The sequence below is a fragment of the Cydia pomonella genome, chromosome 16 (assembly GCF_033807575.1).
Source record: "Cydia pomonella isolate Wapato2018A chromosome 16, ilCydPomo1, whole genome shotgun sequence".
In the NCBI taxonomy this organism is placed as follows: Eukaryota; Metazoa; Arthropoda; class Insecta; order Lepidoptera; family Tortricidae; genus Cydia; species Cydia pomonella.
The window spans coordinates 17,367,658-17,511,836 of record NC_084718.1 but is presented as its reverse complement, the minus strand read 5'-3'; the positions used below and the strand labels follow the sequence as shown (position 1 = coordinate 17,511,836).

General features: G+C 37.8%; 5 protein-coding genes across 7 annotated transcripts; 2 read left to right on the top strand and 3 right to left on the bottom strand.

Moving 5' to 3' along the window:
- Positions 1-48,218: 48,218 nt before the first annotated feature.
- On the bottom strand, positions 48,219-69,628 carry LOC133526470 (activating signal cointegrator 1 complex subunit 2). Its single transcript, XM_061863123.1, has 15 exons — positions 69,426-69,628; positions 69,272-69,349; positions 68,056-68,207; positions 66,827-67,007; positions 65,885-65,994; positions 65,193-65,280; positions 64,586-64,732; positions 62,979-63,082; positions 62,203-62,382; positions 60,039-60,179; positions 58,277-58,602; positions 56,933-57,170; positions 54,920-55,067; positions 53,958-54,124; positions 48,219-51,865 (listed from the first exon to the last, which is right to left on the bottom strand). Exons 1-15 carry the CDS (start codon positions 69,453-69,455, stop codon positions 51,715-51,717), a joined length of 2,241 nt encoding a protein of 746 aa, XP_061719107.1. The 5' UTR covers positions 69,456-69,628; the 3' UTR covers positions 48,219-51,714.
- Positions 69,629-69,725: 97 nt separating this feature from the next.
- Positions 69,726-70,658, top strand: LOC133526475 (uncharacterized). The gene is made up of 2 exons (XM_061863129.1): positions 69,726-70,138; positions 70,311-70,658. Exons 1-2 carry the CDS (start codon positions 69,863-69,865, stop codon positions 70,593-70,595), a joined length of 561 nt encoding a protein of 186 aa, XP_061719113.1. The 5' UTR covers positions 69,726-69,862; the 3' UTR covers positions 70,596-70,658.
- A 436-nt stretch (positions 70,659-71,094) lies between these two features.
- LOC133526473 (S-adenosylmethionine decarboxylase proenzyme) lies at positions 71,095-108,233 on the top strand. Its single transcript, XM_061863128.1, has 9 exons — positions 71,095-71,463; positions 72,253-72,339; positions 102,479-102,680; positions 104,246-104,342; positions 104,777-104,940; positions 105,194-105,286; positions 106,105-106,260; positions 106,879-107,066; positions 107,363-108,233. Exons 1-8 carry the CDS (start codon positions 71,339-71,341, stop codon positions 107,011-107,013), a joined length of 1,059 nt encoding a protein of 352 aa, XP_061719112.1. The 5' UTR covers positions 71,095-71,338; the 3' UTR covers positions 107,014-107,066; positions 107,363-108,233.
- Positions 108,234-110,788: 2,555 nt separating this feature from the next.
- On the bottom strand, positions 110,789-125,422 carry LOC133526471 (fatty-acid amide hydrolase 2-like). Its single transcript, XM_061863124.1, has 12 exons — positions 125,240-125,422; positions 124,055-124,318; positions 122,634-122,760; positions 121,006-121,177; positions 120,436-120,560; positions 118,755-118,844; positions 118,135-118,280; positions 117,014-117,096; positions 115,742-115,928; positions 114,735-114,857; positions 113,605-113,742; positions 110,789-112,186 (listed from the first exon to the last, which is right to left on the bottom strand). Exons 1-12 carry the CDS (start codon positions 125,276-125,278, stop codon positions 112,040-112,042), a joined length of 1,641 nt encoding a protein of 546 aa, XP_061719108.1. The 5' UTR covers positions 125,279-125,422; the 3' UTR covers positions 110,789-112,039.
- On the bottom strand, positions 125,255-143,283 carry LOC133526472 (fatty-acid amide hydrolase 2-like). Of its 3 annotated transcripts, XM_061863126.1 has the most exons (13): positions 143,072-143,283; positions 135,881-136,125; positions 133,699-133,825; positions 133,015-133,186; positions 132,586-132,710; positions 132,282-132,371; positions 131,765-131,910; positions 131,568-131,650; positions 130,997-131,180; positions 130,341-130,460; positions 129,824-129,961; positions 126,936-127,110; positions 125,255-126,590 (listed from the first exon to the last, which is right to left on the bottom strand). In XM_061863126.1, exons 2-12 carry the CDS (start codon positions 136,109-136,111, stop codon positions 126,967-126,969), a joined length of 1,560 nt encoding a protein of 519 aa, XP_061719110.1. In that variant the 5' UTR covers positions 136,112-136,125; positions 143,072-143,283; the 3' UTR covers positions 125,255-126,590; positions 126,936-126,966. The 3 variants fall into 3 exon arrangements, with proteins under 3 accessions (XP_061719110.1, XP_061719109.1, XP_061719111.1); XM_061863125.1 differs by having other exon boundaries at positions 125,255-127,110; XM_061863127.1 differs by lacking the exon at positions 143,072-143,283 and adding an exon at positions 142,730-142,962 and having other exon boundaries at positions 125,255-127,110.
- Positions 143,284-144,179: the final 896 nt, after the last annotated feature.

The window sequence follows — 144,179 nt, the reverse complement described above, 5'->3', positions numbered from 1 at the left end:
CATTCCAATACGGTACGATACTAGTCCTAAATATATATATCGCATTGAGTGTCATGCGCATTACCTAGGGTCATATTTATACTTTTCTGAATTTAGAGTTACTTTTGTCAGCTCTAAAACTCACTGTTATACTTAATTAGTTTGTAGAATAAATCATATTTTTGGTACTATCGGTCGTCGGACCAGGAACCAAACAAGACTGCTAAAATATCATAACCCTTCTTATTAGCTTTGCCTTAGACTTAGAAAGCGGGGTAATTTTGACTTCATACTTAAGCAATACTTACGCACCTGCAACGCTTACCAAGACATCTTGCTTTTACTACAGTAGTAGAAAGTGCTAGTTTAATATAATGCTTTAATTTAATTTAAAAATTGTTGAAATTGTATTATAAAATTGTAACATTACGCTTGTAATCTGGAAAGAACTAGCCATTGAGACACAGGGAAACCTACTTTGAGAGCCAAGTACCAATTTTATGTAATATAACTGTAAGTTGCAATAAAGATTATGTTATTAAAAAGATATTTGGCATTTTTAAAATTATCTTACTTTTGAACTTATCCCAATGCACCTTCTTTGTTTTTTCTAATCCGGTTTTTCATATATTTTTTTGGTCATCAAAGAACGTGCTGCAGACGTCACATCAAGAAGTATAGGAGCAGGAGCAAATACTACGACTTTTAAATAATATCACTTTTTGCTTTAATCGTTTCTCTCCCAGTTTTCGCCGATTAAACTAATTGTGCTTATTATAATAATTGCTGTTGTCAACGGGCCGCCGGGGAATTGCTCTGTTTTTACCTTAATTAAGAGCTGGTTGGTATTTAATGTTTTATTTTGAGAGTAGTTCTAGTGACCAATAAATAATGAAGGAACCTCCTTAATTATCTCCACTAATAATTTGCCAAAATTCAAAATTGGCCAAAACTATGCTTACCTAATTAACGCGAGTCCCAGATTCTGTCTACCTACGTACTATAATCCGTCCTAATAATTATAGGAGGAATGGTGGCTGTTTTCGGCCGAAAGGAGCGCCTGGTGCCATGCCCGACGCCCGGTGGCTCGTAGCGACACTCGGAAGATTGCGGGTCAGGAGTCACTCACTTCTGGATGAAAATCGTACAGGACCGGCGGGATCAGTGGAGTACCGGAAGAGGCCTATGCTCAGCAATTGGCGATAAAAGGCTGACATGATGATGATGAAATAAGCTTTACGAATTGTCGGTTAACCGTGTGAACGATGGTAAAAAGGCGTTTTTGTTATGTTGACATTATCTCATTTAACAATTTTGTTATCATTGTTTCTCAGGCACAGTCTATATTTCACTGTAAAATGTCAAACCATATATGACCAAGCGATCACTCAATAATTGAATTACTATAATTATGGGTTCAAGCACAGAATAACTAATGTCCTGTAATTGCACTAGCCACGTAAGATGGGTTACTGTCTTATTGTTTCATGACAAGCATAACTTTCTTGACGCCACCATATTCGTAGAATTAATTCGAAGAACAAAATCGACGTGACACGTGACAAACGCATTTTGGGCATATTGTTTTTTACTTCGTGCCACCCCACACTATTAGCGTCTTTTGAGCGTCGGCGTCTAGTAGGGATTGCAAACCGGATTGATTTTCAATCCGGCCGGATCCGGCCGGATTTTGGCCATAACCCGGCCGGATCCGGCCGGACCGGATCCGGTTTGGTATAGGGATATTAAAGTTAATTAAATGGCATATTTTTCTAGTTTTTTGCATAATACGTATTCCTAAATCTATAATTTAAGTTAATAAATAACTTCTTAACAATAAAATAGAACTTAGTAGTAAAAAGTGAGACACTGTCAATATCACTTTAAAAACAAAATATGAAATCGGTCATTTATTATATTTAACCATTCACAAGTGCTCAAATTTTCGTCTACAATTGTAAATTTGATTAGTTTCCAAAGCCCGGTAATGGGATGTGGGGTGGGAATTGGAACTCCTTGAAAGGACAAGTTTTCGTAACTGTTGTTTGATTGAATTCTTTATTACGTTGACATCCATTCCAGTAAGAAAATAAGATATTTTACTATTAACCAAAATTATATTAAATTTGCGCTCATTTTTTTTCCTAAAAAGTAGGAGACTATATGATTTAATAAAATTAACTTTTTCTTAATTTACAGATAAAGACAGTTTATTATTCAAGTAGGCATATTACAATGCGCTTATGAAACAGAAAACTATATTGTTCAAATTATAGGGAATGGAGCACGACACGACGATCTCATGCGAAAAATAATAGTGTAGGATTGAAATCCATCGCGGAAAGAGACTCTCTAAGAATAGTTACATGGATCAAATAAAGAATTGGCTAGACGTAGAGTAGCATGTACCAGGAGATGAAGGAAATTGCATAAGATTGGATGAAATTATAAATACAAAAGATTCTCTCGTAAATTTGAATAGAAAATAACCAATATTTTATATATATATATGTATAAATATCTCAGCAAAATATCTGAAAAAAAAATCTGAGCAAACTAAAGATTATCAATGTTATCATATATTCATTCACATTGATTAGCCCAACTCTAGTCGGTTGAGTACCGCCGACTTAATCCTGCTCATTTGTTTACTTTTAATCTCCTATCACAACATTAACCTTCTCTTTAGAATAAATTACAAATGCCTTCCATAGCATCTCCATTCTTTTATTTTTCCTTCTATAACAGTATTTATGTAATCGTCATATCGTGCCACCAACATGAGAGGCAACTTCTGTTCCCAGTCATCGTCATATATATTTTTATGTAACTAAATTTAAAGTTTTTCATTCGTTTTACGCTCTGTTCAACTTCATACCTCTCATCTCTCATCCGTCGCCTTTTCCTTATCTAAAACGCACAGTGCGTGCTGTATTTAGGCGTTTTTTTTTATTTTACCGGATCCGGTCCGGATCCGGCGATTTTTACCGGATCCGGTAGCTCCTGAAAAGTGCCGGATCCGGCCGGATTACCGGATCCACCGGACCGGATTGCAATCCCTAGCGTCTAGTCAGCGGCTATGCAAAATGGCGTCGCAGCGCAGTTGCGCCAAAGTTGCGTCGAGCGTTGAGAGTTGATTAGACGCCGACGCTCGGGAGATGCTGGTGTGGGGTGGCCCTGTGTGGACGCAACAGAAGACTAATACCGGCAGCAACATAGTTGCTTAGTTAAACTCATACACGTACTTTAAGTTAATTGATTTGAATGGTCCGTCCATTTCTACAGCGGCATTATCCCATAAAGCTGAATTAGAAGGTACTCGTAATGCAGCTTGAGCCTTAATTGGAGGTATAATGGGCCCGAATGGGTAATAAATAAGATTTCCATAAGGAAATGGAAAATAGCATAATATATCAGGAATAATGTAGCTAGGACTAATCGTAATGGTTTAATGTTAGTCGGTAGTAACCCTGCCAACGACGCAGGACGTCCCGGGTTCTAATCCTGGTATAGTCGCCATCAGATATATCGGAGCGGCCGAGGTGCTCAAAAATATCTGAACACGCACTCTAGCGCCTTGAAAATAGAGGCGTGTTCGGATATTTGTGAGCACCTCGGCCGCTCCTATATATCTGATGGCAACTGTCCCTAAATATTTGTTCCTGAGTTATGGATGTCTTTTAAGTACACAATGTTTTTTTAAACTCCGTTAACTTCGGGGTATGTCTAATTACATTCAAGGAAACTGAATGGCATAGTAATTGTTTAATTTTATTTATTTATTCTTGATTATTCGTAGAATATTTTAATAGCGCTGTTGTAACACGGAAATTATATTTAAATTCTCCAAACAATTGAAAACTATGACATAATCAATGACATTTCGAATATCGACCGTCCGCGTTTAGTATGTAATATGTAAACAGTCCCTAAGGCAAGTGTACACGCTCGTAGGGGCCTTATCAAATAAAAATAAATCATTGATTATCTCCAAAATTGAGGTAATTAGAATACAGGTTTCTTTGAGAAAGATGTACCCTTGAAATTAGCAGTCTTTAAAAAACACCGTGTTCCTATATACGAGTATGTATTTACCACACACCACATTATCAAAGGGTAGTTAGTTCAGGATTTAATGAATACAATTTCATAGGCTTTATAAAAAATGGACGACTTTTATTTATCCATATATAATAATTCAGCAAGCAATATTAAGCTTACTGTTGGACTAGGTCAATCAGTGTAAAATTGTCCTAAAATATTTATTTATTTATTGTTGTTTAATTAGTAATACCAACTCTCCTTTCTACGATACATCATGCAACCTGCAATTACAAAATCAATAAAACGAATCTACAACTGCACCAACATCAAGATTACACGCACAAACACAGTTGGAAATCAAAAATGCATCGGAACTTTTTACATTTCACGTGACTTTAAAGAAGCTATTTTCGACCTTGTATCGCACGATTTAAGATTGAAATTTTAATGCGCAGTAGTGTAACACTAACGACGTTTTGGAACGCGTAGTGGTGGACCACTGGTGGACTCACGCTGGGAGAATAGGTGTTAATGCGGTCTCCCGCAGCGATGGAACATCACTACCGTGGGCAAGTTTTTGTTATCTGTACGCGATCTATGGTCTTAAAAAAAGTGTTGTTTTTGACAGGCGTGGACAGAAAACTACTCTACGTAAAAAAACTTTTTTTTGAACCTTGCATGAGTGTACAAAGAAGTAACGGTGGATAGTATCATGATGGTATCATGCATTTTTACGTTCGTAATGTAATATTAGGGTGAGCAATGTCGTATAGTGCGCTTAAGCGAAGTTGCCATTGAATTTTCGTACAGAATATAAATTTATGCGCCTATATATCCTCAAGCACCCAAAAGCGTCATTTAATACCTAAACCTACCATGTTTGGCCGGGAAACGTTTCATGCGGACAAGAAAGGTACAGTCAAGGTAATAAATATATACACAGGCAAAGTGCTAAAAATATGTATACACTGCCTTAAAGTATTGGCAATAAGGTCATGTATACATATTTTTGGGACTTTGTCCGTGTCGATATTTAATACCTTGACTGTACTATGTTCGTTTGTGGGTATCGAACAATCAATGTGGTATCGGAAAGTTTACAAAATTGCGGAATTTACACAAAAAATCAAAATCTTCTCATATTTTTGTATGAGAATCGAAATTTTTAATTTCCAAAATGAAAGTTTATTCTGTTTCTTGCGAAATTTTCGAGAAAGTCCAACTTTTTGGAAACTCCGCAACTAGCACATCTGTAGTTAAGAAAATCCGTTGTCCATTTTGTACTTTTTCACCACCACTTGTTTAAGAGCCACTCCATACTAGCGTCTCCCGAGCGTCGGCGTCTAGTCAACTCTATGGCAGCTGCTCGACGCAACGTTGTAGCAACCGCGCAGCGACGCCATTTTCCATAGCGGTGACTAGACGTCGACGCTCAAAAGACGTTTAGTATGGGGTGGCCCAACCCTTCCAAAACATTTTCTACACATTAAAACACTTGCCTGATTTTAATATGCTCATTAAGAATCTTCCGTCAACCAACCACAGTGTGTGTCAAATGCGCCGCACAATGGGGTTCCATGGCACGTCGGCGGGTGACGGCACGCATGTCAATGCTAAAGGCGGAGATACACCAGCTGTATACAGTAAAACCACCCGATAATTTAGACTTTTATATACGTTTACGTGTGTATCCTATATGCATGAAGCAGGCAAAATGTTTTTTTTTTTTTTTTTTTTAATTATTTATTTAGGCAACAAACAGTCTTATACAAAAAATAATGTAATAATAAGCAATGTGTTAATAGACCTTGAGTGCCCTATTTTAATAAAAATATGTTTTAATCTAAAGTAGCTAGTGTAGGAGCAGTAAGCGGGAAACAAAATTACCAGTAAGTAACAATAAAGTTATCAGTCACTTTGTATCAGTATCAGTTCACTCAAGTTGAGTGAATCTGCATTCATTCATCAATGTATATGTATGGACGGGTATGTTTTCATAAATGGCAGAAAAAACCATGATGCAAGTGCGAAAAATAGGAAATTCGCAACGACACGAGCACGAGTTGCGAATTGCCTATTCGCACATGTATCGTACAACATTTTACAGTACATATAAGGTCAGGTGGGGTTCCATTTAAACCCTTCCAAATCGTGGTATCGGTAACGGGGTATATACGTCCACATGTGTCTAGTGTGGCCCGACCTTAAGAACGGTGCAGAGAGAGCGTGAAGTTAGTATATTCATATGTATTGGTATTTCATGCAGGTATACAGTACAATCACGACTGTTCCTAGGGTGCCTACCTACTTACCTACGAAGATACTACTGCACCATCATCAGTGCTGCTGCGCAGCAGCAGTTTAGCGCATTGCGCTAAAATTTGGCATGTTTCTTTAATTTCGGTGAGTAATTATAAGTAGATACTGATAATGCAATTTAATATGCTAGTTATGGAGCTGATGTTTCAGAAACAGGTTTCCGTAACTAGGGCATTTGTTCCTAAGTTATGTATGTTATCTGTGTATTTATTGAAGTGAAAACTTCTTTAGCGGCGCTGTGTACTTTTTGTGATGGGGAAAAAATGTTCAACTCGCGACAGGTCACGTGACCGACAGATTCGACAGATTGAAAATTCGTAAGACGGACTCGTGACCTGATCGAAAAACTGTTACAATGTCATTGATTTGTAATAGTTCTGAAGTGTTATATACTACATCGGTGGCAAAAATGTATACGGCCCACTTGATGGTAAGGAGTCTCCGTAACCTATCTACGCCTGCAACTCCAGAGGAATTTCATACGCGTTGCTGACCCTAACACACCGCACCCTCGTTGAGCTCTGGTAACCTTACTCACCGGCAGGAACACAACACTATGAGTAAGGGTCTAGTGTTATGTGGCTGCGGTTTTCTGTAAGGTGGAGGTACTTCCCCACTTTCCCCAGTTGAGCTCTGCTCTAGATCTGGAATAACATCCGCTGTGCTGTGCCCTACCACACAAAGCGTGATAAGTGATGACATTCACAATGCCCATACCTCTCTTTTGGGCGTAATTTAAGGACATACCCAGATCGAAATCTACTAAGTATGTATTTATGTATATAAGTATGTATATTATCATTGCCTAGTACCCATATACTACAAGCTTTGCTTAGTTTGGGGTTAGGTCGATCTGTGTATGATTGTTCGAGAATAATGATAATTTAATTTGGTTTCTCAGTTTCAGTAGGTGCACCACCACCATAATGTTTGTTATGATAGTTGTAAGACTTGTCAGCTGTCATCGCCTCAACACCCGGTGACCTTAGGGGCCGAACCGAACGGAACAATAGCTTATGGAGATCACTTGATTGACTGCCTACAGCTACTCTGTACTTGAACATGGTATGTAAGTATTAGTCGGTGTACCACCGGAACCGGTGTCGGTGTGTATAGTGTTTGTCATGATAGTTGTACTTGTCAGATGTCATCGCCTGAACACTCGGTGACCTTAGGGGCCGGACCGAACGGAACAATAGCTTTATGGAGATCACTACCTACAGCTACTCTATACTTGAACATGGTTAGAAATTACTGACGATTGTATGACATTTTTCTACGACAAAGTTACAGTTTTGGTCTCAGTTTCGGCATAAAACTCATAATTCGGCCCAAGGTTTCGGCCAAAAAGCTGCCAACCCTTTTGGCCGTGTCTAACTGGTATTTTCTGTAAGTGGTATACCACCTAAGGTTCGGTTTAAGCCACTACAACAATACCGAACCAGCGGTTTCGAATTCTGCGAAAAATCCGGTTTCGGTCGGACACTAATTCATGTGTACTTTTTGCATTTAACTGATATAACTATACACCGTTGGTAAATGTAGGTACTTAATTCCTAATACCTACCTCCTACTCCGACGCCAATGATTTCAATAACATTTCTTAATACTTAGTAAATTACTGTTAATTACCTTAATTATCACCGTTTGCTGTGTAGCGTACAGCTATTAACCAACATAAATTACAACCCAAATTGGACTTTAAAATGTATCCGATATGGATTATATTTCCACAGAGGTGTACATTGCAACATTTGCAACGCTAGTGTTAAATAACAGTGTAAAATATTTCTCAACTTTGTCACACGTCCCTGTTAACTTGTTTATGTGTAGGCATATAATCCTTGTAGGTGACCACATATTCTTGTCTTCACTTTCATAATTATGTATGTATATGACATCTAACGGACTCTCTGTTTCATTAAATGATTTAATAATGATTTTCATCATGATGTACTTACAGCGTGTATTTTGATACGACCGCATAATCAAGTAAGGTAGTTAGTTTAGGCCAGTGTTGTCACATACAATTTTGGCGAAGTGGTAGAACAGGGTGCAAAAATAGGTAGAAATTGGTGAAGTTTAAAATGAAAAATAGGTAGATCTACCACTCAATAGCAAGCACATTTTTATGATTAAAAATGTGTATAAAATGTTTCAAATTATTTGTTAGTTTTTAATATTGTGATGTTAGTACACGTGTTTGTTAAAGAAATTGAAACAAAAGTTAGGATTTCCATTGTTTGTTGGTAATGAACCTGTTTGTATAATCTGTTTCTTTGGCAAGTTTTCATTAAATCGAATCTAAATTCGGTAGAAATTAAGTAATATTCCGTCACATGTATTGAGAATTGCTTACAATTGTACCATTTTGAAAAATAGGTAGATTTCAGGCCGAGGGAGGTAGATAGGTAGGTAGAACGCAGGCAAAAAAGGTAGATCTACCAAAAAGTTGGTAGATGTGACAACACTGGTTTAGGCTTCGATGAACACACTTTCATAGCATAGATTTTTATAAAAACAGGGCGATTTTTATTTTTTCATATAAAACATCACTATCACTACTTTGTTTTAACTAAAAAGTCGCATTTAACGACGCGATGTCACAATCACAACACAAGACTATAATGTACGAAAAACATTGTTGCTCGAAAAAAAAAACGAAAAATCATTATGCTTCGGTAGACTAAATTAAAAAAAACTTTCAGTATTGGTTTATAACACTAAAACCTACGTCTAGTTTAAGTTTACGATTATATCAAAAATACAAACTGTAATATTATATATCGTTTAAGTACGTGGTGTGAATTAGGTTTTTTTATTGCTCTATATTAATGTGTTTCAAGTAATTGAAATATTGATAAAATAAATGTGATTGTGTAGTAGGTATCACCAACTTTATAACCTTAACATTAACAACTACAATCAGCTTATACTGTGGACTCTAACCTGACCTGAGTACCACGCCTACCTACCAACCTACCTACTTAATTTTTCCTTAATTAAGTGTAACCATAAAATAGTATTTTTATTTCAAACCGTTACGAAATCTACATTTCAAATATTATCACCCTTTTTTCTAATTTCCTTTCAACAAAGGATTAGGGTTAACTTTGTTAAAAGAACGCAACAAAGTTATGCCGACGTCGGTTGCATTTATGAAGAATAATCGACCCTTTCTCATTAATGATAAGGTGCAAACTGAATGTATCTCATCAAACACATGGTACTTTAGTAAGTATATTCAATATTGAACTTTAAGCATGTACAAATAAAGTCTAGGAAAGGATTGTAGTGTAATCGTTGTTTAACGCTCATTGTTTCAAACTGCACTTACAATTACAACAAGGGTTTTGTTACAACAATACTTATACTGTGGGGTTTTCAGTTGTTATCGAGGAACAGCTGTTATTGCCTTATTGCGCTGTTTTATTGTTTTGTCAGAAGTCCGGGTTGTATTGATGAATTGAACATTATCCAAATGTTGCCGACAGCTGTCTTTTAGAAAAACGTGGTAATTCACAGTTCTACAATGGTTTAATCCAGGCACGGTAGTGCCCCGCCAAGGCGAGCAAAGCACTGCGAAGTGCAAGGGCACTACCTACCTTTTCTCGAAGCGCTTCTTCGTTTTTTTGAACCCTTCATAAGTGGGGTTTGGATTATACCATATAAACAAAATTCTCAGAATATAATGTCAATAGTTGACTTAGGTATTAAGCATAGTTACAATTAATTTTATTCATATCAAAAAAACCGATTTAGTCAGTGACTCACTCACTCACTCACTGATGATCATCAAAACTCTTAGGGTACTTGCGGAAGTCCTAGGAACGTGACATTTGGTGCGTAAGTTAATATTAGTACACAAACAATAAAAATACTCAAAAACATGAAATTTTTAGCCCCTAAGGGGGTGGAATATTGTATGGGGATCGCTGAATCGATTTAGTTAGTCAAAATATGTGACTTGGCCGTTTCGTTACTACAATAACTGTTGTAGTAAAAAATAATGAATAGTGAATACATTTTTCACCTTACGCCGATGTGACGGTAGCGAAATGGCCAAGTCACACATTTTGACTACGGTGTAGTTTGTGAAGTTAGGGCTTGTAAAGTTTGAAGCTTGGCTCTACAATAGGTCTGATAACTTTTTGACAGTGCGAGCCTTAAGGTTTCGTCTTTTTTTTTTATTATTAGTCGTCGGTGGCAAACAAGCATACGGCCCGCCTGATGGTAAGCAGTCTCGGTAGCCTATGGATGCCTGCAACTACCTTTACACATAGTAGTTACACACAATACTCCGCACCCTCGTTGACTTCTGGCTACCTTACTCACCGGCAGGAACACAATACTATACACACTATGAGTAGGGTCTAGTGTTATTTGGCTGCGGTTTTCTGTAAGGTGGAGTACTTCCCCAGTTGGGCTCTGCTCTAGATCTGGAATGACATCCGCTGTGCTGTGCCCTACCACACAAAGCGAGATGACATTCACAATGCCCATTCCTTTCTTTTGGATGTAGTTTAAGGACATACCCGGGTCCATCACACGTTTTGGCAACATTTTACATGAAAATGTTTTTGGTGGGATCTGGGGGCAAAGCAGTACCTCAACCCCCCTCCCCAAGTCGAGAAAAATAGTACTTTTTCTGTTTTATAGCGCAACTTGCGTTAAGTTTCAAAAATTTCAGATGAAACAAAGAAAGTTTCCATTTTATACAAAAATGTAAGAAATTACCATTTCGACATTTCACTATTTTTAATTTTTTTGACGGCACATCTGTAATACATAGAAAGAATTTGAACCCATTATTTTAGCTCCACCCGTTATTTAATTATGTTTAGAATAAATTACATCACCAATAACAATGATATATAGCAAGAGAGCGCTTTATATTTTGACACCGGCCTTAGGACCTGTTCGGCCGGGCCATATATCATGCTCTTGATTTAAAACATGGCCAGAGAGAAGATTGAATTATTAACAAAAAATTAAACATAGACGTACATTTATTCTATATAGGTAATAAAGATTGTTGGTTACTTTGTGATTGGTTATATACATTAGACTACAGTAAGACTGAAAATTAGATTCCCATATAAATAATAATAAAAGTAGGATCCATGTAAATTAAGGATAAAACTGTATTATCTAATAATTTTATATTGTAATTTAATAACCCTACTGCTAAAATGATCACACACACACGCACGCACGCACGCACGCACACAAACACACACACACATACACACACACACACACACACACACACACATACATAACGTGTAGCGTGTAATTTAGTTACTTAGTTCTTTAGTTTTAGTTTTTAAGTTACTCAATGTCTCGTTATACTCAGATCATATTACAATGTTCTAATTAGTTACCAATTGGAAGAGCGAGACTTCCTGACACAGGTACTCTAATGTATACCTACTAGAAGGTCTCAACCCCTTGTATTATTGTATGTACCCCTTGTATTATTTTAGATTGAATGAAATAAATTTATTATTATAAAAAAAAGTATATTATTTTGTAGGGTTGATAATTGTGTTGCTTCAATATTTTAAGTAGAGCCTTGTATATTCGTACATATTTGCCTATAAATAAATATTTTGAGTTAATTGTTCGTACCTATTAAGAATACGGGCATAGTGCTGTCCCGATCACACACAAGCGGCATGCGTGTGAATCAGAGGGATAACCGCGTAATAGAGGTCTTGAAATAATGGCAGCGGCTTGCTCTTCACAATTATGTACAATTAAGCTATCATTAAAGGTTTTTCTTGTACGAGTAGGACGCAATTTGTCATGCACGCGGCGCGCGCGCTGGCCTGCGGAGGGGAGAGAGGGGGGGACTAATTAAACGGGCTCTTTTAAGGACCGAGGGGTTTTGATCGATCGTCTAGATCAATTCTAACTACGTCAATTAAAGGTTAGAGATTTATAGCGGATACGTAGGTCGCAGTAAAAAACTAGGAACAGACTTGGAATTACTAGATCAAGACGAACGTCGGTTTATATTGATCTAATCTAAAGCTAAGTGGACCTATAATTGATTGCAATTTATAATTGTTTTCTTTTGTAATATTTAATAGTTTTTTTATATGTCTATAGCGTGATATTGACATACATTTATTAAATTTTTTTTGGCCTATATTATAATAATTTTAATTTTGACATAAAAACATTATATTCAATGACATGCATTAGAAACAATATATTGTACGTCAATTACTGACTGATTGTGACGCACTTGTAACATAAACATCATTTATAAGTATTAGAAAGTGAGTAACTTTCTAACAATAAATGATTTGTATTTGTATAATTAGACAAATAAGATAGATAGGTACATTAATTTTACTTTATCAAAAAAAACACCGAAATCTTGCGAAAATACTGGGTGAAATTGTTATGTTTGAACGTAGGTATGTCACGCTGAGGGGTGGATATATAGGCCATACTGAATAATTTTTACTATGGGGCCAACCCTGAAATCACGAAAAAAAAAATTGTTTTTTTTCGCGATATCGGGGTTGGATGCATAGTAAAAAAAAAAAAAACAGTATGACCCACATATCCCTCAATGTATAGTCAAACATAACAATTTTATCTTAGGTATTAAAAAAAAATGTTTAATTAATGGTTAGTTAATTTTTTTTAAACTATTAAGTTTGACTTTATCCGCGTACTTATATTTCGTTGAAACCTTTCATCCCTATTAGTAATACTCCGTTTAAAATAATCTTGATATTTATATTCGAGTCTCAAAGTAGTTTTATGGTTAAAATCATCAATATTATAAATCTACACCTAGTCTGCTTAAAAGCCTACATTCATTCACCACATAAAGCGCACATTTCAAGAACCCGATCTTCCACGTTCTAAGTCTAAAGCCGCCGCTATTATTTATCGGGCGTCTAATTGAAAGCAATTAAAGCTCGCGTGGGATTACGAATGCCCGCTAATGGCCAAGATAAAGACCATTCACTGGAATTCGATTAAACTCAACACAAAGCTAGAACGATGAAAACAAAATCATGTTTTAGATCAAATTTCAAGTGTTTAAGGGCCCGATTCACAATGTCGAAGTTAAGTCGTGAATAAGCTACTTGCCACTTATCTGAGGAATAAAGTCATCGTTAGCATTTCATAAGCTTCAGTTAACTGTGTAAAGTGCCAAGTTTTGCTGGAAGTTTTATCTGGCAGTTAATTTATTTGTTAATTAGCTATCCATTGATACTTTATTTGGACATTTTGAAACAGGCCCTAAGAGTTATTAGAAGAACTAGCCGCAATAAAATAGAGTACCCAGAAGTTACGTATATCTACTCGTAATATTACAATTTATCCCGACTCGATTTCATTAAGACGACCGGTTTGGCCTAGTGGGTAGTGACCCTGCCTACGAAGCTGATGGTCCCGGGTTCAAATCCTGGTTCCAACCTTCACAGTAATTAGGTATTTTTTTAATCTATTTTTTGTTTCCCATATACAAGATAAAGTTATGTACGTCGGTTATTGTTAATTATCAGAATATTCAGAATGTAGTATCTACTATTTACGTTCAATGTCACAACACAATCTTCCCACACATTTTTATCTGTTAAAGAATCTGATACTTTATAGTAGGCTTTCTTAGTTAAATTGGTTTTTATAGGGGTATAATATGCAGACTTGAAAAATAACTTTTGACGACCGGTTTGGCCTAGTGGGTAGTGACCCTGCCTACGAAGCTGATGGTCCCGGGTTCAAATCCTGGTAAGGGCATGTATTTGTGTGATGAGCATGGATATTTGTTCCTGAGTCATGGGTGTTTTCTATGTATTTAAGTATTTATAAATATTTATATATTATATATATCGTTGTCTAAGTACCCTCAACACAAGCCTTATTGAGCTTACTGTGGGACTTAGTGAATTTGTGTAATAATGTCCTACAATAATATTTATTTATTTATTTATAGGGAGCCCGAAAACTCGAATCCGGGATCTGGTAGACCTCACCGGCCATGGCGGGATGAACTGGGCTCATTCTTGAAGGAGTCGCCAGACAGCACTGGATAGAGATCAGTGGAGCGATTGAGGGGAGCAATGGGACATGACAAGCCTCCAAATAAAGGGATACCCGCCTACAAATTTAGGAAGGATTTAAATCTTCTAGGGTCAGAGCACTCGGAGGTGTATGGTTAGATTACTTAGATTAGGCACAGCTGTATTAGACGTTCATAAGCGCATTGTAATGTAAAAGAGATATCTATCTGAGGTGGGTAATGTAAACGCTCCAGGTAGATTCTGATAATATATATATTATATTTTTTTATACGTTCAGCTAGATTACAGAAATATCGACTAACTCAGATGCTTGTTACTTTCACAATGAAATCGCCTGCAGTTCTTTATTCCTTCAGCAGGGCGATAGTTCTGAATTCAAATAATCGTTGCCAGTTATCTATCTCGAGACTGTGAAGATAACCTTCACAGTAATTAGGTATTTTTTTTAATTTATTTTTTATTTACCATATTCAAGATAAAACTTATGTCCGTCGGTTATTGTTGATTATCAGAATGTACTATTTACGTTACAATATCACATCACAATCTTACCACACATTTTTATCTGTTAAAGAATCTGATACGTTATAGTAGGCTTTCTTAGTTAAATTGGTTTTTATAGGGGTATAATATGCAGACTTGAAAAATAACTTAAGTTTTTGACCCCAGAAAGTGGAATTGATGAATAAAGTGGTAACTTTGGCGTTTGTCAAATAGAAGTGTGCCACCAACGGCGGCTGCCTAATTTTATTATCACTCAAGTTCCGTCGCTAAAGCTATTTAAAGCCCCAAAGATCCGGGAACACACTTTATTAACGCAATTAAACGTCTTCTCACGTTTCAATCTCCATCCCATTTCTTTAACGCCTTTCCTGTCTAAAAAGCAACCAAAGGGTGCTAATCTAAAAAATGCCTCCAAGCTAAAAGTTAGTTTAATTCTAAGGGTTTAAAGTTGTTTTTGCGTTATTTGAAAGGCAGGTAATAAACCTTTAACGTGACAACACGAAATTAAAGAGTATTAAAACAACATGCGCGGGACAATGACGGGGCGGCGCATCAAAGGTGGCGGCGGCTTTGATCTTTGCCGGCCCACGGCGGTGCATGCGATAGGGCAATAATGGCTATTGTTGTTGTTCAAAAACTAGTAAATGGGCTGGAAAATAATATTGGAGGTTTGATTTTGTGCAGTTTGCGGTGACATGTTAATTGTGGCAATAGATTTTACGAATTACGAAGACACATGAGCCCAAAACAATCAATTGCTATTGTAAAAGTCGATGTAAGTACAGTCAGCATCAAAAGTAGCGGATCAAACAAGGTTTCAAAAGTATCTACCATTATATGAAACAGGTTAACAAAATGTGGTGGTTCTATATGTAGAACAATTAAGACGGTAAAAGATATACTTTTGAATGTAAATTTTAGAGATTTCTCTGTATGTATATTTGGAAAAGTTATCCGGAATATCAGATACTTTTGGCGCGTTGTGCCATTCGCTACTATTGATGTTGACTGTATGAATAATGTACGCTAATAACATTTTCAACCAATATTGCCTAGTAATTTGATTCAATTGATGCCTCATTTTGGACCTTTGTAGCTTCTTCAATTTTCTCAATGGAATGTGATAGTGTTACGAAGACACACGAGTCCAAAACCATCAATCGCTATTGTCAAAGTCGGTGTAAGTATTGAGTCACAAGTGCGCATTAGGCAAGGGCACTCTGCGAGGATGTGCAAAGTCTCCTCTGCAGGGATCGGAACCGGTTTTTTGCAAAAACATCGAAATAACCATATATTTCGGTTTATTTTATACTCTAAATGTAGGAATCAGTTGTGTTTTCAGATAACGACTTCGTATTATTAGATTGCCTAATTAGAAATGAAGTAATTAACAAAGAACGAAAAAATACCGTTTTAGTTCCCATACAAAAAATACCGGTTTCCGATCGTAGGGTTTTAGCTGTGGTTAATACACAACAAATTGTGTCAAAATATTTTCAACAATGTTAATATCCAGCCAGGAAAATGAGGACTACGACGTTTGTATGAAAAGATGATTTCGCGCGGGTCCTCCACTATCGTCTAAGAGCATTATGACATAACTGCAATTGAAACACATGTAATAGTTGCGACACTGGTTGTAAAATATAAGTGCTATTACAGCCGTTATCTAGTTAGCAGTTGGATAACGTTATTTATTGCAGTGAAAGTGAATCTAAACGGTCTGTTGGCAGGCGAGACTGTAATAAGAATGTTGTGATTGTTTTTGAAAGGTTTCCGGTGATACAACTAGTAATATTTTGTTATATTATTCATTAAATGTCTATATATGTGTGTGTGTTGTCGGGGAAATCCTGAAGAAAGGCCAGGTCAAGAGCACCCTAAACCGACGAGCATGTATGAGGAATGTCATGAAAGTGAAGGAAGCGAAAGAGGTATGTCAGGATCGTAGCAAGTGGAAATCCGTGGTCTCTGCCTACCCCTTCGGGAAATAGGCGTGATTATATGTATGTATGTATGTAAATGTAATAAGTAGCCTCAATTTGGAATCAACCTTATCAACAACCGACATTGTCAAAGCGTGTGTTGAAAGCGTCACACGTATCAAACCCTCTATGCTGCGTTCAAATATCGCAAATACGGGGTGAGGGGGGGGGGAGCATAGTTTCCTGCTAGTTTAGAAATTTAGACTGATAAGTAGAGGCATATTCTCAATACCTAAGGATCCCAAGCAATCTTGGTTCTCCATACGCACGTAATTACGCTCTCAATTTAAAACGACTGGCTACATTGCTCTGAAACTATGTACTTACAATAAGATAACGTATATATATATATAAGGTATATAGATATCATATAAGATAAGGTATATAGATATCATAGTAATAAAATACAGCGAATTTAAGTTTTTTATACAAAACTTGTTTTTGCTCTATTTAGTTTGTTTTATTAACTGAAGCTATATAAACTAATTATAGTATATACCTCATGTCATTATATGCGCAAAGTTTCATTACAATCCAACACGTAGTTTTAAAATGAAAACGTAATTCCGTTTGTACATGGGAAGGTGAAATTCGGTCGATCTAGCCATTCGATCATTTATGAATAAAGTTCTCTTCATAAATTATTATCGAATAGAGCTTTCTTCATAAATGATCGAATCACACTATTAGTTACTGCCTTCGGAATTTTCATTAAGCTCATATACTTTATATGGTATAAAAACTCCGCCGTAATGCCTTGCTCAATCAAACCACGAACATCAAAAGACAATAATAAAATAACCTACAATCCGGTCCACGATTTGTTCGCCCGAGCACCCGTCCCTCTCCTTCATATGAAGTTTTGATTGGTAATATCAGTTTTTTTGGTATGAAAAGTTATAACGAATGTTTCAAAAATAAATTTCTCGCCCCTTAATTATACAAAAATGATAATATGTAACTTGCCCTAATAGCTAAGAGCAGGAAGAAATATAGCATAGATTGGGACCTGTAGGGCTAAGATGGTTGGCTCTTTATCATTTGTCACCATGCCTGTCACGTTCTATCAAGTATGTAAGTGCGAAAGTGACGGGCATAGTGACAAGCGATAAAAATGTAACCATGCTGCCACTGCTGGTGAGCCGACTCTTTCCGCCCTCTTTTATAAACTGTGAAAGGCTTTATCTCAGAAACTATTAGGTCTACAGAGACAATTCTAGTCTCGTCCTGTAGCACATTTAGTCTACTTTAAAAACGCTCTAAGAAGTTACTATCAAAAACTGGTCCTTTAGGGTTATAATCGCCCAAAACTAATAACAACAGAAAAATCGCGGCTTTTCTGTTTTTTGACAAAGTTGCGTTCGGCGCTCGAGGTCACAAACTTGGATTATTCATTGAGCCAACATCATAAACAAGTCTGCAAAAAATCATAACTACCGGATTTGACGCAAACGAACCCCATTAAAAAAGGCGAGCTTTCTTCATAAGTTCATAAATGATCGAATCACACTATTAGTTGCTGCCTTCGGAATTTTCATTGAGCTAAAATACTTTACATGGTATAAAAACTCCGCCGTAATGCCTTGCTCAATCAACCCGCGAACACCAAAAGACAATAATAAAATTACCTACAGTCCGGTCCACGATTTGTTCGACCCGAGCGAACACTATTTTTATTGCGCATGAAACACCCGTCTCTCTCCCTCATATGAAGTTTTGATTGGTTAGAATGTGATGGATGGTCGGCGCGAAGTTAGGTTAGAATCAATTCGACATGGCCCGATGCCCGACGAAAGCAAATCAAGGAATAACACCGGCTTACCCGTTTTTGCGCAATTACTCATCTTACTACCAAATTTTAACGCAAAATCAACCCTACTGTCCAACAAATAAAGTTTAAATTAGAAATTAGAATGCTAGTTTTCAAATTTAAAATTGTTTCCAAATTCAACCGTCCGAATTGGTGATAAAGTGTAATTTGGTAGTGATAGAGTTATAAGAGCTTTTGGAAATTATTTTCGCGTGAAATTGCTGTTCGGGACTTGGAAAAAATTAATGATGTTCCTGGAAATAAAGTTTGTGTTAAATAACAATAAAATTTTACATGAGTGCAGTAATGTAGAATGTGTCGAAAAAGTACAGAAGCTATGTATTTTTTCATCTGCTTACTTACCTACTCTTTGAATTAAGGCTTCATATAAGGGTTTTTTTTAACTCCATTATCTGTCCCACCACCACAATCTGAGACACCGAGCTTTGCTCGGAAAACATATATTATAAAAACTCAAAAATACGCGTTTTCCCAGAGAAAAGACCTAGCTAGATAAATTTTTTGGCCGCCTAAAACCCCCATACAGGTAGTAAATATCAACGAAATCGTTTAAGCCGTTTCCGAGATCCCCGAAATATATTTATACAAGAAATGCACGTTTAAAGGTATAAGATTATACTCATTGCATAGAACAAAAGATATCAACGCATCTTTTAAACGTACAGACTTGCACTTCGGAATTTTGCTGAGGGACATCTGAAAATCTTTACTAATACTACTTTACTAATACCGTAAACTGGGGCTATTTAAGAACCATGAGGCTATTTGGTTTAAAAAAATTATAAGTTTTGAGTCCCTATATCTTTTTTCGTCGCAATGGTGGAAACGTAAATCTTGGTCTGGCAACCCTAAATCTAATGCGGAGTTGCTCAGTGGTCGCCGCGACGACGAGCAGGTCACACGCGCGCGTAAAACAATTCGAAGGTGAGTTAGTGAATTTTTTACGAAATTTTAGACCGTCCTACTTTTGTTCAGATTTTGTTTGTATGTGGAGTAAGCTTGTTTTTACTGTACGTATCTTAAAGTACATATCCTTGAGGGTTTTTTAAGCGATGTTAGATAATTTTAGCCGTTTATTTTGACATAGAAATTGATGTTTTTTTGCGATGGGGCTATTTGAGACAGTTTTTGGGGTTATTTGGTTCCTAGTACCAAATATCCCTCTATACACATTTCTGTATAAAAGTAGGCTGACCATCTTTATTTCTTTTCAACAGGACGATGGTGCGAAGGTATAAAAGAACGTATCGTAATTGTCGTAAGGGAAAAAGTTTTTTACCTTACACGGTATATACTCAAGATGATTTGGAAATTATTTTGTTACGAAAGTAATTGAATAAAATTTGATTCTGGAGTAAAAAGTTTGTGATTTTTTTTTGTCTCACCTTTTTATGTATTTATGGTCACACTGCTTTTAATACCTTAAGGAGTTCATCATTTAGTGTCTTAAATAGCGCCTGTAAGGTTTTAAACCCCACAAGCTTCAAAATTTACTTAAAACCAATACACAACCTGTCGATTTCCATAAAGCCCCAACCACGAGGTTATTTGGGACACCTCTTTAAAAAATCATAACTCGGTCTGTGCCAACAAATCAGACATGTGTTGTATTATAAAAGGATGCAACAGTGTGCGTTTTATCCACTAAAAATATAACAAGTACCATAAAGATATAAAATAGGGGAGTTATTAATGTTTTTGTTCAAAAATCGTACCAAATAGCACCCTTTTACGGTACTACTTTACTAATACTACTTTACTAATACTACTTTACTAATACTACTTTACTAATACTACTTTACTAATACTACTTTACTAATACTACTTTACTAATCTTTACTTAATTTAGTCGTTATCTTTTATCTAATTTTCAATTTATTCACTCTATATTATTTTATGTCTTTTTCCTTCTTGTCTGTTTACCTTTCGTGATTTTGATGGTCTCATCGGAAGATCAGCGCTGGAAGCCACCAGCAACATGCTGAGATGAGACCATTTCGTGGCACTTTATACTTCCTTTGTTTTTGTTATATTATGTAATATAATGTGCCTTGTTTGTGTTTACGAATAATAATAATAATTTTAAAATAATATATACAGGGAAATTATTTAGTCACCAGAAATTGCGAAAAAAAGGTTGTCCATTTCCTACATTTTGGCTGTCTGACCTTGACATTTTCTACGGGAGAGTAATTTTTATTTGGGATTTCGGGGTTGATCCCGTGTCCCGTTGGCTCCCGTAGTAAAATTGCTCAGTATGACCTATACAGGCTGTTTATTTAGTCACCTGCAATAATTTACGGGGTACATATATAGGTCATACTGAGCAACTTTTACTATGGGACCAACCCCGAAATAGCAAAAAAAAAATTTACTCTCCCGTAGAGAATGTCAAGGTCAAACAGCTAAAATGTAAGAGCCAATTTTTTTTCGTCCCATAAATAAACATCCTGTATTATATCCGAGGCTCACTTTAATACTATATATGACCTCTCTTTATTCAGTTTAACAATTATATAAGTATCAGATATTTGACGACCGGTTTGGCCTAGTGGGTAGTGACCCTGCCTACGAAGCTGATGGTCCCGGGTTCAAATCCTGGTAAGGGCATTTATTCGTGTGATGAGCATGGATATTTGTTCCTGAGTCATGGATGTTTTCTATGTATTTAAGTATTTATATATTATATATATCGTTGTCTAAGTACCCTCAACACAAGCTTTAATGAGCTTACTGTGGGACTTAGTCAATTTGTGTAATAATGTCCTATAATATTTATTTTTTATTTTATTTTATTTCTAGCGAGCCAACTACTTTTTATTTTTGATCAAAAACCAGGGAATCAACTTTTTTAAATATTAAAATTGATTAGACGAATTAAAAATTAAATGCCGAATTTTAGCCCTCGTAAACCTTTTAATGAGCAACGAAATGACATTGCAGAAGATAATTTAAATCGAAGGCTCTGCAATAAGGAGATAAGAAGGCTTTTATACGCCGCACCGATAAACACCCAACTTTATCGACGGTCACAATGTTTTGAATATTAAGATTTTATAACACTCATAAAGTATGAAGACGTTATGCACAGGAGGTAGGTAATATTAGTAGTTTATGTGCCTGTTACATAATGAAAGGCATTAAAATACGAGTTTGGGTTTATCGAGTTTCATGAAAACATCACACGAGTGCTTTATTGCCTAATTATGTACAGTTACATTTATAGCTTTATCTACACACATATTATAAGCTCTTATGATGTGTTCCGGAACCATAAGTTACGACCGTCATTGCGGCATTTGATCACACACTCAATAAAACGTTGTCTCGACTTACAGGCCAATTCCAATTTTAGTTATCCGATATGATACTGATCTGTGAATGTCAAAAGTATTGTTTTTGGTTGAAGAAATGTCACTTTTGACACTGACAGATCAGTATCTCGGATAACTAAAACTCGAATTGGCCTGTTATACTAGAAATAAAGAATTAGAATTCCTTTGTTTTTCAGAGATATTCGAAAGTTGAATGTCACTATTAATTTGATATCGACGTTATTTTTACTCAATAATAACGTTTTCACAGATAAAACGCAATTTCTAACAAAATAGATCAATCTTAATTTGCTGTTTATGAGCATCATAAGGTAGAAGTACTAGTGCTCGACGCTGCACTAGTACTCGACATGGGCACTTTATGTCAAAGTGACACGGATTAAGTTCGAATACAGAAAAATCTTCGTTGTTCAAATTTAACCTATATTTCCATGAAATAAAGTGCCCATGTCCGTTACTAGTGCAGCGTCGAACACTAGTACTTCTACCTTAGAGCCCTTAGAGGGTTTATTGATTTGTGTGTAGATAAACGTGTTTACGGTTTATAGTAGAGTTTATATGTATTTCTAGGTTTTTTGTGACATAATGTCATCAGTGTCAGAGAGCCACAATCGGATATCTCGTAATTGCGATATGCTAATGAGCGAGGCAACACTAATGAAGCGAGTGAGGCCACCTGACAGGCCAATAACGACTTTTTGTTATCTATACAATTGTATATATGCTTAACTATTCTGCATTTATCTGCTGATTAATATCGAAGACTTTTCTGTAAGGAAATTTTCTTTAGTCCGTTTTTTAGGGTTCTATACGAAAACGGGATCCTATTATTAAGACTCCACTGTTTATCTGTATGTTTGTCTGTCTGTCAGCAGGCTGTATCACATGAACCGTGACAGTTGAAATTTTCACAAATGAAAAAAATCTTCAGAAAAAGAATATAATAAATATTTAAGAGGGGCTCCCATACAACAAACGTGATTTTTTTGCCGTGTTTAGTCGCAATGGTACGGAACCCTTCGTTCGCGAGTCCGACTCGCACTTGGCTGTTTTAGCTTTAGAAAAAAAAGGTAAACAATCTTGATATATCTTTTGATAATTATTGAAACTTTTTTTAATTAGTTTATATTACTTATGAAAGCAAAATAATGTAAATAATCGTATATTATTTATAATTGTTACATATTTGCTGTGACTTATTTTTCAAAAAAAAAAATTAATAAAAAGACGACAAGAGCGCTTTCTTTCTTTCTAATGCTAAAAACAAAGTGCGAGTTTTTACTCGCGCACCGAGGGTTCCGTACAAACTTTAAATTATCTCGTATAACTAAATAGGTATATAAAGTCGAAAGACCAAAGAAAGAAAGAAGGAGCGCCATATATCAGCTAATTTTCCAACTAATTTGCTATGTAATTCACAATGGTATTTCTTTCACATTTTCCTCCAAAATTCAATTTTTCACTACTCCTAAAAAAAGAAAAAAATGTTTTAGAATTTACAATTTGAGCTCTTTCAAATGATACCCAACTTGACTTAGTCACTAGACTTTGAAGTTACGCACATGCTAGCGAATATGTCAGTGTCATGTGAGTCATGTCAGTGACGAGCGCGGTAAAGGCTACTTAACTTTACGTTTTTGTAATGGAGAAACGTGAACCTAAATGCTGTAATTACATTAGTTACATGACTTCACCAGAGCGAACATCGCTATAAAAGTCGTGAACCCATCATTCTCACGACTCAAACCCAGCACCATCAAACCAATACCAGATAATAATAATCTTAATTAATAGCATTCCATATAGCGATGGCTATCGAATAATTACAGGACGAAACAAAACTATTAGGAGTGAAGTCGGTTGAGCTTTCAATGACGGCTAATGAATGTCGGCGTTTTATTCGTTTTGGTGTCCGTCGTATGGATATAGGTATATGTATTATGCTGGATGCGTCAGTTGGTGTTCCCTAATGTTTTCTTTATTATTGTGGTAACACATTGCCACTATAATAACCAGACATAATAAGTTTTTGTGGCAAAAACGAGTGCTTGAGAAAATGAAACATCGACAAATAATAACATCGATAAGTCAGTCATAGATTAATAATTAAAAGATGTAAATTCTCATGCATCATCATGCATCATGCAAATCCGAACATAATTTCTTTATTACATATATTAAGTACCTATTTAAAAATAAAAATGGAAACTGTTGAGTACAGTGTCAAAAAATAAGAATACTACCAATGGGTGTATCAAAGAAGATATCGAACGTGTTGTGTATTTCGCGGTAGCTATCTTATTATACAATGTTATAAATATCTATAACGATTTATTATTATATTCGATTTTGTCAATCACTTTATTTTGCCACCAAAACTTTTATGTCTGATAATAACAAAAAACTTCCCCGCCATGCTGGTGTCGAAACTGCATCAGGGGTTTGGCGTATTTAATTCACAACTTGAATGAGGCTAATACGAGTAGCCTTTGACTGATAGTAATCAGCTTCTTTTTCGAACTATCCAAATAATTAAGCTCTTAGTCTAGGTGTACAAGGACCAAGAACGAATTTTTTGTCATATTTTCCTTTTTTTTGAGGACAGAAAAAGTTCTGCTGTATACAGCACAACCGTTTGAACTTACGATTTTTGACCACCGTGTGCATAATACGAAAGGGGAGTACCCGAGCACTATCGTCTTTTCATACAAACGTAGTCCTCATTTTCCTCTCTGGATATTAGCATTATTGAAAATATATTGACACAATTTGTTGTATATCATCCAGAGCTATTCCCCTACGTTTGATTTTTCGTATTTTTAATTATTATAAGACTTAGAAGAATTTAAAAATTTGTATGAACTCTGTTTTTCGCTCCTAATTCTTACAATAATAAAAAAATCGAAAAAAGTCAAACGTAGGGACATGGATATGGTTAATATACATCAATTTATGTAAAATATTTTCATTAATGTCAATATCCAGGGAGGAAAATGGGCACTACGTTTGTATGGAGAAACGGCCGTCCCCTTTCCTCTTAAACATCTAACAAATATTTAATTCCAGTAGTTCTAGATCCGTGTCGCAAGACGAATCGTGCGCCGGAACAATGACGTCAGCATTTTTTATCCAATAAAACATCTCGGAGCTTTAATATCGATATCTGTTGAAACATTTCGGGCTTATATAGCTTTTTGCTGCACTTTAATAGAAACCTGTGATGAAATAACAATCGATGCTTTGTGAACTTGATGTCATGAGGTTATTCGATTTGTTGTATAGTTTTTGCAACAAATAATAACCACAAGACATAATTTGACTCATCCTCATTTGGTCTTCCAAGAAATTCACCGTAATTTCGATGCTTGAAAGTTGAAATGTTACAAGTGTATTGTTTCACACAAACCTGATGCTTATTTTAAGAAGTTTGTGCACTGAAAATGCGTGAATGAATAGGTACATCTTTGTGGGAAATGCCGGATTTAGAGGTCTGGAGGCCTCGGGCAATAAAGGAGTGGAGGCCCCCTGGCCCCAATTTTTTTTTCAAAATAATATGGTACATTTTTCGAAGTCTCGATTGTGGGGGCCCCTCTTTTGTGGAGGTCCGGGGCTGTAGCCCCGGTTGCCCTCCCCTAAATCCGGCCCTGTTTGTGGGATACTTTGGCTTTCTTAGTAAAGAGGCAAGGAGACAATTTAATCACTGGCTTAAAAAAACTTTGTGTCGTTGACATCAACTTTCATGGGGTAGACAAAGACTGCCAAAGGTTTGCATAGATAGCGCCATCTTAGCATTCCCCTTTCTCTAGTTTTGTTCTATTAGATTTCGCTTAAAAGGCTGGAAATTGCCTCAATTTTAGGGATTCACAGGACTGTCAGGAAAACCTATGCTCGCGCCATCTGTAAAATACTGCGAAAACGCCAACTCCATTCTTCCTAATTGATAAATATTAAACTCTATGTAACCCTACCTCTTAAAGATTTGTCTATTACCGAAAACAAATAAATGAATTAAAAACAATTTAAGTACCCAATAGGTCTAGACCCTATGTCTTTTCCTTTGCATGGGAATTTCTTCATCATTCCAATGCACTTCCCTGATTCAGGGAAGATTTTAAGGTCATGTGGGGTAAGAAAAACATAGTTTATTTTATTTGGGGCAAAATAAACAGTATGAGGATTGCCGATAAGTGTTTCTCTTACCCTCTAACCTTAGATTTACATGTTGCATGCCGAATGGGCGTGTGACTGTGACGTAATACTCATATGACCTTGCTCTTCAGGGCCCATTCACGGTCAGGTGGCATATGCTCATTGCCTTGTTTAGGAGCTATTTTAAAAAACTTTTCCTGTTAAGAAGAATAGAAACAGGTATATCTTGTTTCCATTAGCAGCAAGATAACAGAAGCTACAGAAAGTGTTCGGGTAAAGGATAGTCATAGTTGGAGCATTCCCATGAAGTTATCTACCGTGTTCCCGTTCAAAGGCGAATTTTCTTTTCGAGTTTCTTTTTCGGAGACAAATGGAAAAAAACCGTGGAATGATTTAGTAACACCTTAAGCCAGAAGGCTCAAGTTATATTAACAGGCACTTGACCTAATAGGATAATGGGGATAACATTAAAATGTACCCTGTAACACGAAATGGGGCAAATTGTGAGATTTATTCGACGCCTAAGTTACGAGTCTAATGCCCGCCGCAATCAACCGCACACCGTAATCAAATTGTGCCACAAAAAATATCAAAATCATCGGTGGATAATGCCGGGACGGGCATCGCTGGCCGGCTGCGTTCCACTTGTGGACTTGATTTTAAAATGGGCGCCAGTATGAGGTAATTTTCGAAGTGTATTGTTATTATGATAGGTTTTGGGGTGAGTTAAAGCAGTCAACATGTTCGTGATTGGACTGGGCAGCCAGAAGTTAAAAAAAACCATACACTAATGCCGTTATTGTTTCATTGGATATATTGAAAACATTGTCTTGAAATTGCATTAGACATTCGTGCTGTTTCCCAAATTAAATAATTTTTGAAATCTTGGGGTAATTCACGCATACTTATTATCACATTACCATTATTGAATACCCATACATTAAAACACACCAAAGTATTATAATTTTATTACATAAAATTATATCATTCACAAGACACCTACGAAACCTACAACTAGCGACTGGAGCGAACGGCAGCGGGGGGGTCAAATTTACATGGCGTGTATCAAGAGATCAGTGTCCTCGTGAAAATTGCATAGGTACATCGGATTATATTGCCCTTTTACCCTATGCGTGAGTATTATTATGAATGCAAATTATCAAAAAGTTACATTTACAAATTATTAGCTTAACCTCGTCAGCTAAAAAAAAAACTATGACTGGAACGCACCTCCGAGACAAACTAAAAAAAAAAAACAAAATGGAGGCACCGAGCTTTGTGGCGGCCGCCATCTTTACGTCCATTACCTCGCTCGTAATTACCCGTCATTAGGGCTCCCGTGAGGAAATTAATGCCGCTACAAGAGATATTGCCTTTTAATATCGCTGCATTGGCATTCGGGATGCGTCGGGTAACGTCTTGATATACTTGGAGTAACGGGTTTTCTCCGCAGTTGTGTGTTGGGATTGGGGAAATAAATATGAATATTTGGGGGACAGTTCAACCTAGCCTCAAACTAACCAAAGCTAGTGACGTAGTCACAGTTGCAATTTTTTTTTAATTTATTTGGACTGTTTAAATTCGCGGTGAATGACGGATGGTCAGCTGGCGCAATTGCAATTGCCACGTTGGCCAGAGTTGATCATCGTAAATTTTTTTCATAGTGAATTGTGATTGACATCTGTTTATGCAATTTATAAGCAAAGCTTGTACTATGGATACTAGGCGACGGTATACATACTTAGATAACATTAACATCCATAACTTAAGAACAAATATTCGTAATACTCAAAAATAAATGCCTTTGCCGGGATTTGAACCCGGGACCTACTGCTTCGTTGGCAGGGTAGGTACCCAGTACCTACCGACTAGGAGGTCGTTGGGTTGGATTGGTTTGTCCTCTAGCTGCAGGTTTTACGATAATTTTATTATTAAGGATTTAATGCTTTGCTAAAGAGAAGATACGAAGGCATGATAGGTTTAACGGTAATACAAGTAGGGTTGCCATACGTCTACGTACGCCGGGACATGTCCCCGTTTGAAGCTTGATGTCTCGGTGTCACGGCAAACGAGGTGAGAAAGTCATGAGACATAAGCATTTTTCAGCAAAATAGTGTAGAGGGCCAGTTTTTACGTTATATTTCATAGGAATATGTCAAGCCGGTACCGAGTTAGCTTGAACTGACTTAACTATACCTACGTGGTAAGAATTTGTCAACAGTCCAATTTGTCCACGCCTGAAATGACTAATGTCTCTATCACATTTTTAAAGTATTACAATAGCCTACTCGATGACATGGACAACCTATTAATCCAATAAGCAAAATTAAGTATTTTTAAATCATGTCTAAAAAACCCGTTCATTTTACTTTTAGCATTACTCCTTTGTCTCCCATCTTTTCTCTGGAATGGGCAGTAAAAATAACTGGCTTAGCCGGGAATGAAATGAGAAATGACTACCTTACTCCATGTTTGATTGTAGCTTTTAACTTCAGAAGCTCAAATTATAGGACACGACATGTAAGGACATTAAATATTCAGTCATTAAGGTATGGAATTAAAAAAATATTCTGTCAAAACACGTTTACTAAATAAAAGATAAAAGTATTTTTGCAATAATAATGGTGATATAAGTGCAGCCTTTAACCCCCTTATTCATAAACGTGTACTAAAGTTACGATGCCGCTGATCATCGTTTGTCCCTTTCCATCATACCAAAACGTCGGAAAGGGACAAACGATGATCAGCGGCATCGTAACTTTAGTACACGTTAATGAATAAGGGGGATATTCTTTAAATAACTATGTACGAGCGTATTAAGTAAAATTGTTATAAATAATAATCACTTTTGTATATATAGGTACCTATGTCGTATAAAATTTTAACTAATCTTCAGTTGATGTCAAATTAGAGTCAGACCAAGCTAACTAGGCATCGATTTTGAAAGCAAGTGTTAATTTAAAAGTCACTTCTATAATTTTGTTGTGTTACTACCGAATTAATTTTTATTAAGGGAATTATTAATTAAACCAGAATTTTATAACCGCAACGCCGGCTTCGTCAGGTGAATACAAACTCACAATCAACTACAAGGCTTCGTCACAAAACAATACAGCGGTAAAATCTGCTACAGGCTTCGTCAACTTACTTAACATCTGAAATTATGACGTTTAAAATAACAGTTGCACAGTCTGTGATATCCAGATTGCTGCCGAGTCAGCTCTGTCTTTAGTTTTATATAATACGTCGGACGTATTGGTTCCCATTGTAACTGTACACGAGCCCGATTCTGCTTTAAAAACTTGTTACGGTTTCGTATACGGCTTCGGCTAAGGCAACAACCATAGGTTAGAACGAGACACAGCGATCGGATCTTTCGTTCCCACCTATATGGTTGTCGCCTAAGCCTAAGCCAGTCGCGCAATGTAGTGGCCAGGCCGTAATGAAGTGAAAGTGAAAGATACGCGCCAATAACCAAGATGATCGTTAAGGTCTTATCAAAACCATTTCATAAACAAAATGCTTATATTAGAATCGACGACGATATATCCAGTTCGAGCACGAAAACCACTGGATTGACACCTTGGGCTGGGGAGTAGGGAGCACAAACCTTGCAATGCCGAATTACCAGGAGCATCGGAGGAAGTTGTTTTTATAAACGCATGGTTAAAATGTAACCTAAAATTTCGAATATCAAGATAAATACGGGTAATATCAAACATAAACAAGAAGAATCTTATACACGCAAGCATTTAAGCAGGTATTCAAATAATAGCTGAATCTCTGTTTATCACATCGTTCCGTCGGTCCCACGGCGGACGCTCGTTATGTGTCATCAGAGGTTTGGCGTCACTAAAAAATAATTAGCCCTTTAGATGTTTAGATGGCCGACGAGGGCCGTTTTTAGTTGGCGACTTCTTTACGATGCGTCTGCGTTTTGGAAAACCATTTACTTTATTGGGGATGAGTTGTGTGGAAATACCTACTGTGTTTGGTGCAAATAACATTTTGTTCACCACACCAGTCGTGGGCTTTGTTATCAAAAACTGATTGATGAAGTTGCGCTTTAACTATACACAAATTTTGAGTTGTATCCTCATGATGGCTGGTGGAATTGACTTTTCTTTTCATTGATGATTTTGAATGATAAATTAAATACGTATTTAATAGAATTCACTTGGATTTGGTCTGTAATGCTTTAAGGGTAATATTTTCCTCGCATTCCACATCAATGTGAAAGTGTTGTGTTTCATTTGGTGCCAAGGTTCATTTAACCCTTTGGCCTTAAAACCCTCGCAACACACAAGATTCCACTTCTCGAATTTTAGAATCTTTCCCTAGCTCAGATTGCTACCTGAGCTAATAAGATTATTAGAAATCTGTATTATACAATACAATACAATACACTTTATTGCACACCTCAATACAGAAACAGTACAAATAATACAACACATAAAGAAGAGGTAAACAACAGGCGGTCTTATCGCTAAAAAGCGATCTCTTCCAGACAACCTTTAGGTAGCGGAATTTTAAAAAAAAAATGTTATGTCAGTAGGTGTTCCAGATGCAATAAAAGAAGTCTAGCACAGAATAAACACAAAACTTAACAATATATCATATACAAATTATATTATATTATATTATATTTTATACCGCTGAATTTAAAGCTAATCACACGTTATCATGCCAAATATTGGCTTCGTGGTTCTAACAAGCATATAAGTGCGAAAGTGACAGACATAGTGACAAGTGAAAAAAACAGGCATTTATGACGTCTTTTGTTCTGATCATTATCCGTTATGTATTGAATGCTGTTTAGAGCTTGTTCCGCCTAAACTTGTAATTAATAATAATGAATGTAGTAAAGTAATTTGGGGTGACAGGGAATTATGTAATGATAAATTAAATTTAATTGATTGTCGCGATTTTGACATTTGCTTTAATATAAATTGTAATTGTAATATAGTGACAAGTGATAAAAATGCGAAGGAATGTTCCCAGAGATGAAGACAGATGATCTCGATGACGATATTCTCCAAATCGTAGCCGTGTCGTATGGTATCGTCTCTAAAGATCCTCAACGGTGTAATTTTGTACCGCCGTTTTTGTCCGCTAACATTGTCATTCCAACCCGGCGGTTCCTCTAAATAGAGCACGGGGCCTTTGTCGTTTGTCGCTAGATGACATTTTTGACGACCTATAATGACCATTAATTGTGGACTGTCGGCCATTTTCAGAATTGTAGAGATGCTGTGGTTACGTTTTTTGGGTTTGAGGAAAATAAATAAAATTTGGGTAGGTATGCCTTAGATATGACTACATACATACAGGGTGCATGTTTATTTAGTCACCTGCAATAGTTGATATCTCATCTGCGATCTCATAGTCGGGGTGAATACGAGTATATGGGTCATAATGAGCAACTTTTACTACCTATGGCAACAAACCCGAAATCGCGAAGTAAAATAGCTGTTTCATACATTTTGACTGTCTGCCCTTCAAATTTTCTATGGGAGAGTAATTTTTTTTATGATTCCCATAGTAACAGTTACTCAGTATGACCTATATATTCAGCCCGTAAATTATTACAGGGGACTAAATAAACAGCCTGTATATTAATCATCAGTTATTCCTACAGGTAGATCAAACAAACGTATCACTTGAAGTCACGCGACCGCTGTTCCAAACAAACGTAGTCTCTATTTTCCTCCCTGGATACTAACATTATAATAAAATATTTTACAGTACATATGGTGCTACTTTCCCGCACGCGTGCGGGAATGAGCACTTTCCGTGCATATGTCGTCCGTTGTACGATACACGTGCGAATAGGTAATTCGTAACTCGTGTCAAATTAAAACACGACCGAAGGGAGTAGCTGGCTGGAAGAGTGTGACTGGGGGTGGGGGGGAGGGAGGCAGGGAGGGTGTGCGTGCAGTAACTATATCGAAAATTTTAAGGGCCGTATGTACTGTAAAACATTGTACAATACACATGCGAATTTCCTACTTTTCACACTTGTATCGTAATGTACTATTTTCTATAAAACTGCACTGCAGGTGAGACTTGTTCTACGCTAAGATTAAATGCACAGGAATGCATTCGTATCATTGCATTTATTTATAATCTAGAATGAATCGGTGCAGCGGGTGGTTTGAGCAAAACGAGTTCCAGCGCAAGACGGACAGGACAAAGTCAGACGGAGCGGCAAGCCTTATGAAAATCTTAGGGTTGGCAATGCTGCCCTACGAGTGGGCCATTTTTTTATTGCAGCCTACACTCTTATTATAATTTTGTAATTTTTATGTTATTTCCACTCCGAATAGTCCGAATTACGAGCTCTTTCAATCCTAAGAAGTGAAAATGTATCCCGGAATTTCCATACATTTTTCATTCTTTCAATTTGTCCACACTCCGTCATACAAATCATAAAAAATAGTAAAGGAATTGAAATGAAATTATAAATCTAGGGATACTTTTTTCGCGTTTGTACCTATATAATAACTAATACAGACACGCACAAAATATTGCATAATATTGCTCTCCATTAGGCAGGCTTGGAACAAATTCTCTTCATGTTGCGCGAAGTTCAATTATCTTCCTCATGATGATTCACAATGGGTATATATTTATATATGTATATTTTATTTATGTATGTATGATATTATACAGTTTTGTGTTAAAATCATTTTAATTGAACTCTAATCTACCTATAGACCATATCCTATAGATCTATAGGTATTATGACCTGTAATAAAGTTTAAATAAAATAAATAAATTGCACCGTCAATATCGCAATATTCTTATTTTCTATACGTCCAAGACAGCTTCAACTTGATTGATGTTTTCATTGTTATTTTTTAAGCGTGGAGCTCAAAAATCAAATGTTGTCAACCCTAACACAGCACACAGTAAAATTGAATGTACAAAGCGTTCATCATACGGACAATTTGAGCTCGGTTCGGCGTGGCAGTCGGCGCGACAACCAAGTCTTGAGACATTCGAACCTCGTCGCCTTAAGAGCCTCACAAACCCGCCGCTCCCATACAATCCAAGTGACACTCTCATTTTAAAATAACATGCTTAAATTGCATGTAACTTGGAATAAATATATACCTAATATACAGTATATCCAATGTCTGGTAACTGGTTACAGGTCTGTTAAACGAAGAAAACATAGTAGAGTTTGAAGTAAAACTTCTTCAGTTACTTTTTGACACAATTTCTATCTAATAAATATAAATTGGAGTGTGGAATTAAAAGGAGTGAAATTTCTTATGGTAGAACACTGTTGCAAAAGTGTCCAGCTGTCAGCCATAAATAATAGTTCAAAATCTCTCCTAAAGATAGGCACGTAGCCAACGTGCTAATCGTTAACGCTCCGTAGCGTATGGTAGTCATCTCTCTCTATCACTCTTCCATATTAGTTCGACAGTGACAGTTGCGTTTCGTTCGCTACGGAGCGTTAACAATGAGCACGTTGGCTACGCGGGCTTTTCCAAAATGATGTGATTATCACGTTTAAAGTTTGCGCTATCAAAATCGCTGCCGAGTTAGCTTGGTCTGCCTCTAATTATAATTTATGAATGTAACAGAAGCCGCAACCTTTTAGCCTTAAAGTTTATCAAATAATTAACATAATTTATAGCTAATGTGGAAGCTAAGAGCTTAATTAATGTGGGCAGCGTAACCTTTCCGTCCATTAGCGGGCCGATATGGGGATTAGGCAAAAAATAATAAAGACATTGGCAGGTGCACAGAATTATATATTTATAACATATTACATGTGGATTTTTATATAAGTCTGTATATATATCGCATTTTAAGACACGTATAATGTCCGTTTGTGACCGAGCAGGCATCAAGGCTCTATTAGGAAGGTCAAACAACAGAAAATCGTCTAGGAAACTCTTATATGTCGGAGAACGTCTGAATCATGCCATCTATCGAATTTAATTGGTTGAAGGCACCTTTCAGATTTTTGCTACTTTGATTCGTTGTTCATGACAAAAGTTTTACCATAAAATTTCCTACAAATTTGGTTAGGTTAATTATTACTCTATTTATATTATTAATTTTCTTGAGCTACTTGTCCAGAAAAGGTTGCGAGTTGGATATAGTCTTTCATAAAATTCTCATCATCATTCACAATTCAAGGATCTAATGTGTTATATCTAACACGATACACTTCGATTTGTTAGGTAGGTATAATACGTTTCCCCATAATTAAGGAAATTATTTTAATGGAGCTTTCTTAACGCTTATCGTCGGCAAAAACTGGCAACTGAAAGGTATCGCGGCTAGGTCGTTAAAGCCGAGCTTGCTCGATAACGTGCATTCATTCCAATATGTACACTCGTATGTTTGATGCCGGGTCCACACCAACTAGACTTGGCCTTGTATACACTGAAAAAGTTTCACGATGCTCAAGTTTATGTCAATGTCAAAACTGGTGGTAGCCGTTGTGTAGGTAAGAGTGGAACACAGATCTGCAATATGTCTAATGCTTAGCAACTGCCACTAAAGTTTTCACTGTCGATATAATTTTTATCGACGCCGTTTCTTTGTTTCAGATTCAGTTGTTTTATTTCATAAAAGGTAAATTTTACAAGTCACATTTAAACTTCATCTCAAGTAGCTCAAATATCCTTTTATTATTATCACTATGTATAAAGTTCGATAACTGAAAATAAAGTTTCGGAGATGCCCGGAATCTCGAAAAAAATCTCGATTTTAACTTTGTTATGACCTATCCGTCTGGTTGTACCGTACCCGATTGATACCATAGCGGCATATTATAATGAAATTACGATAAATGTCAGCGAGGTAAATTTATTGCAGCCGAGACATCCGGACGATATGGTAAAATGATTCGTTATTTAAAAACGTTTTCGTACTATGTTAAAAACTAACAGTAACATTTTTAAGGTCAAAACAAAAGAAAAAAATATGAGTTAAGGTCAATTTCGCAAAGAAATGGTTTTCCTTGGAATTTAATTGTGAACAAGGGTTTAGCTACTGATATTTGTCACCCTCCCTGTTCCCGATTCTGATTTAACTACTTTTTATGGATTTTAACTAGTTTTGATATGAACTTGACGACCGTCTTAGAGATAGGCGTGCACCTTCACTTCATTTCGCATACACTAATCAATGTGAGCGTCTTGAGGTCGTATCAAAACATTTAAGATCAAAACCGTATTATTTAGTATTATTGGGATTTTGTGTGTCTTTGAGTGCCACGTCGACAAATCAGTGATCTATTGTGACAGCCCTTTTGAGTTCATTACTAATGCCCGTTGAGTCCAGGGATTTAGGGTTTTTTGACGACCGGTCTGGCCTAGTGGGTAGTGACCCTGCCTATGAAGCCGATGGTCCTGGGTTCGAATCCTGGTAAGGGCATTTATTTGTGTGACGAGCACAGATATTTGTCATGGACGTTTTCTATGTATTTAAGTAATTGTATATATTGTTGCCTGAGTATCCACAATACATGCATTTTCAAAATGAAAATAGGTCCCAAAAACTATTTCTAATAAAATACAAAATAGTTATCTTCAAAAGGTATTTAAAAAGAAAATACAAAATAGGTATTTTGCATGTTGTATTTGCATTTCAAATACAAGTATTTCAAGTAAGTCACATTTCTGGTTATTGACGACAGAAACTTCGTTACATCCAGTTTTAAGTCAACAACGCAGCGGGAGACCTCGTTTTATAAATAAATAAATAAATATTATAGGACATTATTACACAAATTGACTAAGTCCCACAGTAAGCTCAATAAGGCTTGTGTTGAGGGTACTTAGACAACGATATATGTAATATATAAATATTTATAAATACTTAAATACATAGAAAACATCCATGACTCAGGAACAAATATCCATTGCTCATCACATGAATAAATGCCCTTACCAGGATTTGAACCCGGGACCATCGGCTTCATAGGCAGGGCAGGGTCACTACCCACTAGGCCAGACCGGTCGTCTGGCATCGCAAAATGTAGGCATTATGTGACCGTACGTATCCTTTTACTTAATGCCAATTGGGTTATTAAAATGCTGTAAACCAGTTTATTATATCTATTAAAAATCGGCCAAAGGCATGTCGGGCCATACTCAGTGTAGGGTTCCGTAGTTCTTTACTATTCTGTCAGAATAGGCTAATAGGCTAGGCTATTAGTAAATAGCATAACACAGTAGGGGAGTACCTTCGCAGCGCTTTACTTACTTAAATATTTTCGAAAATAATCGCTCCGAAAGAAAAAATGTGTCCCCCCCCCCCCCCCACACACCTCTAATATTGAACCATGGGTCCAAAAAAATCGTGAAACTAAAGCTTAATTTCAATAAAAACTATAGCGAACATGATCAGTCCAGCCGTTTTTGAGTTATTGCAAAAAATCTTCTCTTCTTAGTAAAAAGACGTACAAAGCGCTGCGAAGGTACTCCCTTAGTCCCTGATGCTTGTAATGTACATGATACTTAATAATAGCCCCCGTTTGGCCTGTTCTGACAGAATGGTCACTACATAACTTCTGACTGGGAGAGATCCCTGAAAGGGATAAGTTCGCCTTTGTACAAATGATGTGTGTTCTTTCCTGTTTTAAGTTTATTTTTGTACAATAAAGTGTTTTACTACTACTACTAATACTACGGAACCCTACACTGAGCATGGCCCGACCTGCTCTTGGTCGATTTTTTTTTTAGTCTATTAACAATAAGGAAAACATCGGTCCTCCTGTCTCAATGAGACCTCCCATGTCAGAATCCGTCATCCCGTCACAATACTAGGAAATAATTTCACCGTTGTATCATCGGTTCCCAGAATGAGCTCAAACTTTCAAAGGGTTAACATAGATATCTGTATCACATTTTACCAACATTATTATTTTTATATTTTATAGAATTTTTTACATACAATATACATACATACCTACCACACCATAAGGTAGAAGTACTAGTGCTCGACGACATGGGCACTTTATTTCATGGATATATAGGTTTTGAATAACGAAGATTTTTCTGTATTCGAACTTAATCCTTGTCACTTTGGCATAAAGTGCCCATGTCGAGTACTAGTGCAGCGTCAAGCACTAGTACATCTACCTTAATACCACCCAATTATGTTCATTAGGGACTACAATCCACAACTTTGGTCTTAATAGTCACATCTAAACATTCTAAACGAAGATATTCGAGTTCATATTCGTCCATAACTCGGAGCTTTAATTAACTTGACTTAGTTTAGGTGGGACTATGTATTATCTTGGTGTTATTTAAACATAAGTAAGTAAATAATCTTTATTGCACCAATAATTATACATTTTACATACATGTAAAACTACAAATACCTACATTTTAAAGGAAAATAGAACCAGGTAACAACAGGCGGTCTTATCGCAAGGTACTTACTTATTTTTAGTCCGGGCTTTTATACATAGTCAAATCTTGCCCATTATGACTCTAGATTGTTCTACTTAAATGAGTTCATGGTCTATTCTGAACAAACATAACCGTGCACCCGACAGAATTGCGTTTATCGCAATAAAACGTAGAATTTTATGAACCGGGGTACCATGGATAACTTTGTTGCTGCAAACCTTATAATTTGTCAGGTCACCCAATAGGCACGAACCCACTTCCTGTGAGAATTATACGTATTATATTTAGAAATAGAAGAGCCGTATCAGTATTGGGCAGACGAAGTCTATAAACCATTATGGATTTTAGTAACAAATTACCAAAAAATACTCGTATAAAATACAGGCTGATTCAAGGACGTCATTAGGAACACACCCGCGCAAAATCGCCTTTTCATACAAACGTAGTCCTCATTTTTCTCTATGGATATTAACATTATGGAAAATATTATGACACAATTTGTTGTATATCAACCACAGCAACGTTTGATTTTGGAATTTCATAATTATTATTATAAGAGTTAGAAGCATTTAAAAACTTGTATGAAATATGTTTTTGCACCTAATTTTATTTATATATTGTGTTTCACCCTGTAGCCTCACTTTGCTCACAAGATACCTGCCATTAAAGTTTACGAGGGACCACCCCTTGAGGCAAGGCTTGGTGGTATATGGGCGTGATACCAGTCGACATGAAGCCAACATGCAAAATGTTTGTAAATTACATTTACAGTACACATGGTGCTACTTTACCGCACTAGTGCGAAAATTAGCATATTACGTTACTGTGTCGAACATTTAAATGGCCAAATGTACTGTGAAACTTTGTACGATACATGTGCGAATAGATAATTCGCAACTCGTGTCGATTTAAGACACTCCCTTCGGTCGTTTTTCAATTTATCGCCACTCGTTTCGAATTTCCTATTTTTCGCACTTGTATCGTAATGTACTATTACAGTACATATGGTGCTACTTTACCGCACTAGTGCGAAAATAAGTATATTACGTTACTATGTCGAACATTTAAAGGTCCATATGTACTGTAAAACGTTGTACGATACATGTGCGAATAGGTAATTCGCAACTCGTGTCGATTTAAAACACTCCCTTCGGTCGTGTTTTAATTTATCGCGACTCGTTTGAATTTCCTATTTTTCGCACTTGTATCGTAATGTAATAATTACGAGTAGAGTACACCAGGTATATGCGTAACATTTTAATAATCCTAATAAGAAAATATCATAATATAAATAAAAACAAATAAAATTAAAAATAGAAAGACATATAAATTGAATCATTCATTTCTCAAGCTCTGAAAGTGGGTCATTGTTATTGTAAGAAGTGTGCAGAAGTTCCTGCTCTAGGGCATTTTACTTTCCAAGTAGGTTATTTAATTTTTTTTTACGATAAACATTTAAAATTTGGTTTTAAATGGATTTGTTGTACAATTTCCAATACCCCAAAAACCACCCATTCCACAAATAACGATACTTTTACCTAAATTATTAATTAAAAGTATTGAAAGTTACCCTCAAGAAATACTACTGAAGTTTATATTATACTTAGCCTGTTTTTTTTACTACACATGTACTTTACTTATACTTATTTTACCTACTAATCGAAATGAAAAGTCACACTGCGTTTGAGCGCCAAACTACCTCGACAGAAATGGGTGCCTTTTATCCCTTGGTTAACAATCTACTATTGTCCTCTGTTTTCACAGTGTCTAGTTATGTTTTTTAAATACACTTGTATTTTACTTTCCACGCATTCGAAATTAAAAGTCGTAAGTAAGTAAGTAAATATTCTTTTCACCACACTAACTGGTAAAGGCCCTCTTGATTGTTCAAAAACGAATGAGGAAGTTGTATTTTATCCACATGTGGGGCAAAGTAATCAGATGCATATTTTGAGTTGTTTCATTATGTTAGCTAGTAGAATTGACTTTTAAATGATTATTTTTTTATTACGTTCATTTTGATTAGATTTCATTTGAATTTTTTGATATTTCATAATAGTTAGTAGTTTCCTTGTTTTGGTGTGGTGAAAAATTCTGTGTTTCCCCTCGTGCATTGAAACCCTCGCAACGCTCAAGATTCCACTTCTCGAAACACTCGCTACGCTCGTGGTTCAATTTTGGAATCTTTCACATGCTCGGGTATCAATATTAGCACGAGCGGTTAAACAATGTGCAATAACTATTATTGCACCAACAATTATACATTTCACATACCTACATGTAAAACTACAAATAAATCTTAAAGAAAAATATATAGAACCAGGTAAAAATAGTCGGTAAGTAAAGTGTTTAACTCGGGTAAAAGGTTACATTTCAGTCTACCTCAACTGAAATGAGTGCCTTGCATCCCTTGGTAAACAATCTACTATTAAAGAACGCGAGAGATACCAAGGCATCTTTCTAACAACACCTTTAGTCGACATGTAATACAAGTCACAGGCATTTATAAATCGGCCCCAGACATCGTTGACATCATTTCTAAAACGATCATTGCAATACAAATGGCCGAATTAAGCGCCTCAAAGACCACACCTGGCTCTGATCGTTATCTACGCAGTCGATTTCACGTTATTATCCCTATACAATAATCGATAACTAATTAATTGCCTATTATAGAAACTTTTTCTTTGATTAAATCTGTTAAACGTTGTACGGTTGGGTATGGTTGGTTTGATATTGTATTATAATAAACTTTCTTTTTACCCAACTGCATCAGAAGGATGTTTTTCGAGCGTATGTATGTACCTATGTCCATTTCTTTGGCACGTCGGACCAGACGGCTGGACGGTTTTTGACATATGACAGGTGTTGTTGAATTCGTCAGAGTTGTGGTAATGACATTGGATATATAAATTTTGAAAATGGCGCCCGCAAATGAAATAAGAGGGGTTTAGGTTGAAAAACAAAAAAAACCGACTGTCTAAAAATGAAAATGAAAAGGGAAAAACAATGATCACAATACCTATATAATGTTTTTTTGTTTTTATAATAATATTTTTTACAATCTTACCTTACCAAGAGCTTTCCGCAGCCTTAAAGTGCAACTCGCTTGCACCAATGTCAGTACGAGGAAAATGCATTGTGAGTTAGTTTACGTACTCGCTAGCGAATATGTCAGTGACAGTCGTGGTAAGGGTACCGGTGGTGATGGCGAGATCGTTTATAAAAACGAATCCCCAGAGGGTCTTCCGCGAATCACTTCGTTCGTTCGTCTATTTGTGTCTCTATTGCTCGAATACGCAAATAGAGAGGCAGATAACAAATAAAACACAGATAAAAAATAAAAATTTTGTTGTAGTTAAAAAAAGTCTTGATTTTCGCGATAGGTCCTTATAACATCATCTTATTCAGACTCAGAGAGCCTACCGCTCTTGCATACTCGAGCGATAGAAAGGCAGATAAAGAGCTTTCGGTTTTCGTGGCAGGGCTTCAGAATGGACGGTGCATGAATCAGAAAACGATGGCCTTTTTCGACATGAGAAGATGTACCTAATTTCCCTAACTAGATGGACCGGGGACCTTAGTAAGTACACGGGAAACTGATGGATGAGAGCAGAGTACTATCGGAAATTAGGGAGGTGATCTACTTAGATTCCAACTCCTTAGATCTTTAGATTTAGAACATAAGGATGGCGATCACCAAGGATGTTTCGGTTAATGGGATGGGATTAAATCCATTCCATAGGCCATTAAAACAAGTTACCTAGGCATAAGACCTTTATATTTATTTTCGGACCCAGGTACGTCCTTAAACTACGTCCAAAAGAGAGGTATGGGCATTGTGAATGTCATCTCGCTTTTTGTGGTAGGGCACAGCCAGTGGATGTCATTCCAGTTCTAGAGCAGAGCCCAACTGGGGAAGTACCTCCACCTTACAGAAAACAGCAGCCAAATAACACTAGACCCTACTCATAGTGTTATGTTCCTGCCGGTGAGTAAGGTTGCCAGAGCTCAACGAGGGGGGGCGGGTTTAGGGTCGGCAACGCGCATGTAACTCCTCTGGAGTTGCAGGCGTACATAGGCTACGGAGACTGCTTACCATCAGGCGGGCCGTATGCTTGTTTGCCACCGGCGTAGTATAAAAAAAATACATTGATTACAGTTCCAACTATGTAGCTGGAAATATCGTCCAAGAAAATGAGTTTCTCAGACCAAACCCAGTGTATGGGTTCAACCACGATCAACTATAATATACTTATGTTTACCTGTAAGTCGATGTACTTTGTCATAATCTCATAATAGCTTCTCTACTTTACAGTCTCAGAGGGCCTACCGGGAAACACGAAAATAGAAATTTCGTTAACTGCCTCTCTATCTTTCGAAAATGCAAAAGTGAAGACGCAGATAATGAAATTTCGAATTTTTGTTCCGCGGTAGGTCCTTTGAATCGGACTCCTTGTAGAGGAACGTCCTTATCCACAATTCTAGAAAATCTACAGAGTTCATGTTTGAAGCTCTTATTGTAAACATTATCATCGGTCATAACAACATGAGTGTAATAAATTACTTGAAAACGAATGATTCTTCAGAAATACAAGTATTAAAGGTCTATTTGAGGAATAAGTCAGGTTAAAAGACACATCAATGCTGGAGCCTGCGCAATTACGGGACAATGTAGCGCGGTTTCATGCTTTCGGGGAACAATAATAATCGACGCGCACTGAATGGGAAATAAATTACTCACGACGCCGTAGGGATGCGCCAAGGTAAGCAGGACCGATATTTTCTCGGGATATATTATTTTTTTAAACTTTTAAGCTATATAGGTATACATGTAGTCTATAAGTTTACACACATTACATTATATTCCGATTCCCCTCCTATCTTGCCCAAAACTCCTTTGAACCCGTGATGGCTAGTTAAAACCCCTCTTCTAATTTGGACTTTTTTTTGCTAAGTTTTCATAGCTTTATGCTCTAACCGGAATTTACTCCTTGCATAAAGCTTTGTGGACCATACTCAAGTGCCAATTACATCCACAGTTTATTCGGCCTGATATCAAACCCGATTTCGGGCCCGAGCAAGAGTATTTTTCCGTTTCACCAAACACTAAAATACTTTGTTTCTAATTAACCATTTTTTTCCATTTCAAATATTTCAAACGACGTGCTAATATTCCGTGTAACGGAATACGATTATCAGGCCCGACATCGCGATTGATTTCGGGCCCGATACGGAGAAGTGTGGATGTAATTGGCGCTTCAGTTGTAGTTTTGGTCTATATAATAGTTTGGTAGTTTTTCGGTGTCGACTGCGTCCCATCCCTAATCGCGCCTGCGGCGCTGCGCGGGCGCTCGCAATTTGCCGCACCGCTCGCTTATTAAATCCTTCCGCCCCGCCCTAATACCCCCATTACCAGCCGTATAATAAACGCACTGTCCTGCGAGTGCAGCGCGATTTATGTTCAGCCTTTAATTGATATCTTCAGGTTCTTGTCCCTGACACAAAACATACGGTATTATATATGTTAAGGTTTGTATACACAAAACTAAAAAAACGTTAAATTATGGAACAACAAGATGTACAAACCGTACCATTTACCAGGTACATCAATCGCCAAAGACAATTCAGTCGGGCTAAGATTATGGGAGGTAGAGGCAAGGAACAGAAATTCCTTAGGCAGAATGTTGCAAAAGTTTCCAGCTGTCAGCTATAAACAATAGTTCCAAATCTCTCCAGAGTAGCGCTAGAGTAGCTAAGAACCTAGGCGTTATTGACGGAGTGAAGTGCGCTGTCTATGATTAGATTTTTTCTCAGGTATTCTAGGTATTGTAGCGCCACCTATTTATTGTTTTATGTCGGACACTTTTTGGTATATGGAGATTTTCTTCCTTACCTCTACCTTCCATAGCTAAGATGTCGGCTCTTTATCATTTGTCACCATGTCTGTCACGTTCTAACAAGTATGTAAGCTCAAAAGTGACGGGCATAGTGACAAGTGATAAAAAAAGAACCATGCTGCCACCGCAGACATCGTAAGTATAGTTCGTGTCATCCACGATGACGCGCAGATTTGTCAAATCTAACCTTTAATAACATGGCATTACGAGTTAAGGCACGCGTCTTCGTGAATGACACGATCTATATGTGTGGTCCTCAACAATAAGGTACGGTAAGTTAAAGTAAAAAGATTGATTCAATCAAAAGTGTAGTCCAGACCGACTAGCATGACTTGCGTTCTCCCGTGCGACTCCATGAGACTTCAAGTTTTGAGCCGTGCGCGAGAACGCAAGTTATGCTAACCGGTCAGGTTCTTGAATGGGGCTGTTGTCCAGAAGAGGACGGAAGATATGATGATGAGGAAAAGAAGTATAACTGCAACTTTGCTGAGACAAGCCCCTTATTAATATAGTTTGAATAAATCAACATGGTATGTTAACTGCTATCGCAACTTCGAAATATGTTAGGCGGATTTTTCATTGTAAAACAAATCCATTTAAAACCAGATTTTAATAGTTTATCGTAAAAAAAAACGTAGGTACTTGGAAAGTAAAATGCTCTAGCGCAGAAACGTATCACTTTCTACACACTTCATAGACCAGCAATGACTGACTTTTAGAGCATGCGAAATCCAAAAAATATTTTAGGTACTTATTTTTGGCACTTTGTCCGTATAGATATTTTCAGACGTGAAATATCTATACGGACAAAGTGCCATAAATATGTATACACTAGTATATAGGCAATAAGCTCGTGTATACATATTTTTGGCACTTTGTCCGTATCGATAATTTGAGACGTGACTGTACCTAATCAAGATTGGTTACAATCGGTAACTAAGAAAGCAGGTATTAAAAGCGTCATTAGACCTCCCAAAACGCAGACCCTACCCTAGAATGCTGCAGCACATACTGCTGTGTCGATGAACCTCGGGCTATGAAGACATAGCTCGGAGTTATGGCTCGAGCTTACGGCTGTTTTATGATGGCGGCGAATCTTTGATGCTGGGATGTGAGCTTCGTGACAAAATCGTAGCGATTTTGAAAAAAATATGTAGGTAAGTTAGTGGCAAAGAGAATTTGAAATAGAGGAGGATTGTCAAAGAAAACTTTGTACCCACAGTAAATTTACTGCCATCTTTTGACATGATTAAAACTTTTAGAACCCGATTTGACTTTGATCCTTATTCTTTCACTGATATGTATTTTTTTTAATATCAAAAAGTGACGCCATCTAAACGTATGCTGGCATCGTTTCGAGCGATGGCGCCACAACCTTTAACCGATGCACGTTAAGATTGCGCCACTTTTTGATATTCAACAAATTTAACACATATTAGTGAAAGAACAAGGATCAAAGTCAAATGGCGTTCTAAAAGATGGCAGTAAATTTACTATGGCTATAAAATTTTCTTTGGCAATCCACCTCTAATTCAAATTCTCTTTGTTATTGGTTAGTTGAGCCTTCTTGTTACTGAAATTGATTTCCTTTGATTATGGCGTCTAAGTAAACTAAGCTTATATGCCGCGACCCAATAAATTACTTAGGTAGGTACCTCTGATTATTATACTTAATAAGCATATTTATTATTACTTAATAAGCATATTTATTATTACTTAATAAGCATATTTATTATTACTTAATAAGCATATTTATTATTACTTAATAAGCATATTTCAAAGCCTTCGAGTTAGATGTTTACTACTTACTTACTTGGCTGGTGCGATGACCCAAAATGAGTCTTGGCCTCCAACACAAGAGCACGCCTAGGTATATTTTTATTGAACATATATTCATACCAATTGCGAGTAATTTTACTGCTTGGGGCTATGTTTTCGGCTTCTACGGTTTCTCTTTCCTATAATACTAAAGCACATTTGACATATTATACCAAAGAGAAATCTAATGGAATATGAGCATAAGATTTTTTTTTTCCCACACTTACAACTGTTTTTACAGGTACTAAACCTAAGACAATAGTGTAATAATTTAGGACTATGACTATATCAATTAGAGCTTTTAAATACCTATTACTTTCATTTTGATGCCCGGCTATAGGTAATACATATTTGCCCTTTAGGAAATATATATCGACCCAAAAACACAAAAACAACAAAAAAATATACAAAATAAGTTATTATTTATAACGAAACTATATTACTAAAATAAATATTTACTTACTATCAAAATGAAATATGGTACGTAGTACCTATCTATAAAGAAGCCAAGTCCAGGGTTAGATATCTAACGGTAGAACAATTTTGTTGTAACGCAATGCAATTGGTTTCATTTTTCCTGTTGGTCATCCTAAATATCGTTGGGCGGATAGAATGGAGGCAGATCTCCGTGAGCTCGGCGTCGGCGAAAGCTCGGCTGGACCGAGCAAAGTGGCGTGCTCTTGTGTTGGAGGCCAAGACTCATTTTGGGTCATCGCACCAGCCAAGTAAGTAAGTAGTAAACATCTAACTCGAAGGCTTTGAAATATGCTTCGAACGACATCGGAGCGTGTTTTGTAGGCCCATCATAAGTGACAATTCACATAACCGTGCCAAAGCTGCAATAAAAACCGCAAACCACTCCGCTCATCACCACGCTCAACGCCCCGCGATGAGTTATCTCGATTGCTTGCGATTCGTAATAACAGGCTATAGTGGCCGTGCTTTGTATTGCAAGGGATTGCATACGGACAACCGTTGTAACTGATACTATAAACACACGCTTTTTGTGCCAGTTACTTACCGGTGGCAGGTTATTTTATTTTTCTTTGCAATGACTTATTTCATTTTGACGATGCGTGTTGCAGATGAGCAAGGCTCGGAAAAGCACACGTCATTTTGAAAACATGACCCTGTTCCGAACAACGGAGACTTCCTTATACCAATGTCAATTATTAAATATGCCGCAATCACGTTCCTAGACTGCGAGAACATTTTCAACTCATAAATGGGTCCTGAATTATGGTTATGTTTTCAAAATAACGGGCGTTTTTCCCAGCCTTGCAGATGACATATAGGTCGGGTACGAGCCCCGATGAATATGTTCTCGTCTAGTTACGAGTAGACCACTCTTTGAGGTTCTCCCATTTGTACAAATATAATGTTTTAGTAAAAAAAACACTAGGTACCTAATGTTTAATGCTAATACTAATGTAGTTTAATTTTATATGGAAATATTCCACAATAACTCAATCCAACATTAACAAAATACAAGAAATACCATTTATACTAAAAGAAAAAAATACGATTTTTTTTTGGTAGAAATATAACATAGCAACGGCTATTGCCAAGGAAAGCAACACGGCTCTACCAATGTACTTACCATTTTGCGTGGACCCTATGCATGGACCCTTTGAGGCCCTATGCATCAAACTTAGTAAGGCCACACTGGTGCGTTGCGTTGAATTTGCGTCGCGTCGTCGCAACACATTAATGTCATATCATAAAAAATATATGTAAAACGACGTAGCGTCAACAGAAATATAGTACAAAATTATTTTTTGTCGACAGTACTAGTAATTGTACCTGTAAAGTATTCGGTAGTAGGCGTCAGAGGGGGAGAGGAGGGGAAACGGGCCGGGAGGTAATGGCCGACTTGAAGCGAACAGATAGTTTATAATAAGTTCTATGAACATACAAAGTTAAAGACAACTGAGAACTGTTTCTGACGTGAGCCAAAATCGTAGAAAACAAATAAACAAACGGTAAGTTTAACAGATTTAAACCTTAATGTAATACTCGTACGGTTGAATTTTGAGTCATTTTCATTGACGGTTATAGGAATAATGGATTTTATGGGAAAGGTTTATTTTATAGCTTCGCAGACTTGCGATGAATTGTAGCTTTCCATCAGAGAAGGGTCCTTATGCGTTATGTGCAGTAAGGACCTTTTTATCAGAATTTCTGTTGGAATTTCAGATGGAAAGGACCTTATTGCACTTGAAGCATAAGGACCCTTCTGTGATAGAAATCCACAATTTTACATGTCTTACATTTAGAAGATGGGTTAAGAATTTGTATAGGTCTTGGTATTAAGTAGAATTTGCTTTTCTTTGAATCTAGTCATAAAATACACTCCGTAATTATTTCTTAATGCAGGTACTTTAACTACAATGCCTAAATTAGTTTTCCTTGAAAAGTTAACAATTTTAAAATTGTTTTAGAGTCAGACCAAGCTAAGTTGGCAGCGATTTTGATAGCCCAGCCTGTGCAAGTGTTAAGTAAACGTCATAATTTCATAGAAGTTTGACGTTTAAAAAGTTTGACTCTATGTAGCTATTGTAACATGTCTTGAGGATTTATTGTGAGTATGACGTCATTTCGTGACTCGAAACCGTAAATTTATACAGAGATGACGTCACAGTCACAGGCAGTATGTAAACAGACGACAAATTATTTTATTAATAAACAGGGTGCGTAGCCAACGTGTCAATCGTTAACGCTCCGTAGCGAACGAAACGCAACTGTCACTGTAGCACTAATATGGAGGAATGATAGAGAGGTGACTACACTACGGAGCGTTAACGATTGGCATACATGGCTACGCACCCTGGTCATATCTATTTCAAAACAGTGTAACTGTGTAATAATGAATTTAAATTAGAAACTTGATAGAAAAGTAAATAAAAAACAACGTGTAATAAATAGTTTTATTTCACTTGTATTGACAGTTACAGTAATACATAACAGTATAATTATTGACGATAATACGGTAAAATGTATAACGTATACATAGTGGTATTGGTTATTTTAGTCTGTCATTTTTGCCACGGCGAGCAAAATATCGTTCCGCGCGTTTTATTATAATATTTTTTTACATAGCTTTGGTACGGTGACAGTTATCCTACCGGCTACGACATGTTATATTTACATTGAGACACGTAAGTCAAACACAAGTTCGAGACAAAGACTGATTTATTGAAATATAGCAATACCCACATATACCGATTCTTAATACATCCACGGTCATCTATATAATCTATAACCTTAAGAGGAATTCCTAGTTGCGATTTTTTCCGTACAAACGCTCTCGACTGTTTCCTCCCTGGATTTTTAACCTAGAGCAATGATTTTTTCAAATAAGTTCAATATTATCAATATTTGTGTCGCTATGTTTTGCTTTTTTGGATTATTTTACTTTTAAGAAACTTACAGCCCCTTGAAAGTCGCAAAAACGGCTCAATTGAATTGGCTACAAAAAAAGGTGCAGTTTACAAATATCAAAAAAGTGGCTGTGACAGAATCGGACAGACAGACGGACATGACGAATCTATAAGGGTTCCGTTTTTTGACATTTGGCTACGGAACCCTAAAAAATCAAAACATAGCGGCATAGATTATTCTTCCTCTTGCAAAAGTTTCAAAATGATTGGTTGCATTGAGGAGGAAACAGTCGAGAGCCAAACCTCGGTTCTTGAGTTTTTTGCGTGGGAATCCGCAGCGCGACAGACACATAGCTTCAAATATTCGAGATTTGACAAGTTGCTCAGCTAGGAATTGCTCTTAAGACGCAAATATTGTATTGAGATGACAGCTGTCACCGTATCCAAAAAATACTATAGCTAGCTGATGTAACTGTACACAGCATCAGAAGTAAGTGTAAGGGTGTCCAATATTATCTGCACACGCCTTTATTCTCTTAACAACGAACTTGTAAAAGTCGCTTGCTTAGTTACTTCTATTGCTAACTATAGGCACAGTAAGCTGTAGAGTTAAGTGACCCCCCCCCCCCCCCCTCCTGCATAGAAATTTGTTTGCAGGGGGGGGGGTCACTTAGATCTGCAGCTTACTGTACATTAATATTATTAACTCTGTCGTTTCGCTCACCGCGGGAGATGGAGATGTCAGTGTGTGAACGCCTTAGATACACGATCATCTAGTTCCACTGTACAGTCGCCATCAGATAAATCGGAGCGGCCGAGATGCTCAAAAATATCTGAACAAGCACTTTCACGCCTTGCCAATAGAGGCGTGTGCAGATATTTGTGAGCGCCTTGGCCGCTCCGACATATGTGATGGCTGCTGTACATTATGTGCGTTATAAAACTAAGTACAGTTTTCGCTATTTAGGTACAGTCACGCCAAAAATATGTATACACGACCTTATTGCCCATATATTAAGGTAATGTATACATATTTTTGGCCCTCTGTCCGTATCGATATTTTTAGACGTGACTGTACAATAAATTAAATATTCCCACAGCACATGTCATTCTCGCAAAATATCACGTTCATCACTATGTACTTATTTAAGGCCTAAGATTAAGTTTTACTTACATAAACAGGGACACAGCTATACTACAGAATGAGAGATGAATATCATTATCCAAGCCAATAGAGAGCCAAGTTCAATAAGAAGTACGAGTATATGCGTTGTTATTGACTTCGCCGACAAAATAATTGGGATCATGAGTGCAAAGTTATATGTATGTATTTTACTTGGGATGTAATTCAAGTTGAAGATGTGACTTGGCTATATTTTACCAACAAAACAAATTTGTGAAAAACAACATAAGCCAATATAAAAAAAGCATGTAGGTAAAAACTTTTCAAAGAAAAAGGAACTGGTGACGTAGCAACCAGCGTCGCCAGTCCCTTGTTCTTTGAACTCGGCTGGACACACTACCGCGTGTCTATATCTCATTGTATGATTTGATATGACATTATATTTATTATATTTTTTAATCAAATTTCTATAAAGAAAAGTAGCTACTGTATGTAATTTTGAAAAGATGTGTCCCGCCGAGTTTCTTGCCGGTCTATATTGGGATGCCCTCCTCCAATTGAGGGGGGATTTAAATCTTCTCGGGTCAGAGGTGTAGGGTTAGAGCCGGTCTATCGTTATTTCACGATCATAAGCGCAAAGTAATATGCCTACTTGAATAATAAACTATGTTTATCCTTAACAATAGTTTTGTAAGTAAAACTTACAAGTTTATCTTAGGCCTAATTATCATGTTATACAGTGTGTCGTGGCTTGGGCATGGGGCTTTAAATGCAGGGTTTGATTTTATTCGCAAAACGCAGCTTTTATTAAGATACCAATCCCGAAATCGCAAAAAAATGTTGGCTCTCCCATAAAAAAATGTCGACATCTGGGGCCCATGTCTCGAAAGGTATTAGTCTAATATTATGAGTGTGTTGCCATGGTAACCCATACGACTTGACAGTTTGTGGAATTATATTATTAGTCTAATAATACCGTTTACGGAAGGTGGAGGTAAGGAAATAAATCTCCATGTACCAAAAAGTGTCATCAAAAAACCTTAAATAGGTGGCGCTACAATACTTAGAATACTTGAACAAAAAAATCAAATCATAGACAGCGCACTTCACTCCGTCAATAGCGCCTAGGGTCTTAGCTACTCTAGCGCTACTCTGGAGAGATTTGGAACTATTATTTATAGCTGACAGCTGGACACTTTTGCAACAGTTCTACCATAAGAGATGTCACTCCTCTTAATTCCACACTCCATAATACCGTTCGAGAAATGGGCCCCTGATCTGAGCCATTATTTTTTCGTCATTCCGGGGTTGGTCCCATAATAAAGTTTAGCGAGTAGAATCTAATCCTGCATTTAAAACCTTGTAGTGGAAGTGGACGGGATATTGTATAATGTTTTTTTTTTTTCTTTAATTTGTTCCACTCACGTAATTTAATATAAGGTAGGTCTCATTGGATTTGGGTTCTTTAGGATTTTTCTTGGTGAATGTTTGTCTAAAAACATTTTTGTTAAAGACAGACTTAGCTCAGCATTTAACATTATCCGCCGAGTACCAAACAGAGGCATGCGTCAAACACTTTTGTGTACGGATTGTACCGTCCCGTGAGGGTCTACCGCCCGAAATTTCGCCCGGGTCGAAATTTCATTATTTACTATCACTTTTGCATATTTGAGTGATTTTTGATTTTTGCGGTAGACCACCAGTGTTCGGCAGGGTGTTCTTTGCGGAAAATAGAAGTGGGGCCTTGTGGAACGTTTATAAAAGCCTATTTAGACCCCATTTTGTTTAAAACCTATCTCAACATACGGTGTATCAAAAACTTTAGTTTCAAAATGTATTTCTAAACGAAACATTTATCGAAGATGACATTGTCGAGTACCCTGTGAGGACAGAAGCCGGAGCCCCGCTACGAGGGCATCATGCCCTGGCTGCGCTTCCACTGCGCGCCCTGCCGCCGGGAGTGGTTGCCGCGGGAGCCCTTGTGCTTCTCCTTGCGGTCGCGGTTGGCGAGGACTTCTTTGTCTTGCCCTTGCCCGCGAGGCTTGCCCACCACGTCCCTGAAAAGGTTCATGTTGTACTTGGGTCGTCAGTCTAATTAAAAAAAACCGGCCAAGTGCGAGTTGGACTCGCACACGAAGGGTTCCGTACGATTATCTATGAAAACGAGCATAAAAATCACGTCTGTTGTATGGGAGCCCCCTTCAATATTTATGTTATTCTGTTTTTTAGTGTTCGTTGTTATAGCGGCAAAAAAATACATCATATGTGAAAAATTCAACTATCTACCTATCATGAGACACAGCGTGGTGACAGCGGAGTCTTAGTAATAGGGTCCCGTTTAACCCTTTGGGTCCGGAACCCTAAGAAATAGTAACCGGCTATTATGTTATGTACACACCAAGCTCAACGAACGCCAACGAATGTTTTTCAGTGTTGGCTGTCAAAAGTTCGTTGGTTCTCGTTCAGGTGCGTACACACCAGGCCAACGAAATAAATGGGTTTCGCTGGCATTCGTTGGCTGTGTAAAAAATATAAGATTCAAACTAAAAAACATAAACAATGGAGAAAAACAAAAAGTGGGATAACGACGTTTCAAAGATTCAAAGAATTTATTTGCGCAGAATACACGTATATACATGCAGATTATATTGGTACAAAAAAAAACAAAGTTCCAATGTATTCAGTCTGCGTGCAGACATGCAAAGATTATAGATTATAGAGGAGCACATTCTAACATCAAATCATAAATCAATACAAACATGAATAAAGAATAATATAATAATTAGTAAAAAATATGAAAATGTCAATGAAAAATAATTGCAAAGTCAGTTTTCAAATAATCCTTAATACTATAAAAGCATCTGTCCAAAAGCCAGCTAGTCAACTTGCGCTTGAATATGTTGCCTCTGAGTATCTTTAAGTCATCAAGTAGTCTATTATAAATTAATATACACATGTTATATACATTTTTTTCATAAATCATTTTACGTCCACGTGGTTTAAAAAGTAGATTTACAAATTTCTGCCTTTTCTGCCTATGCATAACATCACTACGTTTAGAAAAAAGTGCACGGTGGTTATTAACAAATAAAGATATTTCTCTTATGTATAAGCAGGGTAAGGGAAGAATATGCAGCTTTTCAAATAAGGGAACACAAGGATCATCAGGACTAGCATGACAAATAGCCCTTACACATTTTTTCTGTATTTTAAAAACTCTCTCTACATTGACAGACCTACCCCACAGAATTAGCCCGTAGTGAAGAACAGAGGACACGTATCCATGATAAGCCGTCGTTTTACTAACCCTTTGAACGCCAAGAACCCCAAGAGGCGTGGTTACTAGTCGTTCCACAGCGCCAAGGACAACTATAGGTGTCATGGCGGACGCTGTCAAAGTAACCTTCACACTATGGAAGGTAGAGTTAAGGAACGCAATCTCCATAGGCAGAACTTATGCAAAAGTGTCCAGTGGTCAGCTATAAATGTTCCAAATCTCTCCAGAGTAGCGCTAGAGTAGCTAAGAACCTAGGCGTTACTGACGGAGTGAAGTGCGCTGTCTATGATTTGATTTTTTTTTCAAGTAATCTACCTAGATTACTTCTAGCGCCACCTATTTAAGGTTTTTTGATGACATTTTTTGATATATGGAGATTCCATTCCTTATCTCCACCTTCCGTACTTCACACTTTCGGTTAAGGTTTACTTTAGCTCTAATGCGCACGGAAGCTTGACGTTTGAGTGATGTTTGTGTTTATGACATATAACGTTTAACCCTTTATCAGGCTGACAGTTCAAAAATGAAAATCGAAAGTCAATCTTACTCATCGAAAATAGAACACAAGTTTGAAGTACCGTATGTGGGAAATATATCTCCCTTAGCCTGGTAAAGGGTTAAAAGGTTAGGTTGTGGTGAGCGTTCCGACTAAACGCCTTCACCAAGGAGGTCACACCGTAATCTTTATTTTTCGGTTATGCAGTCCCTGGTTCCGCCGACTCCCTCACACTGTAGGGCTGTACTTACAGCGTATTCGCTAGATCTGAATGCAAGTCCAGCTAGGGATCATAATAGAACGGCACCTGCTTTTATTAGTAAAAGATTCATCTTTTGCAAACAGAACATAAGAACCACAACAGACGGTTACTAACTTGTTGGCCGGCGGGGGAGGCCGATGGCCGCCGCGGCCTCGCCTGGCCTGGTAGTTGGCCTCCCGCCTCGCTCGGATCTCCTCAGGGTTCTGACAGAAGTCCATTCGGTTCCGCGCGTTGTAGGTAGATGGCGCTGGCGTCGGTTCTGGCTCGTCTTCGGATGAACTCTGTAGATTAGAGATTTATTTATATTATTAATATATGAAACAAAATAGACTAGGTTGTAGACCGCGGGCCAGGAGCATATATAGTCAGTCATCGCCTCCCAACTGATACATTTTCAGATGATACTTTGGTGGAAAAGCCGTCAGCTATTCACATGAACATGTAATAAATACGCGCCTTACTACTTTATGTCCCCAAAGTATGCGTAATGTGTAAATTACATAATCCGTTTATTTGAAACGCCTGATGGAATGCTACATGCAAAGTTTCATGACTTTGTTTTACTATCATAAAAAAGTAAAGCGCTTATTTTTTACATGTTCATGCGACCAGCTGACGTTCTTACCACCGCGATACGACAAAGTATCAAACGGGAGGCGATGACTAATTTTTTTTTTTCGCGTTTCGATGGCTGTGATTCCTCAACCCACCAACGGAGTGGCAGCTAACGTCCACGAGGGCTCATCATACATAGCCACCACTATTGGCGAGGAGGCGATTGGTCATGGAAATCTGTTCCTGGCTCGCGGTCTATTAAACACCCTCATAAGACACGTACCCTTCTCTACCATGGCATTGTATTGGTCCAAAATAAATTTAATGCTATTTGAATCGTATCGGTCCGAAATTAGACTCTATTTTGATGAAATAATGTTACCTCCATTTCCATGTATCTGCAATGCTCTTGGTGTAACAAACGGACTTTCGACGGTAGGGTCTGTCGGGGCTGGAGTGACTCCGTCAGAATCGTATGTATTCGTTCTAATATGGACTCTATGCCGTTGTAATAAGGTTACCTCTAGTTCGTGTCGTGTCTGCAATGCTCTCGGTGTAACAAACGGACGTCGCTCGTCGGTGGGGTCCGCTGGGGCGGGAGTGACTCCGTCAGAATCGTATGTATCGTCGTATTCGTCGCTGTACATCGCTTGCTCGTCGCACACCAAACTGTAACACGTAAAGGATGTTTAAAAAAAGCCAAAACAGCAGATAGGGTTAAAATCCTAAGAAAAATATATAATTCATCTGGGTTGACGCTAAGCAGCTAACGATAGAGACACGGACAAGTTGTACAGTCACGTCTAAAAATATCGATACGGGCAAAGTGCCCAAAAATATGTAAACACGACCTTATTTCCCAAATATTAGGGTCCTGTATACATATTTTTGGTCGGCATCAAAAAAATCCATAAAATAAGGCATACTAAGATAAGAAACTTAACAAAGGCAAAAGACGCGCTTAGACACGCCAAACAACTCAAGTGGAAGTGGGCGGGACATGTATCACGAATAACGGACCAGCGTTGGACCACAAATGTTACGTCATGGAAAGGGCCACTAGGAAAACGGGGTATAGGAAAACCTGTTACTAGATGGGAAGACGAAATAAAAAATATCGCTGGTCAAAACTGGATGCGAATAGCTCAAGATAGAGATGAGTGGAAAACTCTGGAGGAGGCCTTCACCTGTGAAGACGGGGTTCTTGCTACATATTAAAATTCATTTTAAAATAATTTTAGAACTGCCATTTGTAATTAAGTTTGCTTATAGTTTTTTGATGTTGGTTCTAAAATTATTTTAACTCTTAACTCTAAAGAACATTGTTAAAATGTTAAAATTTCGCAAGAAATAAAAGGCTATTTTTTTTTATTTGTTTATAGATATTTTTGGCAGTTTGTCCGTATCGATATTTTTAGACGTGACTGTACGCACGTCGTTATCGCCAAGATTTTGGTCAACACTTTGTAAATCGAAGGCCAAAAACTGTTCAAAGATCTTTTTATATCGATTTTAACTTGATAAAATTTCATTTTTGGTACAAGCTTTTATCGCTGACTGTACTTTTCTTTACACAGGCAACCAATACTCATCGAGCAAATTCTAAAAACCCCAAACACAATTAGGTTGCGTTGTTTTATCACAGAGTTCCTATGGCTACCTCCTGTCTCCATCATCAGATCAGCTCGATGGTACCATAATATTGCATTGTCACCCGACTTACATATGTATGCAAATTTTCAGCTCAATCGGAAACCGGGAAGTGGATCAAATTTAACTTGCAAGATTTGATTACAAACAGACAACGGTCATCAGGTGAAAGTAAATAAAAGCTTAATAAGACAGTGCAGTAGGCGTAGCAGGAAAGCGCCGCGACCGTATATCGCGCGCCATATAGATTACTCGTCCCTTACTTGTCGGGTAGACTGTCACGGCGCTCTTGAGCCAAGCCCACAAGAATGTCAATTGGAGTAAAGTGTCAGTGTCAAGTAAGTCAGAAAGTCGCAGACCCTCCAACGCGCAAGGTCCTATAGGCATGTGAGATAAACTTAACTGTTTAGTAGGGCCAAGATGGTCGGCTCTTTATCATTTGTCACCATGCCTGTCACGTTCTAACAAGTATGTAAGCGCGAAAGTGACGGGCATCGTGACAAATGATAAAAATCGGCCAAGTGCGAGTCGGACTCGCACAGGAAGGGTTCCGTACCATTATCTATAAAAACGGTCACCCATCCAAGTACTGATTCCGCCCGACGTTGCTTAACTTCGGTGATTGGATGAGAACCTCGAGATTGGAATGAAATATTTATTTTATTCTGTTTTTAGTAATTGTTGTTATAGCGGCAACAGAAATACATAATCTGTAGAAATTTCAACTGGCTAACTATCACAGTTCATGAGATACAGCCTGGTGACAGACGGACGGACGGACGGACGGACAGACGGACGGACAGCGGAGTCTCAGTAATAGGGTCCCGTTTGACCCTTTGGGTACGGACCCTAAAAATGGAACCATGCTGCATCTAAATACTCACTTATATTTGCTGTAAATATCCACCCGCTGCCTAACATCGCTCTTATCGTCCAGCAACTCCTTAATATTCCTATGTTTATCCTTCCTCTTCCCCACGTGTATTTTGGTCAGGTCCACGTCGTCTCTCGTCATGATGTCGAACTGGTCTCCATCGAACACGTTCAGTCGCTGCACACCGGTCTCTAGGAACTTCTCGTCGACCGGGTCTTTTGGTATGATTGGAAGGGATTGGTCTAGGCCTGGACAAAAATTTACATTTGTAATAAAATTACTTACCACCGAAGATATTGAATAACGTTTTTGACAATAGAATCATATTACCGAATAGAATTATATACCGGTCTGGCCTAGTGGGCAGTGACCCTGCCTACGAAGCCGATGGTCCCGGGTTCAAATCCTGGTAAGGGCATTTATTCGTGTGATGATATTTGTTCCTGAGTCATGGGTGTTTTTAGTGTATTTAAGTATTTATAAATATTTATATATTATATATATCGTTGTCTAAGTACCCTCAACACAAGCCTTATTGAGCTTACTGTGGGACTTAGTCAATTTGTGTAATAATGTCCTATAATATTTATTTTATTTATTTATTTGATACAAAGTTTTATCGCAAATTGGCACTTTTCTTTAACCTTTTCGACGCGTGAAAAACAAATGCCTCGCCACGTCACGGAAGTGACAAAACTGAAATTGAACTTTATGCATATGCACATAGGTCTATGTTGCTCTGTGGTCTGCGACGGATTAATCCGTCCTTGGCGTTGGACCTGCGGTTCGGATATATCCATCGTTCGTTGGCGTTGAAAACTTACTTACTTGAATTGTCAATTTTATTAGACACAAATTAATGATTTTATCATTTAATTCCTATGGCTCTCTTCTTCTCTATTTTTTTTATCTATTCCTTGATACTTTTGTCTGGTTATTATTTCTCTATGGCTGGCACATGTATTTATTTATGTATGTGTATGTATGTATATGTATTTCTATTTTATTCATTTTTATTTGCACCAGATGTCACAAGTGTCGCGACTGACGAAAAATGTATTGCCAAAACAATTTACAACTACTATTACAAGCAGAAGGAGTTGAAAATAGATTACCGGTTAATCCGGTTATGATATTAGCTGAAAATTGTTGAGCATTAGACTCTTCGTTCGTCGCGACATCTATTGTCTACTAGCAGTACTGATAAATTCCGCTTCTTGACGTTAGGTGTCGACTACGAAATAACTCGAGTTTCGGTACGAAAACTGATGTATGCAGTTACCACCCTTTCTTTACTTATTTTTCTCTATGTTACATACTTAGAAGCAAGGAAATAAAATCTTAATAAACTTACCTCTTAACGAAGCGTCCAAAGTATCCTCCAATATACTATTTATTACCCTCTCCGAATTGAAACCATAATGCTCCAAACATTTCAATATAAACCCATCGCCCAGATGCGGTAGAATATCTCTCACTTCACTGATCAGAGACTCCTGCCTGATGTCGACGGGGATCTCGTTGTCTGCGGGCGGCGGGGGGGCCGCGTCCGGGGAGGGGGCGGAGTGGCCGTTGGTGAGGGGCGAGGGGGCGGAGTAGCCGTTGGTGAGGGGTGAGGGGATCGGTTCGTCGAGGTTGGAGTAGATTGCTTGGAGTATGAAGTCCGTTTTCACTGGGTCGCTGGGTATGTATAGGAAATGTTGTGACACAATAGTACATTGTGCAACGGGGGGTTAGTGTTTAAGTTAAACAATTCTTAAAAACATTAAATTATAAACGTCGGTATTTTAAAAGTAAAAGCCGTATAGGGACCGTGCGCGTTGGAGGGTCTGCCATCTTGTGGCCTGAATCGGAACTATAAGCATGTACATTTACACGTCAAGTGTTTTCTTGTGCATAGTAGGTTCTGCCATCTTGTGGGCTACATCGGAACCATAAACATCACATTCACGCCTCGCGCCAAAAATCTGACGGCTCTTGTGCTGCCTCTTATATTTCATGCACGCTCCCTATTGTCATGTCATTAATAGTACATTACGATACAAGTGCGAAAAATAGGAAATTCGAAACGAGTGGCGATAAATTAAAACACGACCGAAGGGAGTGTTTTAAATCGACACGAGTTGCGAATTACCTATTCGCACATGTATCGTACAACGTTTTACAGTACATATGGCCCTTTAAATGTTCGACACAGTAACATAATATGCTACTTCTCGCACTAGTGCTATAAAGTAGCCCCATATGTACTGTAAAGGTTAGTTATGACAAATCTGCGCGTCACCGTGGATGATACGAACTATACCAAAGATCTCGATTGGTCGATTTTGTCTTAGGCATATACAGCGTATGTTGGCTCTTTGCCACCATGCAAATGCAAATATATTAGCAGCTCGAACAAGCCTACTTTGGCCACTCCGGGGAGTGACGAAAGTGCGACTTTCCTCACTCCAGGGAGTGAGACAAGCTTTAGTCATAATGATGATGCCTTTCATTCATGAATGTAAATAAATGTGGTTAACTTTACTTGATGTTGAATTTTTTTAACCGTTAATATGTTCAGTGAGAACTGAGGTGAATAGTTGTATGTGTCACACGAGAGCAAAGTTATTTTACATCTCGTGTTTTTGAGTCCTGAGTAAGCGAAAGATTCTAACTTAGAATCTTTCGCTTACTCAGGACTCAAAATCAACACTCGCAAGAAAAACCAACTTTCCTCTCTTGTTGCACAAATAACTACGAGTATTGTTTGGTTTTACTTGGCTATACACTTATTAGCCAAGTAACCTGCATTGCCAGACCGCTTTTTTTTCGACTTTTCATTGTCATTTTTCAGAGGTATTTCCTCCTCTTCGGCTGTGGACTACCAGCCGAAATTTTCTCAAAAATCTACAACTGTCCAAGCAAGCGTTCATAACTAATTAAGTAATTATCTACTGTAACGGCGGGCCGTATGCTTGTTTACCGCCGTCGTTCTTTAAAACAATTTAACACAAAGCTTGTTCTTAAAAAACAGTTGGCCTATAAATCTCGAAAAAGCATAAACATTTATAAAAACAATTATATGCAATTATACATAAAAGGATCATCCTCGTAATATCGGTTAAAAAGGATACATGTCAGGATAAGCCACCTTCAGCATCTCCAGATCCTCATGGACAGGGTAGCAAGCATGGTAGTCGCTGATGAGGAGCCGCTCTGAAAGACCATCCATCATCACAGCCAAGTAATCTTCTACGTGGGCGCTCACGCTGCCTCTGAAATAAGAAGATATGTTATTCTGTGTAGCAAAAATCAAAGAGTAAAGTAGGAATAGTAGGATAATGACCCCAGCCTCGTACAAATTTTAGTTAAGTTACTAAACCAATCGGCGATTCAGCAACTAAACTAAAATTTGGCACGGTTTCGTAAATCAAAAATCCTACAACGCAATTAAAACTTCTATTCTAGGGACAATGACGCCGGCCCAGGAAGAATTTTGTTTAGTTAACAAATCCAACACAAGATGGCGCTGTACTGTATAGCAAAAATCCTGCATCACGCTATTAAGAATTTTCTCGAGATAATGACGGCGGAATCGTTTTTCTATAATGGAAGATAGGCAGGCGTTTGACCACGATTACACCTGATGGTAAGAGATGATGTGATCTACGGTGGAGCAACTGGAGCACGCTCCTACCTATCCTATGAGATATGGGGGCACGGCCGTGCCCCCGACGTGACAAAGGGCACGTTTCATCGTAATTCCGAGCCCTTGTAGTTTCGGTTTAGATTAAGTTTAAGGGTACTATGTAGCCAGTAGACTTATCTTAAACACCAAGTTTTAATAGGCTACCAATTATACTTTAGATTTTATAGATACCTTAATTATCACTGTCTGAGCCATATGAAATCTGCGTTATAGAAAAGACAGACTACTTCGACTCTTAGAAGACTGAAATTTGGTATGTATGTCGTCAGAAATCTGTAACTTTCACCCTGCAACTCCTTAAAACGGGGGTACCTAAACATACCTGAAAACATTGGTTCCCGGAGTCCTAGAATCGTGCAATTTTGTGTGATTGGAATGGTACTAGGGGATCTCATAACTTTTTAATGTAAAAGCTCTATGCGTCTGTCAGTCTTGGCAGCACTAAATGATTTTTTTTGGTGGGATACCTATTTACTCTAGCCTTGAAGAGATTGAGATTGTACTCATGCGGAAACACAGGCTCGGACAGGGTATATATTGTGTTAGACGCAGCACACGCTAGCCAAGTTACTGGCCGCCATTAACGCGGCCCCGAAGCCTGGCCTCGATTAAACTGTATCACCTGGCTTTTAGGGGTCCTGGGGTTTGGTAACAATCGGTAACGAGAGCTGACCAGCAGCACACGAAAAAGACGAAGATTGACCTCCCCACATCATTGGGGAGCGACCCGCCACAGCTGAAAGGCTGAAGCGGCCTCTCATACCTCCCTTTCCAGGGAGGTATCGAATAACATCCATCATCATTATATTTAAGCTTAGTTACTAAATTTCACGCTGTATGCCTCTGTTTTGTGTTAAAGATGCTGAATCGCGTTATCAAAATTTTCTTTTCAATATAAGTGTGTTTTTCTACTCGTCGAATGTAATTGTTGAATTAAGATTTCGTATACCAAACTGTAATTGGCTCTATGGCTGTAATTAGATGTATGGGCTCCCAACTCAATTATAATATTCATTTCGAAACGTTCACACATCACAGCTCGCCGTGGTCAAGAGAACGAAACAAAACGATAGCTCAAATTAATTATTTATTTTATGTTGTATAGTAGAAACAATTGCTTCATAAGTCTTAAACGCACATGTGACACCCTTAATATAGCGACCTCCATAGACTACGAAAACCGCTTACCATTGCTCGTTAGTCTCCATAGGCTACGGTGGCCAAAATCGAGAAAAAACTGTCTAAAAATTGAATTTAGCATGGAGCAAGTACCAGGGCCTCATGAGTAACGAGAAGGTGTCGTTGCCCACCCCGCCGGGCCCCGGCGGCCGGGGCGCGCACGAGTATGAAGGTATCGCGGCTGCTCGCGTATCTTAAATAGCCGTATACTTTTGGTTTGTTTACCTGTATGATTTTATTAGTTTAAAGTATTATTTTTATTGACTTGTTAAAAAAAGTATTGTATACAATAGTGACATAATCAAGCTTTTCAATCTCGTACCTAACTTTGGCGCGGTACACACGGCACACGACTGAAAAGCTCTCTATTATATCACGATTGTATAAAATACTATTTGATATTTACTCACTCTCCATTCAATATTGCGTTCTTATACACCGCCAGCATTTCTCTGAATATGTCAATGAGCTCTGCGCGCGCCGTGTCGATGTGCCCCTCAACTTGTGTGTACGCGACGCTGGTTTCATCGCCCACTTCTTTGAGTTTCTCGTATAAGTTCGGTATGCCGTATTCGTAGAGTTGCACTATACTGAAAAAGATACGATTTCGATGTAGATATATTTATATACCGTTTTTTTATTGAATTCTGGTAACTTCGGGGTATGGATAAGTACGTTTAAGGTAACTAAATGGCATAGCTATTTTTTTTAATCACCGCTTCACTATTTTGAAGTAGAATAGGGTATATTACGTAAAACTCTGCGTAGGGGGCGCCACTAGCACAAACAGTAAACAAACCGCCTTGATGCATAAATCTCATATTTATTCGTAAATATAATCTGTGGAAACTTATCAAAAAATTGTTTAAGGCATCTTCTTCTTGTTTCCCTCCTGTTACCCCCTGCTGGGGTGTAGTGCTCGAACCATTTTCTTCCACTGACTCCGGTCCTGGGCAGCTTGGGTAACCCCCTCCCACTCCAAGGCATAGGGTTTAAGGCATAGTATATATAAATTACTCTATGGTTTACGGATTGTGCTAGTTCTGCACTCTGGCGGCAGAACATTGTAATAATACTCCATATTAGTTCGTTTTGAAATAGGATTTCCTTATTCTCTCCATTGACTTATAATAAAAGAAAAAATCTATATCTATGCTTTAAATTGGTATATTTTTATTCAACTCACCTATTTACAAAATTAGTCTTCCTAAATATCTGAACACCCTTAGGGTACGCTTCTAAAAATATCCTCAGCGTCATCGCCATGTCCAACAAGTGAATGACTAAATCCTAAAACATACACAATTAGTACACTATGGAAAAAACATACACAAATAGTACACTATGGAAAAAACATACACAATTAGTACACTATGGAAAAACATATTTATTAATTTTTAAATTTTAATTAGAACCATTGCTTTATAAATCTGAAATAGATGTCATAAAGAAAAGACGGTTGCCATGCGCAACTCTAGTCCGGCCTCAGGTACAGGGCTTGGTCAATTTTCATTAATACTTCTATAATATATATTTGTTTGCAATAGGGAATATTACGCGAAACTCTGCGTACAATCCATCACAATCTGAGAGTCTACCGCGAAATAAATTAAATTTCGTTGTCTAACCTCTCTATCACTCTTGCATATTCGAGCGATGAAGAGTCAGATAACTTAATTTCGATTTTCGCGTTTCCCGGTAGGTCCTTTGTAAACAAACCGCCTTAATGTATCAATGTCATATTTTATTATCTGCGAAAATTTGTCAAAAAACGATTTATGGCACAGAATATACACAGAATGTTTAAGTTACTCTATGTTTAGGAAGTTGCTAGTGCTGCACTCTGGCGGCAAAACATTGCAGTAATACTCTCTATTAATACTGTATGAATCAAAACGCAAGTTATTACGTAGTGTAAATTGTTTTGGCAATAAATTTTTCATCATTCGCGACACGTGTAACATCTGGTGTCAAGTAGCGGTTTTTTAAATTTTTTTATACTACGTCAGTGGCAAACAAGCATACGGCCTGCCTGATGGTAAGCAGTCTCCGTAGCCTATGTACACCTGCAACTCCAGAGCAGTTACATGCGCGTTGCCGACCCTAACCCCACCCCCCTCGTTGAGCTCTGGCAACCTTACTCACCGGCAGGAACACAACACTATGAGTAGGGTCTAGTGTTATTTGGCTGCGGTTTTCTGTAAGGTGGAGGTACTTCCCCAGTTGGGCTCTGCTCTAGATCAGGAATGACATCTGCTGAGGCAAGAGCGGTATTGATAAATCCACTATTTGACGTTAGAAGTCGACTAATTGTAAGAAATAACTCGCGTTTTTGATAAGAAAACTGATGTATGGAGTTACTACTTTCTTTAGTATGAACTAGTCTTGAGTACGCGGTGCAACTTCTTCCTCGCGTTGTCTCGGAATTTTGCCACGGCTCATGGGAGCCTGGGGTTCGCTTGGCAACTAATCCCGAGAATTGGCGTAGGCGCTTATTTTTACGAAAGCGACTGCCATCTGACCTTGACCCAGAGGGTAAACTAGACCTTATTGCGATAAGTCCGGTTTCCTCACGATGTTTTCCTTCACCGAAAAACAACTGGATAATATCAAATGATATTTCGTACATAATTTCTTAAAAACCCATAGGGTTAAACTAGAGGCCTTATTGGGTTTAGCCCGGTTACCTCACGATGTTTTCCTTCACCGAAAAGCGACAAATGTTCGTACATAAGTTCCGAAAAACTCATTGGTACGAGCCGGGATTAGAATCCGCGACCGGTGCAATCTCACCTTCAATATACTAAACGTGAGCGGCCCCTGCTCCTTGGTGTTGGGCGGCCGCTTGATCTCGCCGAAGCCTTCGAAGGTCTTGGGCAGGTTCGGAGGTTCTACCGCGTCGTAGTCTTTATTCACTTGCAGGATTATGTATTTAAAGGCCTGTTGGAGAAATTTTCGTGAAATTAGATCGTGAAAGCCGTATTAAAAGTCTATAATACAGAACGATCTTGAAAGCAGCAGCTTTCAAGGGGGGCAGGGTGTTAACGCATCAGCGGCCAAACCAGTTCCGGAGGGGTGAGGACTGCGGAGTATGACGTCACGAGCGCGGCGACCACTCACCGCGCAAACCACACACGGCTCTCAACTACCGCCTCATACATACCTATCATAAATACCTAAATCATGTAAAACTCAAATTAAAATAAGTAAACGTGAAGCAGGAGTTTTCTTGAAGAGTCAACCCCTCAGCTGAGCTGTTCATCAATAACAGCTCCCACACTTAGCACACTATTACTAGAAGGCGAAACTGTTCAATTCGGGTATTCTCGGCTCCGGTGAGCATCCGGCTATTGACTGTTTTGTGAAGTTAGTTACTAAGATGAGAGAGTTTGATGCTGACCTCATTGACGAAAGCCACGGCGGCCGCCGCGTCGGCCTCGTACCGCGGCTGCAGCGTGAACACGCTCTCCAGCACTCTAGACACGTGCCTGTAAAAATAATGAGGAACCCATAATTATAAATGATTTCAATTTTCAACAGTCAGGAACTCGGAACCCAACCCCTGTAGTTTGTAGTTAATTTTTTTTTGGATTTGACATATAGCCGTTCAAACAAATTTGCCAGTAGAAAAAGGCGCGAATTTAAAAATTTCTACGAAACGACAACCCTTCGCGCCAAATTTTTTTTGAATTTGCCGCTTTTTTCTACTGGCGGAATTGGTTTGACAGACTATATCTAATAATATGTGTTTTTTTTACGATTGAAACACCATCTGCGTTAAACTTTATTCGTTTATCCTCATTAGGCGGGTCCAGTGGCGAGGTAAGACCAAAATTTGGTGTGGGCAAGTTACATTTAGCGAGGCCCTCTAGTGGCGCAAGAAATAACGAATATTTTTTTAAGTCGCGTCCAAGTTTACGCATTTGAGGATCGAGGCCGTAGGTCACTCACATCGCCCACGCCTAAACTTTGCCTAAAATTTACACGTCAATTCAATGATGATGCTTTACCATACTGTACAATGTCAACCATATTATTACATTACAATGGTCAATTTATATTGATTACAATTTTAATTGTTAGAATAGTTACCTAGTGTTGTCCACGCCGTACACCAGGCACGTGTCCCATAGTATAGGTATCGTGAACACGAAATTGTCGTATATGAGGTCGGCCATGTATTCTTTGCTTATCCACTGGGACTGAAAAACAACACAAGTTATAAATGCACGATTTATACGTATCCACTTTTTTTAAATTAATATCAGTAAAAAAGAGACTTCTGCTAGCAGGGCCGGATTTAGGGGAGGGCAACCGGGGCTACTGCCCCGGGCCTCCACAAAAGACGGGCCCCCCACAATAGAGATTCGGTAAATTTACCATTTTATTTGGAAAAAATTTGGAGCCAGGGGGCCTCCACTCCTTTATTGCCCGAGGCCTCCAGACCTCTAAATCCGGCATTGTCTGCTAGTATTAAAGCCTAAAAGCTGATTATTATATAAATAAATATTACAGGGACATTCTTACACAAATTGACTAAGTCCCACGGTAAGCCAAGAAGGCTTGTGTTGTGCGTACTCAGACAACGATAAATATAATATACAAATATTAAATACATAGAAAACATGCATGACTCAGGAACACATATCTGTGCTCATCACATAAATAAATAAACACTCTCAACCCTAAGTCACAGAATAAGTAATAGTACTAACGTACAGAAAAGAAACTTCCTACAAAACTGAAGTTTGACAGCGATTCAGGGACGAATCATGCTGTCCCTTTGTTACGTATGGTACTATCCCTTTCGGCTATTAAGGGTTGTAAAAAATCAAGTTATTCTCTTATCTGACCTAGTACACGCAAAGATTTGTCAAGTTGTGCTGAGCCTAATAATTGCTCGGAACAATGCTGAAACGAACGGAGCCGAGAATCCCCAAAAGGCAGTTTCGCCCCCCTGCCTAAATTATAAGATATCCACATGAACGAAAGTGCAGGCAGAGGAAAGTTATAATCAAATTATTGATACAATACCTTACTCTCTTTATTAGTAATAAGCCTGCTAAACACAACCAAGATCAGCCTCCTTATTTCGCTGTACAGTTTCTGTACGTCTCTGCTTTCGTGTGGCGGCATATACGGCGGGCTCGCCTCTTGCAGGAAGGACACCAACGAGTCCATGCACTGGGGGTGGTATAGCACTGTGCTCCAAAATCTGCACCGTCATAGAGAAATAAGTAAGCACAGAGTTTATTTGTTTCGTAGTCAACATCTAGCGACGAGTAGCGGATTTATCAATACTGCTAATGGTCACTCTAGTCACGTGTCTAGTCGCGGCTGACGAAAAGTGAATTGCTCAAATATTTATAACTAATATTACAAGCAGGATTCGAATATAGAGTTCGGGTTAATTCGGTTATAATATTAGATTAAAATAGTTGAGCATTATACATTAGTTCATCGCGACATCTATTGTCAAGTAGCAGTACTGATAAATCCGCTACTCACTAGATTTATATGTATAGGGACCGTGCGCGTTGGAGGGTCTGCCATCTTGTGGCCTAAATCGGAACCACAAACATGCACATGTACACGTCACGTGTTTTCTTGTGCATAGTAGGTTCTGCCATCTTGTGGGCTACATCGGAACAAAAAACATCACATTTACGCCTCGCGCCAAAAATCTGACGGCTGCTGTGCTGCCTCCTACAGTTCATGCACGCTCCCTATATTATATCATTCATATCTAATATGTCTATTATCAATAAGTTAAGTACTTAATCTAGACACGCGGCAGCTTGTCAAGCCAAGGTCAAAAGAATAAACTGGCGACGCAGCAGCCGAATGTTATATATGATTATTTTACATTTTAACTATTGTATGAGGACATTTTGTGTCGCTGGGGTCATTATAGCAAGAAAAATCTTAATAGCGCGATTCAGGATTTTTAACTACACGGACCAGTACCATCTAGTGTGGGATTTGTAAACTAAACAAAATCTAGGTCATTATCGCAAGAATTTTTTTAACAGCGCGATTCAGGATGTTAGCTACCCGGAATAACGCCATCTAGCGTGGTAATTGCAAACTAAACCAAAACTATGAGGGTGGGCTAATTACTTGAGGAAAAATCTTAAAAGCATGAGACTTAAGATTTAACAGTATGACTATCAGAACAAGTACCACTGGCTAATAGATGTGACAATTATTCTGAACAATGAGACAGTATTATAGAAAAATATATAAATATAGAACTAAATTACCTGTGATGTTCTAAACTAAGAAGCCACTTCAGATCTTCCAAGTACCCCTCCATCCGAGCCTTCCACGCATCTACAGCACCAAGAACCAGCCCACTGCCCGATGGAGGGCTCTCGTACACTATCATCTCTCTTGATTCCACCCAATATGGGTCCTGGAAAAAACAAGGTGTAAGTCTTCATTACTTAGAGGGCCTAATTACAGGCATGCAAGTTACAGAAAGTTTAAAAAAACTTGGAAAAATTCTCAGAAATTTTAACAATATTTCATAAGACATTGAAGAAACTTTAATTCTCTTCCTTCTTCCTAGCGTTGTCCCGGCATATTGCCACGGCTCATGGGAGCCTGGGGCCTGCTTGACAACAAATCCCAAGATTTGGCATAGGCACTAGTTTTTCTGTTCTGTTACCACCAAATTCTGTTACCACCTACGGGAGAGCGGTGTCTCTTGACACAAGTGTCATGTACGCTTAAAAAGAGGCACCAGCCCAGTCAAAATCACGTTTGTTTGTGCTAACTCAATAAACATTTTATTTATTTATTTTACGAAAGTGACTACCATTTGACCTTCCAACCCAGAGGGTAAAACTAGGCCTTGTTGGGATTAGGGTTTCCTCATGATGGTAAACTTTCATTATGGAAACAAAAAATTTATATCTCCATTTCTAAAATATCTCAATATAGAAATTTCGTGTCGAACGGCACATCAGTAGGCCTAGTATGCTAATATTCTATTGCTCTTGCATATTCAAGTGCAAATTAAAATTTATAGCTAGAGAATAATTTTCATTTTTTTAAAGATACATAAAATATAATAAAAATTCATTCATCCAACTCTCATAATTTCTCGCTAAGCCCATGAGATCTACAATAATTAATACATACATGAATTTATTATGTATGTAGCTCTAGATCTTCATTGGTAAAAGTGTGGTAGCAATAAGGTACAGTATAACAGGTTGTAGTTCGACTGTAGATACAAATCATACAATAAACTGTAAGGAGACTAAAGAGAACATGCGGATGTTACATTTAAATGTTTGATTTCAATTATAGTAATGATTCTATAATATTTAGTAAGTCTACAGGCACCTACTAAACTCATTCTGTTATATTAACGCCCCGCACAGCAACAGCGAGTTCGGCACAGTTTATAAATGCCAATTGAGCGCGTTCATATTGCACAATCTTGTACAAAAAATCAAAACAATGTCTCACCAATGCTTTGATTTGTCGCATAACGCCCGAATCCGACACCGACAGCAATAGCCTCTCGGCTGGCAAGTTCTGCGGGTTCTGAAAACGATAAAGGATTACAGTATACCAATTTAATTAACTTCGATTAAAAGTTCAGTTAGTAATAAATTCTTACCGAAAATTCAGCATTTTTGTTACTCATCATACGTATACGTATTTAAATGATTCTATGAACTAGCTACTAAATTACGATATAAAATTGTATTTTAAAACTTAATAGACCTAAATAAATTATTTAACAGATTTCGTTTTTCTCGTGCAAAACCACGATTGCAAATATTGCAATACCAATTCGTGTCAATTTTGACACTTTTGACAGTCTTGATGTTTCGCTTGTGTTTCCTTCATGTTGCCGACAGGTAATTTCAGAACGTAATTGTCTCTGGTCAGTCTGGTCCTTATTTTTTGTTCTTGTTGGAACCGAAGTGTAACCGTAACCGAACGCAGCCATTCCGAAATGTCAAACAAAAGCAAAACAACAAGACTGTTACAAATTACGGTTCTAAATGATCATTTTAAAACTTTAGTTGTTAAATTGTTTTGTATTTTACAATGAACAGGTGTGGTGTCGATCCAAAAGTAAGGAAAACACTTGTCAGGAACGTAGAACATAAAGTTAAGCCCACTGCGCGTATCAAAGTGGTACACAACGTCGAAAATACTCCATCTACAGAGGAACCGTCTACATTACAAACAAGGGAATTAGATCAACCAACGCTTTGTTCAAGTGAATTACTGGCTACTTATTTATCTGGAGTTAAACATTCTCTTCCACCACCCTTATCTTCCAAAGATCTGTGTGAAAGTAAAACAGAAATATGTACCAAGGTATGTGTACCTAATAATTAATGAATTCATTCTGCTGATGCTTCTAACATTCAGTTAAATCTTCAGTTTGAATGGTATCTATTATGAGATACCAAGGAATCATAATTACTCATTTCTCTGTGGTATTAACATATTACATTAATAATAATCTGATTTGATATTTCTATTTCAGATGACAAAAAAGCTGAACTTCCATATAAATGACAGAATGTACAGGGATCTAATAGAATTAAATGCCACTATTGATGACCAAAAGACAAAAAGAGAGGTGCGGCCCTCGAGCAGTACTAGTTCTGTTAAACGGGATGCAGAGCCAAATATCGAAGACTTCTTTGAAGAGGAGACAGACATAGACACTCCACCTAAAATACCTGTAATAAAACCTAAATTCAGACCTTTCCGGAAGGTGGATGATGGAGAACTACACAAATTAGTTGCTACTTTTGAATGCTTATGACATGTATATGCTATTAGAACCTATGCTCAACCTGTTTCTATTATAAAAAGTTGTAATAAACTATATATGACATATTTATTATGTATATGTGGCCCATTACTGCAAAATTTCTCTCACACTGGGCCGTCTAGGCCAGAGCCAGACTGTATCACTGATATTGTAGTTTTCTGCTACAAATCTAGAAACTTTTGATTGACAGTAACTCCATACAAAAATGAACTGTCGTAGTCATAGGGATCATCATTCCCCGCCTAGATTAAAAGCGCAGCCTTTCAACTTATTTGAGATATTATTAAAAACCCCAGGATAAAGATGTCTAAATATTTCTTTGTGAACTACAAGTTAAACTAATAATACATTTATTCTGTTGGTTTTTATATCTTATTTCAATATACAAAAAAAATATTATATTTACAAACGTTTTAAACAATAGCGTTACCTTACTCTGTTATCAAATCTTCCCACCATAGACAATGGAGGCTATATAAAGAAGAGAAGCATCTGTCGCTTTTCCGAACGCACCCGCGCCGCGCGCCGACTCGCTCGTTCTGTAGAAAGAGAAGTTCGTGCTCCGTCTCCTCTTTCACCTGCATTTTGCCAATAATTTTGTTTCGTTCGTCTGCGTCAGTCAACTTCCGACATTTCTTCTTTGTGGTTGTGCCCGAAACCTGAAGTCGTCTAGTCAAAACCCAGTGGGAATAAAATTCTCTATATAACAAATATAAAGGGAATAATTTGTCGCTATGGCTGAAAAGGAAATAATATCAAGTAATCAAATTAATAATGATCAATTCTTTGAAGGTGTTGAAAAGCTAATAGAAATTTGGTTTACACCGGCTAAAAATGCGGATTTGAGAAAAATTACACGGTAAGTTTCACTTAGCAATAAAATGGGAAATGGTGAAATAAAACTTCCGTTAACTTTATTGGTGTGTTTAAATTGTTAGTATAGGTTACCGGCATTTTATTACTTGTCCATAGCCGGCTGAATAGTTGGATCCTAACAGCAACTTGTTCGTTATGTTACGAGAGGAGTCTTCCCCTTGAATTGTATTTTTTGGTGTATTCTGCCACTAGGCGAGTATGTTTGATAAAAAAATGAGTTGTGGAACGTTCTGGAATCAGCTGTTGTCGGACGCCGCAGTTGGTCGCTCCGTTGGCCAATGGCCACCACCGCCGGTGCCGCGATGTTCGAAAATATTATCTCCTGATTAGAACCCCAACAGATGCTGTCTCGTTATTTATAAACAAGCTGTGGGTTTTATTTAGATTAGCAGAACTAGATTTGTAATGAGACTTGGTAGTTTAGAATACATGTTTCCTATTGCTTAATTTATTGGGAGTATAAAAGCAGACTTAACCTATAAATATTGTTGAAAAAATTAGACATCTATAGGTTCTTGATACACATGATACGCATCCCCTCTGAAATTAACATCTACAAAGAGATCAAATTAGGTTATCTTTTTTTTTCTTATTACTTTACTATCATTTCCTCTCCTTGTCTTTTGAAAGCTATATTTTGCTCATGTGGGCTCATAAGTAAAACCCTAAAAGGAGATCATATCCTAAGTTTAACAATTTTTATCGCAATATCAGAATCTAATCTATACTATTTTATCAAGCATGTAATGTATCTATGGTGTTTTTCCTACAGCCAACAATGGGAGAATGTGCTCAAGATTGTGCGGTGCGAGATCATCTCTTTCACACAGAGCGAGCAAGTCGACGCCTATGTCCTCAGGTTAGTGTTATTGTATTTCAGCCTTAAGTTCAATTTATTTCAAGTGACTATTATGTATAACGTTTTTTTGTCAAACAAGTCTTAGGGAAGAATTAACTTTTAAGCTCGTTGTACCAAACTAAATATTACCTGTTCATAGTATTTTTATAATATTATTACGTAAAGAAAGGTTTTTTTATGATCATAAAATTACAATTGGTATTTCTTTGTTAGATTAAGACAATAAAAAACTGAATTTGGTAGGTTGGTTTGGTTTGGTAGGTTATTTATAACATACATTTGAAGTTATTACTCTCAAAATGATTTCGCAAGCATATCAGTTATCTGTATTGATCCAAATGTACATAAGTACAGTATGAGTAATTACATCATACATCAACAAGATAATGATTATGAAAGTTCCACTCACTTGAAGGGATCTGCTTATCTTACGTGATGTGTCCAATTAGCCAGAATTTATAACACTATAGATAAAATTGTTTTTCAAACTGGTAAATAGGCATAAGACCACTCTCCAAATCTAAGATAAATCTGCATAATAAGCTGCAGCCAGTAGTGTTCTTGGTTAAACAATATTGACACCTATTAAATAATGAAAATGAAAAAAGAAATTGCATACTTAAACTTAAACATACAGTAAATCACGACCCTGTGTCCTGAGCTAGGAAACCCTGTCTTTCAGGATCCAGTTTCGTTATACTAGTTTCTTAACCTATGTATTGATACAAATTGTACAGTAATTGTAATAATCTGTCTCCACTCCATACCTGGATCTGCTATTATCCAAACTGCTTTTGTTGTTAACTACTTTCCCAAACACTAAATGAGTCAGTATAAGAAATATCCCTACCTACTTATACAAGGTGCCTGTGAGCATTGCGAGAGATTTTAACGGTGCATTCCTGATGGCAACAGAAGCAAAAAATGTTATATCACATTTTTTTTTTTTTCCTTTTTTTTAACACTCCTGTACATAAAACGTAATTTTTATTGATAAACACAACCTAAAATTAACTAAAAAGTTTTTTTTATTTGGGGGTAGCGTATCGAATACATTTTTTAAATTTGTCGATGTCAATCAATAGGTATGTCCAGATTAGCCCTCAAAGTGGCAATACCGCAGTCAAAAATGTGTTTTGTACCGACTTGTGGCGAAAGAATGATTTCGAAAAACATTTAATTATCTCTGAAACTAGGCCTAATCCAGAAAATTTTATACGACATTTTAGTTTCTAAATATTACCAGGAATGCTTAGTTAAAATGTCTCGCAATGCTCACGGGCACCTTGCATAGATAATATTTGATTTTTAATAACTATACCTACCTACCTACCATTTTTGGTTGACCTTGATAAGTATAATAGGTATATCATATCAGTTTCATTCACTTACGCTTGGACACATTAAATCTTATTACATAATTGTTGTGTGGACGGCTGTTCATAATAATTGGTATAATTATCATCAGTACCACAATGTACAATTACCAACCAAAAAATGGGTGGCTCAGACAAATTTAGTTTAATTTGATTTGTCTAACATTATTGAGGCATTCTCTAAGCGACACCAATTATAAACTCTGATTAATATATGATTTTCAAATATTAAAAAAAACATATCACTACATCTTATAAAACAAAGCCCTGAACGGCGTCTGTCTGTAGGTTCGCGACTAGGCGGGTCCTCACAGCATTCGCCCGAGGCACGTCTACACTGGCCGTTTTGTGCGCGAGAAAATTGCCTCGCGCGTATGTTCGCTCTGTGTGGACCCGCGTATAAACTCAAAAACTAATGAACGGATTTTAATGCGGTTTTTACCCATAGAGTGATTCTTGAGGAAGGTTTAGCCCCCTTATTCATAAACGTGTACTAAAGTTACGATGCCGCTGATCATCGTTTGTCCCTTTCTGACATAGGGGGCGTCCATTAATCGCCCCCCCCCCCCCCCCCCATCCAATATGACGTGTATTTTTTTCGATAACTAAAGAACAGTTTTCTAACAAATGAACCTAAGTACACGTGAAGGATAATAAGGGCGGAAAACTATTATTTTTATTTTATTGACTATAATACAGTATAGCACAGATGAAAAAAAAATACACGTGATACGTGTCCATACCCCCCCGTCCCCTGTGGTGATCATTGGTGATTTTTTGCTGACCCCCTCCCCCCCCCCCTATACAATATGACGCGATTAATGGACGCCCCCATATCGGTATGATGGAAAGGGACAAAGGTTGATCAGTGGCATCGTAACTTTAGTACACGTTTATGAATAAGGGGGTATGTGTATAATTTGATAAGGTTTGCTCGTGCGAAGCCGGGGCGGGTCACCAGCCAGGGATAAGAGTGCATAGCACTTTTGCATTGCAAAGTGAAACCCTCACTTCACTCAAACGTCAGCATTATCCTCAATTATCACTAACAGCAAATGAACTTAATAACCGATTGGCCGTACAGATAATTTTAACGATGTTTACGAATAGGCACGCGTCAACGTTAGATAATAGGCAAACTATCACGATCTTTGGACGTGAACTTCAGTTTAAATAAATAACGCACTACGTTTTTTATACAAAATGAGTCCTATTTTCCTTAAGAAGGCTGTCTATGACGTACTGGGCTATAACCGCGAAAATCGAAGTTCGTCAATTGCGGGCATTTTTTTCTGTCACTCTAATTACGTCTTAGTGAGAGTAAAAGAGAAAGATCCCCGTAATTTGCGAATTTCGATTTTCGCGGTAGGCCCCTTTCATTCAAAGGAAAAACGCACTGTATTTACCTGACACCATACAAAATTAGTCTTATTTTCTTTGAGAAGATAACGGTAGGTACTTCACAATTCTCATGACGTACTAATGAGGGCCTACAGCGAACCACGTTCGACATGTTGCCTCTCTGTCACACTTACGTACGAATTTACAAGTGCGACAGAAAGGCAACACGTCGCACGTGGTTCGCGGTAAGCCCTGTGTACTCGTATAAAAATAAGCCGGTATACTTGACTCCTTTATCTAACTATTCTGAAATCGCACTAAGCTGTTACTTATTTTCCTCGTGGAAATCTATGGAATAGGTGCTTTGTGGAATCTTATTTACCCATTAAAATGACTCGTTTTAATTGCCCTTGAGTGTAATGATTAAATACCTAAGATTATCTGTCTGATATTTTTACATTATTTTATAATAATTAACTATGAGAGAATTATTTCCATAATTATTAATTTAGTACCCAAGTAATTTTTCATAGAATAACGTTTTCATGCCAAATTTAACGCTTATCGGTATTATGCGACCGCAAAACTGTAACTAAATTAAAAAACCATAATGCGATTGTATGGTCATTTTAATAATTATATTACAGTACAGTAGTAAGTAATCGGTTCAGCCTGACTGGTTAGTGGTTACGTAACAAAAACACGCTGTGAACTATTTAGGTAGTTCAAGGTTATCTTTGTACACGAAGCAAAGACCTACGAAATTAGGCATGATGTGCCAAAATGATAAAAGTTTTAAAATTTATCCACATTTGCCGCTAACTTACTCAACTCGAGGTATCGTAAGATCGTAACTACCTACTTGTAAACCATCACATATATATCGGAGCATGAGAGGTAGTCAAAAATAGGTATCTGAACACGCGCTCTAGTGCCTTGACAATAGAGGCGTGTTCAGGGTAATATTTTTGAGCCGCTCCGATATATCTGATGGCGACCGTACAAAATATACCTGTAGGGCTATCTTTGGTCTGCTCTTTATCATTTGTCACCATGCCTGTCGCATTCTAACAAGTATGTAAGTGCAAAAGTGACAGGCATAGTGCTGCCACTGCTGGAGCAATATAAGATAGCAACAGCATCGCAAAAACAAACATCTAACCAAGTAGGATTTATTAGCATGATCATAATATAAGTGTGTAACAGAGTAACTTTCCGGCTCGTCAGTCGTAGTCTTTTTTTAACCTCCAATTTATCCATTAAGCAAGCATTACATTTAGATAACTGCCAATTGAGCTGGATTAGGGGTAAGACCGACTATGGAGGATGTAATAGAGAGACATTTATTATCCGCACCGAAATTGGTTAAATGGAACAATTATGGTAGCAGTATCACCTCCGCGTCTGTCAGAGATTGGTTGATTGTTTATTACGCTATGTCCGACCGCAAAATATAGACAAAAAATATCCTTTGAAATTACACAATTCTATTAGAGCAAGATAAGATAAGTTGGCAGCTTTTATGATAGACCAGGCGGTGCAAGTAAAAGTCATCATTTCATAGAAGTTTGACGTTCAAAATACGCGTTCACCGTATGGGCTATCAAAATCGCTGCCAACTTAGCTTGTTCTGACTCTATTCGTTTTCCGAAGATTCTGAAATTTTGCTATGTGGAAATTTAGCTAATTTGGAAATTTACCGACGGCACCTCAGTAAATATACGTCATTATCACTCTGCATTCGCTACCTTAAATCTCTGTACATGGTAGGTATCCGTTAGACGATTTGGCCCCTTAGAGATTATTTCTGTCTCAATCGAGTGATTTATCGATCAAGTGACCCCGACAATTGCCTCTTGACCTTCTTGTAGCCATTTGAAAGTTACAAATGTAATATCATAAATTGTCCAAGGGTAGAATTGCTCGAAACTGCCTTTTAGCAAAGTAGTTTGCCTTAAGAGGTTGGGAGTTTTAATTTTAAACATATGTGCGGAGGCATTCCCGATTTTGACGACCGGTCTGGCCTAGTGGGTAGTGACCCTGCCTACGAAGCCGATGGTCCCGGGTTCAAATCCTGGTAAGGGCATTTATTCGTATGATGAGCATGGATATTTGTTCCTGAGTCATGGGTGTTTTCTATGTATTTAAGTATTTATAAATATTTATATATTATATATATCGTTGTCTAAGTACCCGCAACACAAGCCTTATTGAGCTTACTGTGGGACTTAGTCAATTTGTGTAATAATGTCCTATAATATTTATTATTATTTATTTATTTATTCCCGAAAAGAGACATTTATTTGGTCCTTTTGGTACCTAAAAGAATATTAGCGACCAGTACTTATGTTTTTTTCAAAGATATTACTAAACAGCTTTAATAACACGAGGTCTATATTAACTATACTTTCAATTATTGGTCTTGTGATTGATGCCATAATCTTAGATTCGCTTTGGTGTTTACTTTCTGTCAAGTATTGTAAATAAAATGAACGGTGGCACGTTTATGAGATGTCAAAAACTATTTTTTCCGCTAAAGGTTCCCGCTATGTTACACAGACCACACTCCATATACATATTATAAATAATTTTCCACAGCTAAAGCGACATAAGTAGTTAATGCCAATAATGCCTTCCAATTAAGTACATTGGTTCTTGACACGCGCATCCTCGTCTGTGCCTCCAAGGCTATCGTAAGCTATAGGTTATCGGCAATAGTAAACTACGCATGGTAATGATGTGACGTCACTCATTAATCGATATCGTGTTGCCATGCAAAGCGTGAAGCGGAGCAGGGTCATTGATAAACATTATCATCTGCCCAAATTGCCAAATGGTGATTAAAATCAGGCATGTACCTGTGCGTCGCAATGCTCGCAATCATTACAAGTATCCTTACCACAAGTTCACTGACATATTCGCTAGCGACTGCGTAAAGTGACTCGCAGTGCATCTCCCTCGTACTGACATCGGTGCAAGGAAGATGCACTGCGCTTCAGGCCGCATAAAACTCAGGGTATAGATCATCAAGGGCATCTTAAGGTTTAACGTCAATTATATTTTAAACGTTTCTGTCAGATTATTAATTATAAATTTTGTTTGTTGCGGATCATATAAAAAAAAAAATAGACGCTCTGCCAAGTAACGCAAATCTCTATTTAAAAATTTTCGAATAGTGTTTTTGATCCCGATGCTGTTGTCACATAAATATTGGACAAGTCTACGTAGTCAATACGACGTAATAACTAGGCTAGTTTAAAATTAAAGTACCTAGTATTTATGCTTAAAGTAAAGAAGTACCTTAAACAAAGTTAAATTATGGACGGTATCAATGTGTATTATGCATATGTAGCTTAGAATTTGAGTTACGGCAAAATACATTGGGGAAATGCAGCACTTAGGTATATAGAGATATTGGCGTCTAAAGTGATACACGAGTTTTAAAATAGGGCTAGACAAGCAGGAAATGCCAAAATACCGCAAATAACCAACTAATACTTTATAGTATATCCCTTTGGCACAAGCTAATTCTTACATGTTCCCAGTCCCCTGTTTACGTAATTTGCTACGTCGACGTCGCCAGACGCATTCGGTGACGTCGCAGGCAGGCTGCCAAGAGTGAAAGCCGTATGCGGTATATATCTGCAAAACTTCACGCCTTAAATTTACTACTGAATGTTGTCATTGAAATAGGTATTATTTATCGACAATTGAATTTGTTCTTAAGATCTTGCCAAGTTCATATGAGGTTGAATTGTTGAACACGCCGTTTTCACGTGAAGCTATTGTGATTAATTCGTACTTTGAGATAATACTTATTTAGAACTTTCACAGACGTAGGTGGACCGTCTTTTCGTCTTAATTATATCAGAAGTGGCATGTAGCTATCAGCTGTTTTAAAAAGGAAAGCTCCGGAAATTTTCATTCGACCTCCATGATATGCCTTACAGATTAACAGTAAACTATTACATAATCTAGTCTAGTGTTTATTTACTTCAATGTAACACATTTTATCGTATCCAAAAATACTACTGTAAGCTGTAGTGATTCATGAATTTCATGATTCATGAAAGTTGAATTAATGTTCGTGTGATTGTTTTTTGATAACGTTTTATTTTTACACGCAATCACTTTTACATTATCATTATGTACATTAATATTGAAAGATCGGCTTCCATGTTCAATGTTTATGTTGGTTCAAAAACATTCATCGTTTCATATGTCAGTGGGATTGTACTCTGTACGTTGAACATGTGATAACATTTTTTAAAATTATTATATTTCCATTGATATAATGTTCGTATGGCATTAAGTCTTATTCTTTTTCTGCTCGGCATATTTGCGTCCACTGCTGAACATATGTCCTGAACAGATTTCCATGTTGTTCTGTACGCGGCGGTTCTATGCCAGGTCGGCCCTGCCGTCTTTCTGATATCGTCCGACTATCTGGCTCGTGGTTTTCCGTCACCTGGTTTTTTTAAGTATTGGCAAATTCTAATTTATTTTATTCAGAAGAGTTTTGACGCAAATCCACCTCCAAGGCCTTTCCATGAAGATGTTGTTTATCTGAAACGACGCATTAAGATTTCAGATATAGAGAAGACTAGATTTTGAAATCTATCTGTGTAAATGATATTCAGAATTTTGGAAAGATAAATACAGCAGTATAAAACAAATACATGATTAAGTCCAGGCGTATTCTGATTGTAATAAACGTTATGATTTGATCTAGTTCGTTTTAATTTCTTTAACTAGAAACGAAACTTTTGGGACTGAGAAACAATTTCGATAACAAATCCGAATCAAATTGATAACCCGTTATTACAATCACTACAATCAGAATACGCCTAATTTGATCTTGAATTTCGATTTGATTCATTTGATCGATCTAAATAATTTAAATGTTACTTATTTGGGGACTATTGGGGAGATGCGTTTCCTGGTGTATTAAATTAATAACAATTTAAAGTTAGCTATATGTCGTGGCCAGATCATAGATTTTGATCACTTCATCATATGCCATCATAGAATTGATCATATCATGATATGGTTAACTTAGATTTGGTTAGTTCATGATGTGGTCAACCAATCATTTCATGAAATGATTGCCACATCATGAAATGATCAATTCTAACTATACTCTTATAACGTGTACCTACCCATTTTCATTGCTCTCGGTAAAATTACGTCAAGTTACGTCACGCAAGATAAGATTGGTGATTGATGTCTGGAACATTTTTCAGTCCGGTGTTAATTATTATCTCAGCCTGGAACTGTTTGTTGATTTAACTACACCGTTTCCATGCGGAATTTATCCTATACAATACACTATCACCGGTATGAAGGAAATTCTCACTTTAACTGATTTTTTCCTACGAGACATTTGAAGTACGTTTCACCCAGACGTCTACTTGAGACGATATGAAAACTTTTTAAAATTGAACTTAACTTGAAGCAAAAGAGGGTGCATTGAACGCTTTCTCAGCCAGACTTAAACTTGTTGTCTAATGTTAAATATGTTATTTTTCCGGCTCTTGAAAATTACTCTAAAAAAAATCATTGATGTTGAAGGCTTATTACAGAGTCGAGCACTACTTGACAGAAAAACATGCATGGTCCAAATCAGAAACTATAATAAGAAGTAGCATTTAAATCATTGTATTATGTAAATAAGCTGTGGTTAGCTATAATTGGACAAACAACTACCCTTAATGTTATGTAAGCTACAGATTATTTTCTCTCTGATGTATTGTCTGTTGGTGATCCTAAATAAATTAAAAAAGAAAAATGTGTAGAGCTATATAGGTGACACAGCTCAGGTAAGAAAGCACATCTAATGTTTTAGGTAGGTACTTCACAGCAATCAGTCAAGATTTAAAATGTATTCTCATTTCTTTTATTTTTTGATATTTAATGGACATATATATTTTTTAAACCGTTTTCCATAAAAATAAGTACTGAAAAGAAAGAAAGGATCTTTATCATGATGTAATTTTGTAGAAAACGAAACAGTACAATTTTCCTGTTCTTTAGGTACCTACGTCGGAACGCTTAGTTACATGCTATCGCCATATACATAATATGTACATAACGACCGTTTTATGTGTAGTAAACTTGTCGAGTGAACCACGGAGGGGAGGGTTGCCTCAACGCCGAGCCGGATAATATGCCTAAATATTATAAGGATATTATATGTTGTATATACAGTGCCGTATATACCACATGCGTCGCGTTCCATCGATCCTGCCTTTCCTAGGGTTTATGTAGGCTGGGTTCTAGGTAGCAATGTTTACCTACGCGTGAATTTCCTGAGATAGCGATAGCGATCGTACTGGTAAATCGGAATAACAATTTCGTAATATCTATGTTGTAAAAAGTTTAACTATTATTAGTTTCCCTTTCCAAAAACATGTTTTACACAGTAAAGCATAGGGCCAAACAAAAATGTCATGAGCAATGAGAAGCGTTTAAAATGTAGAACTTGTAACTAACTTATGGGTACTAAAAGTACCTAATATGAGACATATATGTATGTATAAGATACAATGTCCCTCAAATATTATACATATGCTACTTTTCAGTTAAATTGGCTATTAAACAAGTCGCATGCCGGGCATTTTTCTTATCGTATCTTAACTGAACCTCATCAACTACCTATAGGTACCTACACTATTTGGGATCCATCCTTAATTTTAAAACAACAAAATACTTCAGTACAACGTAAAAGCGCAAAGTCGTATCGTAACGTTGGGAGTTAATCGTGCCGAGGTCGAGAAAGTGAAAATTAATTTTCAAATAGGATTTAAGCTTATGTATTTCTCTATGGCTAGCTAGGTAGTAAATAGGTAGACAAATACGACGCGGTCAGGCATTTACTTTACAATCTAAAAATATATATAGGGCAATCCAGAAGCTTCGATGAAGTACTTCCTCAAGATTTGTTATCAGTCACTATCTCCAATGGCCGCCCGGGTGACTGACTTTACATGACTCGGTTCAATGCTATACGTCTAATCGGACACCGATAGCTCAATTGCGCTTGAGGTCTTTCGCAATCAGTTATTGTGAAGAAATAAAACAATGTATAAAATTGAGATCGAATAATTTTATAATGATTTATATATAATGTGATGTGACAAATCTTTAGCGAGGTTTAGACTAGCAAGAACTTGCATGCAATTTTGAATACAGTTTACCTTAATAGTCGGCAATGTAACTTAAATTGCATGCAAGTTCTTGCTAGTCTACGCCTCGCTTTCCGATCTATTTGAGCACAAGTCAAATCAGTTTCTTTTTTCGAACTGTCAAAACGATTTGCCAGTATAGTTTTATATGAAACGCTGGCAAGTGGACGTCACGGTCAAGTTACCTCCTCCTTATAGCTCTACTTCTATACGATTTAATAATAGAATTTGTGTCTAAAAATAACTTGTGTATGTTTCTCTATTAATGTTCTGGTGCTTTGTTTCACGCATGGTGTGAAATTATTTTAAATACAGTCAACATCTCTATTGTATTTAAATCGAGATACTGATACAACTTAGTTACCTACATTCAGAAAAAGCATTGTATAAAGCAATTGTATTAGGTTGGGAAATTTAATTATTAAGTATTAAATTTAAACAGAAATAAATGTAATATTACCCACTGAAGAAAAAGTGACCATGCCCTCCAGTGACGGAAAGTTGTCTTTATTCATTACCTACTTACAAGAATTTTCGTGACATGCACTGTGCATGGACAGTCAGCAAACCATAAGCTTAATTATTTAATAAAAATACTTTATTTAATAAAAATATGAACGCTGGGGTGCTAAGCTAATAGTTTTGCTGACTAAATAAATATTGACATTCAAGATTTAATTGGAAATTATAACATTACTCTTGAATCCTGCTAGACTAGCACAAGTTTTGTTCAGTGCCGCTCAGTGCGTATTTTTTATGAAACTTCATATCATGAAAATAAAAATACTTATAATCCTCCTAAAAAAAGTTTTGTTACTGGAAGGGGGACTAGAGCTAAATGGAAGCCATAAGGTGATAGGCTACGCGGATGACATAGCCCTACTTGGAGCCTCTGTAGACGAGGTGCGGCAGTGCGTCAGTGTTCTGACAACGGAAGCTAAAAAGGTCGGCCTAAGTATATCACACGAAAAGACTGAGTATCTCCACATGCGACGCTATAAAAATACCCGTGTTCCACCCCAAAACCTAAATGTAGGAGATATAGTGTACAAAGGCGTGTCCAAATTTAAATACTTAGGCTGCACCGTTACTGATACCAACAATCGTGACGAGGACATAAAGATTAGGATCCAGAATACATTGCGATGCAGTGCAGCCCTTCACAAGGTGTTAGTGTCCAAGCTTCTAAGCAGACGCACCAAGATCCGAATCTATAAGAACGTGATTCGCCCAATCCTAACCTACGGATGCGAAGCATGGACACTAACACTCAAGGAAGAAAACATGCTGCTAGTTGCCGAGAGGAAAATCCTCCGTAAAATATTGGGCCCCAAACGAAGACCGGATGGAAGTTGGACAGTCCTTAAGAACCGTGAGATTGAAGACCTAGTGGCTGAACCTAACATCATGGGAGAAAGTAAAGCCCACAGACTCCGTTGGTTAGGCCACCTTGAGAGAATGGACGAAGATCGGAACGTAAAAAGAGCGTACCTGGGTCGCCTAGCTGGAGGACGTCCTATCGGACGCCCTAGATATCGCTGGAGCGACATGGTGGAGGCGGATCTGCGCGAGTTTCGAGTCGACAATTGGCGAGAGGTCGCACAGGACCGAGAAAAGTGGCGCTGTCTTGTGTCGGAGGCCAAGTCTCATTTTGGGTCGCTGAGCCAACGGAGTAAGTAAGTAAGTATAATATTTTTTATGGAAAATACTTGTGATACGAGTATTTTCCATAAAAAATATTATAGTTAGCCAGTCTCTCATAAAATCGTTAAATACAAAGCTCAATAAGGCTTGTGTTGTGTGGGTGCTAGACGACGTTATTTTTAATAGGTAGATATAGATAAATACCGTATACCGGGTGTGGCCTGTAACACAAGCAATCTATACTATCTATATCCCGGTATACCTAGAAACATCAACTCGGGAACAAAATATATCTGTGATAAACACACGAATAAATGCCCATATACCAGGATTCGAACCTCAGACCTGTCTACTGCGCAGAGTCACTACCGACTAGTTTAATGTCATTTTAATGAAAACTTGTGATAAGTATCGATCGATAGCTAGTAAACAAACGCTTCCTACGGCGGCCGTGAGTCATGTCACACGTCTATTTCTGCACTAGCCGATCGCCGCACGCGCACCACCGTAACTCTGTTTGATTTCAAGAGATAAACGGGTCACTTTGTATATGGATATACGTTCATAGCCGACGATAACCGCTTCCCACCAGGCGGCTTTCTACTAATTAAACTTAAATTAATTAAAATTAATTTAAATTTATTGATTTTCTGTTAATTACCTGATTGTTATATATAAAAAATATATACAGTCGAGTTCATAAATATGTGTACATGTCTTCACCTTAATCCATTGCAATAAGGTGAAAAAATTATAGGACATTATTACACAAATTGACACACAGTAAGCTCAAAAAAAATGTATATATATATTTGTGAACTCGACTGTACAGGTTGATTTTGTTATGTCTCTGAGGGATGAATATGTACGTCATACTGAACACCTTTTTCTATGGATTCCAAAACCCCGAAATCGCAGAGGTACTTATTTATTAGAAAGCGACGAGGACGTCGACAGGCGATAAAAGAACCTTAAAAATCTATTTACAGTGCATACGGCGTTACTTTACCGCACTAGTTGGATAATTAGCATATTACGCGACTTTGTCGAAAATATAAAGGGCCATATGTACTATAATACGTTGTACGATACATGTGCGAATAGGTAATTCGCTACGCGTGTCGATTTAAAACACTCCCTTCGGTCGTGTTTTAATTTATCGCCGCTCTTTTCGAATTTCCTATTTTTCGCACTCGTATTGTAATGTACTATTTCACCCGTCTGTCTTATCAATTATAAAGCTATACTCTGTAACTTTAGGTATTTACAAGTACCTAAAAACTTAGATTTAATATTCATTTAATTTTTTTATTATTATCTAAAATGTTACAAATCATGTTTTGTAAATAATTAATTTTAAATAATATTGTGACATATAATATGAATTATCATGAATAAATATATGAATGAATGTATGAATGTTTAAATAAAAGTAAACAAAATCTACCCTTAAGCCAGTTGAGGGTAGATGAAAATATTACATGATCAAATAATGTAGGTTAAAGTCAGGTCATTCAGATCCAGGCGGTTTTATATTTGGTTGGTTAACCAGTAAATGTTATAACTACCCGAAAATGTACACATTGTTTACTTTTATTTAAATACCTAAAGATAGTAAAGATGCAGAGTATAGTTTTTGATCGCAGATACCGTCATATCCGATGCGATTACATAATAGCAACACAATAAAAACAATAATATCAACATTCCCCGTCTATTTTTGCCTACGAAGCTCGTATCATGGAACAAACACCATTAACACAGCTGTTAGGAACCGTGGCCGCGATTATGTTATTTTCCACTCATGTTAGGAAAAGTTGCTCGAGTTGTTTATGCTGGCCCTAAGTAGCGGTTTTTGAACGCATCACTGAAGGTTTTTGAATTTTGCGCCTATAACAAATAAGGTTTCTTTTATGGACGCCTATAAACCTACGAGTACATTTGGTTAATAATGTTATTATTTCTACCTCCTCGCGGTGATACCCCAATTTTATCCACCGCGACAAACAGCATCAACTTCCTTACCACGTGACCCGATTTTCGGCACCTTGCACCGCTTCGCAAACTAATCTTGGTGTGAATTTTGTTCAGCCTATTACGCTCTTTTCTCTTACAAGGAACCGTATTTTTGAAGATATTACCAACATTTTAAACTTTTCGTCGAGTTTGTCCAAACACCATCAGATATATCGGAGCGGTCATGGTACTCAAAAATATCTGAACATGCATTTCAATCTCATAGTCCGACACATCCACATCTGATGGCGACTATGCGACTATCCAAAAAAATATAACAATATACAAATTCGTTTTTTTACATATTTAAAACCGGATCTAATATCGCGAATTTATTTTGTTACCTTTATTTCCGACGTTTGGACGCAGGTTTCACTGGTCGTGGTCGCGGATAACTGATGTCCCAGCAAGATGTCAAAACAGAGATTTCGGTAACTACCCGACAAAAAATCAATGAAAAAGTTTGGGGTAGGCATCACATTTCCAAACTACCCACAACACAAACCCGGTTTAAATATTTATGTTTCAAAATATCCAAAAAACTGTTCGTCACTGAAGTATTTCCACATATTGAATTCACATTGGCTTTAGTAAGCAGCTATCGAGCAGACACTGTTATCAGACCATTGTCCTCACCTTATCAGCAGCCGTAATGGCCCGGCCAATGACCTGGTTACCTACATACTGGGCCTAATAAAACACGTGATCATAGGTTTATCTCACCTAGCCTTTACCTACTGAGTTCTGGTATTCTGGTCAAATGTAACGTTCAGAGTCGGGTTTATTTAATACTTATTAAGGACAAGAATCTTACTATAATCAACCAAGTCTCAATTAAAATAAAATAAATATTATAGGGACATTCTTACACAAATTGCCTAAGTTCCACGGTAAGCTCAAGAAGCCTTGTGTTGTGGGTACTCATACAACGATATATATAATATACAAATACTAAATCCATAGAAAACATCCATGACTCAAACAAATTGTGCTCATCACACAAATAAATGCCCTTACCGGGATTCGAATCCAGGACCATCGGCATCATAGGCAGGGTCGCTACCCACTAGGCCAAACCGGTCGTCAAATACTTTGTTTTTTAGAATTAGTTATCTTGAAATGTCCCTATTAAAATACGCTTTTTAAAATTAGTACTTAACTATTACATATGAAACCAAAAGAATGTATGCGTGTTTATGATATGTAATTGTTACATATTTGCTGTGACTTATTTTCCAAGTGTTTTTACAATAAAAATACACGTTAAGATAACTTACTTTCTTTCTAATGCTAAAAAAATTAAGTATAATGCGTAACTGTATAAGATACGATCTACGACAAACGTTTCATTTGCCAAAATGTAAACTTCCTATTTAATCCTCGGCTATTTGGTTATTTATAGAAGTATCTTCGTTATTAAGAAATTGCTCTCCCAATACCGGTTCACTTCACTTCCAAAGTTTCCTCATAAGAACCCACATCACGTCCAAAACAAATGTTTGGCCCAAAATCCTTGGTCCGAACTAAGACTGTCATGACAACAAGCTTCACTATTGGTTAATTGTGTTAAATGTTTCAAATGTTTGATCAAACATTCAAACTCGACATTCGTCCTTGCCCACGTCCCATCAATTTCCTCGATAATATAACAAAGAAATGAGTGGGCCGGATCATATTTTAAGGATTCGCGAAATAGAATAAGGAGAAACTTGTTTTTAAGAGCTTTTACTTAATTGAATCATTTTTTCACTTACCAGGTACCTATCCTGTGTAATTATACTCTGTATCTTTAGGTATTTGAATAAAGGTAAACAAAATCTACCCTCAAATGGCTCTTTAAGCCAGTTCAAATAATTTTGGTTAAGGTCAGGTCGTTCAGTGACAGATCCAGGCGATTTTGTATTTGGTTAGTTAACCAATAAATGTTTCTACCTGAATATGTACAAATTGTTTGTTTACATTTATTTAAATACCTTAGATACAGAGCATAGATTGTAACCAGGCACTGCTAACATTAATGCCGTAAGTTAAAAAAAAAGTTTACCCTTTTCGTTTGATGTATTTTCTAGACGCAAATCGGCCTAAGTTCCAGTTATATTATGGGTCACGATATTCTAACAATGATAAATAATATCCACCGTTCAATTTTATTGGTACGAAGTATTCTGATGAGGTATTCTGCCTAAATTTCCCTCAGTCGCTAATGATATTGACGATTTTTATTACGTTAGTCAAGTCGGTAGCGCCTTTTTGACAACAGCCAAATTCGAAAAAGCGAATTTTGTCTGAAAACGACACATAATGTAACGGCTGCGTATATTTGTGTTCCACATAGTTGTCTACGCAAATAGTATTTAGCGATATCCAGAACGTTCTGACACTACTCTGAATATAAAAGTCAGTCGCCAAACAAAGTATCAAATAATTTATAGTTTGACCTCAGTAGAGGAATTCGGAATGGTAAACGCTTTCGCTTTCAGTTATTTTATTATTCACGGCCCTGAAATTTATTTTGGGTACAACTTTGGGCTACGAATAAAGTAGGGACCGTTATAATTATATCCTCAGTAGGGTACTTATACTTAGTAATTTGGAAAAAATAATTTCCTGTTTTGAATTTCATCGGCTTAATACAAAGTTTGGTTAGTTTGGTTGTTATTCTGTAAAAAGCCAATTTTTGTTCTGAAGCAGTGTAGAGTGGGCCTTAAAAGAAATTATTTCTTATATCCTTACAATCCCGTAAATCCTTCTAATCTTTTTTCGTAGGCGGAATCTTATTACGGATTTTATCTATTTTCATTTATTGGGTGTTTAACATCAGTCAATTAGCAGTCCTATCAAGATAACATCATCGCACTGAAATGAATTTTTGCCAGAATTATAGCGCCAGTAAATGTAAATTCAACAGTACAGATACATATCTAATTAAAAAGCCCTTTCTGAATAAATGTTTAGTTAATATCTACTGCAGTGAACTAAATGAAGTATACCGAAAACCTGCAAACTCCAGCAAACATCGAACTCCCACTCCCACCTCATGAGTCATTATTCTTCCCCCCTACCTGGGTGTAAGTGTAAGGTCAAGGACGGCGCGCCTGCGCGTTGCACCGCTGCAAGTGCATACAGGTAGATGATGTGTATTGATTGCTGGGAAAGTCCTGTTGAATTTGATTAGTCACCTCATAGGGTACCTAAGCGATCTGCGTTCACTTAAATGGCGCATACCTGCACAAATTTTCAGTTTTTGCGCAAATACGCCTCTATATATTATATATTGGGGTTCCGTACACGACGTGTGCCAATGCAGAACAGAACCATGTGTCCGCAGTCCGTCAATCCGTCTGTCTGTCAGCGAGCTGTATTATTTATTTTGACAAAAAACCGAAGTGTTTGGGCGCCATAAATGAAATGAAATGTAAATCTTTATTTTCAGGCATTTATTGGCCTATTAAAACTAGCATACATAATTATTATAAAATATATCTTAAAACTAAAAACACAATTATGTCTGCGATACAGTTCGCAAAACCGCAGAGTCGGAGCCGACCGCGGAACTGCCGGAATTTGACATTCTTCGGCCAAAACTCCTCCTTGGTAAAAGTAGCTAGACGTTCAGTCGGAACGCTCACCACAAAAGAATCAAAATTCACATTATGTCGATATTCCAACTTTACGACCCTCAGGATGAATCCGGACTTGACTCGTACATACTTTACGATCTCCTTGACCATCGTAAGGTAGTGTAAACGGTACACATACAGCAGCGTCGTCGGTGTTGCAGGACGCAGCAAATGGTTGGGTCCAGTCGGTGCGGTACCGGTAAAACACGTTATGACTTTTTTTTAATATAAGGACGGATCATATATATGTGGGCGCTTTATTTTTTCTTTAATTCTTAGTGCCATTATACCACGAGCCACAGGTCGCCGTAAGCCCGTAAGAGATTGCATTATCTTGAGAAGATTCGACCCATGTCGCCGTGGCCCTGGTGGCCGAAGAGTCTAGGCATATTGAATGCAGAGGACGCTGGTCCTATTCCAGCCATTGGGCACTGGATGTCTTGGTCACTTTTTCTTTCGTAATATATGACGTCTGTTTCAGATTACATTAGTATAAAGTCAAGATTAAGAATTCATACCACCCAATATACTTACAGTAGAAAAACTACATAAGTTTTATATAGTTAAAAATACACAACAGTAAGGTTTCGTTCGACCGTACTGGATACCTATTTTTAAACATAAATAATCTTGTAGAATATACGCTATGTAATACGGTAAAAAAATAAAAGCTACACAATTTCACAAGGTGATAAATAACGTTACTTTCCATTGCATTGCAATTCATTCATAATATGCACCTTTAACGGCTTGTGTCGCGAATGTATTGCGAACCGGCTAATATTTGCCAACGTCATGGAGTAGATGGCGCTAGTAGTCACGTTTAAGTTAAATAACCGCTTCTATGTAATTGGGATTATTTGGTTGAAGTTGAGAGGGTAGATGAGAACGACAGTAGGAAAAAGGAGGTTGTGTGCGAACAAATCTACGGCGGAGTGATATTTGCTTTTAGATCAAGTCAAGGACGTTCTTATGGTGTTATTAGAATAATGATGTGTCTCTTGTAGATTGTGACCAACTTTATCAGTACTCAGAGTGAACAGTGATCCAGTGAGGCTAATATGAACTTAAGGTAAACTTTGTGTGAGGAAAGGGGTCACTATAAGGGGAGGTTTGGAGGCGACTATTAAGCTCAAGAAACCAGGTGGATAATCATGTGAAACTCATTTACATGTAGGTAATAAAGTCGGACACCAGCACAACTCATATCGTCATCTCACTAACGTCCAGGCCTCGTATAGGTATGTAGTATGTTTATATATCGCTTTCCAGTATCCGTAAAAGCATTAGCTCATTCGATAGGTTAATAAGTATGGTGAGCTTGACGACAGCTTGACAAACGCATACAGTGTGTAAATCCAATACGAGCGAAATTATCAAACCAGATAATTTACTGGTGTAATCATGAATTAAGAAGTTTTTTTTTTATGTTACAATTAATTATGACGCCGTAAAAATGTTTTCAATTTACTGAGCAGCAATGCAATGCCAACTTTACGAGACATGACATGACATTGCGAGATACAAGCTTTTATGTTATTATTTTGTCCCCAAACTGGCAGTTAAATGTGACATAATTGACTAATGCATAGGTAACTTAAATCTCACTTTAAAGTAAAGTAGCATTTGCAATTTTACACTTAAAATAAGTCACGTCAAAGATCACTACACTATACACTTATTGAATTAGTATGGCATCATCATGGTAACGGAACTAACTCATTGCGTAATACTAAACAAGCTTGCAGCACTAAATCCCACTCGCGTCGAGCTGTCCATTAACCTATTGAAGTTCCTAGGCATAGAGAGATCTAGATCAATTTCAGCACTTATCCTAATATACCTAATATAATCAATCTTTATGATACCCATCTATCATCCCAGGGCTGTTGTCTAGGCGGGTTTGAGCAACTCAATTTTACTAATGTGTCCTCAACGTAGGTTGGTAACACAGCCATGCGTAGGTAAACGGAGAGAATTGGGTTCGTCGAAGTAGCTTCCTTTTTTTTAAACGCGCGTTTTCAGAACTGGTCTCTTAGTAAAAGTCGTCGTTTGCATGTTTACCTCGCGCCAGACAATTGAAGAAAACATACCTAAGGCAGCCTTTCCAGTCTTTTCACTGAGGCGTAGATGGTAGGAGGAGACGTACGAGAATCAACCTATATAATCGGTTGTCTTCTCCTCTCCCCTGGATTACAACTAATTGGTTGATTCCACGTCTACAGTCATCTCCGCTTCAGTGAAAATGCAGCTTTACGTTGTTCACCTGGGCGTTCGAGTCTCCCGTGTTCGATAAGCCATTGGAATGTAAACCCGGTTTGTTGTGGCGAATCACATGCAAAAAAACGTCACAGCCGTCCGAACAGTAATCGTCGGGTTCCGTCCCACAATTGACAGTAAAGGCCTTTGTCCGTGATTTATTTCTTGTTGCCATGCCAGTGACAATCAAGTGACGCAGAAAGGTATCATTGTGAGTACGGCTCTTAATAAAACGCTTAAGCATGAGCGTGAGGCCCTTATTAAAGTTATTAAAGAAAAATGTACTGACCCATATAAAACATCACAATCTAGAAGTCGCAAGACACAGCCATGTTATTCGTAATTTCGGTTTTGTTACTCTAGTAAATACTCAGTGTGTGCGCGGTATTTCCGGACAGTTACGACCTTCAAATGTTCAAGATAAGGACGTGCTCCCATGACTCCCATCATACATGCCGGTAACGCATTTAAAACCACTCTGGTATTAGAGGTGACCCCATGGCAAAAGTAATTGCTTAATATTGCTTAAAAAAAGGGATTTACATTTTCTCTTTGTACAGTACCTACTTTTAACCTGTACGCCTTGTTATTAATACTTGCGCCTAATTCAAATAGGAATTGATTAACTTAGTTAATAGATAACTTTGACACTTGTCGTTAACATTACGGAAAAATACTTATTTCAGTAGTAAGCTAGCCCTCATTTGTAAATAAATCATAGCAGATATACTAGCGGCTCCCCTCCGAACTTGGCCCAAATTGCCCAAATGGCTGACCCATTAACGAACATAAAACTCAAGAAGGCTTTTTAGACCCGGTTGAGACGAGTGGCCCAGAATTTTAAAAGGTCTAGAGGCACCAAGCTAACTGCATGGTATTTGTAATGAAAAACGTCGCCAAAAACTAGTTTAACCTTCGTATTGTGGACGTCGTTCTGAAAATAAACGAACAGAAATAATGATAGGAATCTTTGAAGAGTTACGTCATCGACGTGTTTCAAATGTCAAGGGCAAGAAATCCATGATAACTAATAAATGTGTGTAACCCTTTGCGTTTTCAATTCAATTTAGATGTTCTTTAAATCCCGACTTGACCTAAAGAAACAAGAACAAGTATGAGTACTTAACTTTGACTTGCCTAAGTCTAAGTTCATGCTAACAGTTAGTTTTTTGGCTCAAAGAATGGAGTTTGCCATTGACAGTCAATTTTGTAACGTCAGCTGTCTGTTGAACGTTTTTATAGTTAAAAAACTTTTTAACAATAAATATAACCGACTTCAGAAATTACCAAAAGCGCCATACATGTACCTATAACATTTGAAGAGTTCCCTCGATTTCTCCGAGAGCCCATCATCAGACCCCGACTTGGTGCCAACGGGACCATCTCGGGGTTATACCCGTTCGATTAAAAAATCGGTTCACGATTATCGGAGATATCGACTAACATACATACAAAAAAAAATCAGTCGAATTGAGAACCTCCTCCTTTTTTGAAGTCGGTTAATAAAATCGCTTATTTGTTAGTGGGAATTGATGAGTCCTAATTACAGGAAAAGTTTAGGTAGTAACTCTCCAGATATATGTAGAAGTATTTTTAACTGGTAACCTTATAGTGACGTAGAACATTACATGAACTTATACCGAGTATTGCCATACTTCCTTATTCTACTTTTTATGTATCACCAATTTAAATCAGCGTCTGTTGAAACATGAGGCCATTCATGAATCTTTCGGTTTGTTTCTTTTATAAGGTATAAGAATATTGTATATCTTTCCTCCTTTCCATAAGCCACTCATTTGCTTAATGAAATGCTGAACACCCCGAATTCTATACCGAGGGCCTAACCAAGATAACGATCGCACATCGACCACCGCCAAAAAATGTAGCGGGATGTCACATGCTGCAAAAAGTCGCGTGGTTATTTTCATACATTATTAAGTTTCGAATTTCGATCGACGTTTTCTATCACCGATTGCCATTTCTGCTAGGCGCCCTGTTCAGGCTAAGAAGCGTAGCATTTGTTTAAAAGTTTTTTTTTATTTGCTAGAATCGTGGTCAGGTACAATGTGATGGATTTAAAATAACAAGGATCAACACAATTTACCATTTTTAGTGGCATGCAAATTTAAATATACAATTTGTTTCACGGCCATCAGAGATAACGCTGGTGTGCTATCAATTCTCAGTATTCCACCTCTTCATCTCAGTGACTGCGATAACAAGACAAGAATCCCGTTAATAATTTCTCTGAAACACCAAACGTGCGAACTTCCAGCTTGCAACCTGTTGTTATAAGCATTCGGCCGGCAGTGCTGGTTAATTGTAGATAATTCTGGAGAAGTTACTGCGCCGTTTCACTTCGAAGAAAGCTTTTTAAAATTTGTAAGCTGGACTCGTTAAAACTTTTGTACTTATTACATATAGAGTCGGACCAGACGAGAAAAAGGGTGGAAATGTTATCATTGATATCAAATTTCTATGCAAAAATGACGTTTACGACGTAACCTTCACTTAGTTCACTTCAACTCTATTACCCTAAGTAGGTTAATAATGTAACTATTAAGTATGTAAAAGGTGGGAATTCTAAAGATTTTTCATGTTTTTTTTTTTTGTACTGTCTGCAAAACATGCAAATAAATAAATAAGAACGAAAGTTTCCTTCAAAACTACCTACTCGAAGCGAAGTGACTTAACTACCTTTTCTAAAACAAAGTGATCCTTACATAGTAGATAGTCATAAATCTCGTACACATTTGCATCATAGCATATGCAGAGGATCGATAGTTTCTAGAAGGGCCGTTCGACAAATGCGCCTGCCCGCAACAGAATGGCGCTCCAAGCTGCCTATCGATCGGGGCCTGCGCGCAGCACGCAACAGTTCTGACATTCACCAAGCCTTAGTTACCAGTGTCTCCAGTACAGTAATCGCCTTAGGTGTTCGAAAGTCAAGTTGTAGTAGACGAAGTGTAGTAGCGAGTAGGAGTGTGTTGGTGAATAAAGTTGTGACGCAGTTCGCTGCAGCCACGAGGGTTTGATAACAAATAACCTCAACAGGACTTATGCTCGCGTTCCAGCAGCTTTCCCTTTCTGTGGTGAATGGCAGGATGCTTTATGTATTATCTTCTTTTCTTATTTTTCTAAACAAAGGTATAAATAACCGCTGGACGTAATTGTCTAAATCTAAAGGAAAACCTCTGCGTATTATGGCCTTAGTATTATGAAAGTCAGGCTAAAGCGAACAACAATAATAAAATTCCGCCCTAAGTGTAATCTTTATTAGGTCTACAGTAACGATTTAACTAACATCGTTTGACCGGATTATTTTAATAGAAGAATGGTTGGTAGAATTAGTATTTGATCCGACGCTTACCATTTATTGTTTTTATCTCTATATATTTTGAATAGCATGATTTCTCTGAACTCTTATCTTGTCGTCAATGCCACAAGGATTTCCAGGAAGATTCAGTTGTTTATCCAAGAGGAATGTAACGCGACATAAACATAAGACAATACGGCCTCGAGGCCCTTTCGTTATGAGTATGGGAGCCCGCCAACGACGTCAGAGGATTTATACATAAGTGGTAGGTTAGGTAAACCGACACCGAGCGCGTTCGATAATATATCATGAAAACTTTGTTACATATGTTCATTATTTTACCTCTATTGGGTACCCCTATTACTTTTGAACATCATGTGTGTAAACACATAGTAAGTAATCAGTCTTCATAAATACATTAGGCCGAGACAAGACCCTACGAAACAATTCTATATTCATTTGATTGTGTATCGTCCAGTTTTGTCGCAGGTGGGCATACAAATGTAGTCTGTTTCTCTATTATAACTAGTACAAATGTACGCCAAACCAACGCATTTTAAAAATAAACAAGAAACAAAACCAAAACTAACTAAACTATTGGTCACTCACACCAGGCAAGGTCGCTCGCGTTTTTCAAGCGTATTGAGTCATTGACTTTACGTCAGATTAGCCGCTGAAGCTATGTTGTGTCATGTCACAGCTAATATTTATTTAAAACACACAGGAACAAACACGTGGAGAAGGTTGTATCGTATATGTTTAAGATACGTTTTTTTCCTATTACTGAAAATCTTAATACCACTGCTTCGCAAGCACGAAACATAGGTATTGAGTAGAGTATGTAGAAGGGAAATCACCACCATCCTCTAAAGCGCGCGATTGTATTATGCGATAAACGCAGCGTTGAGGGCATGCGTCAACGGAATGTAGAAAAATTGCCAATGCGCTTACCGTTACGTTTATCGCGTAACACTATGTAATGTCATTAGAATATCTGATATAAAATGGGTTTTCGGCAAACGCATCACGTTTATCGCATAAAGCAACCGTGTACTTAATAATAATCAATTTTGTTGCCACGTACCATAGAATAACTACCAAAAAGATAAGTAAAAGCTGCACTGAAATATAATTTCGAGAACAGGGAATGATAAAATGGATGAACTAATATATTTGACGACTTGGAACTTTTGGGGTCAAATGAATTAGGTTGCTCGAGCGACGGCCACGGACGCAAACATAGGAATTACTACACTCCTACTATGGTTGGCTAAGGAATGTAGGTTAACTAGCCCCATAAACTGAAAACAACGGCGATATTTATCTAGCTCGTTTCTTTAATAAAATTGTCGCGAGGTCATGATCAATAGCAAATTGAACGTTTGTTTGAACATAATTCTAATGTTATTGTTAAGATAATTGTTCTGTTTGTTCAGTTTATTTGTTGTTGTTTAAGATGTCTCAACAAATTGAAAGATGGACTACCGTGGACGCATAAGATATAGGTCGTCATAGACTCCTTATGTGAGGCATGGCATGTAGCTACTATCAATAAGATATTGCCATATATCAAAGATATTTCTTGACAGTCCTTTACCAAGTTAGCAGCAACATATAGTACGTACACAGACGGACGGACTCTGTGAGAAACTGTTCAGACGCCTGATTACTATAGGTCCTAAATATAGCTATTTCTATTTGTCTGCACCGAGCGATAAGTAGGCTATGTGTGTTGTGCTAACACGCTAATGAGGCATCTATACTAGTTTACAATATCATTATCAAGTATCAACAAACATCGCATTGTGAGAAACTAAAACTAAATAAAATGAGAAACGAAAAGTTTTTGGGCGTGGACTTACTTTGGACAATTATAAGAAAGATATTTGGAGAAGATAAAGTACTTGCGGTTTAAGATATTCTAGGCATTACTCAGTTTCTATATAAGCCCGAATAACTTCTTACTGCTTTACAAATATTAACCTTTTTTTAATCAAAGTGAAATCAGCCTCAATTATATTCCTATACAAAATGCTGCCTGATTTCACTAAGTATATATTTTTGAGGTGTTTCTACAAATCAGTTGCTAAGAGACGTTTGTTAGTAAAGTTCAAAAAAAAAAATACCTATAAAACAATGTGTAATAAGGATCAATCATTTACAACATTGTATTTCATGTTTGTATTTCATGGCGAGCAGTTTTATAAAGTTTGATAACTACTGTGTGTGAAAGCAACATTAAATGCTAAAGTTATGCATTAAATAATAAATAAAAAATATTATACAACATTATTACACAAATTGACTAAGTCTTACAGTAAGCTCAATAAGGCTTGTGTTGTAGGTACCTAGACAACGATATAATATATAATTATAAATACTTAAATACATAGAAAACACCCATGACTCAGAAACAAATATTGTGTCCATCGCACAAATAAATGCTCTTACCAGGATTTGAACCCGGGACCGTCGGCTTCTTAGTCAGAGTCACTAGTCACTACCCACTAGGCCAAACCGGTTGCATTACATAACATAATTAGCATAAGAAACGCAACACTTAAATCAAATGTGGTCAAGTAAACGAAACGCGAGCCGCATCATCAAGACATCGCTCTGATCGACCCTGACCGCCAGTGCAACATGACTCAGTCTCTTATGTAACACAAACAGTACTATATTAAAACGTAGCCGATATACTTCGATGATTACGCTTATAAGACCTTTTGGTTTTGGATAACCTGTTTTATGTAACTTTAGTAGCATTAATAAGCGGTAGGGTCAGTAGGATGCACATAATAAACTCGTGTAAAGCTAAATAGGATTACCTACTGGTATATACATTTTGCAAGTTTCGTAACGTTCTCGTAGCACAGTAATTCTTACGTAGAGTTGGAATCATATCATTGACGACTATTCTGGCTTAGTTTATAGTGACCCGCCTATGAAGCCGATGGTCCCAGGTTCGAATCCCCGTACGGGCATATATTTGTGTGATGAACACATATTTGTTCCCGAATCATGGGTGTTGGTGTGTGAAGCCGAAAAGTTTAGGTAAACTTTTCGGCTTCGGTTGGTGGAATGTTAGCTGTACCATATTTTTTATTTATTTTTTACATGGAGAACCAACAGCTATGCATAATATAATGGTAGTCATAAATAACAAAAAGCCAATTACAGGTCCTCTCCGGTTGTGACAAAATAACATGGATGTTTTTGTTTTTCTTTAATAGCCGCCCAATTTCGTGTAGGACTCGGACCTTGGGAAATGCAGAGTTCCCTGCCTTTATTGTATGAGTTTATAGGGTTCTGTTTGTCATCCTAAAAACGGAAACTTTAGACCTTGATTTATTATCACAATTCGTTTTTTTTTCAGTTCTTTTAATATTGCCAGTCGGTATAATTTGGCTTCTGATATAAATAAAATAAATAAATATTATAAGACAACTAATTGACTAAGCCCCACAGTAAGCTCAAGAAGGCTTGCGTTGTGGGTATTTAGACAATGATATATATATATATAAATACTCAAATACATAAAAAACACCCATGGCTCGGAACAAATAACCGTCCTCATCAAACAAATAAATGACCTCACCGGGCTTTGAACCCAGAACCATCGGCTTCATGAGCAGGGTCACTACCCACCAGCGTTGGCCGAACGTTAATTACAATACAAAGTTAATCTTTACAAATTGAACCATAAACCTTAACGGGCGGATTTTCAATTCTAATTAACTTAAACCACTAGCCCAGACAGATTGCCATAAGTTGTTACATGTATATAAATAAAATATTACAACCGACAATGAGTTACAAACTAACACAACGTTGTTCGAATAGATAAACAGCAGCTTGACGCATGCGCGGTATCAGCGACATGTGTCGTGTCGATCTCCTCGTGTCGCTACTACGCCGCGGACGTGTGTAGGGTTATGAATCCATTAGTAGGGCGTGGATGTTGTTTGTTTCTATTACTATCACAGCGCCCTATTAATATCTCCTTATATTAGGTGCATCTGTAAATGAAGGGCTATAACATCTGCAGTGATTTCTGCATTTATTTGCCAAAACGAAATCATGGTTTTTGCTCGTGCGGTCAAGGATTTTGTTTCCTGAGCCCCAATTCATACCTTGTCTCAGTGACAATATGAGAAATCCCTAGTGGCTTTCATATTGTTTGTCACTGGAACGTAAAAATTCAAAACCTTACAATTATACTTATCCGTTTAAGAGGGAAGAATAGCTTTGCGATCCTAGCGAAATAACGGTACTTTTTCTATGAAATTCTATTTCGGCAGAAAACGTTTTCTACTAAATCTTAACAAATCACTTTGTGTTTGATGTAGGTCGCTTCAGCATAATATATTCTCTGTTTATAGGTTTCTATTTATTTTAATAAAAAAAATAGTATTGTAAATTTTTAAAAACGGAAAACTTATAAAACTTAGCTTTTATTGCGTTAATAACATATTAAAAGAATCATGGAGAATGGAAAATATTTAGAAGTGGAAAAACGTTTTCCCTTTTTGTATGGACGATCACGTGGTATACATCCCTTTTAAGTAACCTTAAAGTAACTTAAAGTCTAAATTTAGCATGCTAAAAATACGCAGTCTAAAAGTAACTTAAAGTCTAAATTTAGCATGCTAAAAATACGCAGTCTTAACGTAACTTAAAGTCTAAATTTAGCATGCTAAAAATACGCAGTCTTAAAGTAACTTAGTCTTAATTTAGCATGCTAAAAATACGCAGTCTTAAAGTAACTTAAAGTCTAAAATTTTCATATTAAAAATACGCAGTCTTAAAAGTACCCTCTAATAAATAAATAGGACCTACATGCTTGCTTCCTTTTTCATTCAGCAAACGAAATTTAGCGTGTAAAGCGGCCTTAACTTACGACATAACTGTAAATTGTATCATTTATCGCCAACAGAGTATTGTACTATAAAAGAGCAATTTGCAGTAAAAATAACAAGTAAGTACCTTCACTTCCGTCATAAATAATAATTTCTCTGTAATGTTTACAATGTTACATGTAATTGGAATTTGAACACAATGTAAGGTCGCTTACACGACATAATATCATGTCGTCCTAATTGCGATAATAGGCCTTATCGCCTACCACACTACGTTGTATTTTGTTATTAATTCGTCCGTTCACTGTAATCTAAAGTAGATAGAGATATTAGAGACCACAATGGTACCGAGAATTGGTAATAGATGATCAACATAATTGGATGAAAATATGCAATTAATATAAATGATCTCTGTTTGCAATGAGCGTTTCCAAACTTCCGCTTACAGGATTACTATATTGTTTGAGCAGTACGATCAACCCGTTTTAGTGAAATAAACCATATGTTATTTACCTAGACATAATTTGAACATCAGAGATGTGATTTATTTGAGATACTTATATTTAATCTGTTTAGTTACGCCGCACATGACCACAAGCGTAGCGAGTAGTTAGAAACGTAGAATCTTGAGTGTTGCGAGAGTTTCAAGGCACGAACAAACAATTTGAACAAACTTTTCTGCCCTAGTGAAACACTAACGAGACGTTTTCACCACACTAACGAGAAGCATATACTAGCTGTAAAACATTACAATTCTAAATTATTGCTTTTAAAAATTGACCGTTAAAAACCATCACTTAAAAGTCTATTCTACCGTTTAACATGAGGAAACAACTCGAAATTTGCACTCTAGAGAACTGACTGACACACTGTTTTCAAAGAATAAAGAGAGCCATCCCAATTCGGAAATTCCGAGTAATACTTTTTAATTCAGTACCCCTAGTGTAACTTTGATCGACATCATAAAGTGACGAACGCGTTTGCGTTAAGTCTCATTTTGTATAGGATTTTGAGTTTCCAAAACGTCCCGCTTGGCGCGCTCTTTCGAAATCCAATACAAAATGAGACTAAACGCAAACGCGTACGTCACGTTTGGAAATCGAATTTATTTACACTAGGGGTACTGACTAGGTATTCACTATTCAGAGTACCTTTACCTATTCAGAATACCGATGTTGTATTTAGTATCATAAATACAAATTCAAAAACTATTTTGAATATAAATATTTTTTATAAACTATTTTTCACATCTCTGTTGAATTTTAGTCAATGATTCCTTTGTCCTATTGCGGATGTCATTATCTCAGCTGGTTAAAGTTTTTCTCATCGGACTCGTGACGTATAATAATGACTACGATAAGCCGTACGCATAACCTTTGGTCTTGCGATTTTTGCTATCGTGACTTTTTTTCTGGAATGAACTTTTGTAAAGACGTTGATTTAAGTTCTTATATATTTTAAGTGATGTAGTATCTTATTATTATCACCTAAAATGTGTTCTTTCTTGTGCTTTGTATGTTCTGCCATTTTGCGGGCTAACTTTGGAAGCTTAAAACTTAACATTAACACTTCGCGCCAATAAACAGGGAGCTCCTACAGTTCATGCACGTTCCCTATGGCTACGCTAATAGCGTCGCCGCTTAACAGAAAACTGTTATCAAAACACTCAGAATCAGAGGGTTCTTGAAAAAGCGCAGCTGCCCAGTCTTGCCGCTCTTCTCAAACAGAGACGCTTGCGGTGGCTGGGGCATGTGCACCGGATGGAATCCTCTAGAATACCTCGACGTGTCTTGCTTGGTGCAGTTGCGTATGCTAAAAGGAACGTTGGAAGACCGATGCTGCGCTTTAAAGACTGTGTTAAGCGAGACATGTCAGCATTTGAAATCGACCACCATGCCTGGGAAACTTTAGCTGAAGACCGTGATGGATGGCGCAAGCGTGTTGTGGAGGGGAGAAAGCTATGCGACCAATCCTGGTTTACTACGTTAGATAGCAGAAGGTGTCGCAGAAAGCAAATCGGGACTGGAACCTCAGGTGGCATGAGCTTTTTCTGCCAAAAATGTGGGAGGTCGTGCCGCTCACGCATCGGCCTCCACAGTCACCAAACCCGTTGTCTAAACAGCAATGCTTAAATCGTCTGCAATAGACGCAAAGGCCTGTGATGATGATGATTCTAAATGTCTTTTTTAACTTAATTTGGTTATAATTAAATATACATTAACTAAACCGTCTTGCTATTAGGTAAATCTTAAAACTAGGCGCCATTTCTTATCTTTTCCCTTATATTCGGTGACATTCATCGGAAGCCGCTTAATTTATTAAACAATGTGGATATATTCTCATTAAAACATTCATGAAAGCTGTATACATTTTTATATAGGTATTCCTAGGAGAACATACTTTTATTTGGAATCACGACTCTATAATGCAACAATACGTGAGAAGTTATGCTAAGAAAGTTAAAGACATTCTCTTTGCTCAGCATCAACACAATTATTAATGAAAAACATTTCGTTGCCGACAGCGAGAGCAGCATGTTCGTGTCCCGCCGCCGCTGGATCCTGAAGACGTGCGGCACGACCACGCCGCTCCGCTGCCTGCGCGCCGTGCTGGCGCTGGCGCGCGACGTGGCCGGGCACGCGCGCGTCGACAACGTGTTCTACTCGCGCCGCGAGTTCGCGCGCCCGCTGGCGCAGCTGCGGCCGCACGACAACTTTGACAGCGAGGTGAGTACGCCACGACCATGGAAAGCTCCGAGTGTATACGCTAGACGCTGGCACCGACTGCCATACGTTGGTTAGAATAGGTGTATGGCGATGAGCGTTCGCGTCGGGAGCATGCGTTTCCGTGGGTAAGGGCTTGCCACGGGAAACGGTGCGATGCCGCAGAAATTCACGGTGCCGCACGACGGGGAGTCAGGGCACCGCCGCGCCATGGTAATCCCTCGGTCCAGCGCCGCGCCAAGGCATTGTGTCGTATATATTGTAAATAATTCTTCCGAATTCGAAAGCCTGGAAAAAATGACTGCATTGAAGCGGAGAAAACGATAAACTCAATAGCAAAAAACCTTGTTCCTTCAACGTGTTTTAAACTGTATTTTTATTTGACATTTACCTTGGCATGGACTCTGTTGTTGACAAATTACACTTGACGAATCACCGAAGCATTACTTTCATTGTACTCGCATAACTAAATATCAATCTTTCAACTTTTAATGGCGGTTGTTATGGTTATCGAAACTGAAGTGTAAACGCACATTACTCATTACATTATAGAATATATATTTCCAACTACATCACACATTGTCTGCCTGATCACTCGTTTCGAAGAACAGATAATTCTGTGAACGGCAAATAGGTCCTGAACCCAGATAACGGTTTACCAGACGTTTTTAATTGTGCAAATTATATCTCGCTTGATTAACTACGTTACTAGAAATTGCGTCACATTGTGCGTATGTAGTGATTATACGAGTAATATTATTTTTCGTACAGCTGGATTTTTCCCATAAGCAAATGTTTTCACATCAGCTCTGGTTTCCAATTAGAATGTTTATTTGTTTCAATCATATAATTTCCGTTTTGAACCCGATTTTAGATCCATTCAAATTATCCAACAACAAATTAAGCTGAAGATACCTATTAATTTATCAATTTACTGTGCCATTCTTTTGACGGACTGAACTCATAAACCTTAATAAAATTCTCATTTAGATCATAGATAGCCTTCCTCATTCTATGACACGTTTAAAGTGTAACGACCAACATTGATCAAGAGAAACAACTAGATATATAACGGAAACGAAGTTGTCATTTTCCACACCGGACGCGACGTAACTTTTGCAACGTTAACTGTATGAATACTTTTGTCTCAAGTGGCATGCCGCTTCTGATCGCTTCTCGGAAAAATAACTTTGCGTCCTTGCAATTTTTGCTTGTATGGTGCTCTGATATTGTATTACTTCGCTGAGCTCTATGTGATGAATACATTTCTAAATGAGTCCTTAGGGCGTGATTTAAATGGCAGCGGGGGGCCTACTGCTAAAACCGAAATTCGCAAATTGCGGGGATCTTTCCCTTTTATTCTCTCTAAGACTTAATTAGAATGACAGAAAAATTCCCACAATTGACGAACTTCGATTTTCCCGGGGCGGTAAGCGGGCGATCATACCTAAATTTTATCGGGTAAATCTGGCATCCAGAATTCGTCCCTAAACATACGCTGCGTGTTCCTCGAACTGTATAATCAGATCAGAGTGAGTTTAATAAATGTATTTTTTTTTGTTTCGCAGGTGGAACTGCTAGATTCATTCTTCGGCGACGGGCGCGCTTACATCATGGGCCCGGAGAAGGACTGCTGGTATCTCTACACACTGCTGCCACTTGAAGGTAACCCCATCATATTATCCATAACAGGGTTTTATTAACAGCTTGCCGCCCCCATTTTAAGCTAAAGAACAGATATGTTCTTGTCTATGTGCGCCTATAATTTGACGTATCTATCTAGATATCGAATTAAATGTGCATGATTTATTAGTTTTGTAAATTCGGGCTTTTCTTTGTACCTGCTGGTGTACTCTTCCATCCGAACCTCCATCTATGCCTCACTGATCTTTATGCTGTTGACTTATATGCAATCTCTAATTATTTAAGATTACAATTACAAAATAATTGTTTAAGAGCTTAAGATTGTGTCTATTAAATTTCCAAAGAATTTACATTTCTAGATAAAACCTGCGAAAAGGTCTTCTAAGAAAAATATCTAAATTAAAGCCCTATCTGTACTCACCGTAAAATATCTTAATGTGTACAAAATCCCACAGGAACAGTAGACGCTCTGGAGAAGGAAGAGCGGAACAGCCGCGAGGCGGCGGGCGCGCCGCCCGAGCCCGACCAGACCCTCGAGATCCTCATGTCGGACCTGGATCCAGAGGTCATGGACATCTTCACACGCGCTGCTTCTGCTGACGCCAAGCAAGCCACCAAGGTACCTAGAATATCTGAAACGTAACAATTCATTGATTTACTTCGAATCAGGATAATCCATCATATAGTGTTAGAAGGGTATCCAAGCTATAATGACGCCCACGGCGTTGGACGAGTAGGTACCGTGTGGGTACACAAACACAAAAAAAATATTTATTATGGATATTATGATCTTACGCATTACCCAAAAGGAAAACTGATGCTGTCTTAAGCTGTAGTTATAACTGACGAAGCTGTATAATCTTTATTTCCAGGTGTCGGGTATAGACAAAATCATTCCAGGCATGGTGATCGACGATTTCCTCTTCGATCCCTGCGGGTATTCCATGAACGGGCTTGATAAAGATGTAAGTGTTCATTTACTACATTTTTTACTGTTTAGTGCACTCCTTTGACTACTGACACCTACTGACATTTTCATAGATAATTTGACTTTGTATTTTATTTTATTCTTGATTTATTTACACGTTAATTTTTTGGCTGTATTTAAAATCGGACTTAGTTTTGTACGCATTTATCGAAAGTTTTTTGTATTGAATGTTGAAAGAAGTAGTCTTCGTACGTACCGGTTTCCCAAGCATTACTTGCGTTGTCGCGTGCGACTGCATATCTTGTCCAGTATTTGAAGTCGCGACAAATGGAGTCGTGTGTGCCATAAATTAATTTAAAAAACATAATTTAACTAAATCAGGCCCGTAAAGTTTTGTGAATACGGGGGATAGACTTTACCTCTCTATTACAATCCATTCTCTTTGGTATGACTTGCGTAGGCACACACGACTCCATTTGTCGCGACTTCAAATACTGGACACGATATGCAGTCGCACGCGACAACGCAAGTAATGCTTGGGAAACCGGTACGTACGAAGACTACTTCTTTCAACATTCAATCCGTCAATAACGCCTAGGTTCTTAGCTACGCTAGCGCTACTCTTTTTAAAAGCTGACAGCTGGACACTTTTGCAACAGTTCTACCATAAGAGATTTCACACCGTTTAATTGCACACTCCATACGCAAAATGTATGGAGCTCTACAGCGCCATCTGGTGTATAGTCGTTCGATTTGAAGCTGCCCCGCAGCGACTTATCTTTTGTCTATTGTTAACTAAAACCGCTAAAGAGGCTGAGTTGTCCGTATTAATATTGTTAATCCCCGTTGGTGCAGGGCTGCTACATGACCATCCACATCACGCCGGAGCGCTCGTGCTCGTACGTGTCGTTCGAGTCCAACTGCCCCGTGGCCCGCTACGACGCCGTCATCGCGCGCGTGCTGCAGGCCTTCCGCCCGCAGCGGTTCGTGCTCACCGTCTTCGCCACTCCGGTTAGTAAATATTGCAATAGAGGTGTTTGTAGGACACGATTGGAGCTGCTGCGGCTGGGAACAGTGTGCTTTGATCGCGCGCTTGCGATCCGCCGCTGATAGACCCGGAGAGCGTGTCAGGAATAGATTTCCATGACCAATCGCCTCTCGGGAAAACTCGTATAGTGGTTAACGGCTATGTATGATGAACCCTCATGGACGCCAGCTGCCGCTCCGTGGGTTGAGGAATGGCACACAACACGTAAAAAATATTGTCATCCCGTTTGATACTTTGTCAGATGATAGTTCATAAAAAATTGCGCTTTACCTTTTTATGATAATAAAAAAAAATAAGTTTGCATTTAGCATTCCATCAGGCGTTCCAAATAAGCGGTTGCGCAATTTACACATACCCAAAGTGGTAAAGCGTGTATTTTTTACATGTTCATGTGATCTTTTCACGGTTTTTCGACGATACAACCGGCTGACTATTTTCTCATTTCACGTCAGCATCAAAACTATGATCTGACAAAGTATCAGCTGGGACTTTTGCAATATTTTTTTGGTGCTTTATTTCGTGCAGGGTGTGAATAATTTATTTCAAATAAAATAAATAACTCTTATTGTTTTTATCAACAGGAGCCGACGGCCACCGAGCCACGCTCGCTGAAGCGCTTCTCCTCGCTCAGCGAGTACTCCACCACGGACGCGCACTATTGTCGCTTCGCCAACTACGAGCTGCACTACGCGCTGTTCGCCAAGTTCCCGAGCTGAGGCCCACCACTCCCGGCGCGCGAGCTCGACACCCGCACTAGACACAACTACAGGTGAGGCACATCATCATCAAAACGTTAATATTCTACAAGAGTAATACCTAAATATTTAAACCACTAAGAAAATATCTTAGTTTTCTTAACAATCATAGTGTATATAGATTGACAGTAAATTGCTATCTGATCGAGTACTCGATTTGGATAGATGGCGTTGAAAACAGAGTCGACCCAACTGCAAACTTACAACGCTTTGTAAGCTCATAGTGCTAGACGGCATCACGAACCCAAGGTCGTCCGTTTGAAATATATACTTCTACTCGTACTGCAACCTCCGTATGTACCGTTCGCAGGGACATCAGCAGCATCCTAGCCGTGGCGCCGGACCACTGGGCGGCGTGCCGCGCGCCGCTGCTGGCGCGCCTGGCGCGCGCGCCCGCCGAGCTGCTGCGCGCCGCCTGCGCCGCCGCGCGCGCCTGCCAGCAGCGCGCGTGACCGCGCAAACCCGGCGCCGGCCTGCCGCGCCGCTGCCACCAGTGCGGACACTTTACTACGCCGGCAGGGCGGCGGTCTCCCGACTTCCCGTAAACCGTGGCCGGCCCGAATTATACTAAATTTGGTTCCTGTAACGGGCCGTAATTTGGAGATCACTGCTCTTTTAGCGGATCATATTTGCCGTCGGACGTCAAAGACGCATGCGAAAGCGTTACGTTTCATCAAATATGACCTCTAGAGGAAGCCGAAGCCCCGCGACGTGCGCTCGTACCGAATAAATTTCAAGCGTAGCGTGTGACGCTTAAGCGTACTTGCGCCGGACTTCGCCTTAGACCTCGCGCCACCTTAGCTTCGTGTTAGATGCTTGCCTCCGTAGTGAGCCCCTGGGAGCTTCTGTACAAACTAAACTAGAGACCCGCCGCGGTCTGTACAAACTAAACTAATTGTAAATAGTTAGCGTAGGGCGCGGCCGTTGTGATGTAATGTTCCATTCCGATGAAGTGATTCCCGGGTGATATTATTGTTAGCGTAGCCTGGACGTGGATGTTTGAGTATCGAAATGTATGTATTTTTTCAATCGAATCTTCCATTTAGTGGATACTTGGACGTGTTTTCGTCTGTAGAATTGTGTAACATATCAATTTAAGCCCCCTAGTGGTAGGCGGATGTGTAGTGAGCGTCGAGTGGCGGCCGGAGGAATATCCAATCAAATAAACGATTTTATCTCAATCATGTTTCATTTTACTCCTATTCCTTTAATTCCCTGAATTATGTCAAATAAAATTACATAATATATTTTGTATCAAAACTGAAACGAAACCATTCTAATTGCTTAAATCAGACAGTCAAAAGGTTTTATTAAATGAATAAAATAAAAACACACTCACTTCGTTCGAACGCCAATAGTTCGAGGGTGAGATGGTTAGTTAGTTAGGTTATGACTGGAATTGGCGACATTTGCATTTTGATCGAAAAAAATATATCTAAAACCATAGACAATCCGATCTTAAATTGGGTTGTGTCTTAAACTAAACGACCTAAATGTATACGCGCCTTAAAAAAGTGGAACCGAATAAATGAACGTAATGTAATGATAATAAATTGGAAAGGACATATCCAAAATATTAAAACAAAAATGTCTAAATTTATATATGCGCTTAATGTACTAAAAACTAATACTAATTTTAAATGTGCGTTATCTGCTTACTACGCATATGCGTACGCATGGCTCCGCTACGCCGTGGTGCTGTGGGGGGACAGCACCGAGGCCGACCAGCTGTTTGTGATGCAAAAGAAATGTGTTCGTATCTTAGCTAATGTGCGTATCCCAAACAGTTGCCGCCCATACTTTATTCAATATAGGTTATTAACCTTGCCTTGTATTTATATATTACAGGCTGCACTTTTTGTTCGGGAACATTCAAATTTTTTCACATTAAAACAAGACAAGGAAAACACGAGAACGCAGTATAGAAATAAACTACTATTACCAAAGACTAACCTAGAGATGTGTAAAAATAGTCCCCAATATAAATGTATTTTAATAACAAATAAAATTCCCAATAATATTAAGCTAGAAACTCGAAACAGTGTTTAAAAATAAATTAGAAAAATTATTAATTGATAAATGTTATTATTCGGTTAAGGATTTTCTTAATGACGATAGTTTATAACACGCTTTTTTTTTGTAATATTAATTGTCATGTTTAAATGTGAAGACTTGTTTTGTTTAGTTTTAAGTTAATGTTGTGTGCCCTTACAGGGTGTCATGGTCTGACTTGTATTTTATGGTATAACATCCTGATTTATTATGTACATGACTTTACAACAAATAAATAATAATAATAATATTTTAATTATTTATATTGTATTATTAACAAATATTTATGTTTATTTCATACACTAATATATTAAATACAAGTAACATATTTTTTTAATAATACTTGGTATGAAAATGCGGAGGCTAATATGAGATCTTTTAAATTAACATTATGGCATATATGTAAGGTCCGACCGAGAACGCATTTTTTTGTCTCGGCCGAGACCGAGAATTTATTAAATAGAAAAAAATACGATTTTTGCACTAAAAATGTTTTTACAGTACATATGGGGCTACTTTATAGCACTAGTGCGAGAAGTAGCATATTACGTTACTGTGTCGAACATTTAAAGGGCCATATGTACTGTAAAACGTTGTACGATACATGTGCGAATAGGTAATTCGCAACTCGTGTCGATTTAAAACACTCCCTTCGGTCGTGTTTTAATTTATCGCCACTCGTTTCGAATTTCCTATTTTTCGCACTTGTATCGTAATGTATTATTATAATCGAAATTTTACGATATATCAGAAAAAAGTTATCATAATCAATTCGTAGCGCTATTAAATAGTATTTTTAGGGTTCCGTAGCCAAAATGGCAAAAATGGAACCCTTATAGTTTCGTCATGTCTTTATGTCTGTCTGTAAAATTCCAATTCACCAATGATAACTCATTGACTAGTCTCGGTCTGGCAAGATTCTCGGCCCATTTTGGCCGAGAGCCGAGACCGAGATCTCGGCTCTAATTTTGGCCGAGACCGTGACCGAGATCTCGGTCGGACCTTACATAATGCCTGTTAGGCATTGCTCGAAATACAAATTAATAAATAATACTTTCCACCCTAGGGTGGGAAATGCAATTTTCCACCCGGCTATCTGCCTATGAAAGGTGAACTTTCCGATTCTAGGAGAGATGAAAACGAATCTTCAATCTGTCGGTCACGTGACCTGTCGCAAGTTTATTTTTTTCCCCATCACAAAAAGTGCACAGCGCCGGTAAAATTTTCACTTCAAAAATCTTACTACATAAATACAAGTTGTATGCCAATACGCATACGTTTTCACGCTTGATTACGATTTCACAAAAACGAATTTATGCCAATTTGCACACGTTATTATCATGCTTGACTAACATTTCACAAAGATAGTTTACCGTGTGATATCAAGCATATTACCCAAAAATACATTTGTAGTAATTCAGACATACATACAAACTGTTTGGCGGGATATAATTATGTAAACACTAAAATTTTACGTGATAAATTTATAAAAGGCATTTTTACGCAAAAATAACTAAGCATCGCGATCTCATTTTGAAATCCCTATTATTTTGTTTTCTTGTGGCGTTAGAAGCGCAGTGTTTCGTTTCTGAGGCTGACGGCCATAACCTCTCAAACGATAGGAAAAGTAGATAGTTAAAATTAATCCAAATATTTAAGATGGTTCTGAATATAAAAAAATGTATATTAAATAATCATTTTATTAAATGAATTTATAGAAAAATAAAAAATAAAAAAATATTAATACTTGCACCAACCCCTAAGAATCACATTCAAATATCAGTCAACAAATATTTAATGTAAAACATTTCCAAAATCTTAACTTACATAAGTACGTCAGAACAAGATAAGTTTGCAGCTATTTTGATAGCCCAGCCTGTGCAAGCGTTAAGTAAACTATACATTCCATAGAAGTTTGACGTTTAAAATAACACTTGCACTGTCTGGGGTGTCAAAATCGCTGCCAACTTATCTTGATCTGACTAATCATAATGCAAGAAAGTAGATAGATTTTCAAGCTTACATACATATTCTTGAAATGAATGCATTTTTTGTGGAGTAAGGCCAGATCAGAAAAGACAATTTTTCGCACAATCTGATTACATACGTGTATTGATTGCGAAGATGCAAAAACACAATTTAAGGACGTTAGATTTATCACTTAAGCGCCAATTACATCCACACTTCCCGAATTCCGGTCCGAAATCAGTCCCGATTTCGGACCTGATAATCGTTTTCGTTTCACGGAATATCAGCACATCGTTAACAATATTTGAAATGTAAAAAATACTTTGTCTCTAATTGCCAAAAATGTTCAATGTTTGGTATTTTTGTATATTAACCATTTTTTTTTAATTTCAAATATTGTAAATGATGTGCTGATATTTGGTGAAACGGAAATCGGGTCTGATATCAGGCCTGATAAAGTGTGGATGTAATTGGCACTTTACCTATATTGTGAACGTGTAAACGCTAGATCGAGATTGACAATCAAATTGCCAATTTAATTTATGGTCAGATTGGCAATTTTCTTGTCCTGTCTGGACTGGCCTATGGCTATAATTCAGTTGTCGGCAGAGGTGGCTACTTTGAATTGAAACTTAAGTGTAAACCATTATTCACGCTCGTTGCCCAAAATCATCATTAACACCAAAGACACAACGATTGAGTAAAATGCGTAACATCTAAAACAATTTCTTGCTTCTAATTTGACAGGTAAACGAGATATTTTGCGGTAATTCTGACTGTTCAAAGTTGACGTTTGACAATTCAGTGACCGCAAAACATGGCGCAGTACAGCGATAAATGTTATAGATGCCAAACTAAGGGGCACGTTTTTTTCTTAGACTACCTCTCTATTACAATCAATTCTCTTCGACTCTCAACGATCCCTTTTTACTTGAAGCTAGTTTATAACAGTATAAAGGGTATATATTTAGTGTATAACCCTGCAGGGCGGTTTGTATCCCCCGAACAGGTCCTGCAGATGGCGCGCGACCGCCAGGCACAGCGCCTCGCGGCGCGGCGCCGCCACCACCTGCACGCCCAGCGGGATGCCGGACGAGTTTAGACCCAATGGCACCTGGAATAAGGTGTAACTTAATATCCAGAAAAGGATTTTAAGAAATATTAGTCAAAACTATAAAGCTATAGGGAACTATAGTCCGACCAGAAATATATGATCATTGTCAAGAGGGCGCTGTTATTCTCATGTATAGGGTGACAGTTCAGTTTAGGATGAAAAATTTAGTTTCAATGAAATACCGCAATATGGCGCGTGATCATATATTACTGGTCAGGCTTTATAAACTGAAGGGAGCAGCACATGCGACGTTAGATTTTTAGCGCGAGGTGTAAATGTGAAGTTTATGCTTCCAATACAGCCCACAAGATGGCAGCACTTGCTTTGGCGTGAAGAGTCGGTTAAAGAATACTTGAAAGAAACCAGATTCCTTTCTTTCGCATAATTATCGAAAGTCATAATGTAATGATAGTCATATTATCATTATTCATAACTCTGAAACCGTTAACTTTTCAGGAATTTCCTTAGGTTATTCTATAGATAGGTTAGGTTAGGTTTGTTTTATGGCAATCCTGAAAAGTTACGCGTTTCTGAGAAAACCAAATTATGGCTAACGAAAATGCGGACAAACAATACATTATGACTTAAAACTTTATGGGAAGCAATAGAAACCCGAAATAAGTTACTTTCGACATTTTACTTTCGAAGTTTTGCCAACATTTCCAGTTTCATAGTCTGTTGTTAAATTAAATAAAAAAAACAACCAAAGGAAACATGAATTTGAAAGTAAATAAGTTAACTGACAGATCGGTAACGTATATCGCTTTAACTTCTTATAAGCATTGTCGAATCACGCCGTAACTATACATACAATGTTATAGTTCATGTCTTCCACGATGACGCGCAGATTTGTCAAATTTAGCCTTTAATAATATGGCAATACGAGTCAAGGCCCGCGTTATCGACGGGAGCAGGCAAGCCAGAGCCACCTAGTGTCGTTTATCTGCAACTGTCGAGTCGAGCTAACAGCAAATCTTAACTGACTATTGGTAGACTTTACATCTCTGCAGTGAGAGTTACATATTGGTGATAGTACGGTCAGCTGCAGAGAAAAGTGACCCCCCCCCCCCCCCCCCCCCTCTACCTACTAGAGATGCTACTGCTAAGCGAATAGTATTAAGCACTTTGTTTGTCGCTACAAGTGTTAGGTGACCCAAACCCAAACACTACACCACTATGCCCGCCTACTACGACAGTGCAAGACCTCCCCCAACCGGTTCTCAGCGTGCGATGCGGTGCGCAGCAGTACGCGAAGCACGGCCGTCGTAAACGCTGCTCGCACTGTTAGTGGAGAAAGGAGACCTAGGCTCTCCGAAACATGTCGCGCGAATAAAAACACGTGAGTGAAATCCGTGTAAGTAATTTAATATTAGTATGTCTGACGACAGTTTAAATGCGAATAGTATTGCTGAGTGTACCTGGGCCGCGGGGAACTTGATGGCGTTGAGCACGCCCCAGTAGGCGAAGTTGAAGGGGCGCAGCAGTAACGAGTAGTGGTGCGGCGCCGCCATGGGCGCCGCCGGGAACAGCAGCACGCCGGACTCACCTAACACCGTCTGAAAATGATATTATACGAATATCGATCGCTCTACAGGACAATTCCAACGTACACAGGCTTCAGAAGGGGCCATTAATCAATTAATCACATCACACGATTAGGGGAAGGGGGAGTCACAAATTTTGTGACGTCACTTTAACTTCATGAGTGATGATTTTTTAATTAGCTGTACAGTTAAATAACAACTTCATGGAACGATAATCGTTTTTATTCGTTTAATTTTCTTTCCTAATCAGTTTTGAGTTGTAAAATTACATTATTTCAAAAATATTTTGATAAAATATAAATGATACCTTGATATACCTACCTAATTCGATTTACTGATTTCCTTGAAAACAAAATTGCCAAAAATGTGACGTCACACCAGGGGGGGGAGGGGCTTGCCAAATGTGACTAAGTGTGACAAGGAGTGGGGGAGGGGTCAAAAAAACCTAGAAATTCGTGTGATGTAATTAATGGATGACCCCGAATGATATCTTAATGTTATTTAATTTTGGTCACACTGCTCGTAAAGGGTGTTATTGTATGCCAGCATATTGAGATGGAATGAGCTATATTATGCCCACGGGCGTAATAGATTTTTTTTAATTACATTACGCCCATGGGCATATTGCGCCTAATGTTTTTTTCAAGTAGGTATAAATGAATTTTACTTTTAAAATACAGACTGGTTTTTTTTTGTGTATATTTATAAATATTTAATTTGATTAATTTAATAGCTGTTTTAAAATCTTTCCACACAATTTTCAACTACCGGAAACGGTAGCTGAATACCGGATAGGTCTGTGCCTTCGATAACCTAACCTGTCAAAAATTACAATATGGCGGACGAATGTTTGAAATGTCACCATATTTCGCTTAAAATTTAGTTTTTTCCTCACAAGTGTGATGAAAGACATTGTGTGACAAACACAAAAATTACGAACTCGTTTTAAATAAGGCCGAAGCCGAAGGCGAAGGAAATGTTAAGTACGAATATGTTTTGTTTACCGTAAGATCTTCAACCATTTTGGCAGTAAGCGCTTCAGCCCACTCGGCGTCGACCGGCGGCAGCACTTGTTCGTCCAACAGTTTCATAATGGCTGCCAGAGTGTATGGAGACATGCCGATTAGCTGTAATTATTTACATTGATTTTATTAATTAGGTTTAGAAAAAAGTTTACCGAAAAAAAAAGACCATTAATTAGCTGGCCAGAAAATTACTAGGAAATGAAATGACACCTCGAGTAATTACTGTTAAGTGAAAACTTTAGCGGCGCTGTGCACTTTTTGTGATGGAGAAAAAAATGTTAAACTCGCGTCAGGGTCACGTGATCGTCAGATTGAAAATTCGTAAGACGGACACGTGACATCATGGTGAATTGGTGACAAATTGAATGTCATCGAAGACTGGTTACTTTTGAAAAGTCGTATCTCATTCAAGTGTGACATTTTATTTTCTTCATAATCAAAGTGCTGTCATAACGGTTAAAGAGGTTTAATCTTTGTTAATTATGTTGTATTGTATCTTTGTGTTGTTGGTTGTCCATGATTGTAGATACTCAAATTTTCCTTACTAAAAGTTAAATAACCGAAAAAAAGCGTGATTGTTTTACTTAATATGATGGTGAACGATTCATTAACATTTACTGATTGTGTAGGCTGTAGTCCTGCTCACGTCTCATGAATGCTCTGTATATGTTATATACACAGTACAATTCACATTCAAATTTATGTACGTAGGTATAATTATCTCTTTTTATAAAACTGCTACTCAATTTCTCCAAAATATCAAAAATGCACAACGTTAATATTCAAGTTTCACTGAGTCCAAGCCGTTGTTTTTTTTTTTGTAGCGCAGTGCTGGGCAAAGTCCTCCCCTCATTCCCGCCATTTGGTCCAGTCCAATGCACATTCCCACCAATTTATACAGAATGCATCGAGGTCGTCCCGCCATCTCCGTTTGGGTCTTCCTCTGCCCCGAGATACATTCTGAGTTCTTTCCTAATAATAGTTACCTTCTTTCCCAACTCAGTGAGTCCGTGAGCTTCTCCTTTGTTATTAGTGAGCATGCGCGGAAAGCTCTCAGTCTCCTTCGTCATGCCGTGCTTCCATAATGCGAACATGTGGTCGAAGCCGCGGTGGTAGTAGGGCTGCGGCGATGACGCGGTCAGGCGGCTCACATCCGAGAGCTTCGCTACTACTCTAGAAATTTACATTAAGGAATATGTTATTGGGCTTGAGTTGAGCATCGGCCACACCCCGCTCAAAATACGGTGACGATACGGAATCGTAGCGAAGCGCCGTAAGCGTCAGGATTTCTTGAGATGCCCTCCACTCCACAACGCTCTTTGAGAAGCGGTGTGCAGTGGGCATATAGACAGCGAGCCAGGAACAGATTTCCATGAGCTATCGTCTCCCGGCCGTAAACTCGTGTAGTGGTTAACGGCTAGGTATGATGAACCCTCGTGGACGTCAGCTGCCGCTCCGTTGGTGGGTTGAGGAATGGCAGCCACCGAAACACGTAAAACAAAACAAAAAATTGTCATCGCCTCCCGTTTGATACGTTGTCAATTGATAGTTCATATGCTATTGTTAATTAAAGAAATCGTCAGCCGGTTATATCGCGGTGGTAAGAACATCAACTGGTTGCGTGAATATGTAAAAAATAAGCGTTATATCTTTTTATAATAGCAATACTAAATCATGAAACTTTGCATGTACCTAGTATTTCATCAAGTAAACGCCTGAAAAGCCATCAACGGATTACGCAATTTACACATTGCGCATACTTTGCCGCACATAAAGTGGTAAGACGCATGTTTTTACATGTTCATTTTACAGCTGACGGTCATTCCACCGCGATACAACCGGCTGACGGTTTTTTTCAATTTAAAACAGCATCTAAACTATCATCTGACAAAGTATTAGCCGGGAGGCGATGACTGACGATATATGCTCCTGGCCCGCGGTCATACACTGACGGCGAGGTATCGCAGTGTCATGCCGTAAACTACACGGCGTTACTTGGATGCTATGCGATTCAATTGAGACATTAATTAACGTTTTAGTAGGTAGACGTAGTAAAGGGGAAATTACACAAACGATTCCAGTGTGTTGAGATGTATCTAGAAGGGAACCCCCTAAATTCCTTAAAAAATAAAACATAACTACGTTTGTTCCATGCATCAGAAAATACCTATGACACAGGAACAAATATCTGTGTCCATCACACAAATAAATGCCAGGGTCAGTACCTATAAAACAAATGAAACCATCAAAGCACTCACTGATTCATGGCCTCTCGGAGCTCGGCGCTGATGGGGCTCACGCGCAGGTCCTGGGCCGTCTCCACGTAGTACACTCTTACATTCTGTGACGAAACAATCGGACGAAGTTAATAAAAAAAATATAGGTTATGTTATGACTTTTAAACCGGAGATCGCGGGTTAGAACCACGGTACGTATCAACGAATTTTTTGTAACTTAAGTACGAAATATCGTTTGATATTTTTCGCTCTTCAGTCAGTCGGCGAAGGAAAACAGGGCAAGGAAACTTGCATAAGTACATCCGAATTTCATAGAAATTCAAAGGTACTTCCCCAATTTCTCTTCTCTCTTGTACATGAGAAGAGGCCTGTGCCTACTGCCTAGTGGTACATACACCAGATGTATTATTTTATCGTTTTATTTTAGCTTTCGTGTACAATATTATTCCCTTTATAATCGTGGGATCTAAGTGTGGTGACATCAACGAGAATTAGGATATTGTTTACCTTCAAGTCTACTTCTCTGTCCAAGCCAAGTACCTTGGCCTTGTCGGCGACTATTTTAGACTTCTAAGTCCTACACATGCTTGCGATGAAACCGTTGGGGAGTCCAACTAGGATATTGTAAGTGTACCTTCAAGTCTACTTCTCTGTCCAAGCCAAGTTCCTTGGCCTTGTCGGCGACTATTTTAGACTTCTAAGTCCTACACATGCTTGCGATGAAACCGTTGGGGAGTCCAACTAGGATATTGTAAGTGTACCTTCAAGTCTACTTCTCTGTCCAAGTCAAGTTCCTTGGCCTTGTCGGCGACTATTTTAGACTTCTAAGTCCTACACATGCTTGCGATGAAACCGTTGGGGAGGCCAAGTAGGATATTGTAAGTGTACCTTCAAGTCTACTTCTCTGTCCAAGTCAAGTTCCTTGGCCTTGTCGGCGACTATTTTAGACTTCTAAGTCCTACACATGCTTGCGATGAAACCGTTGGGGAGTCCAACTAGGATATTGTAAGTGTACCTTCAAGTCTACTTCTCTGTCCAAGTCAAGTTCCTTGGCCTTGTCGGCAACTATTTTAGACTTCTAAGTCCTACACATGCTTGCGATGAAACCGTTGGGGAGTCCAACTAGGATAATGTAAGTGTACCTTCAAGTCTACTTCTCTGTCCAAGTCAAGTTCCTTGGCCTTGTCGGCGGCAACTATTTTAGTGAGCGGCGCGAGGTCCTCGACGTGTTTACTGATGAAGCCGATGGAAGCCATCGTGGGGTCCAGTCCGGTGCGCAGCGCAGACCCTGAGTAAAAGTAATTATTATTTGTCTCGCTTTCAATCTCTGTCTCTCGTTTTGTTTCACTTCTATAGGAGCTTCTTAAAGGGCTTAATTAAAAACAAGAATTTGACACTATTCGTAGCATTGACAGGTAAAACCTATGCTGGCGCCATCTGTAAAATATTTCGACCGGACAACTCCATTACGCGCATATAAAAACAAGTTAGATAATTTCAATGGTATAATACGAAAATGTTTGCTTACGAATTATGAATATCTCAATGAATTATATAAATTATTTGGTTTACAAATTAGGTGTATTTTGTTTAAATTTAACTTTGCATGCTGCTAGTTCATGTGCGACATCTATTTTAGTTTGTATTTTACATATTTTCTACTTAAAACACCACAAATCAAAATATCCGTTAAAAATTATTAGGTACATCGTCTAGGAAATATTCCAAGCGTATGAGTCAGTTAAAAAGTAGAATAATGTACCTTTAAGACTGGTGTAGCCGGCGGTGGGGTTGAGCGCGAACAGCCCGCAGTAGAAGGCTGGCATGCGCGTCGAGCCGCCGATGTCAGAGCCTGCAACAATGTATACTCCCGTGTTATTAACGCTTTATTTTCCCCTCAATTCCGGACACAAAACTCATTCGCCCGAAGCCCTTACACATGCTTGGCATCAAGCTTCAAGATCGAGTGAGGAATGACGAGGTCCGACGCCACACCACGGTGCAAGACGTGGGTGACATCATTACCAAACTAAAATGGAGTTGGGCGGGACATGTTGCTAGGCAGCGATGGCAGGTGGACTAAAATGTTCACGGAATGGTGGCCGCTTTCGGGTGAAAGAAGTTCCTGGCGTCCGCTGGTACGTTGACGACATTCGGAAGATTGCAGGTCACTTCTGGATGAGATTGGCTCAGGACCGGGACAAACGGGGTACGCGAAGAGAGACCTCCGCCCAGCAGTGGGCGATAAAGTGATGATGATGATGATGACATACTCCTACGACGACAGAGCAACTCTAAGTCGGTCTATTGCCTCGGTCCTTCAGTCTACAATCGATTACCCGATTGTATTAGAAATGCAACTTCCACTGAAGGATTCAGATCTAAACTAAAAAAGTGGCTTCTTGGAAAGATGTTTTATGATTATAGCGAGTTTTTTGACATTCCACTTGTGATTTAATAATTTAATGCTTATAACAGCTTTATTTACATTTATATTATATTGATTATATTCTCATTGTTAATGATTCATATACTGATAATTTTAATAATTAATAAGGTAACACACCTATATGTAATACCGACCTGTAATAATTGTTACCAATAAAGTTTTTCATTTTCATTTTCATTTTCATTTTCTATTGTCACGCACGAGCGTCTCATCGCCCACATATAAAAAACGCATATATTTCTTTAAACTTTTGCACTCTTTACCTGTTTATGACCTTAAACTCAATGTTGTGTTTTTTCTTCGAGTATTTCATTTGGCTACCTTCTGACTGCATCATCAGATCAACTCAATGTTAGCATTGCCATCGGACTTAAACACCGGGTAGTGGTTACAATAGGAAGTATTACTGCAATGTTCTGCCGCCAAAGTGCAATGCTAGCATCTATCTGATCTATCGTAAGCCATAGAGTAACTTGTACATACTGTGCCTTAAACTACTTTTTGACAAGTTTTCACAAATAATAAAATATGACATTGATGCATCAAGGCGGTTTGTTTACAAAGGGCCTACCGGGAAACGCGAAAATCGAAACTTAGTTATCTGCCTCTTCATCGCTCGAATACTGAGTGTTAGAGAGGTTAGATAACGAAACTTCGATTTTCTTGTTTCGCGATAGACTCAGATTGTGATGGATTGTGGTAGTGGCGCCCTCTACGCAGAGTTTCGCGTAATATTCCCTATTGGAGTTGCAAGAAATAATATTAAGAATCATAAAGAATGTATGTGTTATTAGGCGGTTCGGAAATTGTTATGTTTGCTTAGAAAGTAACATAGGACAGGCAAGAGCAGCGTATAGGGCCGCTTCTCCGCCTTTGGAGCCGCCCACGGTGCGACCCGTGTGGTACGGGTTGCGGATCTGACCAAGCACCATGTTGCGAGTCTCTTGCAGAAGATTGGGCGTGAATTATGTACAACTGGCCTACGTCAACTCACACAGGGAGATGGGCGAGGCGAGCGCGGCGTGCAGGGCAGCTTCCCCGCCGCTGGAGCCGCCGACGGTGCGGCCCGTGTGGTACGGGTTGCGGGTCTGGCCGATCACCATGTTGCGGGTCTCTTGCCTGCAAATGTTATGTCCTGTTACGACTAGTTATCTATAGTAAAGTTATACGCAAAATATGTGTGTGATACCAAGGAGGCACGAAGACCACAAGACAAATATATTTGGCTGTAAACGGAACATTCTAGAGATGGCTATATACTACACACTCATCGAGTGGCATGGGAAGTAATTAGGAAAGTAGGCAGAGACGTAGTGTAGGAACGTTACTCGTCATGCCGCAATGGCGCTGGCGGCCTTCAACAGACGGACGCACTCCGCGTCCTCTGTGGCCCGCACGTTGGCTCGGTGTGTCATGTCCAGTACTTATCTTACCACTTGTTAACCTCAGGGGCATTAGTGACGGTCACAGCGATGGCGCCGGCGTCCTTCAACAGGCGGACGCATTCCGCGTCCTCTGTGGCCCGCACGTTGGCTCGGTGTGTCATGCCCAGTAATTATCTTACCACTTGTTAATCTCGGGCACATTAGTGACGGCCACCGCGATGGCGCCGGCGTCCTTCAACAGGCGGACGCATTCCGCGTCCTCTGTGGCCCGCACGTTGGCTCGGTGTGTGATGCCTAGTGTGTGGAGAAGGCCGGCTACAGCGTGACTCTCTTTTGCCGTAAATGGGACGCCTTTTAACAAAAAACAAAATAAATAACATTTAAAAAAACAATAAATACCATTTCTTGAGTATCTTTTTATCAACAATCGACTGTAAGTTATATTTTGGAAACATTAACATTACTTTATTTAAAACTTACTGCTAAAACCTGTTCACGTGCAACCTGTGGAGCACTACACCAAAAAAACCTTTAGTGCTCTGCATGTCCAGTACAACAACGCCTTCAGGGGTTTGAGGGGCTGCCCTGGCGCTGCAGCGCGTCGGGAATGTTCACTGAGAGGAGCACTGACGACAGTGACGACTTCCACACAGTGCCTTTAGGACCGCGTGCCAGGCAGCACCAACACACTCCTGAAGGTGGTGGCGGATAGAGTGAATAGGCCCTCTTATCACTCATTGGATGTCTATGCATGTATGATCCAATGAGCACTATACTTTTTACTAACACAGGTATGTATTTACATCTTATTGTTACTAAGATAATGCTGTAAACAAACATATGGAAACCTGGTGTCTGAAATAAATATATTCATTTTCATTCAAAATCATGTGATATACGGAACCCTTGGAACGCCTAATGCCGCACTTGGCCGGTTTTTATTATTAACGGAAACAGTCAGTCTATGCATATTCCGCGGCCAACTATGTAGAAAGTAGGAATTTGGAATATATAGCCAGTTTATTACTTCGTGAATGAAGCAGCGGAACGGTTAAAATCGCAAAGAAAGTGAAAGGTCGAGACATTCATGGAAGAGATTGAAGCACATACATAGTAACATTACTTCTTAATGACAATTTTACGATATTAATTAAACGGCCACAGTTGTACACGTTCGCTCGTGTTTAAAAAAACGCCCACGGTTAAAACGTTGTACGATATTACACGTGCGTCGATTAAAAACACTCCCTTAGGTCGCTTTCTTGCTCAGGGCTATAACCGCGAAGATCGAAGTTCGTCAATTGCTGGCATTTTTCTCCGTCACTCTAATTACGCCTTAGTGAGAGTAAAAGAGAAAGATCCCCGCAATTTACGAATTTCGGTTTTCGCAGTAGGCCCCCAGGTGTGTTGTATTTATCACCACTCGTTGCGAATGTTTTGCTGCGCCCAACAGGGTTCATAATGTGATCCATATTTATATTCTTTTTTTTATACCACGACGGTGGCAAGCAAGCATACGGCCCGCCTGATGGTAAGCAGTCACCGTAGCCTATGGATGCCTGCAACTCCAGAGGTGTTACATGCGCGTTGCCGACCCTTCTATTCTACCTGTGTAACCATTATATGCAATAAATGATTGAGTATTAAATTTCCTACTTTTCTCACTTGTATCGTAATGTTCTATTTCGTCCTGGGTAGATTAATCCATGAAAGCTGGCGCGGATTTTTTATGAGATTTTGATTATTCAGTACAAATTTCACGCCAGCTCTTATGAATCAAGTTATAAAACTTAAATATAGAACTTACCTAGGAAAGGTTTCTGTTCAAAATACTGATCTGGGAGGCCATTTTCTATCTGCTTGTCTATTTCTCGCGCCTCTTTTATTGCTTCGTCAAACCTCTGGTCCACTACTGCATTTAACACTGGATTTACCTAAAATCAATTTAATTATGTAATTTAAATTTAATAATTATGTAAAGCGCAAACTTATTTCTAAAGCTTATTATAGCACACAAGACTACATGAATGATAAAACAATGTGGGATTCATTGTGATTCGAATTGATTAATTATTCATTATTTAATAATGATGATGAAATGGATAATCCAGTGTACTTCTTTTGTCTTTTTTTATTTGTTTGATATTTAGCATTTACTCTCGAAACATTCTAGATTGGTATTTTTTTTATCTTTCGTGATAGTCTTAGTATTAAATTTGAATAACTGTATAATAATTCAATATACTTTATTCTTCTTGTATCAACACCAATGGTAAAGTATTTAAAGAGACACAATTTACAGTTTAAAAAATATATATATCATGTTTATTTAATATTAGTTTAATTTTTAAGTAGTTTTATTTTATGGCTAGTTTAGTTTTAATTTTAGTACCTATATAAATTCTGTCGATGCCTTTTTCGAAAATAAACAATGGTCATCTGTCTATACTTTTTAAAATGATGGAGTAAGACTGACGAGATTAGCGCAATTTATAAATGTATTACGTCAAGTAGAATTTTGCTCTAGGGCGACATCTAGCGTTGAGTAGAAAAGTTAAAGCGTAATTAACTACAATTAATTAACTCATTTAATGTTTTTATTTCGATTCCTGCAACCGTTTGATATCAGCTATATTATACGAAAAATAGCTTATACAAATACTTTTCACATAATTCAATATATTATGGAATAATATTCACATCAATAAAGTGCTGTGGTAATTAGCTTAAGATTATTATTATATGTAATACTGTCTTACTATTCATATGTGCTTGTTGCTAGGCCTACATGAATAAAGTATATTTGAACTTGAACTGACGAAAATGTTTAGGTACTTATACAAATCAAATTTATTTTTAAACAACATGAAGAATTGAAATTAATGTTTAGGTACAAATTTGAACTTTGAACCGGTTTGTAGTATGTTTTCATATTCAACAGAAATTGCAATGATTACGTTCAGTACTTATTTTATGGCAATATATATTAGAGTACTGTTTATTATAATATTATGGGATTGGACAATTAAGTAGAAATAAAATGATAGTTCCATTGTATGCTACAATGGCTACATAGTACACTATACAGCCAGCAAAAGAAATAGCAAGCAAGGTGTTTAAAATATACTCAACTTAATTTTCAAGTAAGACACATTGCTTGCTTACCTAGTGCTGCTAGCTGTACATGTCACAAGTATATTTGCGATTTCTTAAAATATCTTAACTTACAGCTTGTATCCTCTCCACACAAGCCCGCACCAACTCCTCAGACTTCAACGTTTTATTCCTGATCCTCTTAGCTAGCTCCACGGCACTCTCTGTCAGCATGGCATGCCTTGCCTCCAGGTCCGGAATGGCCTGGCGTTCTCCGTCCCAGACAAAGCCGAAGACCAAGTCTAACGCCAGGTCTAGATAGTAGCGGAAGAACAGGAATGCATGTTTCAACATGTTAAAAGCCATGCCTTTGAGTATTTTAGTAGTTTTGTGGGGTTTCTGAAAGGAATAGAGGAGATGTAAATGTGTACAGAGGAAACACTCAAGTATGTTAAAATTGTCTTATTTTATTTAATGCATGTTAGTTCTTCTTCCTAGTCCTATCCTCATGGCCGAGGGACGTGATGATTGTGGAAACTCTTCACCAGTGCTCTCCAAGCCGCTCTATCTAGGGCATATTTGTTATGTCATGTTTTGAAAAGATGTGTCCTGCCGAGTTTCTTGCAGGTGTAGGGTTAGAGTGCATGGCTTTATTTGACATTTATAAGGGCATTGTAATATGCCTACTTGGAAAATATTTATCTTTATGTAGTAGGTAAGTAAATGTAGCACCTGCATTTATCATAAAGCCGAAAAATCGCACTTTTAATGTACCTATATTCTTTAATAGTAATTTTTTGAACTGAAGCCACTGAAGGGTACACATGGCTGGCCAAGCTATAGAAAAAAGGCAGTCCTGTTTTAGCAGATGTCAAATATTAATTTACTTCATACCGCCTGTTGTCTGCCTCTACATTTAATCAATTGTTTATTTTCTTGTATCTTTTTACTGAGGTGTGCCAATAAAGGGCTTGTGCACAAATCACGCGAGGTTTTTTCGGCTACTTTTTGACTCCCCCCCTTGGTGATATTTGGTGAGGTTTTAGCATTGCAGCATAGTTTTGGAATAAATACCTAGGTATATTTAATAAAAATCCAGTAAAGACAGTAAGTACAATAAAGTTGCGTTAGAACAAACAAACCTAAACGGAAGTCAAACAAAACTACCTTCGACGAACTCATTAAAATCTTACGTCGTGAATAAGATTAAATTTATGACTTATATATATTCCAGAATTCTAGTATAAATATGCATTAGGCATGAATAAACTGGTAAATAAATAAAAATGCGGCTTCGTATATTCTGATAGTTTTACTTACTTTTTCTTTGATCCCTTTGTTAATTTTATTTGTACACATTTTCCGTCCAATCACACAAGATAGTAACTAAGCAAATGAATTATAGCACCTTTCTAAAGTAATAAATTGAATTAGAGCAAAAGACATTAAAAGGAAAGTTTTTAAGTACTTTGCACTTTGTTTGACAGAAGAGGCTAAACTAAAATGACAGTGACAAGTGACAACGCAACTTTGATTCGGTCCTTATTGCAGTGCGCTTCCCCGTTTTGCAATGCTAATGGTAACGTCAGTGGAAGAAGACCTGAGGGCCTACCGCGAACCATGTTCGATATGTTGCCTCTTTGTCAAACTTGTAAATTCGTACGCAAGTGTAACGGGGAGGCATCATGTACAACGTGGTTCGCGGTAGGCCCTCTGTTTCATGTTAGCTCACATGCATGTTGACCGTACTTACTTCTTGCATTTGGCGGGGGTTTTTAAGTGTATTTGTCAATTTTTCTTTGTTCGATATCAAACGTTCACATGAAATGCAATAAAATATTTCATTTTGACTTTAGTATTTGATTCTTAACCAGTAGGTTACTTTAAATAAGGATATTAGAAATAAAAACAACTTATACATATTAATTTGTTATCATATATTTAATTAAAATATAAATCTGGCAAGCCAACTTTGACAATAGAAAAAGGCACCAAATTTGTAAAATGCTGGCATGAAAATTAATCTCACATACAAAATTTTAACATTTGCGCCTTTTTTTACTGACAAAGTTGGCTTGCCACTTGCCAGAGTATATAATGTAATTAAAGTACAAATTAGGTAATTAGAACTTAGCACCGGTAATGAGATTCACACTTATTACGACTAATTATCAATATGAATAAAATCCCTACAAATGATTAATATAATTACAAATAAGCACCAAACAGTCATTTTGTTCATTTAGCCCAGCAACCTAACCCAAAAAAGCATATTTTACATACTTTTAACAAATTTCAGGTCCACATCTTCTAATCCCGATAGGTAGGTAGAATTTGAGTCGTACTTTGTAATCAGGACAACTTTTACAAGTAATTGTGAACGCAGTTAACGCGTTACGAGAGTAAACATTTAAGTGCCAATTACATCCTCACTTTATCAGGCCAGATATCGCCCGAAACCAGGCGCCAGTAAGAGTATTTATCCGTTTCACCAAATATAAAAAAATGGTTCATATGCAAAAATATCAAACATTGAACATTTTTGGCAATTAGAGACAAAGACAAACTATTTTTTACATTTCAAATATTGTTAACAATGTGCTGATATTCCTTGAAACGGAAAACGATTATCAGGCCCGACATTGGGACTGATTTCGGGCCCGATATCTGAAAATGTGAATGTAATTAGCGCTGTAGGCGTACTTTGTAACTAAGCCAACTTTTACAAGTAATGCGAAGGTAGTTACACGTTGCGAGCGTTTATTTCGATCTAGTCCCACCGCAAAGTAGCGTCTTTTAGATTCGCCGAGGTAAGCCCTACATGTATTTTGACAATCCTGGCCTTCATAAAACATAAAAGGTATACTGGGTACTGTGATAAGACAGACATACAGCCAGCTAAAGTAAGGTCGCTAAGCTCTATCGCCCGTGCATAATTATATTGGTGTCCCGCTCGCACAGTGGCAATTACCGCCGGCATCATGGATGAGAAAGCAATATAATCACGCGCGTGCGATAGAGACAGGAAATGGTGGGACAATGTTATTTTATTGAGTTTTGCACGGCATGACGGCCCCGCCGAACTCCTTCTCCAAGAACTTGGCGACGGAGAGACAGAGCGCGTCGTTGTACGGAGCGGCCACCACTTGGATACCGATGGGGAGACCCTGGCTGTTCGCGCCCAGAGGCACCTGTGGACAAGTAAGCAGTTAGAAATGTCGATCATATATGCCCATAGAGAAATAAGTTAACATAGTGTTCACTCTTTACATCAGTTTTCTTACCAAAACGCTTATTATTTTCGTTGACATCTAGCGTCAAGTAGCGGATTTATCAGTACCGCTACTGGAGTTGGAGTGTCGCGACCATAAAGATATAAGTAAAGAAAGAGTGATAACTCCATACTTCAGGGCGGCTACCGGGAAAATCGTAATTCGTCAATTGCGGGCATTTTTCTCTGTCACTCTAATTACGTCTTAGTGAGAGTAAAAGAGAAAGATCCCCGCAATTTGCGAATTTCGGTTTTCGCGGTAAGCCCCCAGTTTTCTTACTAATACGCAAGTTATTTCGTAGTCGACACCTAGCGTAAAGTAGCGGAATTTATCAGTACTGCTAGGTGACAATAGATGTCGCGATGAATGAAAACTCTAATGGTCAACAATTTTCAGCTATTATTAAATAATCGGATTAACCGGAACTCTATTTTGAACTCCTGCTTGTGATATCAGTTGTAAATTGCTTTGGCAATATCTTTTTCGTCAGTCGCAAGTCGCAATACTTGTGACATCTGGTGTCAAGTAGCGGTACTGATAAATCCACTGCTTGACGTTAGATATCGACTATGAAATAACGCGCGTTTTGGGAAGAGAACTAATTAATGTATGGAGTTTCTTTACTTGTATTTGTCTATGGTCGCGACTGACGAAAAGTGTATAGCTCAGCAATTTACAACTAATATTACAAGCAGATGGAGTTGAAAATTAATTCCAGTTAATTCGGTTATGATATTAGCTGAAAACTGTTGAGCATTATACTTTTCGTTCGTCGCGACATCTATTATCTAGTAGCAGAATTGATAAATCCGCTACTTGACGCGAGATGTCGACTATGAAAATATAATAAGCGTTTTGGTAAGAAAACTGAATAAACTGATGTATGGAGAGAGCACTCTATGCTTACTATGCACATGACATGCTCTGAGAAGAAACACTGGTCGCTTTTATACGAGATAGCCCGAAAATAAGTTGTCAATTTTTTTAAGAAATATTTTTCTTACATTTCTTTTTCAAAGAATTAAATTAGATGTTTGTTAAAATTCTTCTTCTTCTTGTCCCATTTCTAAAGTAGGACGTTTTGCCGGCCGAGGTCAAAAATGCTTTTAAAGCCTGACCAGTAATATATGATCAAGCGCCATATTGCGGAATTTCATTGGAACTAAATTTTTCATACTAAACTGAACTGTCACCCTATACATGAGAAGAACAGCGCCTTCTTGGCAATGATCATATATTACTGGTCGGTCCTTAACTTTGGCTTTGTTCATCATTGCGAAAAAACAGTGGTAGGTAAGTACTTATAAGTATAAATAGCATGAGTATAAATACATAATAAGTACCTATAATTTTTTCGATGAATGATTGTTTCCTTGTCGCAACAGCATATTGGGTTGGGTCCAAAGGTCAGACATACTGTTTTTCTTCAGTTATTGTCTGTAACATTACCTACCTACGTGTGACAATTTTAAATAAGACGTAGCACATTTGCTAAGGTCCATATTGGCTCACATACCTAAATTTATTTCTAATAATACCGCATTGTGTTCATTATCATTTTTTCATAACTTTATTTATCATAATTATTTTTAGTACTACTCGTACTTAAACATTGTTCATAATATTAATATTGTTGTCTTAGTCTATCGACGTTTATTTAATATACTTTTTTGTTGTTATTCTAACTCATTTCATTAGCAAGGGGACATTAATTAGCATAGTTTGTATTGTACTAAGAGGCTGTCAACACCCAATGTCCTTGAAATTGATGTTACTTAAACAGTTTTTTAAGAAAGACTATTTGTTTTAGTCAAGTAAGAAAAATATATGTTCATATTAATTATATTTCAAAGACCGTGGTTGTACTCGATACATGATTGAACGAAATCGGCTCGATAGAAAATAATTGCAAAGATTGGTCTTAAAATCACAATTAAACGGTTTTATGTCTGTTATTGTTTTGACTTATGGGTCTGCAATTAAAATCACAATTTCAAAACATTTATATCTAAACCGCTGTTGAGTAAAATCCACTTTTTTTTATTTAAATATTTTTCTTATTATTCCCTTGCCCAGGCCCAGTAACATGCGACAGTGCTATCTCATTTACTCCGATACAAATAGACAGTGTGCGCGCTTTAGGTATTGACAGCCTCTTAATGCGGAAATGGGTCTATAAAAATGTATGTTTGGATATTTAAAAAAAAACATAAAACAAGGGTTTTAAGGCTGACCCAAGCGACAGTTACCATGGCAACGAGTGACAAGAAAAAGTGGATTCACCCATTCACCTGAGTGGGAGGATACTTGAGCACGTTGACGGAGGCACAGTAGGAGAAGTTGTAGGGCTGCAGGAAGCAGGAGTAGTGGTGCGAGGCCACGTGCAGATCGCTCAGCATCAGTAGCACTCCGTTGTCGTCCAGTTTTATCTGTTGTCTACATTATTTACCTGAGTGGCAGGACACTTGAGCACGTTGACGGAGGCCCTGTAGGAGAAGTTGTAGGGCGGCAGGAAGAACGAGTAGTGGGGGGGGGGGGGGGGCGGCGTGTGGAGCGCTTCGCTCAGATCAGTGGCACTCCGTTGTCGTCCAGTTCTTGTTGTCTCTATGCTTGTTAAACCAACATTATTTACCTGAGTGGCAGGACACTTGAGGACATTGACGGAGGCCCAGTAGGAGAAGTTGTAGGGCCGCAGGAAGCACGAGTAGTGGTGCGGGGCCGCGTGCGGAGCGCTCGGCATCAGTAGCACTCCGTTGTCGCCTAGTTTTTCCTGTTACAAGTATGCAAGGTTGGTAAAAGAAGCATCGTATTTCACCAGTTTGTTACGGTAATCAATGTTAAGTTAATCTATGTATACTAATAATTTCCTTTTATAAGGCACAATTTAGTCGTTGGCACGTATTTAAATGGAATACTTAGTTGCCAATGGGAAAAAGTGTTACTCTGAGAATCATTCGTGAGGAGGGACTACGCTAAGTTTCATGCATATTTACTGCAAAGTTAGCGTGGTCTACTGAGTCTACGAGTTTGACTATCTTATAATACTTTTTTACAGATTTAATTTATTATCTTACAATGACTTTTACGCAAATCGAAATTAGAAAATGAGCACATACAACGATTTATTTCACCAAAAAATTCACACTGACCAAAAGATCTTCTTTCCATTGTTTGGTAAGGTTTTCGGCCCAGTTAGGATACAGCGGCATGACTTGAGTTTCCAGCAACCGAATGACCGCCGACAATCCGTGCTTGCTCAGGCAAAACATCTGAAAGCAGAGAAGAAAAGAGAATTTTATATAAAACATAGACAGTCTTCACTGTTTGTGGGGATATGGAGTTAGATGAAAGGATAACTCAACAAGTAAAGCCTGTTCCATTATTAGTCAACCGGTCATAAAGTTATTATCCGTTGGACACATTCGAATATAACAATCCTGGTCACGGCACCAAGTTGTAAGTATTACAAAATTCCTAACTTCCTTCGGAATTTTATAAATGTCCTTTTCTCACGCGAGACGACAAAGAGTTAAATTTACTTCCTCACCTAATAATAACTAAATCAATACTATAGGACAATTTTACTCAAATCGCTCTAGTCCCACAGTTCGCTCAATAAGGCTGGTGTTGCGGGTACTAGACAACGATATATTAATATACATAGAAAACAACCACAACTCGGGAACAAATATTATGATTTATGATACAGGATTTCCCGGACCCTTCTGTTTCGTAAGCAGGGTCACTAATGACTAGCCTAGAAGACTGTTAAATATAGTAGAAAATCTCTGTAAATCTCACTCACCCATCTTAGGAACTCCACAAAGCCGTTAGCTTCGCTCTTGTTATTGTTGAACAAACTGGCGAAGTTATGAGGCTCCTTGCTCATCCAGTAAGACCACAGCTGGTACATGTGGTCGAAGCCCTCATGGTGGTACGGCTGTGGACTATTCTCTGGGGACACTTGCTTGCTGATCTTTGATATTGCGCTGTGGGGCAATGCAGTTTATGTTACCTAAGTCTACCGCGAACATTGAAAATAACAAATTCGCTATCCGCGTCTACGTCTTGTATATTAGCTGTAGGGCCTGTAGGTAAATTCCTCAAAGGAACAAGTATCTTGTTATTAATGTGACGTGCAAAATATTTGCATTAAACTTAACTTTCCGGTTTAGCTGACGTACAAGTAGGTACCTATTTTTTAATCCCTCGCGCGTCATGTTTCAGAGAGCCCTCAGAATTCTTAGTGCATTGGAGACACAAGTTGTCCAAAACATTTCACGCGAGTGAGTCAAACCGCAAAATAAGTTAATATAGGTTTATGACTGACGGTACTATAAATTTGAAATAATATAGTTGTCATGTGTTTTACTTACTTAGTCATAGCGTCCTTGAGCTCTGGCCTTATCGAGCTTACTCGGCAGTCATTAGACGTTTCCAAGTAGTAGAACTTTATGTCCTGAAATATAAAACTATATCTAACAACAAAAGAAAGTATGGCATTTGGTATTTGGGAATTCCCTAATTAGAGAGGTAACATCAATTGATGTAAATCATACGTTTAGTTTTATACCTTGATATCAATATTGCGATCTAACTTGAGAAGAGGGGCCTTGTCTCCTGCAATGACTTTGGTCAACGGAGCTAAATCCTCGACATGCTTTGTGATGAAACCCAGACTGAACATGGATTCCTCGTCGCCTTTATGGAACATCACTCCTGGAATACAATTGATAAAGTCAATTGATAATTTCATTTAAAATCTAGATATTTCGCTCATTTATTACAAACGAGAGGTGTACATTATAATGATTTAATAAATATAATTAAAGATGGTTGTGATAATTTACATATATGGTAAAATTAACAGCATTGAATAACCTTCCGTTTAATACAATAAGATTATTAACGAATATTTTTTTTGTTCAAAGAAAAATCACTACTTCGCTGAAGTGTTTCTTAAATCAACATTAACTGGCTATTAAAACTTCTTAATAAACCTTCCTGCAAAGATTCAGTTCGTAAGAAACGCAGGTAGTTACAATTTGGTACTTTAACCAGGGTTTGAAAGATCTGATATGTGTAGGTACCTTTGATGTTCGTAGTTCCAGCAGTAGTATGGTGTCCGAATAAGCCGCAGTAGAAAGCCGGCATACGGGTGGATCCTCCCAGGTCAGAACCTTTCAATAAGTAAACGATAGTCGTAAGATAACCTATCCAGATTTGGTTGTGTATTTGTTTTTAATAAAATTTTATCATCAACTTGGCATAAATAGCAGTAAGTAGGTAGTGTTACTTCTGTGGCCGGGAAAGTGGAGGAAACCGATGAAGTGCGGTTCAAACTTTTCCGTTTACAACACAATGGCCTATATATAAATTATTAAGAAAGCTTACACAAACTGATAGGTGTCGCGTAACTCGCAGTGAGGGCTGCCTCAGCGCCGCTTGAACCGCCTGGCGTTCGTCCAGTGTGATGAGGGTTGTTCGTCATCCCGTACACAGGATTACGGGTTTCAGACCTGAGACAAAAGGGAGATTTAAATTTAAACTAAAGTAAACGGTATTAAACTATTATATGAGCGTAACTAGCTGAAGTCCTGAAATTACCAACTCAGAAGTTTCGGGAGGATTTTACTATCTTATCTTCATCAGCTGAAAACTTCTGTTGCGTCCTAGGACTAAAAATCAATTGGAAACAACATTTTCGATTTGGAATTTGTTACATAAGATAATGGTTAACCATGGAAGGAGTTTTTCAATGGTTGTTACGGCTATTAAACGTGGTGGGTCAGAATACCGTTATATTCTGTGTTCACAACTTACCAGATAAGTAATTCCGGGAGGTTAGTAAGAGCTACTGGAATAGCCCCGGCGGCCTTCAGCAGAATTATGGCTTCGCTGTCTTCATCAGCTCGGAGCTCCCGCCGTGACCAAAGTCCCATGGTGTACCGGAAGCCCTTCATGGCCTGGCTCTCCTTTGCTGTGAACGGGACTCCTGAGGAAATGCATCTTCATTAGAGTGTCGTCCAGAGACAAATCATGACTATCATACTATCAAAAGATTTTAATCATAGCGAGGGCAGAGAAAAGTGATAGCCCGCGAGCCAGGAACAGGTTTCCATGAATAATAGCATCCCGAGCGACAACCCGTAAAGTGGTTAATTAAGAGCAGTGTGTAATAAACCCTCGTAGACGTCAGCAGCCGCTCAGTTGGTTGTTTGAGGAACGGCAGCCACGTAAAAACACACAATAGCATCTAAACTGTCATCTGATAAAGTTTCAAACGGGATGCGATGGCAAAATAATTCTTGCGTGTCTCAACCTACCAATGGAGTGACAGTTGACGTCCACGAGGGTTCATTACATATCGCCGTTAATCACTTTACGAGTTATTTGCTCGGGATCTGATGACCGATGAAATTTGCGCCTGGTCCGCGGTCTATTAGAAAAGCTGACCCCACCACCATGTATGACACATAGTTGAGAAAAGACATAGTAGGTACAAACCTAAGAATGGTTTTTTAGCCGCCTCCTCTGCAGAAAGTCCAGCGGCTATGAGGTTATCTACTTCTCTGGCTTCTGCTAGCGCGGCCTCGAAGCGGTCTTCTGTTATTGCGTTTATTATAGGGTTCACCTACAAAAGAGATTTTTTATTATTAAAACAGTCTAGCAAACGGGCTCTACAGACGGATTAAATTTATCGATAAACAGAACGGTGATGGAAGAAGATGGAAGAGGTAGAATGAGGCAAAAGTTGCCAAACTAGTTTCCGCTAATAAATCAAAGCGACATCATATTCATAACAAATTGTGACATTTATAGAGTAGGTACCTAAAGGAGGGCAAATTCAACCTTTAGATCCGGAGCTCACACAAGGGACACTTAATTATTTTGGATACCTTACGACTCAGCTACGATAATAATAGTCCAGTCCAGTCAGCGAGAGGTAACTGAGAGGGTGTTTAAAATTCTCCTTAGGATTCTCCTTATAAAGTTGTGTTTACATTTTAGTCACCTAGCCCGCTTAGGCTCTGCTCCTACTGACTGTACGGCAAGCCGGTTCGGCCGCAGGAAAGCCATATACGCTTAGGTCTTCAGCTTATTACAATGAGATGGAGGAACAATTCGAAATTTCGCAGTTGAACAACAACAACATTACGAGTATACCTAGAAAAACAACGTTATGAACTTATGAACTAAAAATATGTAAAATGAGAATTCCTATCAAACTAACCACAAATTCTGCAAAGACAACACAATAACGATAGCGTCACATACCTACAAACCACATGCCACATGACATGACACCAAAAAAAATTCCGAATATATTACTGCGGAATTTTTTTATGCCTACAGCGCGATGTTTCCATCACGAAGTTTAATAAAAACCGGTCAAGAGCATGTCGGGCCACGCTCAGTGTAGGGTTCCGTAGTTACTCGTCCGTCACAATAAGCTAAACTGGAGCTTAAAGAATAGTAAATTGTTAACCAAGGGATGAAACGGTACCTTTCACCCGAGTTAAACAAATGCGCAAATTCGCATAATCAGTACCTAATTAAAGTAAGTCTTTTTACTATGAAGGGGAAACTTTTTGCGATAACTCAAAAACAGCTGAACTGATCATGTCCGCTATAGTTTTTATTTAATGTATTTCTTAAGCTCTACTTCCACGATTTTTTTCATATTTTTTGAACCTATGGTTCAAAAGTTAGAGGGGGGACACATTTTTTTTTCTTTTGGAGCGATTATCTCCGAATATATTCACTTTATCAAAAAATGTTTGTTAAAGACCCGTATTAGTTTTGAAAGACCTTTCCAGCGATAGCCCACACTGTAGGGTTGAAGCAAAAAAAAAAATTCACCCCCAATTTACGTGTAGGGGAGGTACCCTAAAAAAAATTAAATTATTAGATTTTATTGTACGACTTTGTCGGCTTTATTGATTTATATATCCATGCCAAATTTCAGCTTTCTACCACTAACGACCATGGAGCAAAGCCTCGGACAGAGAGACAGACAGCCAGACGGACATGGCGAAACTATAAGGGTTCCTAGTTGACTACGGACTAAAAAATCAAATAAAACACTGCGTTTCCAGCAATGGACCTGCATGTAGCCTTTAAAGGCTCGAACTTATGACCTGATTTTACCAGTACGAGTATTGTTTTTCTTTTATCTTTCAGGCCAGGATGATGCTGATGTGACACATCACATCATGTGGTGCGTTTTGCCATGATCGCATGTTTCTCGCGCGGATTCAATTTGCTCCTAGTCCCAGAAAGGGCAGAAGATTACATCCATCATTTAGTTTATGAATACTGCTGTGGAAGTAAAAAATATGAGAAACTATACTCCGGCACAGCCACTTTGTCAGTAGAAAAAGGCGGTAAATTTAAAAAAAGTAGGCTCGTATCAGGTAGCTCGTAGCCGTGTGCGTTGGAGGGTCTGCCATCTTGTGGCCAGAATCCGAAACATAAACTGTACATTGACACTTCACGCCAAAGCAAGTGATGCTCCCTACAGTTCACGTACGCCTTCTTGTGCATTGCAGGCTCTGCCATTTTGTGGGCTACATTGGAAGCTTACACTTGACATTTACACTTCGCGCCAATCAACAGGGGCTTCCGTGCTGCCCCCTACAGTACATACTTCCTATAGAATATTTAATTTGAGTGTGTTTGAGTATACCTCTTTTATTCTCTCAATAACAGCCTTCACTAAATCTTCAGACTTGAGTTGTTTTTCTTTAATCTTCCGAGCCAGGGTGACAGTGCTTTCAGCCAGGAACGCGTGTTTTTTGCTCAGGTCCGGAATGGACTGCTTCTTGCCGTCCCAGTATAGGCCGAAGAAAAAGTCTATCATCTTGTCTATGAATACGCGGAGACACGTCAGGAACGACTTGAATGTTGTGCACGCCATTTTGAGTTCGCGTTCTGTAAAAAAAAGATACATCTTGTAGTAGTAAAGCTTAGGAATTATATAAGTGAAATGTTGGCTATAGAAGGCTGTAGGGAAACTAAATGATTGCGCTCAACGTGGCAAAAATGTGAACTATCCTGGCTCAACTTTATGAGCTATATGACACCAGAGTTGTCTGTTCAGTCAACTAACTAATGTGACTAGCCGGGCCAGGCTAAGGTAACAAAATATGACAATCATATAACAACGACAAACCTCAAACGAAAAGAAAAATGTACAGTCAGATGCAGAGAGGTGACCCCCCTGCATAAGACTGATTGTATGCAGGGGTGTCATCTTTCTCTGCATCTAACTGTACGTATCGGAATGACAGGTGCTACGAAAAGTCACGTGACTATTTCTATACATTATACAAATTTCGATTGGCGTTTTCTATCAACGATTGTCATCTTAGCTCCCCAGGCGAGGTGTATTCGGGTGGATTTCAAATTCCGGCGAAAAGTTACGTTTCGGTGTTTATAAAAAAAACTAGTAGGTTATACGTATTGCAACTTTTTTATTTGTTTTTAAGTGGTGTCATCTTAAAGTTCCTTCAATTAAAAACTCCGATAAATGAACAGTTTTTTTTAAATAAAATGATTCATGTGTCTAAAATCATCACCGTCTACCAAAAAAATCTGAACCTCTTTGTTTGTGGTAAAAATTGTCGAATACCTAACGTACGATTGCGATTTATTATTCATTTTTAGATCATCGAAGGTGTTGTTTTACATATAAATAAATATAAAATTATTCCGTCACCGAGTACGTACTTTAAAAATTTAATAAAGTTTTGTCACGAGGTTTCGTCAACACCGTCAGCGTATTGTCAAAGTCGAGGTAGTTATGTATTTATACAGCAAAATATAGCGGGGCGTACCGCCGCCCGCTTCCTCAGCTCGGCTTAAGCAACGAAAGCGAGTACACGTTTCCTTATGCGCGCGCTAAGCAGAAAAATATAGAAATCTGTTCCTCAAAAAGGGATTTGTCACGCTGTTGCTTCATAACCATCCAGGAGAAGTTTACAGTATGTACTTGTCTGATATTAAAATCAATTACCTACGATAATGTGACTCTAAGGGAACATACTGGTGTCATGACCCTGTCGTTATGAATGTTAGTGTTCAAAACCAATCTACAATAAATGCGTAAAATCGTCAACACCGTAACCGTCATCACCGGCTCTCAAGCAATGGACGGTTGTGATTCCATATGTACGGTAATGACGTTTTTTCTAAATTTGTTCAATAAAAGCCTCCAATGAAGTTCAATCCCTTCATTTCGTTGGTAGCCGCAAAGAACTTTGTCTTCACACTGCTGTCATTCATGCATTTGATTTCCAAATAAGTGATATAAAAGCCAATTCACTCTACACAGTCAGCGAATGTTTAACATTCGCTGCACAAACAACTGGAGCGTTGGCTTTAAACTTTAAAGCCAACGCTCCAGCCGTATGGGCACACCTCATACCACTTATCAATAAAGCAATGGAAAATAATCCATTTATAAACATATTACATTTTCAGTCTGACTCACCGATATCTCAATACCGAAATAAATATATGTTTCATATAATGGTTCAATGATTTTCCACAAATTACCGAAATAACATGGAACTACACCTAATCTGGGCACGGTAAAGGCGCTGTTTCGCTCAATAGGTAAAAGAACGGCTGATTTTGCAGTTAACCATAGCACGGATAGGTATAACATCTATTGAAAAATTTATAACTATCGTACAACCACGCACCAATATCACAATGATTCTTGTTGATAAAACTGAAGTAGAGAACAGGGTAAAGATGATTGCTGATAAACTTCAAACATTCAATGGCAGTCTGAGAGTTCATCAGGTTTTATGGCAGCGCAACTGTAACAGATTGACTCTAAGAACTTCAAGTTGTTTCAAATGCACTTATGGACAGGTGTGCAGTCATGGAAAACATTTACGCTTTATAGCAATTACAAGTTCCTGTGGCAAACCCAAGAGCTAAGCTAAAAATAAAAGTCAGGTCACAACGCTAAAAAATGACCAAGCAATCAACTCTTTCGGATGGCACGAATTTACCATCTTACTTCTCATGTTCGGAACAAAATTGTAGCTAAACCATCAAATATAAAAATATTGTCAAACAAGTTAGTCACTCTCCATACGAAATCCATAAATAAGTAGTTCTATTAAATACGGAGAGAATATTATTCTGTGAATCAATGATACGAAATAGATAATATAAAGTAAAAAAACATTTAATCAAGTAGTATTTTATGATGATTAAATACACTATTTAAAATGTAAAACTTATGACTGATACTGATAAGTAAAAATGGAAAGCTACAAAATCAAGCTATAGACAAAGAATAAAAAAAAATATATATAAAAGATATCTATATAATAGTAATATTAGTTTAAGTTTGACAGATAACAGGATAAATAAGTGATAAAGAGTACAATGCTAAAATAAATCAAAAACTAGAACTAAGTACTTAGAAGATTACTTTATCATGACAAGGGTGTCTAAGGCATCACAAGGGTAATCATTAAATAGAAAAAAAAGATTTTAAAAGTGTGAAAAGTTTTCAAAACAGATATTATATACTAATCAGTACGAAAAAAATATACTGTGATTATAACTAAGTAGATAATTATTATTTCGTATTATGGGTGCGTTAAGAATCACAATACTAATCATTAAACGGAAAAAGGCAGAGATTAAAGGTGAGAAAAGACTGATTACAACTAAGTAGATGATTATTAGTTTATATTATGGGTGCCGAAAGCATCACAACACTAATCATAAAACGGAGAAGGAAGAGATTAAAAGGTGAGAAAAGCTATCGAAACAGAAATTATAATAAGCGGTACGAAAAAAATAATATGTCAAGAATAGAAAACTGATTATAACTAAGTAGATGATTATTAGTTTATATTATGGGTGCCGAAAGCATCACAACACTAATCCTTAAACGGAAAAGGAAGAGATTAAAAGTGAGAAAAGTTATCAAAACAGGAATTATAATCATCGGTACAAAGAAATACAATTTTAAGAATAGAAAACTGATTATAACTAAGTAGATGATTATTTTATCATATTATGGATGCCTTAGGCATCACAATTCGAATTATTAAACGGAAAAAGGAAGTGATTAAGGATGAGAGAAGTTTACGAAACCGAAATTATAATAATCGGCACTAAAAACTACAATGTTAAGAATAGAAGATTGGTTAAAACCATATAGTTGATTATTTAATCATGTTGCTGATGTTGTTGTTCTTACGTGCCTATAAAGCTAATATAGAACAATTAAAATGGTAAATTTATTATTTGACAATTCAAATAAATACCCATGTTTGTTGATATGCTTAAAAAAAATATTTTATTTACACCTTTTTTAATAAAACATCATTACCATACACATGATGTCATCCCCGTATTTAATAAAATCATTACCATACCACCGTGGTCATCACCATCTCGTGTTATTATTTTTCAAAGGTCATAATTTCGAAAATATGCCATCATCTCGCATACAAATCTAACATAATTACTCAGTAAATATCACACAACAAATTAGAGTAGATATTCTCGCATTTATTGAATAAAAAAAATTAAATTTATTTTTGTATGGTGAAAATTTTCTTGATGAAATCCACCCATTCCCATCTCTCCCCACCGGGCACAGATGGGAATAGGCGCTACATAAAAATCATTACCATCTGTGCCTCTTCGGCCTCTTGTATGGCGGTGGTCACGTGGGGTGGGCACAGATGGGAATACACCCCAGCCCGCGTAGCCAACGTGCCTATGCCGTTCACGCTCTGTGGCGAACGAAACGCAACTGTCACAGTCGCGCTAATAAAGAAGAGTGATAGAGAGAGATGACTACGATACGCTAACGATTGTAACGTTGGCTACGCGGCCAGGCCGTGGTGAACGCCTTTGTCGCATACAGCCATCGAGCCATCCACACGACGTAATCCGGAGGTCAAGTTGCATTGTCTAAGTAGACAAACAAACAGTTCAACAGACTTTGACCTTGTTTTTGTTATCTCTTTCTAACAACCATAAATGTAAGAAAGACACAGATATTACAGGTTACATTACATGTATTTTATTATACGCGACTATGAGTTCAAGCTTCAATATTCACGTAAATTCGTATACAATTTTAAATAATTATTCGAGAGTATTCAATTTACAGGCAACGCAGTATTTCTACGGGAACATAGTATTTCTATTCATGTTCATGACCGACGCAAGGTAAATTATAATAAGTAAGTAGTTATTTATTTTACAAGGGGGCAAAATTGTTGTTTAATCGCTCGTACTAATATTGATACCCGAGCTAGCGAATGATTCCGGAATTGAGCCACGAGCGTAGCGATTGGTTCGAAAAGTAGAATCTTGAGTGTTGCGAGGGTTTCAAAGCACGAGGGTTAAACAAATTTTGGTTCTGAAATACATTTTTTTTACCACAACAACCCGAAGGAAATACTGTAAGATATCCAACCAAATCAAATGCAAATGAACGTCATTAAATACACATCATTTAAAATCATAATTTAAAAGTAAATTCCATCCCCCTCTTTCTCAATAGAAAGACTCGGGAGGTATGAGTCCTAAATGGGCCCACCTCAGCCACGGGCGACGTAACTGCATTCCCGCACCGTCAAAAAAATAAAAACCGGTCAAGTGCGAATTCGCTTTACTCGCGCACCGAGGGTTCCGTACAAACTTTGTCTTTAGTATAATCTCATAGAAATGTCAAGTGTAATAAACACACGTAAAGTTGGTTACATTGCAAACTGAATTCGGAAATGTTTTTTTGTTAATAAAAAAAAAAGTTACCAAGATAGAGGTCTGATTATATTTTTCCTGTAAAATTTATAGTACATAATGTTAATATTATGTTAAAAAACACAATTTTTCTTCGGTAAACTTCAGAGATAATTAAAAGGAGGTATTTTTTTCACATTTTCCTTCATAAATCAATGTTTTTCGCTACAAAAAAAAGTTAAAAATGTTTTAGAATGTACAATTTGAGCTCTTTCAAATGATACCCCACTTGACCTAGTCACTAGACTTTGAAATTTTGTCCCATCTTCATATTGGATATTTTCCATAGTTAATAAAAATAAAATTAGCGTTAGCGTTGTTCACAACTACTCCAAATTTTAAATCGATAGCTTAAGTGGTTCTCGAGATATTTAGCGATGTGACAGACAGACGGACGGACGGACAGAGTCGCACCATAAGGGTTCCTTTTGTACCTTTTTGGTACGGAACCCTAAAAAAGCTGCACGTAACTATAACTGTGTTGTGGCAAGTACGATGACTCACATCATATTGTGAATTTGATAGTAATTATTATTCACTAGTCTTTCTCTGACACACATTTAGGGGTGGTCGCCAACGCTACACATAAAGTCATCGACCTCTTACGACAGTACACGTAAACGTTAATCGTTACGTAACTGTTACGCACGATGTAACAGAACGTGAAATAGCGGGTTTTTGGTCTTCATTTGGTTATATTCGGAACTTACGCGACTGGCGAAAAAGGTGCAGAAATACTGCATGTTAGGTCATAAGTGTCATAACTCATAATCAAGAAAAATAGTAGATTGTTAACCAAGGGATGAAAGGCACTCATTTCTGCCGAGGTAGGTATATATTTCCAATCCGAGGCTGAAATGATGGTCTTTCACCCGAGTTAAACAGTCTAGTTTTATTTATATAACTACTTAAGTAATATTTATCCCATTGTATGTAATATTAAATAATATTATCCCATGTAGTTGATAACCTAACTGATATGTTTGAAGTTGGTGCCAGTAAAAAAATAGCCACATCCGAATACAGAACCTCCTTTTAGAAATTAAAGTCGGTTAATAAACGATAGGCAGTCTAATAAGTTGATAGACTGGTGAACTGGCTTCTTGCTATTATTAGATCTCAAAGGTTAAGAAAAATAAGATGCTAAATTCATACTAAATTACTAAAGATACTATAACAATTTTATCTTTGTTATTAATTCTCAAGTAACTGTGGAAAATTCTCTGTAACATTTATTCATAACTTTCATAAGCTAATGAATGATTTTTATTTTGTAAATGTGTGGTAGGTAAATTGACAGATAATGGTACATTACATTACCCAAGTGCAGTCGCGTTTGGCGCCATAAAACTTTGAAGGTGTGCATTTTTATAATGGTTGAGAGAAAGCATAGGTATGGGTGATTTGTCGATAAAATTCATCGTATTATACGTGGATAACGGCTCCACTATACGTGTACAAACACATTGTATATGTAGATTTTTATGTAAGTATATCCATACAAAGTATATATAAAATTTATGATTTCATAGTCGGTAATAGTGATATCGTTTTAATTTATCCACTTATTATAAAGCCAGCACCTAACAAAAGTCTCTTTTTAGCCCAGTGGTTAGCGGGTAGATAATGCCTTATGGCATCAAGTCCGCCATTTGTACTTACTTATAATTTTACGTGGAATAAAGTTTAAATAAATAAATAAATACTATAAAATTAATAAAAAACTATTACTAAATTCACTTACTGAAAAAGTAGGTACACTTAGTATGTTTGCAGTCGGCTAGGTTAATAGAGTCAAGGTTTTGACTGACACATACCGCAAAAAAGTAATAAAAGATATTTCAAATAAGTGGGTACCTTACCGGCTTACTTTTAATTTAAGTACCTAAGTAAAGATTCAACCCAATAAAATAACTGTAAGTGTAGATTTTTTCTAGACCCTAGAACAGTATTCAATACAAATACAAACTATAATTCATGGGATTTAAAACAATTCCCATACTTAGTAGATTTCCACAACATTTATAAATAAACAATGAATATAACATACATGTACCTACAGTTTTACTAAAAAAATGTATCTCACCTCACGCGAATCGTTTCACCGCCAATATTATTCAAAAACCATTAACTTTCGTTATTTTTAAAAAACTGGCACAGGCGTTCACTTTCAATGTTTGCATTGGACTGCAAAACTTAATCACAGCGCGACTGTGTACGCGTGACGTTATGTCGTCTCTTTCTATTACTGTTGCTGTTCAAGTTTTACCAGTACTGGCGAGTGAGAAAGTGTTAATTCAATAACAAGTTTTATTTGGGATATAGGTACCTACTTAAGCGACTGCGGATGCAGTGTATTCAATTCGACTTTTTTTATCCACAATCCACAAGTGACACGGTGCACGGTGGTGAGGTTGTCATAATAATAATAAAATAGTATCATGATCAATTATGGCACGATGGTAATGACCATTCGAATTGCATGATGCAATTTAATGTAAAAATTCACCTATGGATCCTATGGTATGTGTATGTGTATGATATTGGCGATTTCTTTAAGCAAATTTCTTAGCCATGCCAGACAACAAGCTATGTATGTGACGAGTCGCCATATGAAAATGCCGAATTTATTTGTTTATGAACTAAAAGTGAGGTTAGTGAGCGAACAATTACAAAAATTTCAAATATGTATTTTTAATTAAAATCACTATACCTTATAAAACAAAGTCTCCCACCGCGTCTGTCTTTATGTATGTATGTTCGCGATAAACTCAACAACTACTAAACAGATTTTCGTGCGGTTTTCATATCAATAGAGTTTAGTCATTCTTGAAAACCTTACCGTTTTATACACCTAAACTCACTAAACTATCCAGTTTAGGTGTATACAATGGTAAGGTTTTAAAGATAAAAAAGATAATCGGGTCGCTAACTTAGTATATAAAAGACCTCTGTGTTGCCGCCTTTATATTTCATAATAATTCATTTTAAACCTTATTGCAAATTATTAAGATCTAATAAGCCTTGCGCCACACTTGTCCAATGGGAGAAGCTTTTATAACCCCCGACGCAAAAGAGAGGGGTGTTATTAGTTTAACGTGTCTGTCTGTGTATCTGTCTGTGGTATTGTAGCTACAGTGCCGGATTAACCATTAAGCAAAATAAGCACTTGCTTAGGGCACCACGTCTAGGGG

Excerpts from the sequence above, each read along its gene's own strand:
- LOC133526473 (XM_061863128.1), top strand. The coding sequence starts at position 71,339 with ATGGCTGAAAAGGAAATAATATCAAGTAATCAAATTAATAATGATCAA. Across the intron at positions 102,681-104,245 it reads ACGACAACTTTGACAGCGAG|GTGGAACTGCTAGATTCATT; the intron begins GTGAGTACGCCA and ends TTTGTTTCGCAG. Across the intron at positions 104,343-104,776 it reads CACACTGCTGCCACTTGAAG|GAACAGTAGACGCTCTGGAG; the intron begins GTAACCCCATCA and ends AAAATCCCACAG.
- LOC133526470 (XM_061863123.1), bottom strand. The coding sequence starts at position 69,455 with ATGATGAGTAACAAAAATGCTGAATTTTCG. Across the intron at positions 63,083-64,585 it reads TCACGTTTAGTATATTGAAG|GATTTAGTCATTCACTTGTT; the intron begins GTGAGATTGCAC and ends TGTATGTTTTAG. Across the intron at positions 60,180-62,202 it reads AACGCAATATTGAATGGAGA|AGGCAGCGTGAGCGCCCACG; the intron begins GTGAGTAAATAT and ends TTCTTATTTCAG.
- LOC133526475 (XM_061863129.1), top strand. The coding sequence starts at position 69,863 with ATGAACAGGTGTGGTGTCGATCCAAAAGTAAGGAAAACACTTGTCAGG. Across the intron at positions 70,139-70,310 it reads AAACAGAAATATGTACCAAG|ATGACAAAAAAGCTGAACTT; the intron begins GTATGTGTACCT and ends TTTCTATTTCAG.
- LOC133526471 (XM_061863124.1), bottom strand. The coding sequence starts at position 125,278 with ATGTGTACAAATAAAATTAACAAAGGGATCAAAGAAAAA. Across the intron at positions 118,845-120,435 it reads CGCCTCGCCCATCTCCCTGT|GCTCTGACATCGGCGGCTCG; the intron begins GTGAGTTGACGT and ends ACATTGTTGCAG. Across the intron at positions 114,858-115,741 it reads TCACTGAGTTGGGAAAGAAG|CTAATCGGCATGTCTCCATA; the intron begins GTAACTATTATT and ends AAATAATTACAG.
- LOC133526472 (XM_061863125.1), bottom strand. The coding sequence starts at position 136,111 with ATGGCGTGCACAACATTCAAGTCGTTCCTGACGTGTCTCCGCGTATTC. Across the intron at positions 133,826-135,880 it reads TTATTGAGAGAATAAAAGAG|GTGAACCCTATAATAAACGC; the intron begins GTATACTCAAAC and ends TCTCTTTTGTAG. Across the intron at positions 133,187-133,698 it reads GGCTAAAAAACCATTCTTAG|GAGTCCCGTTCACAGCAAAG; the intron begins GTTTGTACCTAC and ends GCATTTCCTCAG.